This window comes from Rousettus aegyptiacus, unplaced genomic scaffold (genome assembly GCF_014176215.1).
Source record: "Rousettus aegyptiacus isolate mRouAeg1 unplaced genomic scaffold, mRouAeg1.p scaffold_m13_p_3, whole genome shotgun sequence".
Classification (NCBI taxonomy): Eukaryota; Metazoa; Chordata; class Mammalia; order Chiroptera; family Pteropodidae; genus Rousettus; species Rousettus aegyptiacus.
In genome coordinates, this window is record NW_023416306.1 from 114,252,879 (window position 1) to 114,397,057 (window position 144,179).

Sequence of the window (144,179 nt, forward strand, 5' to 3'; positions counted from 1 at the left end):
TGGCAATACAAATTAACTGGCAGAATGCACAGTAACTAGAACTTTCATAAACTGATGGAAATGTGGAATGGTACAACCAATCGCTTTGGAAAAGAGTTTGTCAGTTTCTTTTGTTGTAAAATTTTGACTTTGAAATAGTTTCAAACTTACAGAAAAGTTACAAGAATCATCTAAAGAATTCTCAAATTCCCCAATGGTTGACATTCTACATATGACTTATAATCATCTCTATTTTCATTGGGGAGCCAATTACATACGTAATATCTATAACCCCTTTAAGACTACAATAGAAATTTCCTAATAACAAGGACACTTTTCTATATGACCACAATATGACCTTTAAAGTTAGGATTGGAGTGATATGATCATATATGTGATTTAGAAACATTACTCTGGCTGCAAAAGGAAGAATGGCTTACAGTGGGCCAAGAAAGAAGGCAGTGACTGGTTTTCAAGCCATAGAAGTCATCCAGAGAAGAGATGATGGTGGCCTGAACTAAGAGGCAGTGAGGATGGAGTGAAGTAGATGGATTCAAGAAATGATGACTATCTGGATGTGAGAGTTGACAGAAAGGGAATCCAGGATCACACTTAGTAGGCTTGGGCCAATCCTAGGAGGGTGGTGCCATTTATCTACACAGGGATCACTGGGGAAAGAACAGGCCTATGGAAGGAAGAAGATGGTTTGATGACATTGTAGGTCGAACTAGTTCATTTGTGTTTTCTGGCCCAAACTGAGTGGATAGATGACAGCAAGTTACCTAAATAATCATTATTTAGCAAACAGTATAGTGGTAAGCAAGATAAAGGAAATTTTACTTAAACCTGACTTGGGGTAAGGTGGGTATTCTAAACCCGACTTGCAGCCTTTGTAAGCAACTGAGGCTGAAGTACAATGATGATATCTGGGTAGATAGGTTAATTTGCAAACTCAAAAAATATGATTGGAGACAGAATATTATAGAAAGATCCCTAAATTCACATTAAATAAACTGAGCATGGAACGTGATTCTCTTCAGGGAATGTAGCTCATAAAGATGCCTGTGTGGAAAGACATTTTTCAGTTGATATTACAAGGTGGTACTGGAGATCCCTAAAGATGTAAATGTAAGGACAAAGAACATGCATTAGATATTGAATCTATAATTAAGGGGATGAGTTTGGGGATACAAAACTGAGTAGTGGTCACGACTTTTAATCCTAGTAGACCTGTAGGATGGTCCTAGGTGAGACGGTGACTTGAAAATCCATCAAATTCCGTCTTTTAAGAGTTTCCTGTCACTACTGGTGCCAGGATTATGGAATTCCAGCAGGCACTTCTGTTAAAGAGACTTATTTCGTGAAAACGAAACCATTTGCTGTTATTATTCTACTCTAATTGATTTACTCTCTCGAGTCCCTGCAGATTCCTTTGCTCGGATTCTCCCACATTTTGTGGGCAAAACTGTCTCCTAGCCTCGCACCCTAGGCGGTACTCCTGGTGTCGCCAGAGGGTGCTCCCGGCAAGGTTCCCAGCCCCTGGAATGACACCCCCCGCACCACGGACCGCCCCGGCGTATAGCCCCGCCCCCGGGACGGCACCCTGCCCCCGGACCGCCCCGGCGTGTAGCTCCGCCCACGGCACGGAGCTCCGCCCGCGGCACGGAGCCCCGCCCCGGGTCAGTCCCGGTTGCGGAGCCTAGCCTGGGAATCTGGCGCCTGCCCTCCGCCGCCAGCGCGGGGCGGTCCTGCCTCGGCTGCAGCGTTGCGATGGCTGGGGGCCGTGGGGTGTCCGGGCGCGGCCGGGACGAACCACCAGAGAGCTACCCGCAGCGACAAGCCCACGAGCTGCAGGCCCTGGAGGCCATTTACGGCGCCGACTTCCAGGATCTGCGGCCGGACGCGTGCGGACCGGTAGGAACGTGGCTCCTCGGGCCGCGGCTGGTTTGCTGCGGCCCAGCCTCTCTTGGCGCGACCTCCTCTGGCCAGGCCCGGCCGCCGGAGCCAAGTTGTCCGCCCTCTTTAGGATTCTGCAGTCCTTTAATCCCTCCCACTTCCACCCACGCTCACTTTTTGTCCTTGCGCTCTCAGCTGCTCGGCGGGTCTGCAGAATCCCCCACTTGGGCCAAATTCTCTCACAGCCATTTCTCCAAGTCGACTCTCTTACCTGGCACTGCTTCTTATTCCCACTGACAGCCCATAACATCCCTACTTCCTTCCAATCTTGTCCCTTACCCCTCTGAAAGCCCTTGAGTGTAATATAACAGCTCATTCATAGGGATCCATTACTACTTTGTTCCGGGAACGCTTTGGGGGCGCTTGCACAGATCTTACTGATGCTGTCCATCAAAATTTTCTTCAAGTCGCACCCTCCCGTGTTCACGGTTGTAAAGCACGTAACCTCACTTTACTCCCCAGGCATCCTTACTATACTTTCCAGTATGGAGGAACTTTCCTGTACCTTCCTCTACGATACATTCATCTTAGCTGAAATGGAGAGGGCATGTGCGGAGTCTAGACCTTCTTAAGTATCATTTGGTTTAGAATGTTATTTTCCTTTTGTTTGGAAATAAGTTAAGGCACACTATAAGCTGTTGATAGTTTCCCCCCCATCCTTGAAGAGTTATCTACCGAAATATTAGGTCCCTGAGTATTATCATTTAAAAGGTAGTTATTTGCCTTTAATTTTGACATTTCACATCTTTTCTACCCATCCAGGATTTCCTCAACAAATAGGATCTTGGTTCTAAGGCATTGGGAAAACAGGCCCTGCCTTCAGGGAGCTTACTTTTCTAGTGCTTAATTTCAAGAGTTATTTTAAACCAGAAATAGCAAAATGTAAATATTCCCCTTATACATGCTTATAATAATATAAAAAACCCCCATAACTTTCTGGTAATCTGGTAACTTCTCTGTTCCTAAATATTGAGACTCAGGAAGTAAGTAGGCCCATTAAGCAGCCAAAATAGGTGTCATGCCCAGATCACTGCAAAGCCCCTAAGACTTCATTCAGAGCCAGTTTTTTTACTTTATACATGCTGAATTATCTAGTCCCAAGGCTGCAGAAAACCTGACAGGAGAAAGGAGCTGCTGTAGGTAGAGATACTATTAATCTCAGTTTTTACAACTGGTGACCTTCATAACAAGATAGAAAACTAACAAAATCAAACAAAAACTGAAAAAGGCAAACGGAAGGATTCAAACAGCTGTCCTTGGCCCAGGGTTCTCAAGGCAAATAGCCTCAACACTTCCAGGCCCCACAGGCAAATAACTGATGGTCATAAGGATGAATCAGTGTAGTCCTTCTGCAAGTACTTATTATCACCTGCTGTTTACAGTCTTTAGGAAAAGGTTATTCAGGTCCACTATCTTTTATCCAAAATCCTTGAGGCCTGATGGATTTTAGAATTCAGAAGTCTTTGTGTTCAGGTTCATTTGTGTACCTTCCATTACCTTACCGAACACATCTCAAAGTGTTCGAGGGAGGGGTCAGCATCCAAAATCAAACACAACTAAATGTGTGACCCTGTTAAATAAAGATTGATAGGCTGGTGTCAGTTCAGGCCAAATTTGCTGCCAGTAAATTCAGGTTAGAATTTATTGACCTGAATAAACTTCAGGTTTTTTCAAACTTTTGAAGTTTTTTAAACTTCTTTTTGGGAGATGTGTTATAATGTAGATTTCAGTTTAGTGGCATATGTATATCATTTATAAATAAACATTTTGGAAGCGAATACTAAAAATTACATAAAAAATTTGGACACCACTAATTTAAAATATAATTTGCTCTAGAGTTATATATTTATTATTAGCTTAATTATCTTGACTAATTTTCCATGTGAGCAAAGGGTCTGCTCATTTATAATTTGATAACTTCCACTTCCCTCCCCAAAGCTCACATATCTCTGGGCCCACCAGCAGTGTCTAAGACTGTTTTCCTACATTTTCCCCAACATTGTAGACATCACACTTTTTCATTTTTGCTAGTAGGTAGATGAAACGTTTTATTGCTTTAGTTATAAATTATATAGACCACTTTTGTTTGTAAGCCATGGATTTTTCTTTTTCTGTGGACTGTTTATGTGCTTTGGTTCATTTTTTCACTGTATTGCCTATTTTCTTATTTATTTGTCTGAGCTATTTATAAGTTAAGAAAATTAGCATTTTGGGTCATATATTGCAAATATTCTCCCCTAATTAACCATGTGTATTATGATATTTATGTAATTTATGCAATTTTTTAAAATTTTAATTTGGTTATATGACCTTTTTGTTTGTTTTATGGTCTCTGTTTTTTTTTCCTATAAAAAACTTACCTACTCCAATATTACCAAAAAAATGAAATCTTCAAGGTTTTCTTTTAATTCTTTCATGACTTCATTTTAAAATTTTTATCAAATATTGAAATGGAGAGAGAGGTTTTTTTTTTTTAGTTTAAATATATTGAATTTTAAAAATCCCATAAAATCTAGAGAAATGTTATCTAATTTCCATTTTCTGAGCTTTTGCTATCATTATTTCTGTCTTTGATATCTTCACAGACTTAAAAACAAAGTCTTGCCCAGATTGCCCAGCTTGTACTTATTACTTCATTTTTAGATTTGTTATATTTTCACGGACTAGTGTCTTCCCCACAGAAGTTACAGAATATGAGATCTGAAGCAAGTGAGAAACAAGAGGCCATGTCAAGCCAACTCTTGTCATCAAGATTTAAGGAAAATACGATTAGCAGAATCTTAGGTAACAATTCTAGGCCAGAAATGTGAAAGTGGTTTGAATCGTGTAACATTTTTAAAAAAATATAATTGTGGTAAAAAGCATATAACATTAAAATTTACCACTTTAACCATTCTTAAGTACATTTCAGTAATGTTAAGTATGTTTGCATCATGCAATGAAAAATTTCGTTGGTATTTTTAACTAATTTTTCAAACCTCATCCTCACTCTGCTGCTTGTCTTATAAACTAATGACAACCAAGGGTTGTCATTAACCCTTATGCTTCAGCCTTGAAACCAAAAGATTTGCTGCTGTGTGGAGTAGCTGATAAACTCAGTTTTTAATAGTCTTATTCCTCACTCTAGTACTCTTAACAGAAATAGACACATCCTCAAATCAGTTAATTTGTTGAGCCTGAGTGTTAGGAAATTCTGGAGGACACCACATTTACTGAGCAGCAGGGATTTGTGAAAGCATTGGCTCCTCTGTGGGATGTGCACTGTGCTGAGCAGACGGTCCCCAAGGTCAGTGTTTCTAATCCTGTGGGGGGTAATTTAAGATCCTTGGGTTTATTTCTTGAAGAGCTAATTTTTTTTTTTTTAACAAATTCCAAATGAGCATTACTTCTGTTATGTATCAGAACTGATTTATATCATTCTTTGACTTTTTATATGCTTTTAAGGATTTGTTGGGCTATTTTTATAACAGTTTGGGAGAGTACCAGCTTCATGGTCCCATTAAGAAGCAAATTTAACTCATAGCAATATATGACCTTCTCTCCATTACTGCTTTTTAGGCTGTTTCATGTCACTTGAATTTTCAGTCTTCAGAACAATTTTTTTTCTCATGTAGGATTTTGTATATTCTATAGTTGATACATTCCACATTGTGTTTTCCCCTCCTTTAGTGCTCTCAAAAAATTTTGTTTACCCCTTATTTTGTGTTTATTTGCCTGCAAATAATTTAGGAATTCATTATTTCCTCATGCAGGTTAAGTCAAAGATTTTATCAACACTGAATTCTAATGGCCATGTATCTTCCAAATGCATGAAGGAGGCCCTATCCCCACACCACTCCCCAGTACGTCTTGGTTGTTAAACCATTTTTAATTGTTATATTCAGCTCCAGGAGTCCTCAAGTGCCCTGATTTAAGTTAATGTATGGTTTTCTCAACATGTTTCGCATAAAAGCTTCTTTGCATGTTGGGGAGCCTCCTAGTTCGCTTGAGAAAAAGCTGGCAAATACTCTGTTCTTATCTGTAAAATAACTATTCCCTAACTGTTTTTCCCCCTGGGGAGCCCGTGTTGGTTAGGATTAAGTTAAGCAACATATGACAGAAAACTGTAAAGTTTAATTTTTTGCTTATAAAGTCTGGAGTCTGGGGCCTTTTCTAAATTGCTGCTTCACCATTCTTAATGTGCCCTTTATGGTCCAAGATGGCTGTCTGAACTCCAACCATCACATCTGCATTCCAGCCAACTGGAAGGAGAAAGGGATGAAGAAGTTGCATGTGTTAGGTCTTGTATCTTATTGGCCAGAAATGAACCCATTGACCACACTTAGCTGCAAAGGAGTCTGAGAAATATATCCAGCTTAAAAAAAAAAAAAATCAGGTTTTATTGCTAAGATATAAAAGGAGAAAGGCTATTGTGGAGCAATTAATTAAAGTCTTTGCCTTGTGAAGAGGAATATCATTCTGGTCCAGTAAAACTGTCAGTCGAAGATAAAGGCCTTCAAAGTAGTCAGCCACCTGGTACCTTACGTATCCTGCTCTTTGGGCTGGCTTTACTTGGTACTCAGATCTGGACAAATTGTGAGGTTTTATCCAATCACGTGTCATTACTCAGTAGCCTTGGGTCTGTTCCTTCATCCAAGCCACCGTCACTGGACTCCTGCACCTCTTAAAGCTGAAACCTTTATGCATTCAGGAATCTCTTCACTTTACTTCATAACTCTTTCCCCTTTCCTAAAAGTTTGGGCATTATCTGGCCTTATCACCATTATCACTGCTGTCCTGCTGGTGTTGCTCTGCTGTGGAAGTAACCGGGCACTAGGCCTGCATGGTTTTATATGGCTAGTCCAACCCAGGAATGTTTGCAGAATCATAACTACTTTTTGGGGGGCCCAGTGTTCCCCTTGGTGGACCCAGGGGCTGGCTGAGAAAGGCCTCCTTTGCTGAAGCTTGCCAGCAATCCTTAACTAGATTTAGTAAGCAAAGAATATCTTCAAAATGTGTAGTCCCCCAGTAGGCCTCTGTTTATTGAAGCCTGATTCCTGTTCCAGTAACTCCCCGGATAAAAGCGAATGTTTCTCTGTACCATTTCTGGAAGTTAGTTACATTCAGCTATACTCTTCATCTCCTACATAAAGATAAAAGTAAGTGTTAAACCAGATTGTTTTCTTACATATGCAGAGGTAACTCACTTCCTGTGGTATATGTTGTCTACATGTTGCAAGATTGTTTCCATACTGGGCTCAAGAAAGGCCTATCCTTTGGTTTGCATTTGTAGTTTCTACTTGTACAGCTTGCTGACAATCACATTTCCACTTCTTACATTTATATGATTCTTGTTCCTTCCAAAACAGAGGGCTACTCCAGTTTTATTGTTTCAAAAACAGAAGATCTGCCATTAATTCCAAGGTGGTGTGCTTGTATTTTAACATCTTGACTTACCTCTTTCACATTGGGCTTGCCAGGTTTTGAATATTTTGCTTTAAAAAGACCATCTGTATGGCATTTCCCCTCATTTTCTTACTTTCTTATTTCTTTAGCTTCTTTTAAGCTATCAGTCCATATGGATTTCGAGCCATATATTCATTTGTTCTGAAATAAAGTTTCAACAGCCAAATGAGAAAATGAAAGGCAGAATGATGTATAAGGGAAGACATATTAGTATAAGATAAATTGACCCTTCTTAAGATAAGACTGAGCACTACTTTATCTTTGTACTGCTTACTTCAGATTAATCCAAGGTAGTGTTTGCATGTAAGGATAACATATAGATACACAAGATTGGCCATAAATTGGTAATTGTTGAAACCGTCTGGCAGATACACAGAGTTCATTTATCTCACTATCAGCTTTTGTTGCAAATTTCCATAATAAAAAGTTTTTCCAAAAGTGAGGCTATTTAAGGTGACTGGTCAAGGCAATAGTCTTTCTTTTTCTTCTTAGCAACTATGTATTTTAGCTGTTCATAGCAGCTAAATGCTTCCTGTGCTAAATTCTGTCTGATATGTAAAGCAGATAACAGTTGGCCTACCCTGGATGGAGGGAGAACAAGTCCCAGAGCCCTGTTAGCTCAGTCTCACCCTTGCCATTTTGAGGATCCTCAGAGGAGACCCACCAGCTTCTGCTTGCTTTTGTTCCTCATGTTCTTCTGTTTTTCTAGAAGAGCCCTATCTCCCATCAAATAGTAAAGCCCATTTTGTCTGTGTTATGCCCAGGACCCATCCATCACCTTCTGCCCTCCAAAGGGTTTTGCTACTTCAGATGCTAATTTTGTCTCTTTCCTGCTCTTCCATAACATTCATCATCATCTTCACATGCTCTAGTATCTCCCATCTTCAAAACAGAACAAAGTAAATTCCTCCCTCAATTTCACACCCTCACCCCCGTCTATTGCCCTATTCTCTCTCCCCCTTAATGCTCAAACCTAAACTTCCTTGAAGTTGTCTAGACTTGTGTCCTTTTCCTCATCTAGTGTTTGCCCCTCATCACACTGGGTCTGCATTCAGTGCCCATGGAACTTGCTCTTAGCAAGATCATCTGCAATCCCTATGTTACTCCAGCAATGGAGGCTCTATCCTCATCTTACTCATCTTCAAGGAGCATTTGTGGTAAGACACTTCTGTTTTCCTCCCTCGAGGCATGGTCTCTTTTTCAGCTTTATCTCAAATCCACTTTATGTTTCCTTTGCTGCCAACACAGGATTGTTATAATAGCTTTTGACTTCTGCTTTTACTCTTCCCCATTCATATTTTACTCAGCTGCCAAAGTGACCTTTTAAAATGTCTTAGATCATATCATTCCCATCTTAAAACCCTGACAGATATTTTACCTGGCTGACAAGGCCCTTTGTGATCCAGCCATTCCTTACCACACCTGCTTCTTGCCTCCCCCATCCCTCTTGTGTTCCAGACATACTGGCCTCCTTTTGGTTTTCAGAGTACACCAGTCCCTTTCCCACTTTGAGTAGTCTATTTATGTGTTCTTTCCTTGTCTAGAATGCTTGGTCTCTGGCTTGTCTCAGCTTCAGTCCAACAACATCCACAAATGGGTCTTCCCTGATGACCAAATCCAAGTGTGTTCCCTTCTACCCACCACCAGGCACTCTCTGAGTGCAGAAGAGGCAAAACTTTGCCTCTGTCCTCCTAGAGTCTCCAGCAGGGTCTGAGAATTAAATTGACATAAAACCAATTAATAGAAGAAAAGCATGCAAATTTTTACACATATATAGGAAGCTCCACAGGAAAATGAAGATTGAAAGAAGTGGCTAGGCCTAAAGTGTTTATACAATAGGTTGAACAAAGAGAGGCAATTGTGGAAAAGTAACTAAAAGATGTGGGGAGACTAAAGGAGGATGAGAGTCATTTTAACAAGGTTGGTCCATTTGTACAGAATTCTCCTGGTCCCAATACCCTGTCTCTGGTAATGTTTCTTCCTGGTGTAGGAGAGCATCTTTTACATGGGGGCTTTCTCTCCTGCTTTCAGGAAGAAAAGAGGGAGTCAGAGTGTCCTTGTACCTGCTGTTTCCAAGCACCTTTAGCTCAAAATAATCCTTATACCAAAGTGGCGTATCATGAGGTGGCCTGTTCTGTCGCCCTTCAGGGGCATCACATCATCTCTTCAGTAGCACTTTCTAAACTTGTACTTACATATGTATTGTTTGTTTTTCCCCCATGAGACCAGAAGTTCCATAACAGCTGGAACCAGCTTTGTTTTCTCACCTCTGTGCGCTAATAGTGTCTGACAGAGTCAGTGCTCAATAAGCACGGGTGATGAGGCGTATGAGTGAGTGCCTGAAAAGCCTCATGGATCATGGGTATTTAACCCTCCCCAGGACCCTGTTCCCAGAATCCTGCTTTCCTGGAGCCTTACCACAGCTTTTTATCAAGGATTATGAAAACCATATAAAAACTGTACTTATGTATTTTATACATTTAGTTTAAGAGAACTTTGTTTATCATATAATTCAGGGTACCATATGTAAGGTTCAGATAATACATTTCTGCTAAAATTTAATGTTGCTCAGAACTTTGTTGCTCCTAAAAGAATTTAAGAATTTTTATGCTTTCTCTTTTTTATTAAATGTCACTTTTTTTTTTTTTTTGGCCCTGGCTGCCTCAACATTCTGAGTCAAAGTTAAGGCAACAATTCAGTCACAACTCAGGACTGGCACTAATGAGGGTGTGGCTTATGAAAAAGACACAGGTTTAAGAGTCGAAGTTTGATTTGAATTCTAGCCTTATTACCGTATATCTTTGGGCCAGACACTGAAACTGAACCTAAGCTGCACTATCTGTAAAATGGAGGTAGTACCTACCTTGCAGAGTTGGTAAAGTGCTTGGAGCGTATGAGTAGATGTTTCCTCCCTCAGCCTCTCTTTTGTCATGATGTATATAGAGATAATATAAACTGCCTCAGCACTTTTTTGGAAGAAGTATATTTAATACATTAAATAACAATAGAGTATTTAGTTATTTTGTGGAAAGCAGTTGGTTGAAAACATACACAGTTTTAGAAGAGCTATCAGATTCCATGTCAAGGTTTTCACTTGTTATTATCTCAGTATTCAACTCTCAAGTGAAATATCCCCTGGTTAGGCCTTCCCTGACCTACCTACCTGTCTGAATATCTTCTCCCCACCACTGCGTCCCATTACTCTGCGTTATTTTCTTTACAGCACTTACATGCTTACCACTATTGGAAAGTTCTCTTTTGTCTTCATCAGCTAGTTGGATCTTTGCCTGTCTAGAGTTACCCCTGTTTTCCTAGCATCTAGGATGGCACCCACACATAATTGGCACTCAGTAACATTTGAATGGAAGCTATATGAAGCATTTTGGTTCACTCAGATAACTTTGAAAAGGAAAATGCATTCTGTCAGACACAGGTTTTGTTTTTTAAACTATGCTTTAGGAAAATATGACAACACCGTATCAAATATAATTACAAGTAACATTTAAAAAGTAGAACTTTTGAGCTAAGATGATGATGATCATCATTAATAATTGGCTCTCTAGATTAAAAAAGTAGTCATTTTTTTTCTTTTTTAGGTCAGAGGACCCCCTGAAATCAGTTTAGTTCTATACCCTCAGGGCCTGGCTGGTGAAGAAGTATATGTGAAAGTGGATTTGAGGGTTAAATGCCCACCAACTTATCCAGATGTGTGAGTACATTTATAAATAGCTTTAATGTGATTTCAGTTCTCTGTTTTAACAACATAGAAACGGGTTGAAATTAATGATATTTTCTCCTTCCTTCTCCTATTCCATTTAAAATTTCATTTCCTGTCGCCCACATTTCATCAAAACTGTATCAGCAATAGACATTTTCATAAAACCTATCTCATGTTCAGTCTACTTCTAGTTATAAAATAGTCACTACAGATGCTAATATTTGCTCCATGACTAATTGTTTACTTCTTCTGATACATTTACTTTTGTTTGTTTAATTCTTTGTAAACTAAGACGTGGAACAACCCAGAAGAAAAGAATAAAGGTTTAGTAGCTTGAATACTTAGTTTTAAAGTATGGTTGACATTAGGACTTGAAGTAGCCTTCTGAGGCACATGGGACTTTACTCTCTAGAGTAAAGGACGATTTAGAGTGGCCCTGTTTCTGGGGGACACTGCTAATTCGTCTTCACTGTGCAGGGCTGCCCCATGCCCCAGAGGGCAGGTAGCATCCCTGGCCCCTACCCACTAATGCCAGGAGTGATCTCCAGCCAGTGAGACCATCACAAAACTTCACATATTTCCAAACTCCCCCGAAGATGATTCCACCTCTGGTTGAGAACCACTGATAGAGCAGAAGTGATAGCAGTCAGGACTCGAGTATTCTTTTTTTTTAAGTATCATAAATATTCCATGTAATCTTTCCCTAGACTTTCCATAAGGAAAAAGGTAGATTGGCCTGGATTGTGTTTTGTGGTTTGAGCTTATTGTGCAGGGAACCAGTGAAGGGAAGTGACAGATAAAAGGAAGCACTGCCTTACAGTGGGTGGTAATGTCATGGAGTTTGTTATCCTTAAAGGTGATAGAGGATGTGAAAATACAGATAGATCAAGATGAGCTCCTTGAAGTTAGTAACCCTCTTTTGCCCCAATACTGTGCCGGGAGAAGATATATAGTAGGTATGCAGAAAGCTAATTAATGAAGTGATTAAAGGTTAATTGAATGTATGAAAGAAAAAGAGGACAGTGCCTGTCTAGGTTTTATTTTTCCTGATACCAAATAGGTGGCATCTTTTCTGACATCAACTGGGTGTCCAGCAATTCAGTTCAATTCTGACAGACTATTTGTAGTTATTGCAGATCCCATGGGTTAAAGGTTCAGTCCCACAGGGCTTCCAATGCCGGCTGCAAGTACCAGTACTTCTGATCAACCAGCTATATGTTCACAGGTTCCTACAAACTCCTCCTTGGGTTTAATAATTTGCTAGAACGGCTCACAGAACTAAGGAAGACACTTGACTTACTATTGCCAGTTTATTATAAAGGATACAATTTAGGAACAGCCAGATGGAAGAGATGCATTGGCAAGGAATATAGGAAGGGGAGCTTCTATACTGGAAGCTTCTATGTCCTCTTGACATTGACAGATGTCCCTTGAGAGGCACAGTCACTGGCGTTGAGAACCACTGCACAAGAGAATTAATTATTCAGGTAAATCTCGATGTGTCCACTTGGTGAAAATATGGGATGATGTTTTTAAAAACCAACAAGGAAATGCTTATAAAAAGTTAAAAAGTAGACACACTATCACCCAAATAAAATTACAGATTATGTGGCAAGAGCGTAAAGAGAACACTGGAGAATTTTAAAAATTTAATTAGTGTTGTAAATGAAGTTTTTACCATTCTGTTATGACTGCTAATATAATAACTGCTTAACTTTTTTTTAATTATGTAAGGCTTGACTTGGGTAGTATGGTGTAGGAAAACTTTCCTTTTCTGCAGAATAGCCCTTGAGGCCACTATGAGAGAATCCTGAGTTAGATGGACCATGCATAGACTCAGAACTATATGGTATTTCTATTTTCCTCATATATATAAACTACTTTGTCTCATATCCATCTATCCAAATAGATAATGATTGTAGCAACCTAGTATAATTGAATCACTGAGAGGACTCTTAGATACTGAATAGGAAAGGCTGTACTAAGGTAAAATACCATGGATTACTCTGAAATGCTTGATAGGTAGTAGAGAATCATCTTCTCTTCAGTAAAATCAAATAAAGCCTATTTAATCTCAGTAACTTGTTATTGGATGTTTATTGGTTGGGAATAAAAGGGAACCTGAGGGCTGGCTGTGTACTTTTCTTGAGTAGGCAGTTTTGAGCCGTAGTTTTGCTCTATAGAGATGAAGAGGAGTGTGAGGCGTCTTTGGAACAGGCAGAGTTTGCAGAGTGTGCAGGACTAGATTTATACATGAGCGAGTGAGCATTTTTCCACCTCATTTACAATCAGAGTGAGTAGACACAGCATGTTGAGGGAATACTAGATGGATCATCGTGACTCCATGTGGCCTAATTATTCTTGTCCTGGTTTATGCTAGAGCACATGAACTAGAGCAAAGCACTTGGCCTCTTGCGGGTGACCTGTCAGAGCAGGTTAATTGATGTGGGCAAGCCAGGGTCAAGCATTACCATACAAGGGCATGCATGGTTAAATTACACACAGAGCTGGAGTGATTTTTCTAAAGGCGATACAATAGTAGTTGATATAGAAAATTTTAATGAGATTGTAAAGCCGAAATCAGAGACAGTGGAGTTGGTGAGATACTGGGATAGAGCCCTAGTAAGTCTAGTTATCTTGGGGAGTAGGGCACTTGATGGCCCACACCCATGTTGGCCAACCCACTTGCTTCCCACAGGCTGCAGGTGACTTCCTGATGAGCACTGTGTCAATAGAATTGCTGGAAGCTGAAATCCTTTTAAGGTGAAGGGAAATGTTGCTGAGAGTATAGAGGGATTCACAGATGAGGCCTGTATAAAAGCTTTGGGCCCAGTGCTTGGAACTTGGCAAATATTAATGCAAACAGGCTACTCTTTTCGGAGTAACTTCATTTTGGTTTTTTCTTTTCCAGAGTCCCTGAAATAGAGTTAAAGAATGCCAAGGGTCTATCAAATGAAAGTGTTAATTTGTTAAAATCCTACCTAGAAGAAGTGGCCAAAAACCATTGTGGAGAGGTAAGACTTGTTTAACTGGAATTGTAAGAGGATAGTTAAAATCTCATCACGTTCACCAGTGTTTGCTTTCCTGCCTTTTCTTTGGCTTACAGGTTTTTCCATTGTACATCAAATCTAATTTTGACCAGAGTATTTTGTTTCACACTGATATCTACAAAGGGAAACATTATTATTTGTATTTCTTTAGTATGTATGAATTAAATTGTGGAGTGTATGTAGGCGGTATCATTGATGGTAAAGAATTTTTCTGAAAACAATCCATATGAACCTAGCCATACTTTTTGTGTACTTTGGATCTGGCATCATGACCTGATCTTGATTTGAAACTGTGTTGGAAAATTTTTACAGACAAGTGATTTTTAACCAAACTTTGCCACTTCCCTTTTTCATATCAGAAGCACCAATTGCTTTCCTTGTCAGTAATTAGTGACATGTTCTAACCCTTCAGTGTTTTTCCTCTACCCAAGCATTTATTTACATTTAGTACTAATGCTCTCTTCTTAATCCTCTGTGCATCAGGGTCTACATGAGTTCTCCCTCTGGAAGGCTAGCCTAGGTAACTTCTTAGGGCAGAGTGTTACTGTATGTTCATTAGGCCAGACCAATTCCCTTTACAGACAGTCCTCTATTTTGTGTAAAATTACTCAATGATTTTGCCTAGGCTTAACTGTCCCATCTTGTAAAAACTGACAAGAGTTAAGTAAAGACAAGCCCTAGGCCTCTGTTTCTGTTTTGTCTCTAGTAAAGTACCTTGACAGTTTTTCACTTGCATTCTATAACAGCATGACCCGTGGGGTGCTTCTGGGCTATAAAAAATTTTGCCCACTTATGTTACTGTTTCTGTAAACTTCAGTGATTATTGAGGTACAGAATGTATTGTAGAACAACCCGACAAAAACTGGGCATTGGGAATTATTCTGAAGTACTCTCTAGTCTAAGGGGACTCTAATGTGTAACCGAAAAAAATAATATGAAGTTATATTGAAAATTTAGCTACAGAATCCTCTGGTTTCTTGAATTCATGACTTATGAGATTTTTTGAAAAATATTTTTGCTTTATCGTTTTTTTATAATACAGTATTGTGTACTGTAATCACTATGTTGTACATTAGGTCACCAGAACTTAATTATTTTATAACTGGAAGTTTGTATCCTTTAACCAGCATCTCCCCAGTCACTCCGCCCACTGCCCCTGGTAACCACAATTATGTTTCTCTGGGTTCTCCTTTTTTAGATTCTTCGTGTAAGTGCGTGCTATCATACAGTAGTTGTCTTTCTCTGACTGATTTCACTTAGTAATGCCCTCAGGGTCCAGCAGGATGTCTTTCCTCATGGCCAAATAATATTCTGTTGTATATATATTCCACATTTTCTTTATTCATTCATCTGTTGATAGACACTTGGGTTGTTTCCATGTCTTGACTATTGTAAATAATGTTGCAGTAACATGGGGTTGCAGCTATCTCTTCAAGATCCTGTTTTCATTTCCTCTGGATATATACTCAGAAATGGGATTGCTGGATGATATGGTAGTTCTATTGTAATTTTTTCAGGTACCTCCATACTGTTTTCCATTGTGGCTCCACTAATTTATATTCCTACCAACAGTGCATGAGGGTTCCCTTTTCTCCATCTCCTCTCCAATACTTGTTATCTTTTGTCTTTTTTTTCCCCCAAGTGTCTTGCTATTTATTTTTTTATTTTTTGAGGGGGGTTAATTAATTAATTTTTTTATGGTGACATTGGTTAACAAAATCCGGTAAGTTTTAGCTGTACATTTTAACAGTAAGGCGTATATATTTACATTGTGTGTTCATCTTTTGTCTTTTTGATAATAGCCATTCTGAGAGGTATGAGGTGATTTTGTGATATTGTTTTGCATTTCCCTGAACATAGTGATGTTGAGCACCTTTTCATGTACCTGTTGGCCATTTGTATGTCATCTTTGGAAAATGTTTATTGAGTTTCTGCCAGTTTTTTTAATTGGTTTGTTTGGTTTTGTGCTATAGAGTTGTATGAGTTCTTTATATATTTGAGGTATTAACCCCTTATCAGATATATGATTTGCAAATATTCTCTCCTATTCTGTAGGTTGCCCTTTTGTTTTGTTGGTGGTTTCTTTTGCTGTGCAGAAGCTTTTGATTTGATACAGTCCTACTTGTTCATTTTTGCTTTTGTTGCCCTTGGTTCCCTTTACTTTAAATTACACTTTTTATTTTGAGATAATTACAGATTCTCATGCAATGGTAAGGAATAACGCTGAGAAATCCCATGAATGCTTTACTCAGTTTGCCTCAATGGTAACATTTTGCAAAATTATAGTACAGTGTGATAACCAGGATGTTGACATTGCTATAGTCAGAGACAGAATATTTCCATCACCACAAGGACTCCTTATGTGGCCCTTTTATAGCCACCCCCCTTAACACCCACCTGCACCCCCTCCTAGATACCTGGCAACCACTAATTTTTCTCCATTTCTATAGTTCTCTCATTTTAATAAAATTATGTAAGTAGAAACATATAGTATATAACCTTTGGACTTGGCTTTGTTTTTACTCAGCGTAATTCTCTGGAGATTCATCCAGATTATTGCATATATCAATAATGCTTAGTTTTTATTCCTGAGTAGTATTCTGTGGTATACTATAGTGTTTCATGGCACCACAGTTTGTTTACTGTTCGCCAGATTAAAGACGTCAGGATCATTTCCAGTTTTTCAGCTATTAAAAATAAAGTTGCTATTCATGTACAGGTTTTTATGTCAACAGAAGTTTTTATTTCTCTGGAATAATACATGGGAGTGCAATTGTGGGTGTATGGTAGTTACATATTCAGTTTTTTAAGAAACTGCCAAACTTTTCTAGATTGACTATACCACATTCTTATCAGCAATATGTGAGTGATCCAGTTTCTCCACATCCTGGCCAGCTTTTGATGTTGTCACTTTTAAAATTTTAATTGTTCTGATAGGTGTTGTGATGGTTGATTTTATGTGTCAAATCAGCTAGGCCACAGTACCCAGATATTTAGCCAAACATTATTCTAGATGTTTCTGTGAAGATATTTTTTAGATGAGCTTAACATCATGTGGGTGAGTCTCATCCAGTCAGTTGAGGGCCTTAATAAGAAAAGGCTGGTTTCCGTAGAAGAAGAGAGAATTGACAGGAAATGACCTTTGGCCTTGAACTGCAACATTAACTCTTACCTGGGTCTCCAACCTGGCAGCCTGCCCTGCAGATTTTGGATTTGCCAGGCTCTATAACTCTATAATCACATGTAATTCCTTAAAATCAATCTCTCTGCCTTCCTCTCCTCTCCTCTCCCCTCCCTCTCCCCTCCCCTTCACCCTCTTCTCTCCTCTCTCTGCAAATGTACACACTCACACACCCTGATGGTTCTGTTTCTCTGGAGAACTTTGCCTAATACAGATGTGTATTGTGAAAGAATGGCTCTTGTAAATAGGTTAGCAGAGGTCTCATAAGGTGACATTTGAGCTGAAGCCTGAGGGAAGCAAGACAATGAACCATGTAGATAATGGGGTGGGGCAGTTACCAGTTTTGAAAGTAGTTCTTTTTCACCTAGCATTATATATTTTATCAGATTTGTTTGTATAGAAACTGCTAGTGAATTAAACAGATCGGCAAAAGAAAAACCCTCCAGCACTTGGCTCCTAACTCTTTTCTGGTGTAGAAGAGGTCTCTCTTTAAAGTAACAGAAACTGCCTACTTTTCCCAGCTTTCCTTAAGGGAGCTTTTCTTAGAAATACTGGCCTCTTATACTCTAGTCTGGTGTTTCTTAATTGTAAATTGAAGCCTATCCAGTGAATGCCACAACTTTTGATGTAAATAAAAGATACATTAATTTTCCCCAACAACAGCTTGTGATCTCTTTGTATTTACTCCCTGACGGAAAGGTAAACACCAAGTGAACTAACTTTATATTCTTGTGCCCAGTTACTTCTACTATTATTTACCACTCTGTTTACTCCCTTTAAAAACTGTTTTAAATATATAATTGAAATAAGAATTTTTAAGATGCTTCATTGTAATTGAAGAAAAAGAAATCTCAGTGTGGTGGTCCTCATCTGCAGGAGGAATTTGGCACTCCTGACTCTTGGGGGTCCCAGAAACCCTGCTCCATTGATTTACCTGGTATGATTTATGACTCTCAGGATGTCTGAAAGGGAAGCCTTTTTGCTTCCACTACTGTCAATGAATGCTTCCCTAAGTGGAAGCATTCCCGGTATTGATCAGCCTCCTATTGACACATGACTAAAGATGGGGATAACAAGGACTTTAAATATCTGTCTTCATTTCCACCTAGGATATTTCAGTATATGCTGTGTGGACAGATGAAAAACTCTGATGTTAGCAATGATCATTCTCTGCTCAACTGTCATTATGGAGACAGGTTTTCTAGTTGGGAATGTAGTTTTTATTTTTATGCAGTCTTAAATATTTTATTAGGTTTATTTGTACAGAAAAATATTTTATCAGATCTGTTATTCAGAAAATGCCAATAAATTGAATAGGAAAAACACACAAGTGAAGCTTTTTAATTTTCTAGTAATTTGTCTTGATAGCAACATGATGAGATGAGTCCTATAAAAGCCTTTTCCTGCTGTGATTGCGTCGTGTACCTAATTCAGAATGTGTCCTATCAAGATGAATGTCACTACTGTAAGTGGGTTTCTTACTGCCTGGTTGTTTTTCTGTATTTCCTCCTTTGGGCCTTGTGTTCCCATTATGTGACCATTTTTGTTTGGTTCTCATCTACATGTTTAGGTGATGATATTTGAACTGGCTTACTACGTGCAGTCATTTCTCAGTGAGCATAACAAGCCCCCTCCCAAGTCTTTTCATGAAGAAATGCTGGAAAGGCGGGCTCAAGAGGAGCAGCAGAGGCTGCTGGAGGCCAAGCAGAAAGAGGAGCAGGAGGTGAGACCCTTGTCACCACAGATGGCCAGCCCAAAGGACTGTAAACTTCTATAGGTTGTGACGGTCTCTGCCTACACACTTAACTTTATGTTTTGCTGAACATTTGATTCAAGAACTGTGGGTTCATGTGAGGAAACTGGCCCTAAGAGTCACTGAGAAATTCTACAAGTAGTTTCCTCCGAACAAACATCAGTACTGCCCCTAAGACCCTTAGTGCAGGTCTTTAAATAAAAGAACAGAAAAAAGGATTCAGTTTAACCAAGCTTCTTGTGATCTTTCTGCACTTATAAAGTTGTGCAAGAATTCACTGAGTTTTAGAGGCTGTTCTTCCTTCCGTGGGACAAGTATCTTATACCCAAATGAGTAGCAAGAGGCAAAGACTGAACTTTTTTTGTTCACTAACCATTTGTATATTTTCTTTAGTTGCATAAGAGTATATACACTGCTGTGTTAAAGTCCTTTAATCAAAGATAATGTACATATCTAAATTTCCTTCTCAGGTTTTAAGTTGGTGAGGCTTTCTAGTTTTCTTCTTATAGGTATTACTTTTTCTTACAGTTACTTATAGGGTTTTGTTTTACCTGCTTTTCCTTTTTCTTTTCCCGGTTCATTTTGTTCATCCTGTGCTTATGTTAACACTATTTCTTTGTGGATCCCATTCATTTTGTTACTGCTTATCTCCTATTTAATTGTGTAGCCTAGTTATCATTTAGAGTTTAAAGTTCCTTATTGTCCTTGTTTTTAGGAAGTATATTTTTAGAAGATGGTGAATATTTAGCTAACAATCTTGTTTTGGTGTACTGCTATAACTACCTATAAGTTTTGGGTATGTTTTTTCATTTTGTATTATTGCTCTTCCAGTTTTTGGTGAGTCTTTTAATGGTTTTGATATTACGACCTGGGAATTTAAAGAACTCATAAAAACACATTATTTTTTCTCCACATAAATTCAGACCCAACTGAGCAATAGAACATGAGTCAGTTGGATGGGGATCAAAACACCACTTTTAATACTGAGAAAGCTGTCTGGAGAATGCAGCTGACAGTCTGTGGCATGTGTGAGGGTGGCACTTGTGCTCCCTGAGCCCAGGCACTGAAGACAACTCAGCTCACCTCCACCAGGTCAGCCCCACACTTCATGGTAGATAGCAGGCACAAGCGCATGTTCTCCACAGACAGGCAGACATTAGAGAGACAGCAAAGTGAGAGGGCAACAGTGTTGCTATAGTGAAAGCCTCCCCACCTGGAAACATGGAGAGAAGGGAGTACGTGCTCCCTCCCCACAGAATCTTGACACCTATTTAAATGGGAAAGCCTATTGTGTAAGAACTCTGATAAAACCCAGTAACTACAGTTTGTACTAAGGTTCCATATATTCAGGTCTCTCAGGAAAGGAGAGCTTTAATTTTTTTTCCTAAATTCACAAGAGTGTTTGTGATTTCAGGATTAATACATTGTAGAGTTTTCAGAGATTGGCATTTGATTGGCATTTGGTATGATTTCTTTCAGCAACGTGAAATCCTTCATGAGATTCAGAGAAGGAAAGAAGAGATAAAAGAAGAGAAAAAAAGGAAAGAAATGGCCAAGCAGGTACTCTGCCATACTAAAATAGTTTACATTTTGTTAAACATAAAATTTTTTTATTGCCAGTGATATTTTCCCCTCCTGTGTTACTATCAGTACTAAAGCCTAAAATGAGGCAATAAAAGAATCCCTAAACAGGAAGCAAAATTTAGAATTGTATATTATCTGTAGATGACTTAGGTTCATATAATTATAGTAGTTTATCAAGTAGGTCGAGGGAGAAAAGAGATTGAAGCTTTGATCATTAGCCCAGACTTGAATTCTTAACACTTGGAAAATAAAGCAACTTGTTCATACTAAAGAGTGAACAGAACCATATGGATCTGTTTGAGATTTCATTCTGTGATGAAAAAGAAATATTCAACAGAGGAGGTTTAAAAATCAGTGGTGAAAAAGAATAAAGTTGTTTTTCCTGTATTTTTCCTGAGTCCAGCTCAATCTAAAATCCAGTTATACATGTTTAGAGAAATCCAGAGAAAATTTTACTGGTTCTCTTTTATAGAATTGTGGCATTTAACTTGAAGGAAACTCTAAGGTGTAGTGGGAGGAGGCACCGATGTACAAGTAAGCAGCACCAGGCTTAAAGTTTTGGCTTTTTTACTGCCTAGCTCTGTGACCTTTTGGTGACACTGTCTGTGACTCATTTTCCTCATCCCTTAAAACGGGACTGATGATGCCTTCCTTCATGTCTCATGTAATTACACAGATAAATGCACTGCCCTCTGAAAGTACAAAGCTGTGTACAAACGTAAGATGGTATTACTATTTCCATCAAAACACCTATCTTATGTCTGATCTGCCTTCCTGTCAGCCACTCTGCTCTCTCTTTGAGCGCCTCCTTTTTCTGTTTTTCTGCTTTTGCTCTTCTAACTTTTCCTGTATATGCCAAGATTCTAGCATTTTCATTTATAATTTCACATTTTCTTAAAACTGTAATCTGGCCTTCAGTTTTTGAAACAGTACATATTTGGGCATTCAATTTTTAAAAGTCGAGTTCAACTTTATTACACTTGAAAGCATTCAGCTTAAATAAAATGTGCACTCTTTACTGAATTCATAATTACGTACCATGATTGTCTTCCATTTATGACTTACATCTAAAGTAGGTTTATTTTTCTTTTTTCTAGGAACGTTTGGAAATTGCTTGTTTGTCAAACCAAGATCATACCTCTAGGAAGGACCCAGGAGGATACAGAACAGCTGCCATACTGCATGGAGGCTCTCCCGACTTTGTAGGAAATGGTAAACATCGGACCAACTCTTCTGGAAGGTCTAGGTAAGTGACTGAGATTTCTGATCTGGAAGAATGAAAAACGTAGAAGGAATAAAACAACTTGTAATGAAATCTGATGAATTTTCAGATAGTTTTAACAACCTATTCAAAGCCTACATATCTTAATATATTTGTTAATAATATAAAACCAAATCTTGATTTCACACTATCTTTTTAAAAAAATTTATTTATTTTAGTTTCAAGTATACAGTCCATTGGTTAGACATCAATATAGTTCATAAAACGATCCCTCCAATTGCTCCCTCCCTCCCCTGACCATCAACCTAGCCAGTGTATTAATGCTAACTGCATTCCCTATGCCGTGCTCCCCATCCCCATGACTATCCATCAGCTACTAATTTGTACTTCTTTAACCCTTCACCCCATTCTCCCAGCCCCCCAAACTCCCCTCCCCTCTGTCCATTACCAAATTGTCCACTATTTTTGTGAGTCTGTTTTGATTAGTTTGTTCTTTTTATTCCTTAGATTCCGCATATAAGTGAAATCATATAGTGTTTACCTTTCGCTATCTGACTTAATACCTTCTAGGTCCATCAAAACAATATCTTTTTATATTCCTTTCAGTGTGCATGTGTCTTAATCGCATGTGAGTCTCTTGTAGGCAGTAATTGTAGGGATCTTTTTTTCTTATCCTTTCAGCCTCTTTATCTTTTGGTTGGGGCACTTAATTCTTTTCCATGTAAGGTACTTATTGATAGGAATGTAGTTGTTACCATTCTTTATTCCTGTTTTTGATACATGTTTTTTCTTCTTTAAGAAGTCCTTCCAACATTTCCTGTAATACTGGCTTGGTGGTGATAAATTCCTTTAGTTTATTTTTGTCTGGGAAGCTCTTTATCTGTCCTTCAACCCGAAACAATAGCTTCGCTAGATAAAGTATTCTTGGTTGTAGATCCTGGGTCTTCATCCTGTCAAATATTTTGTGTCAAGCCCTTCTGTCCTGCGTAGTTTCTTTTGAGAAACCAGCTGCCAGTCTTATGAGTGGGTGTTCCCTTGTAGGTAACTATGTGTTTTTCTTTTGCTGCTTTTAATATTCTTTCTTTGTATTTAACCTTTGGCATTTTAATTATGATGTGTCTTGGTGTGGGCCTCTTTGGATCTCTGGTTTTGGGGATTCTCTGAGCTTCCTGGGATTTAAAATCCATTTCCTTCACCAGGTTACGGACGTTTTCCATCATTATTTCTTCAAACATCTGTTCAACATCTTGATTTACTTCAGGTACGCCAATCAGATGGACATTTGGACCCTTAATAGTGTCCCACATGCTCTTTAAATTATTTTTATAGTCTTGACATCTTATCTCTTGCCATTCTGATTGAGTGTCCTTGGCTTTCCCGTCTTCTAGCTAGGGCATTTGATTCTTTTCTTTATTAATTTTGTTTATTCCTTTGTTTATTTCATTTAATATACTTTTCATCTCAAATAATGTGTCCTTCATTTCAGACTGGTTTCCTTTTTTAATTTTCCATTTTTATGTTTTTTATCTTTTTGTCAAAGTTCTCACTGAATTTATCTACACTTCCCAAAAGTTCATTGAGCATCATTATAAGCAGTGTTTTGAACTCAGCATCTATTAGATTACTTGACTTCATTATATCTGGATCTCTGTTCTGTTCTCTCATGTGGTTTCTGCTTCTTTGTCTTCCCATTTTGGCTGCCTTTCCGTGTCTGTTTCTGTGTACTAAGCAAAGCACCTAAGTCTCCCAGTCTTATTAGTGAGGATTTGCGAAGCAGGTGACCAGTGACACAGTCCTGAGAGGCATGCAGCTGGAAACCAAATTTAGCCCCAGTCTCTGCCCCTCCAGGGCCACCTGTTAAGATTTAGAAAGCAATCCACAGATACTGTGCTTATAGTTGCCTCAAAAGGCCACACCAGAAACCAAGGCCAGCTGTCTCCAGTGTGAGTCTAGGCTCTGCGCAGCAAGGAGCACCTGACTCACCGAGGATACACCTGGATGTGGATTGGGTGTGGCTGCGAGTTGTGGGAGGTGGGGTTTCAGGGAATGCTCTGGGCAGAGTGACCTCTGTTATGCAGTTTGATGACATCATGGCTATAGCAGTGTTGTGTCTGGCACACTGGTAGTGGGGATGGCTCAAAAGGGAACAATGGATACCTCCAACACCTGTACAGGCTGAGTCTCACCTAGGCCCTCACTCTGACAAAGTCTCTGGTGCCCGCTGTGCACAGCTGAATCAGCACTGGTGCTCAGAGTGAGCAGGTCTGTCACCGCGAAAATCCACTCACGGATGCGGCCCCGTTAAGAGGCTTCTGCTGCTACCGCAGCCTCTATCTCACTCGGTCTCTCAAGACCTGGCAGGTTCTAGTCCTCGCCCCGTCCTACCTTCTGCCATTGCAGGGTGATTTCCTGGACTTCCCTCTAGTTGTATGGCTCGTTCATCTAGATCCCAGGTGATTTTTCCTTACTGCTTGTTCCTTGTTTCTGTCACAACTTTGATTTGGTCACCAGAGAGATGAGCAGAGCCTTTATCATTTATGCCATTTTTTCCTCCACACTATCTTTTAATTAAACCAGTTTTATAGTTCATTCCCCCATTATAACAGCCTATGACACTTCATAATTTTGCCTCCAATGGAGTTTGATCTGACTTTGAATGACTGAATATTCAGTAAGTGATTTAAAAATTTTCTTCCATCAGAATCATCATCCAGTGAAATTTCACACTGTATGTGTTTTCAGCCTGTAAGTCCTTAGGCCCCACCACAGATAGGCACAGATATAGATGATCTTTTACCTGAGAACTGGAGCTCTAGTGTGCTGCCAGGGCTCCCCGCCCCATAGCCACTGAAGACACTGGGCTTCCCTGCCCTGACAGGTGGGCTCCTGGGTTGTTCCTTATTGTCAGAAGTCACGTGAAGGATACTACCTTTTCCTCCATATCCTTTTCTACTAAAAAATCAAGACTTCCCGAAATATTTGCCGTGACTCTCTGTGGATCAGAAAGGACTTTTAGTACAGGACCCATTTATGAGACTGAGTGAGTGATTAAGTAGTGTAAGGATTATAATTCAACTTCCTTATGTGTTTAAACTATCTCTTATGAGAATCTATGCAGCACTTAAAACAATACTTTTCTTTTATGGAAAGAAATATTTCAGGTACCAAACTAAATAAATAAACTTTCAGGTTATAGTTTGTAAGAAGGAACCATTTCAGTTCTTTCTCTAATTACTGACTTTTTTCAAAAATCAGCTTAGAAATCATTTCGATACTAAGTTTAACCACTTACCAGTATGGTGAACTAAATGTTCTCTTAAATAGTATTTTAGGTAACAATTCCATTTAAAGGTTATAACTCCTTACACCAATTTAAATCCTTTTTGCAACTGGGCTTCCAGTAGGCAACATAGTTTAAAGTTGTCAGAATCATCAGAAATAAATCAATACTATGAATAATGAAAAATTTCTATTTTTGTGGCTAACTATAAAACAAGGGTCTATTAGAGTTGCTTTTGAGATCAAAGATCATGAACATTTTATTCATGGAAAGACAAGAAATTCACTCTTCCTTTGATATAGGTAGAACAACTTTATATGTAATGCTTGTATAGTGATATTTGTATGCCTTGGATAAACAGCATTCCATGAGCATCCAAGAAGGAATATGAAAAGAAATAGTTTTCATCTATTTTTTGCCAATGTATTGCACATAACCATATGGACTCTGTTGGCTACTGACTAGGGAAAAATGAATCTTAAAGTGTAGTTCATGTGCTTTCTTGGTTAAGAAATAAAAGTCCTCGATATACCAAAATACCTTATGGTATACTCCTGATTTTTTTTCTTCCTTGCTATTCATTGGTCTTTATGGATTAGAAAGTCAAAGGAAATAAGCAAAGTGTTTCAGTTTATTTTTTTCTTCTCCTAAAAAAACAAATATATGTACATCTTTTGGGTGAAAGCAGGAGACATCAGTGACATCGGATTTTGCCTCGTTATTCCTTCTTTTCAAACTCAGTGTGGTTTACTTTTTATCCTTCAGAATTGTTCCAGCTGTCACACAATCTCTCCTATGTGGCATGTACCACATTTGTCATCTTCTTGGCACTTTCGGCTTTATTTTAATCTTCACGATATATCTTTTCTTACTATCACTCTTAACATTTTCATTGTTTTTGTACTTACCAATCATGAGGGGGTGATTAATATTCTAAAACACCTTAAAACCAAGCATTTATACACCAAGCTAAAGAACATAAAGATGTCCTAGCCTAAAATGATGATTAATACCATCCACTGGAGGGGGCAGAGCTGATGTAGAGGCGCTTGTGGACAATTTGTGTTAATAAGTCTAATATATCATTTTAAATCTTGCTTTTATTCTTTTCTCCATAAATTTCAGTGTGCCTATGGTTGCACAAATAACTTTTGTTATTTGCAGAAAGAGGTAGAAATTTAAACAGAACTACAATGTATTAGTCATTCCCTGGTTTTTAGGATATGTGGACGCTGAGGCTCATATCATAATAGGTCTTGTCAGCAGTTGGGCAGGCAAGGGGAAGATTTGGAGGTCGAGGTAGAAAGACTAGTTAATCATGGAATATTGCATGTGTCCAGGAAAAAGTTAGAGATGACCTCAACAGAGGGAAAATGGAGAGAAGAGGATGGTACTTGGGGAATAGTTAGATGCAGGAGGTCTAGGAGCCCAGGGAAACTCCTGGTTTTGACTGTTGAGATGGAATGGATGACTGTGCCATGAACCAAAATAAAAGAACCAAGGCGAAAAGTCAGATAGAGAGTGGGAAAGAGGGAGGAGACAGTTATTATTGACATGGCAGTAGCGTAGGGAGTAAACAGAAGGGGCAGAAGTGGAAACAGCAAGTGTAGAAGTTTGAAAACGAAGAACAAAGGGTAGGGGGTGCAAGATTGAGGGAGGGGAGTGTAGAGACAAGAGAGGTGTATAGGCTGAGCTAATGTAGAGGATTGACATACAGGAGAGAAGGGCTGACTGATGGACCAAGATCTCAGAGGAGACTGTTAGGAATGAACAGTCGGGAGGGGGTGGGAAAGAATGGTATAGATTCCAAGTAACTTTATAGGTAAAACAATCGAAAGTTTGGGTTTCACTCCTCCTTGCTCCATGTTCTCAGTGAAAGTAGACATCGAAATCTTAGAATGAAAGGGCTGCTTTCTAGAGATCTGTCTGTGTGCTCCATCAAAGCATTTCTTACAGGTATTCAGTCCTGACTATCAGGAGCTCCCTCCCTGGCCTCTTCCCTTCAACCCCCTCCCCTGATCTGTTCATTAATTTTGCATTATACTCTAATTGCCCAGCTGTTGCTCCCCAGTCAGAAAAAACTAGAAAAGGGAAAGACAGGAGGAGGAGTTGGATTTTGAGTGTTTTGGAGAAGTTATGAAGGGGGATAACAGAGAATACCTAGCAAAGACAAGTAAGAAAATGAATGAGCATTCAGTGGTTTGGGGACCCAGCTGAAGACCAGGAATTTGTAGTGCTTCAAACCCTCCTGTTTTTCAGCTTTCTCCAGATGTACATGTGCATGAGAATGAAGAAATTATGGAATCAATGTGGAATTGAGCTAAATCACTGTCATAGAACCTCTATGATGAAGGAAACGTTCCATATCAGTGCTATCCTGTATGGCTGCCACTAGACACTTGTGGCTTTTGAGTACTTAAAAACTGAATTTTAAACTTAATATAATTTAATTAATTTAAGTTTAGGTGACCACATGTGGCTAGAGGCTACCATACTGGACAGCACAGATCTAGAGTTAGAGGTCTGTAGAGTTCATGTGGAGAAGACTTCAGTGGGCACTGGGAGGTGAACAACTCTCCCATTAGCACCTTCAACTCAATTACCAGTAGAGACAGATGTTTGATGGTAGAGGGACTGGTACACAGGAGAAAATGGAGAGGCAAGATTTTCCTGTGTTAATCTTAAAGTTGAAAAGAGAATCATTGTCTAAATTGATTTTTAAGGCGAGAACGTCAGTATTCTGTATGCAGTAGTGAAGATTCTCCTGGCTCTTGTGAAATCCTATATTTCTCTGTGGGTAATCCTGACCAGCTTATGGTGCACAAAGGAAAATGTGTTGGTGAGTAAACTAGCTAAATTCTTTTAAATTGTTCTAACAACAAAAGTTAATCATGGAGGAATGGCATAGAATAGACACTGTGTCATCTAGACCAGCACGGTCCAAGGAAGACTGTTAAGTCTTCCTTAATAGTTGGTCATTCTAAGCTCCCATTCCTAACAACCAGGATGAGAAGTCACTCAGGTTTCCCCTTCTGTGAGATGAAAATGAGAACTTAGGTTCTTGGAAATATTTTTAGCGGAAAGATCATTTAAAATTTGTCGTCATTATAATTAGTTGACTTTTTTGAAACCAAAATGGTTGAAATATTATGAATCAGTAGAATTTTGCATCATGTGCATCTATTACTGATAAAATACTTAAAACGAGTTCTAATGCCTCTGATTTGTTAATGAGCAAGTCCCACTTTCTCAATTTGATATCCACCTGTGTAGCATTTTGCTGCTTAGCATATTGTACCTGACTAGGAAAGCCACTTTATTTTTCTGTGTGTCTTATTTAGAAGTCTTGTCTGTTGATGGATATTTGGAGTGAAGGTGGTTCAGCAGTTTGAGATTTGAGTTATTTATATTAAAATCAAGGTTAAATGTATGTCATCTTTTATCAGTCATATAGATAAGTCACTAACTGGTATAGAAATCACTTGCACATAATAAATTTGACAATTAAGTTTAATTTTCAATCCATGAATATTCTTATCAGAGCTAACAGCCAAATTATGTAAATCAATTGGCGTTCTTTCAGTGTCTTTTCCCCTTCCTCTTAAAGGAGCTATGAATAAGCAGGCGAGCTGCCAGGGAGCAGGCAGCAAGTGGAGGGAGAAGAGACCAAATATCCCAATAGTCTATGAACTGGACACCCAACCTGGGCTGCCTGAAACCAGCCTGAATTGTACAAGATTCTGCACATACACAGACTTGCCCTGTTCAGGCAAAGTGACCATTTGGGCAGGTTCAGAATTGGTGGAGATGATTAGCTTTGGTCTTGAGACTATCCATGACTCAGAGGCATTTTATTTTTATTTCTTATTCTTTTAACTTTATTTTATTATTACCTTCAAGTATACAGTACATTGGTTAGACATTTATATAGTCCCCATAATTAAACAATCCCCCTAATTGCTCTTTCCTCTGGCTCTCCATCTAGCCATCATATTAATGCTAACTGCATTCCCTATGCTGTGCTCCCCATCCTTGTGACCATCAATTACTAATTTGTACTTCTTTAACCCTTCACCCCATTCTCCCAGCCCCCCAATCTCCCTCCCCTCTGGCCATCACCAGATTGTCCTCTGTATTTGTGAATCTGTTTTTGATTAGTTTGTTCTTTTTTTTCCTTAGATTCCTCATATAAGTGAAATCATACAGTATTTATCTTTTTCTGTCTGACTTATTTTGCTCAACATAATAACCTCTAGGTCCATCCATGTCATTGCAAACGGTAGAATTTCATTTTTTTTAGTGGCTGAGTAATATTCCATTGTATAGATGCACCATAACTTCTTTATCCAATCATCCGTTTATGGGCATTTAGGTTGCTTCCGTATCTTGGCTATTGTAAACTGTGCCGCCATGAACATAGGGGTGCATAGATCTTTATGAATTATTGTTTTGGTTTTCTTTGGATAAATACCTAGAAGTGCCATTGTTGAGTCAAAAGGTATATCCATTTTTAATTTTTTGAGAAATGACCAGACTTGTCCATAGTGGCTGTACCAATTTGCAATCCTACCAACAGTATATGAGAGTGACTCAGGCATTTCAGATTCATGAGTTGGCAGCATTAAACTCATTACTTTTAATAATTTGGGAAGATCAGGAAGGGAAATTAATCTGACTGCTTATCACCTCAACTCGGTCTCAGTCTCATCAATATTCATTAGATTCAGCTTAGTTAAGACCCTTTTCAGGAGACACATTTGCAATCTGAAAGTTTTTTATAAAACAACTATGTAAATTCTTAATTTTGTTTTCTCACAATAGGTCTAGTTTTAAAATATGTCCTAATTTTCTGTGAAATGTTTTTATAATAAATCAACTAATTAACATTTGTTTTTTCAGTTTAAAGCCATTAGAACTAGAGAAAATTGAGAACTTTATGGATAAAGCACTATTGAGATTGTGTGTATAAACGATGATTTTTAGCACATTATAGAGTATTAGTCAGAGTTCTTTGGGTAACATGTTTTCCTTCAGCCTCATTCTAGTATGTTTTTTTATCCCCATCATGAAAAAGTGACAGAGAATGGCGATCATAAAATTAAAATACAAAACAGAACAAAACAAAAAAACAGCAATTATGAAATACCTACCTAATCCTAATCGGGGAAAAAAAGATTGCAAAACACTGCACTGTTTAATGTACAAATTTAACTAGGCTTTATGTAAATAACATCACACTTCATCCCATTAACATTTAATATCTTGTGTCTCCAATGTGTACTGCTTAGATCCCACATTCCACAGGATCTTTCTTTGGTTGACAAATTTTCAAATATCAGGGTTTTTCCTCAGGCTAAGAACATTAGGAGTTATTTATGCTTAGCATAACAGGTCATTTTAATTAAATTTCTTCAATTGTCAGCATTGAAACTACTTCTCAGATAAAAAGTCTTGGTGAACTGGTTCAGCCACATTTCTCCAACGTATATTTGCTAAGACAACTATGTCCTACATATATAGGTTATTTTACTTTTTATTTTTTAAATGAAAAAAATCCTCAGTTTTCTTTGAAATTTTTTTTTGTCCAGTGCAGCATCATGGAAAACTTATTTACATACTAAGGGAAAAAAAATACTGTATATCCATTGGGAGTGATTTTATCCACATTTGATGATATATGGAGACATTTTTAATGGTTAAGAATAGGGTAGGAGAGCTACTGGCATCTAGTGAGTAGAGGTCAGAAATGCTGCTAAACATCTTGCAGTGCATGAGACAGTCCCCTTCAACAAAGGATTTTCTGGTCCAAAACGTCAGTTGTGTCAAGGGTGAGAAACCCTGTTACATATACCGTGATTTGGTAAATTGGGGGGGGGGGGGTTGGGGGGGAAAGGATAGAGGGAACTGGAAGGGAAATAAAATGGTGATACTGTGGGTGATATTTTCATTTCCAATATTTTGGTAATTTTCTATTATAGTCTTTAATGAAAATATAGGTTTTTATATACAGCACCAGGAAGATAGCCAACAACATAATAACTTTGTATGGTGGCAGATGGTTACTAGACTTATGTGGTGACCATATTGTAAGGTATGTAAATGTCAAGTCACTATGCTGTACACTTGAAACTAAAAAGAAAACGTAGATTTTTATAGGAAAATTTTTGGTATTACAGAAATTTAACTCTCCAGGAACTAGCGAAAACCATATACCTATCACTAAATAAATGCGTCTCTTTCTGGCTTCATATTAAACTGTTATTTCTTATTCCTTTCCTTGAAACTATTAGCCAGTTTGTATTTGCCAAGAATATTCAAATTTTGTGTTTAGAAAACCAATGATGTTTTCAAACGTCTAAATTACTAAAATCTGTTTTTACTGTACACACCAATCTACATTGATGGAATAATCTTGGTGGAATGTACCTATTTCTGATTCCTTTTGTCATGTTAGCTAGTATTTAGCTGTGTGAGGGTGCACTGTTGCACCAGTAGGCATAGTCATCAGAGCTGAACTGTGAAAGTAACACTGTGAATACTGGTTGCTGGAAGAAAACTGATTTGATACTAAGGTCTCACTGTTGATTCTTGTCCTTTTATACTAATTAATATTTTAGGGCTCAGAGTATATTGTTAAATATTAAAAATCAGTTACAAAAGAGATTGTATTCCATGAAGTATGTTTTCTTGTAAGTAGCACATGGTATCCACTGTTGAAGAATAATTATATATCCCCTCTTTTTTATCCCCACAGAAAATGTACTAGTGAGATTTAATTACATTTTCTTTTAATGTGCAGGCAGTGATGAACAGCTTGGAAAATTAGTTTACAATGCTTTGGAGACAGCCACTGGCAGCTTTGTCTTTTTGTATGAGTGGGTCCTTCAGTGGCAGAAAAAAATGGGTCCGTTCCTTACCAGTCAAGAAAAAGAGAAGATCGATAAGTGCAAAAAGCAGGTAGGCATCCAAGATGGCTAGTAAAGGTGATCCAGAATGGTATGAGATCTGTTTGACCAGAAGGGATGGTTGGGAAGCAGCACCTTTTTTACCAGAGCTTCCTCAGCTCTTTGCTGTTGCTTTTTGAACTTTCATTACATGTTCCAAACTTTTGCAGCTGCTTTCTTTACCTCCTTTCTCAGCTTTATTATAGCATTAATAGTCATCTCTCCAAGTAGTATTTTATAATTATGCTTTTTGCAATCATTTAAAATAATTGCTACAAAACTGAATCCTAGGGAACAGGAGAATATTTTAGAGTTAATTTATAATCCTGAATTTAAGGAGAACATTTAATATTGCAGGTCGTAGTGTCGCATAATAAAAAAGTTACAAAATAGTAGGTAAAGCCTTATTTTTAGAAATGTGTGTATATTTCCAATAAAGAAAAAATGTAAGTAAATGCACCAAAATCATAAAAGGTGGTGACCACATGGATAATTTGTGAGGGTTTTTCTTTTGTATTACTGCTTGTTAAAATTTTGACAGTAAATCTTTATAATCGGAAAAAGTTATTTTAAAATTAATGTTTCTTTTTTCTAGTGGCCATATTACAAAAGAAATTTTAAAAGCTGTTTACTAATTTTATAGTATTTGTACACTACTAGGTTTGAGATCAAAGAAGTTGACAACTAATTTTTTTCCATCTTTATGAATTACTAGCTCGATCATATGGTTTAAGAGGAGATTCAGTTCAGGGCATTTCCTTCTTCTCTCCTTTGAAAGTACATTTTCTGTTGAATATTTTCCTTTTGAAATGAAACTCCAGTTAATGCTCATCAACCCACTATTATCTTACTGTTTTGTTTTGTTGTTTTCTTGTCAGATTCAAGGGGCAGAAACGGAATTCAACTCACTGGTGAAACTGAGCCATCCCAATATAGTACGCTACTTTGCAATGAATCTCAAAGAGCAAGACAGCTCCATCATGGTGCACATTTTAGTGGAGCACTTTAATGGGGTGTCCCTTGCTGCTCACCTGAGCCACTCAGGCCCCATCCCCATGCATCACCTTCGCAAGTACACAGCTCAGCTCTTGTTGGGCCTTGATTATTTGCACAGCAATTCCGTGGTGCACAAGGTTCTGAGTGCATCAAATGTCTTGGTGGATGCAGAGGGCACTGTCAAGATTACAGATTACAGCATTTCTAAACGCCTAGCAGACATTTGCAAGGAGGATGTGTTTGAGCAAACCCGAGTTCGTTTTAGTGACAATGCCCTACCTTATAAAACGGGGAAGAAAGGGGATGTTTGGCATCTTGGCCTTCTGCTGCTCTCCCTCAGCCAAGGACAAGAATGTGGAGAGTACCCTGTGACCATCCCTAGTGACTTACCAGCTGACTTTCAAGATTTTCTAAAAAAGTGAGTATCATTGAGATTTATTCTAATTGTACTTTATTCCTTGCCTTTTGCTTGTGCTTGAATGCTAAGCATCAAAGTGGTAATGAATAAGCTGAAAAGTGAGGAACAGGATTAGAGTTAATTCTTTGTTCTCGCAATTCTTTCCCAGCCACATGTTCTGTTTTCTTGCTTAATGTTTATCATTCCCTTAATTCCCACATTCTGCTAAATTCACTTGGGCTTAATAATAGATTTTCAAACTTCTTTTGGGAATTGCCTGGTATACTCTAGGAAGTCAATAGGGATGGTGACATGGAGAAATGCCCAGTTATTCCAAATGGAAGACCTTTCTGTCTATCTTGGCCTTCGGGGTCAAAGACAAGGCCTCCTTTTTAGAAAACAACTTTAGGAGTATAATTGTGCCCCTTGTTCTTAACCATTTTTCATTAGCAATGTCTCATTCAGCCAAGTTATAGAATGCAAATGACTTCCTTGCTCTAGCCAGAGGATTTTTTATGCCCATTGATTACAGGTGCACATTTAATTACAGAGCCAAGTTTTACCCACTTTGAGAGAATCCTTACTGAGAGGTTTTCCTCGGGCCTGAAGTCTCTGGGCAGGTCCTTCAACTCAGCATTTTCTAATTCAGCCCTGCCACTTTTTAGTCCAAGCCAGACCTACGTTCTATGTTTCTCTGTTAGATAAGAAATAAGATCCCTTCAGTTTGGGTTTTTCTAGCTAGATATGCTCCTGGTCCAACTTTTGAGCAGAAGTTAGCATGGACTGGTATCTTCCCTTTCCAATAGTCTTGTTTTGTACCTTATTCCTTTTTCCAGCCATTTGGAAATTCATTTTATTTACTCCCTACATGTCTTTTCTTTTACCCTTCACATTTCTTTTCCTTATTCCTAACTATCCCAACTCCCATTTGACTTAATCTATATTGTTATTTCCTATCACTTACAGTCTTGCCCATTACAAAAGTGAAAGTACATGTACTTATCTTTTAATAAGGTAATTCCTATGTGCCATAAAATAGAAGTAGAAATAATATAGATACAGTTGTGGAAAGGGATCGGCTTTGATTCTTTGTGCTGTGTCCTCTCCTTTAAGTATATAAACATTTTAAGATTTCTAAAGAAATCTCTTATGATTTCTCTTAAATCACTAGGACTTTTAAAATATTTATTTAAATGCACCCTGACAGTGTGGTTGGCCAAAAATAAATATGATGATAGAACCACTGATAGAAAGACTCATTTCATTCTCCAGAATGGCAACTTCAGCTTTCTGCGTTTTCTCACTGGTCAAGAATAATTTAGTAAAGGTTAACAATAACATTATGTATTTATAAAAACAATACTGGGAAGTTTAAGTAGAACCTATCTTTCACATTTGATAGCAAAATGACAGACTCAGCAGGTGAAACTTACTAGTTCACTTCTTAGAGAATAATGCTATCCTCTGTCAGTTTTGAACTTGAGCTCATCACTATTTCTTATTCCGTTAACATGGTTGTCCTTAGAATGTTTTATATATTCTTCTCTCTTGCTACAGTGCTTTGATAGACTGCTTGGTTACAAAGTAGCTTGGTTACAAAGAAGCTTGCTTTACCACCTTTTCTACTTTGTTAACAAAATTTTTTAAAATTATTCACAAACAACAAAGGTATAGCAACATTTCATTTTAGCCATATTTTTGCTTATTGGTGAACATCCTTTGGAAAAGGTTTTGTTTAAAATCAGTCTCTGTGATAAGAAAGAGCCCAGATTCTAGAGCCAGAAAGCTGGGTTCACATCCCACCTCCATACCTTACTAGCTGAGTGGCTTAAACTGCCTACCCTGAGTTTCCTTCCTATAAAATAATAACATTTAGTTCATTTCCAATTTTCCACCTGTACAAAAAAATGCTGCAATAAACATCGCTATACATGCCATGCTGGAATAATAGCACCGCCTAACTGAGGAGGTGATTGTGAGGGTTAAATGAGCCACAATTGTGCTTCCAGCAGTGCCTAACACTTGGTTCTAAGTCAGGCAGGGTTTGTTATCTCCATCTTCAATCGTGGGAAGTATGGACCTAATATGTGACTCCAGGCATTTCATCCCTTTTGATTCAGAGCTAGCATTTGCCTCTGCTGCTTATGATTACAATGACGCCAAGATTATTGGCTCAGAGAATTTCATCTTTTTAACTGAGATCTTGATAGCTATAAAATCTCTTAAAGATACAATTCATTCTAGATAGGCTTTATGATTTTTTTGATCTAGATTTATTGTGATGTCAATCATATTACTGTCACGGTTGAGGTAGAGTTGGTAATGTTCTTCAGAAACCCAGCATGGCATGTATAGTGATGTTTATTACAGCATTTTTTTGTACAGGTGGAAAATTGGAAATGAACTAAATGTCCAACAGTAGAAGAATGTGTAAATAAATTCTGATAAATTTAAAAAGACATTTAAGTACTTTCTTAGATCTCTAAGACACACTGTGTGATATTGTGATTTATAATAAGGATATATTTGGTCTTGGTCCCTATTTCTGGCACAGAGCTCCTAGAATGGCCTGTTAGAGCAGCAAAGGTGTCTCTCGTTATGTTAATGAGGTGACTTTTGGAATGAGGTGAGGGTTGGAGCTGGTTGCCAGGAAAACCAACCACATGATAGAGAGTTGGAACTTTTGTTTCACCCCCCTGATCTCTGGGGACGGTAGAGGAGCTGGAGGTTGAATCCATCACCAATAGCCAATGATTTAAGTAATCATGCCTGTGTAATGAAGCCTTCATAAAAATTCAAAAGGACAGAGTTTGAAGAGATTGCAGGTTGGTGGACACATGGAGATGCTGGGAGGTGCCCAGAGAAGACATGGAAGCTCTGCTATCCCATACATCTTGCCCCATGCATCTCTTCCATCTGGCTGCTCCTGAGTTATATCTTTTTATAATAAAACAGTAATCTAATAAGGAAACTGTTTCTCTGAGTACTGTGAGCCTCTCTAGCAAATTAATTAAACCCAGGGAGGAGGTCATTGGAACCTCTCATCTATAGCCAAAAGGTCAGAAGCTCAGGTAACAACCAGGACTTGCTATTGGAGTGTCTGAAGGGGCGGGGATCTGGTCTTCTAAGACTGAAACCTTAAACTGTGGGATCCAATGCTTTCTCCATGTAAACAGTGTTAGAATTGAGTTGAATTTGACACCTAGCTGGTGTTGGGGAATTGCTTGTTGGTGTGAGACATCCCCACACCATGCTGGAATTGGGTGCGGAATTTTTTACATGGTGAAATTTAAAAAGCAAGTTGTAGAATATGTACAAGATAATGTCATTTTTTTAAAAAATCAATATTCACACAACCAAACTATATCTTTTGTTCAGGTGCTTGTCAAAGACTATTATTATCAGTAATATTTTAATAGTATTTGCCAGGAGAAAAGGTATTCATGTTTAAAATTAATTTAAAATTAATTTTAAATTAGGGGGAAATATCAAATCTTACACAGATACTTTTATTATCATTTCTTGCCTTTTCAAGTTATAAAATTAGGAGTGCTTCATTTTTTAGTGCTGATATAAAAAAATAAAATTAACATTTTATGATAGTTGCTCTCACCACTTTATAGGCATAGATTTTAAGTCCAGAATTCAGAACCATGGTTGATTCTTTTAAATACATTGTTTATAATCAGGGTCAAGTGCTACCAAGTGGTGCTACTTAGGTCGTTTGTTATGAAAGTCAAACAGCTTAAATTAATTAAAACAGTGGTTCTCAGACTTTATCTTGGATTGAAACCACCTGGAGAGCTTGTTAAAGCACAGATTACTACCCAGACCCCCAGTGTTGCTGATTAGCTAGGACCAAGATGAAGTCAAATTTGTATTTCTAACAAATTCCCAGGTAATACTGGTGCTGCTGGTCAGGGACCCTGCTTTTGAGAACCACTGGGTTAAAGGTATGGCTTGTTTTCATTCATTTAAAAAAATGAAAATAAACAGTTAGTAGGCTCAAGGAATGAGAATTGAAAGTATGTGATAAAATATAGGACCTTTCTTAATTGTTACCAACTTCATACTGTGATGAGCAGGCTTTATCTAAAGTTTATCACATTGGGGCCCAACTTTGTATCAGCTATCTGAAAGTTTTATTACTGGCCCCAGAAAGGCTTGGTTTAGCATTAAACTTAGCAAGTAATTAAACTTAATGGAAGTGAAAATTCATAGCAGACTTATGCTACTTTAGATGGTCTAAAAATTATTCCATGAGGGTAAGTCTTTCTGCTTCTGGAGACTACAATAGTACCCTTTTATCTGAGGGGGATACGTTCCAAGACCCCAGTGGATGCCTGAAACCGCATGTAGTACCGAACCCTACGTATACTATGTTTTTTTGTATACATACATACCTATGATAGTTCAATGTATAGATTAGGCACAGTAAGAGATTAACAATAAGTAGTAATAAAACATAACAGTATACTATAATACAAGTTATGTGAATGTAGTCTCTCAAAATATCATATTGTACTATAGTCACCCTCTTTATGATTTTGTGAGATGATACAGTGCCTACATGATGAGATGAGGTGACTGATGGAGGCATTGTGACTTAGCGTTAAGCTACTATTGACCTTGAGGGCCATTATTAAGTAAAATAAGAGTTACTTGAAGATAAGCACTGTGATACTGTGACAGCGGGTCTGATAACCTAGACATCTACTAAGTGACTAACAGGAAAGTAGTGTGTTTATACACTGGACAAAGGTTTGATTTGCAGAGAGGAGTCGTGGGAGATTTCATCATGCTGCTCAGGACAGTGTGCAATTTAAAACTTAAGAATTGTTTATTTCTGGAATATTTCATTTAATATTTTTGGACCATGGTCGACTGAGGGTAACAAACCATAGAAAGTGACACCATAGATAAGGGGGGACTACTCTATACTTGTTTAAAAAATTTCTCCATTTGTACCCAGCCTGCTACTCAGCATGTAAATCCTACAGAAATGTTTATTAACGTAAATTTGGTTATGAGTACATTTTGGTCCATAAGCAACATGAATTCTCTATTGTGTATCTTTAAAAAAATCAACCCATAGTTAAATGCCTCAGATTAACTAGCTTAGTGTTTATTTGTGTGTTGCTGAGATTCTTTCTTCGTTCTTACTAAGGTGCGTTTGCCTGGATGACAAAGAAAGATGGAGTCCTCAGCAGCTATTGAAACACAGCTTTATAAATCCTCAGCCAAAAATGCCTTTTCTAGAACAAAGTCCTGAAGGTGAGTCTTTTACCATTCTTTTTTGATACCCTGCGCAACATAAATTAATAATAAAATGTACATAAACCTAAAACTGGAAGGGACTGTATGAATCATTTCTCTGTTTTATACTGAGCTATCTATAGTGTTGTTTAGTAACCCTTCTTCTCATGTAACTGGATTTCCCTGCTGCTTCTCAAGTAGCAGGTAAAGGGACCTCAACAGAATTTGAGATGGATCAGGAGACCTGGGTTTGGCTTCTGGCTCTATCCAGTCATTTCCTTACTCTCTGTCTCAGTTACCTCCATCTATCTGTAAACTTAGGCTAATTGTATTTCCACCTAATTTAAGGAGGATAAGATGAGGAAAGTACTAAAAGGTCTGCCAGGTAAGAGGCACTTTTTCAAACTACTAGTTAGGACCCCTTCCAAACCTTGAATTGCTGTTGGATATTGTAGTTCTTCCTATATTTCTAATGCCTCATTTATGTCTTGCCTTTTTTATCTCAGATTCTGGAGGACAAGATTACGTTGAGACCGTTATTCCTAGGAACCGGCTACCCAGTGCTGCATTCTTCAGTGAGACACAGAGACAGTTTTCCCGATATTTCATTGAGTTTGAAGAATTACAACTTCTTGGCAAAGGAGCTTTTGGAGCTGTCATCAAGGTGTGATACATAGTTGTCCCCAGTCCCTTTTAGAACTACTGTGTTCCATTTCTGCAGACTTACGGACTTCTATTTCAAGAGTGGGAAAGGAAGTGAATTCAACCATTTGGAACTATGATCATCTTCACTTTTATGAAGTTAAAGGCTTTAAAGTTACACCGGGCACATTAAGAACACATCATTCCTTTTCCCTTGCTTAATGCAGTGCATTAATGTGAAAACCACATGATCATAATAACTCTTCCAGTGGGGTCAACCTTTACTTTGGTGCAGAAAGAAAATTCTTCTTCTTTCATTTGCTTTCAGAGTCGCTATAGCTAAAAGGGCTGCAAGGTTAGAACTAAGAAGGAATTCCAACTGGGAAATGGCCCCAGATGGTCTTAATGGCTTTTATTTTCCAGTTCTTATTGAGATGGAAAATTAGCGATCCATTATTAAGGTGTTCTGCTGTTGGGTCTTCCGTTCTTCATTTCGGTCTATTTGTGTGACTTTTATTATTATTTTCCCCCTTTAGAAAGAGGTTTCAGCTGTTTTTATATAATTTAAGTATTTTGTTTGAATTTAGGAGACCCAGATGAATCTTATTAAATCCATATAAGATATATGGTGTCTTGGACGTGGTTCCATAGTGTAGCGTTTAGCACATCTGCTTTACATACAGAAGGTCCTGGGTTCATGCCCCAGTGGAGCCACAGTCCATAGTCTATGGTCATGCCACCCTGAACAAGCCTGATGTCTGATATTGGAAGCTAAGCAGGTTTAGGCCTGGTTCATACTTGGATGGGAGACCATCTAGGAAGACCAGGTGCTATAAGCATAAAAATAAAATATTTTTTAAAAAAGATATATGGCATCTTACACATAAGAAAGTAGCCCACCATCAATAGGGCATATGTCTGTTTAGGATTCAGAGAGTATTATTAGGAAAGATTACTAGTGTTACTGTGGAAGGCCTTTTACACCAAAAAAAAAAAAAGAAAGAAAGAAAAGAAAAAGAATTGAATTAGTTTTCAGGCAGAAAGACTATCATAAGCAAATTTTTACAAAAGGATGTTATATGGGAAATATTTCAACTTTCTTTTTGAAAGTATACATATTACAGTTAGGTGATTAAATAGATTTTATGTGGGCAGATAGCCTGATTGGGTCATCAGCAGTTACCTTTAAGAGGAGTGAATGATTAAAGCATGTAATTGGGATCAAGTCTTTTAAATTCTTTATATTTTAGATTCTTGAATGCAAAACCTCATTTCTTCATAAGTACTTAAAAATTGTTAATAAGCTCATATAATAATAAAAAAATCTCAATAATTTAAGGACCCAAGTTTTTGATCCCTATGAGAACCCTAAAGCCCTCATACCCCCTACCTCTGTTTCCAGGTTAGGTTAGAGCATTCTGCTCAGTGGTCTGGCATTTTGTTAGGAGCTGGACCCATTACTGTTTATGCACCTTTCCATTTGAATAAATGAATTCCTAGGAATCTCCAGTGTAGCAATTTCCACCTACCAATGACTCATAGCATATATGATGTGTACTGAGACATGAAGTTGAAAGAGTGTCCAGACTTCCCGCTGTCCTCCACTCTACCAATGTGGCAGGAAAAGAACTATCATTTTTTTGGAGCACATTCCATATTTTAGGTTATGTGCCAGGTGGCTTTTAGGCCATGTCTTTCAATCTCATGACATTCTTATAAAATAGGTATTATCCTCATTTTGCATATAAGAGAACTAAAGCTCAGAGAAGTTATGTAATTTGCCCGAAGTTACATATATCCACTAAGAGATGAAAGCAGCATTCAGACCCACATCTGTTTTACTTGAAAGTTTGTTCTAGCTACTATTTCCACATACATAAAGGTCACCTGAAATTCAATTTTATAGTATTCCTTTCTCATTTCTAAAAGTTTTTTAGTAGTCTGTTTGAAACCTATGAACCAAACACAGAAATGATGTTCTCTTCTTATCTTTTGTAATCAGCTGGTTTCTCTCTGCCCATGACCAGATTGTTGCTTTTCGTGACCTAATTTTACCTGCATGGTGGGGTTGGAATGTTCTGGTGAATGAAATTTAACTTCAGTCAACCCAGTTGCATAGTGAAACTGCCCAGCATAAGAATGCGTAGAGACTCGCCTTTGAAATGTTTTCTTGTATTTGTTTCTGTTGTGCTCTCAATTATACTGTTATAGTTTCAGTACACGACATCAGGGGTAAATCTTTTGTCTTTGTAACAAAATCAGTGGGCAGTAATGGGTATAATATCAATTGCGGTTACCGAGCACCTTTCTCTGGTTGGCCTTGATACAAGTGCTTTACCCACCTCATCTCATTTAATCTTTACAATCACCGTTTGAATTAAGAAAAGTGCCATAGATGAGAAAATTGAGTCTCAAGGAAAGTAATTAGTCCAAGTTCACACAGCTTTATAAGTTGAGAATTAAAATTTTCATTTAGGTCTTAAAATGTTTGGAGTTTAGTTTGTGTTTATTGACTAAGGGTTTTTAAAAAAACCTAAAATCATCTTAAACTGTACACTGGCTTTAGAAAATAATTATTTTTAAGGCAGGGTTAAGAAAACGAGGCTTACTTAGAAATTTAAATAGCAGATTCGATACTGGAAAACCAGGGATGTAATTGTCAACGAAATTAATAATTAAAATGGAGATCATTTTCCCCAGGGTTTCTGAGCATCTAGCTTGGGGTGAAATGTTTTCTAAGTTTTTGGCAGTCAACTTTCTTTAGTTTAAGAGTCCCAGACATGTGGCTCTCTGTAGTTGTTGGCTTTCACTCAGAACTGCAGTTTCCCCTTGAGAGGGGATGGGTGATGCTACAGATGACAGTCTGTGCGAAGTTCTGAGCAGCCTGTACCGAGTCCCTTCCCCTTCTGCACTGCAGGTGCAGAACAAGCTGGATGGCTGTTGCTACGCGGTGAAGCGTATTCCCATCAACCCGGCCAGCAGGCACTTCCGCAGGATCAAGGGCGAGGTGACTCTGCTGTCGCGCTTGCACCATGAGAACATCGTGCGCTACTACAACGCTTGGATTGAGAGGCACGAGCGGCCGGCTGCTGACGTGGGGCCCCAGGCCCAGGATGGGCCAGCCTTCATGGACAAAAGAGACACCAACGATCCTGATAGCGTGGAGGCCGCCGCGCCGCCGCCCATCCTCACCAGCTCGGTGGAGTGGAGCACGTCCGGCGAGCGCTCTTCCAGCTCCCGCTTCCCGGCCACCAGCCCCGGCTCCAGCAGCGATGAGGATGATGATGAGGATGAGCACGACGGTGTCTTTTCTCAGTCCTTCCTGTAAGAGCATGAACACTCACAGCCTGCCGCCTGGGGGCGGGGGGGGGCGGGGCCTGGCTGTTTGGGACAAGCCCCTAACCTAATCCCCCAGCCCACCTCAGGAAAGAGGGGAGTTAATTAGAAATCTGGCCCTGTTTACCATGTTAAAAAAAAAAAGAAAAGAAAATATGAAACCTAATTTTACAGAGTAACAAAATGCCATCCAAAGGAGATTTTTCCCTCCACTGTCTTCAAAAGAACTCTAAAATTTAAGCCCTGGAGAAAAGAAAAATAGAAATTTTTTTCAATACCTCATCTTAATACATTAATATAATTTTCAAAGGTCATTTTTTAGATAAGGGCTTCCAACTCTGTGAAACATTGAAGAACAAATTTGGAGTCTCAATATAGTTCCAATTGTAGTTCCAGAAAAGGTTACCAAACCAATAATGATTTTAAACTATAGTTTTGCATCTCAGAATCCACCCCATTTAATTTCATGATATTATTTCATTGTATCCAGTTAGATAACAGTTATCATAACTCTTACCTATTAAATTTTTTCAGGAAAATTATTCAGGCCCATTTTTATTTAAATCAAGACTTTTGTGTTTCATATATTAGGAAAATATAAATAAGCATGGTATTATAGACAGCTTTATGCCTACATGGTCATGGTATAGTGTCTTTAGCCTCTTTGCTTTCTAGTCACTAACAAGTGTTGATTTTCAAAATTATAACAGAGGTTTTGGTTTCCTTAGTATTTCTGTTTCTCTTTTTAAGACCTGCTTCAGATTCTGAAAGTGATATCATCTTTGACAACGAAGATGAGAACAGTAAAAGCCAAAATCAGGTAGATATATAAATAGAAATACCATTTTATTCATCATGGGGTGGGTATGTAAGAAAACTAACATTTGATACTATAAACCTCAGGTAGAATAGTAAAGCCTTATTCTGATGTGCAAATATAGACCTTCGATTTAAAAACATAATTATTTAAAATATATTCTACTCATATGTTTGTTTATAGGCATTAATTTATCTACATAACAAATATGCCTGCTTTTTGAAAGTTGATACCCTATATTTTTTAAAAATAAAAATTGTTTCCTAGAGCAGCAGTTCCCCAACCTTTTTGGCACCGTGGACCTGTGCTCCTAAATGAATCTAGTGCATGATTATCTGAGGTAGACCTGAGGCAGTGATGCTAACGCTTGAGAGCAGCTGCAAATACAGATGAAATTTTGCTCACTGGCCCACTGCTCACCTCCTGCTGTTCCTAATTGGCCATGGACCTGTAACCTAGGGGTTGGGAACTCCTGTCCTAGAGGATTTGGGGAAACTTTATATGGTTGGGATGAGGATTGAATGCAAATTAATTGAATAACTAAACAGCCTAATTGTGGAGTTAAGTGGGTCTCACATCAGTTAATCTTGATTCCTTATTTTCATAATCCATCCCCTAGAATAGTGTTTTAACACTGTGAGCCATGATCCTATAACAAATTATGAAATCTATTTTGAAGGTCACAACCAACTATTTTATTCTTAATGCTATAGAGAGGAGTAGAGAATACCAAAATGTGTCTTACTTGTAAAGGTAAACTGTATTTGTAGAACTTACCTCTTATGAGTATGTGTACTGTGTGTTTTATAAAATATATTTCTTCATGTGGATCATGGTCAGAAAAGTTTGAAAAACACTGCCCCAGTCCTTGAGCCTCACTCAGTTCTATATTTTTCTCTGCCCTGGCCAGCAAAGCCCCTCGATGCTGGTACATGGAGTCCAGGGTGAAGCTTTGTAACTACTAGGACTGTCAGTTGTTGCTTCAGAGGAGCATTCTATGCCTGGGAGTTGAATGCAATGACTTTTATACCAGAAATAAAAATATAATTGCTAGCAGTTATAAGGGGCATTCATAGTAAAGTCTACATATAGATTCTGCGAGATAAGCAGTTAAATTGATTTGAAGCAAGTTCGAATGCATTAATAAATTATTCTCTTTTTATTAAAATCATCCTTAAAGTCATCCTCTCAATCTAAATTTATAAATTATAAATTTAACCAGAATACTAGAATAAATAGTATAAAGTACTAATAAAGCAAACGGTCTTTGGTTTTAGCATTAGTTATGCATTTAATTATTGTGAGGGCACCAAATTTATAATTCTGATTTTGTTCTGTCAAGGGCACCATCCCACAGGCATTCTAATTGATTAGAAGATTAACAGTCTTCTACAGATAATCCCCAGGGTATATAAATAATTTAGGAGTAGAACCTGATTTTTTCTAAAGCAGAAGTTTTTGTTTTTCTTTGATAAAGGAAGAATGCTGAAAGATGCTTCCACACAAACACACACAAAAACTGTGTATCAGAAATGAGCAAATGCTACCTAATGCTTTTTCCATACTTGCAGGGAGTGGTATTTAAATATATCTGTTAGAAGAAGAAAAAAATTTTTAAGAGACCTGAGTTAACATGTGGAAGACAAACATACTAACCACGTGTAAAAATAGTTGAGAGGATCCATGGTTATAAGTGGTCACCGCCGCATGCTTGTTCTCCGGAAGTGTAGCCAACAGGGCAGCATGTTCTTTGGTCATACGATCACATTTAAATTGTTTTAACTAAAGATAGATTTCTAATCTTCTGTTTCCAAAGGAAGGCATTCCCTTAAAACTGAAGCCTTAAAATATTAGCCTGTATACATTCTGCCCTTCATATCCACAGAAAGATGTTAATGGTAAGAAAGAGCTCTTGACATGGAGTCTTTCTATGGCTTGCACGCCTTTGATACCTGCTTGTTTTCCCCATTGTTTAATACAGTGAGAGACCTGGAAATTACACAGAAGATTCTGGTAGTAGCAAATTGCCTTTGGAATATTGTATTCAGCTAAAGGACAGTGGTTGTGTTCTGCTCACTGACCTCCCCTCTGAGGCAACAGGATGGCCATGCATTTAGTCGGGGCAAGCACAAATGACTTGATGATGACAGTGGCCCCATTTTGAGTTCTTGTGTGCTCCTCTTGGGTTAGGATGAAGACTGCAATGGAAAGAACAGTTGCCATGAAAGTGAGCCATCAGCAACCACTGAAGCTGTCCACTACCTTTATATTCAGGTAAGGCCTTGGCATGCAGCTGGGTGACATAGCAACTCCCAGTAGTTGCTGGTAGATATGTTTCAGGAAACCACAGCAAGACACTGGGCAGGAGGGGACTCACTGGCACTACCAAAGATTAATTGGCAAGAGTGGATTGCAGCTTGGAGGCCCTTTCCCCCAGCCTTGCACTCACACTTTCCTGTACCATAGCAGGAGATAGCATAGAGCTATGCTTACGGGCTCCGGAGTTGGGCTGTGTTAAGCTCACCTCCTGGTCACAGCTATATGAGCTCAGTCAAGGTTCTTTAGCATTCTGTGTTTGAGACTCTCCATCCATAAATTAAATAGCAGTAGCTATCTTTATGACTTGTGAAAAATAAATGAAATAACATTTGTGAAGTAATTAGTTCCGTAAATGCTAGACTGTGCATGTAGGGAAACTCTACTTTGTCTAACAAGCTGAATCTGAACAAGTAGAGTTTGATGCACACACATCCTTGTGTGTGCAGAAGAAACACCAACATGACTTTAGGCAGAATGGCTTGTTCCAGAACCTCTGGAGGACAGGAGCCACAGGCAAACCAGTTCCAATAAGGCATTACTAAAGGGAAGCCCAAATTTTTTTAATAATCTTGATTTTTTTTTTCAATTAAAAAAAATCAAGCCTTTCTCATAACTGTTTGAAATAGTACCTGTTTTAAAATGAAGGATTACATTAATTGCAGTTGTCCTCTTTAATTGCAACTCTGTATAACCAAATCCTGCCTGGTTTGTTCTTGTCCATAGATGGAGTACTGTGAAAAGAGCACTTTACGTGATACCATCGACCAGGGACTGTATCAAGATACCATCAGACTCTGGAGGCTTTTTCGAGAGATTTTGGATGGATTGGCGTATATCCATGAGAAAGTAAACTTTACAACACTTCATATCTGAAAACTTATGTTTACATAAAATTTAGGACTGAATAAAAACGTCAAATAATATAAGATTAGAGAAAAACAAATAGAGGAGAAACTCTGGGTTTATTGAAATAATCTATAGGAAATAGATTATTCAAAAGATAAATTACTACAGAGTACCAAAATTCAAAGAAAACATTTAAGATTAGAACTAAGATCAGCTAACTATGGCGCACTGGTCAAATCTAACCCACCACCTGCTTTTGTACAGCCTGTGAGCGAAGAGCAGCTTTTACATTTTTAAATGATTATTTTTAAAAATCAAAAGAATAATATTTCATGACGCGAAAATTCTGTTAACTTCGGATCTCACTAGGTTGGCCTTTCAAATTAGGAAACAAGTATAACTATAAACTATGCTTTGGGAAACACTTTGTTTCTTTGCTCTCTTCTGTCAGGGAATGATTCACCGGGATTTGAAGCCTGTCAACATTTTTTTGGATTCTGATGACCATGTGAAAATAGGTGATTTTGGTTTGGCGACAGACCATCTAGCCTTTGCTGTGAGTATTTTTTGAAATAGGCTGTGCCTGTAAATGGACCCATATTCCTTGATAATCACGAAAGTGTTACAAGACAGGATAGATAATAAGTTCACTGAACTCTGCTGTGTAATCCTCAGGAAATGATACAGATCTGAAGAGTGAGCTGGAAATGACCTTTTAGGCTTTGACATTGTGAGTACATTTTAGTGAGTACATTCCACTTGAGGGACATAAAATTACTGGTTTGTGAATGCTTTTTAGGTCAAAGGTATATAATGCTTTATGAAATAATTTGGTATTTTGGTCTGCCATGCTGTGCACTGGGCTAGATGCTTTACACTCAAAGGGTTTTTAGTTAAAGGAAATAAGGCTTAAAAAACATAAAACATCAGTCCTAGATAACATGTAATCCAGAAGGTGTCGGTTCTTCACAAAATTGTACAGTAGTTTAACATACAAAGCTAAAATAATATGAAGTGAGAGAAATAGTGACATAAGAGTAAAAGACAGGAGAAAATTTACATATGGTTATGAAGATCAAGAAAAGCTCATAAAAAGAAAACAGTATTTCAAATGTACCCTGAAGTGTGGGTGGGAGTCCAGCAGGCTGAGATTGAGGGCAGGACATGGTGACACCATGGTATAGGATTCCAGAGAGCAAGAACAGCGTAAGCAAGGCCCTGGGGTAAGTAGACATGATTGTTTGAAGGCCAGTGTGTTGTCTGGTTGATTGAAACTATAAGGTGTGGGGGAGCAGTGAGAGAGGATGCTGGTAGGTTGGGAGTCTTGTAGGTGGCAGGCCTTGGAATGCCAGAGGAAGAGTTTCACTTGACATTGTAAACCAGAATTATTAGGCACCAAAATCTACAGTAAATGCAGTTAATTCTGAGAGTGGTCAGGAAAAGGAAATAGGATTTGGATTAATTGTTAACAGTCTATTTGGCTAAATGGTAATTAAGGGCTAAATTAGAAGGAGAGATTAGAAGGAGCAGAGAGGCAGGAAATGGAAGGGGGACAGTAAAGACGAGGTCTTGACCAGAACAATTTTGAACAGTACTAAGACCAAGGAAGGGCTAAGTGATGGGGATCTTTATCCCCAAACTAAAGGATTTGACTTGCTTTTTGGAAAGTTGTGGTATAGTGAGGTAGATAACAGCACAGACTCTGGAGGCCTACCGACCTGGGATGGAATCCTGTCTCTGCCACTTCTTTGTGATGTGACCGTGGGCAAGTCAGTTAACCTTTCAGTACGCCGTCTGTAAAGTGTACCTAATACCAGTATCTACTTCAGAGAGTTGTCAGCAGGATAAAATAAGAATACAGGTAAAGGACCTCAGTGTTAAAGAATGTTAAAGCTACTAGTATTGGTGGTGGTGCTTGTAAAAGCAACCTATGGAGAAAATAGCAATTTAGGGTAATGCATGAGACAGCACTCACTATATAATGGTCGCAGGTATGGTGGAGGAAGATGAGGCTGCCTAAGGTCTTAGTAGTGATGGTAAAATAGATTTGGTGACCATCCTCTAGGAAAGAAGAGTAAAAATTGACCCAGATAAATGGGAAAGTTAGGAAGTGGGGTGGTCATTATTGTTAAAATACTCTTACTCTTCCTAGTAAATAGATTCTGTTTTGGCATTTGCTTTTGTAAGTTTCCAGAGGGTTCTGCTGTGAAGAAAGAATTCTGTAGTGACTTGCCCTGCTTCTCAATCTCATTGGGTTTCTGGTAAGCCCTGCCTTAGTAGACTAAACAACAATAAAAAAATTCAAGCTCAAAAAAAAGCATTATTACAACTGTTCTGGTTTCTGTATAATATTTTTTACGTGGTCTTCATTTAGAAATGGATAAGCCATTCCTATGGAATAATACAACATTTTAATGTGATATTTGGCTTACTTGTATTTTAAGGCTGATGGAAAACAAGATGATACATCTGGAGATCATTTGATTAAATCAGACCCTTCAGGTAAATCTAGTATATTTAGTTCATGTATTAAAAAGCAGGTGACAAATTTTTTTTCTCTTGTTTATTTTTACATACAAAAAGCTGTATATATGTAATATTTATGACACGAAGCCTTTGGAGATACATATACACCTGTGAAACCATCACCGTAATCTGTGCCGTAAACATATTACCTCCAAAAAGTTTTTTCCTGCCCTTTTATTTATTATTACTGTTATTATTATTTACTTATATTGTGATAACACATTTAACATAAGATCTGCCCTCTTAGGAAAATTTTAAGTATACAGTACAGTTTAAATTTCTTAATCTGAAACCTGTTTTTTCATTCGTAAGGATTTTATTATAAAGCAAGTTACAATTATTCATGAAATTAACAAAATTTTGGAAATCTCTTTTTTTTTTTTTCACTATTAATTATTATTTAGAACCCTTAAGAAATTAGAGCTTCAGTTAGAGTAATTGGCTCCCTTGGATAGATAGTTACACTTTATCTGACCCCACTCGGTAATGTGCGGTTACCTCATGACCTGGGCCACCTCACTTCTATCTGGTACTGCCTGTCCTCTGCAACAGTAATGATATCCTGTGTGGAACAGAGTGTGTGGCCATACATGACTTAGCATTAATTGCTTGGTGAAATGCCCACTACTTCTTTCTATGAATAGTGTGAACAATGAATAGATCATGACACACTCTTAAGAAACCTTTTTAAAATTTGCCTTATATCTGAGTCCTATTATTGGAAAGCCTTCTTCTCTGCCTTCTTCTCTGCAGGTCATTTGACTGGTATGGTTGGCACTGCTCTGTATGTGAGCCCAGAGGTCCAAGGAAGCACCAAATCTGCATACAATCAGGTAAAGCGGAAGCTTTTGGGGGAGAAGGAAAGGTCTCAAGAGTGAGACAATAGTTAGAATATCAAGGCCATTGCATTTGGGGTTTAGTTACCAGTTGAAATAGAAACATTTATTCACTCGATACATATATCCACATGTATATTGAGTGTCTGCACCAAACAAGACACGTGACAGAACAGTGACAGAAGCTAGCATGGTTGCTGCTGAAGATCTTATAGTCCCTCCATCTAAAGAAGATTTGAACTAACCCAGGTTCGGGTCAGGGCCCAGGAATACAAGGAATAAGGCAGTCTAATAACAGGGAAGATGTCTTATTCCAGTCCTCAGGGAGTTGATCCATTGGTGGATGAAGCAGATGATAAACATATAAAAAAATAAAAGAAATAACTACAAATCATGATAGGAGCTAAGAAAAGGAGTCCAGTGACCAGAGAACAATAAGAGACATCATCTTTAGATAAACCAGAGAAGGCCTCCCCAAGAAGATGGCTTTTAGGATAAAGAAGGGGAAGGGAAAAGCCATGCAGAGTGTGGGGTTGGAGCATGCCTAGGAGGAAGGGGTGAAGCAAAAGAAGTGTGCATAAAGGAAAGATGGTGACAGCTAGCTTGGCACATTTAAGATAGTCAAAAAGAAGGTCCATGTGGCTACAGCTTGGCGAGCAATGGGTAGAGAGGCATGAAGTGGAGCTGGAAAGGAAGGCAGAGGTCAGATCGTTCAGGGCTGGCTTAGCCAGGATAGGGAATGTGCACAGGGAGCCACTGAAGGCTCCTGAGCTAAAGACTTCACTCTCGCTGTTGACGGAGGCTTTGCAGAAGTCCATTTGGAGTGGCTGAAAGCTGGAACCAGAGTGGTAGCAAGTGATATGGGCAGAAATGTGCTGATATAAAATACATTCGGGTCAGGGGATTGACAGGTTTTCGTAGTGGCGGGGTATGTTGGGTGAGAAAAAGGAGGGAAAACAGGACATTGCTTAGGTTTCTGCCTAGAGCAGCAGCAGGGGGCGGGGGCGGGTGGAGAATAGTTGACTGAGATGAGGAAACCTGAGAAAAGACGTGGCAGAGGAGGAAGAGAAGACAGCCGGAAAATTATGTTTGAGATGTGTTAAGTTTGAAATGCCTCATGAGAGAGCCAGTTGGAGATGTCCAGTAGGCTGTGAAAGACTCAAAACTCGAGTTCAGAAGAAAAGTCGGAGTCAGAAGTATAAATTTGAGAGTCATCAGCACACAAATGGGATTTAAAGCCATGAGACTGGGTGAGCTCACTTAGGGCAAGAGTGCAGAGTTAAATTTTTAAAATATATTAGGCAGGCAATTCACATCAAAGCATATTTTCAGGCAATAGAAATACAAGCCTGGGTTTTGGTTCTGACAGGGAGCCCTGGTCAGTGACAGCACTGAGACAGACCCAGTGATCGTGAGGGTGTGGGAAGGTGGATGTGCAAACACCATGGGTGTGGGAAGGCACCTTCAGCGTCATCTTTCTAGTTTGGTTTGGAATAGCATAATGAAATTCTTAGAAGGGCTGTACTCTTTGGTCCAGAAGTTCCACCTTTTGAAATCTATCCAAAAGAAACAGCCAGGGATGGTCCAGAAAGATAAATGTGAAAGTGATTCGCCACAACATTATTTATAACAGTGAAAAACGAATCAGTTTAAAAGTAGGGTATTGGTGAAATTATGGGACTTCCACATAATTGAATACTATGTCGATAAAATCATATTTTAGGATGATTGTTTTAGAAAAATGATATATTGCAAAAGTCTCTGTATTAAGGGAATAAAAGTTACAAGAATAGTGTGGTTCTGCTGTTATACTGTGTACATGTCTGTATACATATAAAACACAAACAAGCATATTTTAGACATCAGTAGTAACTATGCTCGAGTGGTGGGATTATATTTGAGTGCTATTTTATTGGTGCTTTTTTGTGTGTTCCACATTTTCTATAGCAAACACGTGTAGGAAATGCCACAATGAGTGTTTGTTTTTAAGACTTTGGAAGTCACTGCTGATAATTAGGTTCTACTAATGCTCGAATCCAAGTTCATTCAAGAGTTATTCTTTCTTTCTTTATTTTTTTAGGTGAGGCAACCCTTAGTTGACCTTACAGATTATAAGGATCTTGTCAGTTCACAATTCCCTATTTTTTTATTTTCTTTTTTACACCTATAGCACCTGGGCTTCCTACGCAGTCTCCCATTCAAGTACTAACAAGGCCCAACCCTGCTTTGCTTCCGAGATTAGGCAGGATTGGGCTTGTTCAAGGTAGTTTGGCCGTAGACAAGAGTTATTCTCGAAAGTGGCTTCTGTACCTGTGTGCAGTTGCCATGAGCTGGCTTCCCCTCAGCCAGCTGTGCCCAGCTGCCTCGGACACATCGTCTTCTGAAAGTCATCTTCCCCCCGGCAGCTCCCTCCTTGACACTCTACACTGGCTTATTTTTTTCTTCTTTACTTGCATTTTCATATTTTCATATTTTGTTAGAGTTCATCATATGATCTTTCTGTTGTGCCATTCTTCCATCCTCAGTGGTATGGCTTTGCAATCAATGGCTGATCTTTGCTATTAACTGCAGATTTTGGTCTGTGTTTCACTTTTGAGAGGATTAGTGAAGATGCAATGCAAATTCTTATGATAAATCACAGTTGTCCTCGCTCTTTAGTGATTCTTCCCAGTGTTTGGCCAGTGATTTTCTATATCTGTGTATATAGCTAAACTGGTTACAATTAATTTTCAAGAAAAATGTTGAGAAGTCGTGCCAAATATTTTACCTCATCTGTACTTCATACCTATACTTTTTTAGAAGAAATCAAATTTTTTCCGGTGTGGCTCATTTTTCACTTATGCAAACTTTGTTCCAACTAACAGTGCTTATGCTCTAATTGCCTGGTAAATTACACTTTCATACCAAGGCTCTCTAAATGCAGTTTTTTTTCCTCCTCAGAAAGTGGATCTCTTCAGCCTGGGAATTATCTTCTTTGAGATGTCCTATCACCCTATGATCACGGCCTCAGAAAGGATCTTTGTTCTCAACCAACTTAGAGATGTATGTATAAGACTTTTTTAATGCATGGAAATTAGAATTCAATGCAGGATATCTTTCTGGTATTTATAATACAGAAAAGGTGATCCTGTTATAATTTTCTGTATTTTTAGTAAATGGAAATCTACGTCTGCTTACATACCTTCAGTGATAAGAAACTTTCCCCATTTTGTTTATTTTTAGAAATCCTCCTTGGAGAAGTTGCTAAATTATAGTTACTTTTTAAAAATTATTCTGAGAGACTTACACTTAATTTTGAAACACAGGAGGAATCCAAAAATTTTGCACAACATCAATACAGTTACAGCAGTGGGAATGGGTTATAAGGATGATGAAGTTAGTTTTAGAAGTTAAAAGTTCCAGCCAAATGGACCTGGTGTAGTAATGCCTAAAGAAAACCATCATGAACAGAAGTTAAAAGGGGTCGGGGGAGAAATATCAGCCACTTGAATATTTTTCGGCAATAAAGTTTCCATTTGTGTTCTTGGAATTCATCCTCGCTTCTGTGATTGCCCAAACTAAAAGAGACTAACGTTCACAATGTGTGAGGTCAATGATACTCATTAGAAACAACACTAAGATGAGGTGGAGAGTAAGGTTTGGGTGAGGGCAATTTAGATTTACATATTCATGTGGAGGAAGAGCCTTCCTCTTCCTTCCTTAATGAGAGCAAAATAGTGTTTGGAAACCACTTATATTACTGCCAGTACATCGTGGACAGCTGTGTTCATAAAGTGCCCTTGCCTTGGCATGGAATGGTCTTAGTTATATCTTTGATGAAATGTCTTTTTAGTCTAAAATGCCTGTTTGTTCCCTCATTTCTAGAATATCTAAACTGTGAAGTTAATGTTATGATTGAGGTCCTGTTTACCAGAAAAGTGAGAACTTTTGGGGAAATAAAGATTTTAGTGTTAATGTTTTTCTCTTACTCTACGTTGGTGGTTTGGTGTTTTTGCCTTTTTTCATCTGTATGTTTAATAAAACTACCTTGTTTTTCTCTGAAACAATTTGATTTTAAAATACTTTGTCCTCAGATGAGGTGCTTTCTGTTACCTAGACTGTCATTTGGGTAAAATTTGTATTAAAAATAATATGGAAGAACAAGTGTCAAGAAGGTATCACCTCAGCCTTCCCTTGTTAGCAGATTTTCATTTCTCTATTCAATTTTCTTACGTTGATGAATAAATGCTTTCACTGTGGCAGTCTGCCAAGCACTTGCTGATTTGAATATAATATTCTTTTAGCCCACTTCCCCGAAGTTTCCAGAAGATTTTGATGATGGAGAGCATACAAAGCAGGTAGCTTTTTGATATTTTAATTACTGTCTTCACTCTTGGATTTTAATTACTGTTTTTCTTCTTTTTCAATTAGTAATCTTCTGCCACTCATTCTGTTTCCTGGGAACAATGTGGGGGAAAAAATCAAAAGATAAAGCACTTAAAATGTTACTAGGCTTGAAATACACCATAAAAAATGTCAAGGATTGGCATAGAAAATTAACAAACTACAGAGTTCTTTTGTGTAGTTCATTGTGCTTTCGAAGTGCTATTTAGAACTTTGGCTTGGCTGTTGGAAAAAAGAGAATGCTTTTACAGCTCATTGTTTTTAGAGAAAGCTTGGGATTTTTAAGAAAAAATAACTTAAAACTATAATTTTGTTCTCTTTTGTGGTTAAAGTAGCTCACATTGTAAAGGGAAAGACTGGACAGTCTAATTTTACAGTATTTTAAAGCAAAATAATTTCTCCTCCATGCTATAAATATCTGAGTGTGTATGTAACTCATGTCATAGGTTAAAATAGCAACATCCAGCTAAAATGGAAGTAACAATTAGTGAATTTGTATACTGTACTTGTGGCATGCATCTCTTCTTAGTGCTGATTTTTTATCTTGGCGAAGTATTTTGTGTTTAACACTCTTGTTATATGGAAATTTATTCCTTAAACTGACTTTCTTAACAGTTATAATCTAGGCAAAATCCCTTATTTAAATTATTAATGTCAAGAACAAAAACCTAGCTAGCAAACATTACATTAGTTTGATATTTCTTGCTTATTGGTTATATATCTGGATGGACAAGTCATTTAACTTTTCCAGACTTTAATTTTTCTCATCTGTAAAATAAAGGGATTAAGTACCCTTTGTTTATATATCAGCACTAACATCCTATAACTGTAGCATTTTATATGACATGGCTAGTTGGGCCCTTTCTGCCTCACCTGTTGAATTAGTGAAAACCATTAGAAAATACATTGAGTCCTATTTCTACTTTTTTTGTTAGTTATTATCATTTTTTTTGAACTGGGTCGTTTCCTGTGTTTCTGGATGTCATAAGTAAAATGTTCATTTCATAGCCTTTCCCTATAACAAGGTCAGTCATATTCAGTATTTCCACATGTTGGCAGCTGTGGTAGCATATCAACTTTATTAAACTACGAACACAAGAGCAGCTTTACAAATGATTTCTCACGATGATGATTGTTGTCCGTCATAGATACTTATTAGATACCCTTGAGCATTTGCATTTGGACTGTATAAAATTGACACCAAAGCCACCACAACAAAACCACAACCACTACCACCTCCCACATCACAGTCATTGTTCTTTATCTGAAAGGAGGCAGCGTAGAAAATGTTCATAGACTGCATGTGACACAATCTTTGCTACACACAGAAATTAAGCAGTATAACCTGTTTGCTGAATAGGGTATTGTTTTAACCAGTTTAACTTAACATAACTTTTCATAAAAGTCATATCATGTCAGTTCCTTTCTTTACATGGAAAGCTATTACCTGAGTTTTTATTTTAGCCTAAGATGGGTATGAATCAAGGGGGAGGGGAGATCATATATTAAAAATATATAATTAGAAAATGCTTAATAATGTTCATCTAAAATTGAGATTTTCTGACCTCAAATATTCCATAACTCCTTATACATCCTTATTATAAACAAGAGAATTAAGGAATCATCATGGAACCTTTCAAAGGTTTAGATTGCCTTCATATAGTTCCCTGCTTAATGAGGTAGTAGCTATGAAAGTATGATAAAGAGTAAGATAAATCAAGGGCATTCTAGATAATGATATCAATACAGATAGCATAAATGGAGAAGAAAAAATTAAAAAGCTGTTTTCACTGCTTTAAGGATTCCAGCAGCTACTACTCGTAATTTTTACTAAAATTAGTCATCTAAAGGTATTTGTTTTATGTTCTCATGTCTTTTTCAATACAGTATTTTGTGTGTTTGGAAGGCCTAAGTTCTGCTTCTAAATAGTTGAGTTGAGGATTTTTTGAGTCATTTATGACAATAAAATATAAAAAGGGCATCTGCCTTTTAAGAAATGCTCATATTACATTGTTGTACAACTCTGTGGCCATAATGAAGTATAGGGGGGGAAATGACAAATTCAGAGATTTCAGAAATTAAAATGCACCACCTAAGTGCAAGAAGTGTGGTGTCTTTTCTTTGACCTGAAGCAACTACCACTTGTCAAGAGAATTCCTGAGCATCATCTGTTACTTCCCATTACTGATGTGCCTGCATCTTGTTACAGAAGTCTGTCATCTCCTGGCTGTTGAACCACGATCCAGCAAAGCGGCCCACAGCCACAGAACTGCTCAAGAGTGAGCTGCTGCCCCCACCCCAGATGGAAGAATCGGAGCTGCACGAGGTGTTGCACCACACCCTGGCCAACGTGGACGGGAAGGCCTATCGCACTATGATGGCCCATATCTTCTCCCAGCGCATACCCCCTGCCATCGACTACACCTATGACAGCGACATACTGAAGGTGGGCCTAAGCCAAGCTTTGAATGAGAGCTTAATCTGGTTCACAGAAGGATAAAGTCAGTTCCTTATTCTTCATGGATTCCTTTAATGTAGCCAACACAAATTCTTAATCTGGGGCCTATATATGCAAAATGTATGCATGTACATTATTATGATAGGAAGAGCCCCACTTTTATTCATTTAACTTGAAGAAATTTCTGACCCACCCTCACCTCACCTCCATCTTTCCTCCCATGAGATGAAGAAGCAGTGCTTTAGAGACTTAGCCCTGGCCCAGCTCCCTAGAGCTGAAAACATTTAGCCAACTCAGATGTAGATCAGGTAGTTAGCCGCTCCCAATGTTGGCTGCACATCAGAATCACTTGAGATGCCCTTTGCCAATACAGCCACCCAGACACTGCATCCATTTTAATGACTTAGGATCTCCACGTGTGAGGTACTTCAAGAATCCATTTAAGAGCTTCCAGGTGGAAGCCTTCAACATTTTCTTTAAAAAAAAAAAAAAAACCAACAACTACAATCTGAAGCAATATAGCAAAATGTTAAAATTAGAAAAAGCTGGGTGGGCGAATAATGGGTGGATGAATAACAGATTTTTGTCACATTATGTTTTATGTTTCTGTATGCTTAAAAATCTAATTATAAAAGAGAACTAGAGGAAGTAATGGCAAGATTTGTGGAAGATCAGTCTAGATTTCAGGGGCCAGATTTTGCTGTCTGGCAGTATTTAGATACAGGATTGAATGTAGGTGTTTTATTTTTTGTCTTTTTGTTTATCTGTTTCTAAATTTTCTCTAGTGAAATAGTACTGCTTTTATAATAAAAAAATGAAAAAGAAAGGTCTTTACAAAATATGTAAATGCCATGTGGCTTTCAAGGGGCCCACTGTGAATCACCTTACTATGTGAGAAGGGGTCTGATGTTCTTAGGGTTTTTATTGTTCCACAGTATCCCTGAGGGTCCTCAGGAAGAATGTGCATATATATGACTAGCTCTCTCAGAAAGGCATGTATCAACGTGGTTAAGATCTTGGACCTGAAACGTAGCTGGCCCTGCTCAGGCAGGATGTTTTGCAAGACACGTGGTTTCTTCTTCCCTGAATATACCCAAAAAGGGTATGACTTGTTGAGATCTCTTTTGTGATCCTGAGAATAAGCAATATTATGCTGACTGCAAGCCACAGATTAATATTTTAAGGGATCCCTTTGATTAGGTTTTGATGGCATTTTACTTGGTCATTTTAGGGCAGCTTCTCAGTTCGTACAGCCAAGATACAACAGCATGTGTGTGAAACCATCATTCGCATCTTTAAAAAACATGGTATGTTCTTTTTTAAAAATTATATGCATTCTCAAAAGAGGTTTTTTTCATTATTACAAAGTACTGTTAATGGATTTGGGTGCAATCATATTTTACCTTTAAATTCACAGTTATAATAAGCAACTGATCATGTGAAATTTAAGCTTATTTTTACAACTCATCTTGTTGAGGAGAAACAGATTTGACTATTACAACCTTGCTACTAAAGTACAGCTGGTTTGTAGAGTCAGAAATCTGACTTGATTCACAAATTTAACCTTAGGCACCTTCTCCATTGAGAATCAAAAATAGACTAATGATGATTGCAACAGTCCCAGTAGAGATTACTGCACTGTCAGGTTTGTGTTCATTTTAACTTGCCTTCTAGGAAGAATGAGAACTTGATGATCGGTTATTTTTTTCTGATTTGGTGTAGGAGCTGTCCAATTGTGTACCCCTCTACTACTTCCCCGAAATAGGCAAATATATGAGCACAACGAAGCGGCCTTATTCATGGACCACAGCGGGATGCTGGTGATGCTTCCTTTCGACCTGCGGGTGAGGCTGAGAATACTCTGCTGACAGTTCCGATGCCATGTCTGGTTACAGGGGTGACACATCTGTTAAAAGATTACCCACACCATTTTTTTTTTCTAAACATATCAAAATGTCACCCTTAGGAAATGTGTTCTTAAGGAAGTTATCAGGGTGAGAACTTTACTGGAATTTAGTAAATGGTTGATGCTGTGTACATTCACTTTGCTAATAGCACAAGTACTTTTAGCCCTAGACACCAGAACCTTGCATTGTAGGTGCCGTGTCTATACCTCTGTGTTGAGTTCTGCCGAGAGACTGTAGCAGGTTAACACAGACAACTCAGACAGTTTTTTTCTTTATTTCCTGGCAAGATCTTCAGTAATTTCCTAACACTTTAGTGTCTAGAACAATTAAATTATTGTAACTGCAAGTGTCTATGCTAATTGGGTACGCTGAATTTTGCTGGTGCTTGCTTGCTTCTTATCCCCAGGGTTCCCTTTTTCAGCAACAGTCTTACCAGCCATTCACTTGCACAATGTTGGTTGCCCATCTGTAACACTGTACATTCATATGATAGACAAGAGTTTAATACCCCTCATGTACAGAAAGCACTTAGAAGTAAAAAGAAGAGCAAAGGATATAACCAGGCAGCTCTTAAAAGAGAAAATGCACAAAGCTGATAAACTTCTGAAAAGATGTTCAGCCTCACTAATAATGAGGAAAAACAAGACAAAAGTATCTCCACTTCACCCATCAATCTGGCAAAAATATTTAAATTAATATCTGGAGATGACAAGCATGTGGGAAAATAGGCACTTTCATATGTTGCTGATGGTAGTGTAAATTACTGAACCTTAGAAAAGTAATATGAAAGTATTTAATAAAAAAATAAAAATTTTATATACATACTATACTCTTTGAACCAGCAATTCCACTTTGAGGAATTTATTAAAGAAAATAAAAATATATTGGTGTATGCATATTAAAACAGTGTTCACCATCATATTATTATGACAGTCAGAAACTGGAAACTGCATGTTCATCTATAGGAAAATGGTTGGATAATTTATTATGGTATATTAAGGAGGTATAAAATCAAAGTACATACACATTTACATACATCCATATGTATGTTTAATCTGTAGAAAGGTCCATGGTATATTATTAGCTGGAAAAAAAAAGCATTCAAAGAGAATTCTAATATCCCATTTTTATTGAAAGAAAGAAATGTTTAAAAAAAAAAAAACAAATGTATGCACAAGGTGCCCTATACGTTTGCATCACCTGGTATGTGTAAATTGTAAAAATGCTCTACACGAGTGTGAATGACCACACACACTAGCTGTTTTATCACCATAGAATGAAGTGTCAAAGATTAAATACACTGAACGTTTGACTATTTTTCTGGAGGAGATATGGAATCAAGTCATTTTCTTTTTTATATCTATGTTGTACGGCTTATTGCAAGAACATATTTTGCTTTTATGGTTTAAGGAAAAATTCCTTCCATATTCTTGGCTTATGTTTTTCTTTAATTATAAAGTGATATGGGATTATTTTGAGTGAGAGATAAATAACATATTAGACATTTGGGCTCTGTTGAAGGAAAAGGTAGAAATACACATATTTACATAGCTATACTTAAAACTGGCCACTGCTTCTCTAGACATTAAGAGACTAAAGTATAGATTTTTAAGTATTGACTTCCTTTCTATGAGCTGATAGTCTATTCCAAAAAATAAAAAGTAATTATGTTTTGAGAATTGGACCTATTAGTTAATGATGCTATCAGATCACTTGGGACAATATGAAAATGGTTGTGTAAGTCGTAGTGATTATTAGTGGGTGGTTATTAAGAATTTCTCCTAAGACATTGATAGGCAAACCAGAAAATTCACCATAATTGATAATACTCATTTCGATTGCGTTATCATAAATGACGCTTTTTAAAAGGTTTACAGGTAACCAAATAACTTGCACTGATTTGGATTTGGCACAATAAAAGTTGGCCAAAAAAGTATAAAAGTATATTTAACTAAAAGCATATTTAACTAAAAGCATGTTTAACTAAAAGTGAATTTTTCTCAAACTTAAAAACCAAAGAAATACTACAATGAGTACAGTCGGTTTTATGTCCGGCAGTGGGGTCTCCTGCTGACTGACACACTCAGGAACTGTTCAAGGAATGTGAATGGTGACCAGGGCACAACTTTGTGAATGTACTAAAAACCACTGAATTGCATGCTTTAAAATGATGAACTTCATAGTAAAGCTCTTATTAAAAAAACAAAAGGAATATGCTAGTTGGCACATCTTGACATTGACCTTTGAAACTTTATTTTTCCAGGTTCCTTTTGCAAGATACGTGGCAAGAAATAATATATTGAATTTAAAACGGTAAGAAATAATAGGAGTTTCATTTGGTGGATGTAGGAAAGAAACCCAGGTGAATGTTTTCTGTGATACTCACACAGTAAAGAATGTAGGGTTTAAAGCATTGATCTTGGAACACAGACCAAAAGCCGAGCCACAATAATCCTTTCTATAAGGTGATGAGGGCAGTCCTCCTCCTCCCTAGAAGGAAGGTAGCATCAGGTAAGTGTCCTGAAGCTCTTGCAGTCTATTCTGTGACTTCTGTATGTCCCCAAGCAACATAACTGATTATTTTCACAAATGGCGGCTTGAAAAAAACATCTGGCTATTATTGATCACAGGTGGCCCCTTTTAAAACTTAATTGGCCAATGGTCCCTGTATAAAAACTGCCTACACAGATAACTGAACAAAAACTGTGTGTAGGGAAGTGGAGTAAAACCAGCAGGAGTGTAAACACTAAGGAGCTCCAGGCACTTAGCAGGTTTTCTATACATGCAAATACAACAGGGGTCTAATACTGAGGTCTTCATAAATTGGAGCAGTATTATTGTCAAAGAGGCACCCTGCTTTGAAGGTCCTTGCCTCAAAAGAAATTGGAGCTCTTTGCATGCTTTTATTCTCAACTACAAGTGAACAATTAATGTTCATAATCCTAAGGTGTGAGTATCACCATGTAGAAGGTAAGCACCTAAGGTTAAATAATTTTTTGTGTATTAATTTCATCTTCATTTCTGACATTAAAAAAAAATGAGCCCCATAATTTAATAGTGGGAAAACTGAGGACTGGAACCTAGATCATGAGGTACGACTGTTCTGGGCAAGTCTGTCTTTAAACTTTCTTAGTTATTCCACTGATTAACTTTCACATTTGTTACTTTTATCTTGTTCAGCATTCTCTTATGCATATTTGATTCCTGTAAGCATTAACCTTGGAAATCCACGTTTCTCTCTCCAGATACTGCATCGAACGTGTGTTCAGACCTCGCAAGTTAGACCGATTTCATCCCAAAGAACTTCTGGAATGTGCTTTTGATATCGTCACCTCTACCACCAACAGCTCTCTGCCCACTGCCGAAGTCATCTATACAATCTATGAAATCATCCAAGAGTTTCCAGCCCTTCAGGTTCTTTTCTGTATTCTGAGATTACAAAGTTATGCTGCTAGAGTCCTTTACCAAATGTCAAGGGAAAAATACCAACTACAGCAGCAGTTCCCAACCTTTTTGGCACCAGGAACCAGTGCTCCTATGAGAATCTAATGCCTGATGATCCGAGGTAGAGCTCAGGTGGTGATGCTAGTGCCAGGGAGCAGCTGCAAATACAAATGAAGCTTTGCTCACTGGCTGGCCGCTCACCTCCTGCTGTGTGTCTCAGTTCCTAACAGGCCATGGACCAGTACTGGTCCAGGCCTGGGGGTTGGGGACCCCTGGACTACAGAGCTGCCCCCCAGTGTGTGCTGGCAGTAATTCACATTTTTACTAATGCAACTGAAAACAGTTTAATGATGTTGCTTTTGAGGTTTGCCTCAGACTCTTACCTCTGCTTCCACAGGAAAGGGTTTTGTTTTGTCTCTTTGTCTTGTTTTGGGGGAAGGGTGGTGTTTCCTGCCCATTCTTCCAAAATACAAGAACTTAGTCTAAGATTCCTAGGATGCTTTTAGCTGATTCATACCCTGTTCCAAACCCTCAGCGGTTTCCTCCTACACCCAGTCTCTCAACTTCCCACCTTCATTTTTTTCATCATGTTTGCATGACTACTTCTAGCACAACGGGTTTGCTTTCCTCGGGCCTTCTTTCCACCGCACACACATGCCCTGTTCACACCCACCACGGTGCTGTCAGTCACATGTTCCATTGTCTTGAAAGACTCTTTCTACCCAGCGATGGTTTGGGTCCTTTCTCCCCAGGAACCCTGATTACTCTCTCATGGATGGGCTGGCCACCTTTTCTTTTCAACTCTCACAGACAGCACTTGAGATGAGACATCACCTGCTTTCTTGAGTTGTGTTCTTGTTAGATATCCAGTCAGAGGTTGTGCTGTTTAGGTCAGAGCCCATGTGTCTACATTTCTGTATGCGCCACTGCACCTAGCTCAGCACACAGCTCATGACTCTCAGTGCTCATAAATTGGCTTGTATGAACAAAGGTAACAAACTGTTCTACCAGCCTGTGCTTATATGTTAGTTACTATTAGACCAGATCCTTTGTTCCTTTAAATCTGTGTGAATTTGCTTAGGCTTTTTAGCATAACCGAAGGCCAAGGTATTTTTGACGTGTTAATAAAATGTTAAATTATATTATACTATTTGACTGCAACAGTGTAAAAAGAATATATATGAAAAAATAAGCTAAAAAGCAATATGCTAAAATTCAGTCTTTGTATTCAATCCTTCCATGTATGAAGGATGGTTAATTGGCGGAAAGAGTCTAGATTTGGTCATGTACCTAAATTACTTTTATAATGAAAATATTTTTTTTGGTATCCTAGGAAAGAAATTACAGTATTTACTTGAACCATACCATGTTATTGAAAGCAATACTGTTACACTGTGGGATCCCAGAAGATAAACTCAGTCAAGTCTATGTTATTCTGTATGATGCTGTGGTAAGCATTTAATTACTTTGACTAGATACTGAAGGATAATAATGATTCCTGAGCATTTTCTTACTGATGTAAGCATAACACTGAATTGGGAGTTTTATCTCTTTTCCTTATTGCTATAAGGTAAAAGAACTACTTCTCTTTGATTATGTCAATAGTTAACAAATATTAGGTGAGCTTTTATTCTGGACTTATACTACTAGTGATCTCCAGGGTGTTTGTTTTTTTTAAAAAAAAAATTCTGATTTGATAAATTTGAATTATGTTACTCCATTTGTAAGATAAGGTTCTTCATTAACCTACTCTCAGGGCAAAAAGTCAGTCCTGATACTTGCCGATAATAATGACCTTATTTGAGCGCTTGCGCATGTGCCCAGCATTATTGTAAGCTCTTTACATGGATTAACTCACTCCATCCTCACAAGTGCTGTTATTATACTTACTTTACAGAGGCCAAGAAAAGGGAGTGTTAATACTGAGAATCAAAGACTTATGCCCTGCTGTTAATTTTTCTAACCAGCCTGTGCTTATCAGTAAAATCCTTTATAGATTTGGATTAGTTAAATTGGGGAAGAATGGTTTAAATATCTGTTGGAGCCTCATTTACCACTCCCGTCCTGCAGGAGTGGGGCAGCAGCGCCTTCACTTACTCTTCTTACTGAGCCACATTGTAGTATTTCATTACTACTTAGTATGTGTACAGTTACTTTATAGTATGTGTGCAGAGCTTGAAGGGGAAACATTGAAAATTTTAAATAGTGTTATATTATGGGGCTCGCATGAAGGCAAATGCTTATCGTTTCTGATTTCTTTTCATCTTACACATTGTTTTTATAATAAATAAGAGGCATCCAGGAGATTCAGTAACAGTGCCAGTCCATGATTAAGGCTCAACACATAGTGGAAGTCCATTACAGCTTGTTTTTTTTTATACACCAAAAGGCTTAACTAGCTTTTCCTTTATCTGGCAGATATATCTCGAGGACCCTAACATTACCGTTTGTTTCTAGTGGTTCTCTCCTCCCCCAAAAGTGCTGCTGCTGTTTAGCAGAGACGGATACAGTGTGATATCAGTCAGACACTGGCAGAAATCCCAGAGATTGTGCAGGGGGCCTTCAGGTCAGCCTTGTTCATATCCCACAGTGTGCCAATGTGGGGTGGAATGCTGAGCCTGTCAGTACATGGTTTTTATCAGGGGAACACAGATCAGTTGACTGCCTCCCCAAACAAACACACACCCTGGTTAAGCCTGCCATTCAGCAAGTGTAATTTTCTCCTTTTTAATTCTTTTATGTCAGGGTTTTTCAGATTTTAAAACAGTGCTAGTTACCATTTAATGTGAATTGGAAAAAATACTTTTGTAAATCGCAGAATTAATTTATCCTTCATTATTAGGAGCAGTTTGTTCAAAATGAAAGGTGTACTTGTCAGAATTAGCCTGGAAATTGTACCTTGTTCAGAGTCAGTGTGGTCACTCTCATTGTTACCTTTTTTTTCTATATTAGACAGAAAAGCTGACGAGGAGAGAAGTGGAAGCAAAATTTTGTAATCTGTCTTTGTCTCCTAATAGTGTAAGTATAGTGTAAATACCTTCTAATGGTGTTATTCTAGCTCTCTCTCTCTGATTTTGTGATACCAGAAAATGCTGCTGAATTCTTGCTGCAGTAAGACAGCAGCATTTCCTGCCGCCTCACAGTTTTTCCCTTGAGCATTAACAGGTACCATGGCAACCTCTGGGATTAGGGGAAGAGAGAAACCAGTGCTGTGATCAAAGAATGCCTCTCCATGCTGCTGCTTAATGTGCTATAATCATCCTGTTCTTTCTCCACCACCAGACACATCTCTTTCACACCCCTTATAAAGGCTGTGCTTGGTAGAGCCTGGTGCCGAGCATACCTAGGACTAGCTGTCTTCTTCTAAAATAGAGCCCGTGCAACTAGAATTGAGGCACAGAGCTCTGCAGAGTCATTTGGGTATCTACCCATTCCGCACCCCACCCCTGTCTTCTAACACCTCAGCATTGAATTAAAGCTCTTGCTTTTCTGGTACATTTCCTCCTCCTAAAATCTTGGGTTTGACCCTGTTGGCCATGAGGAACATCTCACAGGGTAACCAGGCTTGTTGTGTTCTCTCTACAGGCAGCAGATTGGGCCCAGATCTTTGGCATAGTAACCCACATTTAATTGAATCACTGAGAAGCAGAAGACAACAGGGATTTCTTACATTTTCCTGAATGTTTATATAAGAAGACTTTTTAAAAAATTGTTTTTCAGAGTCTTTCTAGCTCTTGGTCTGACACTCAGTTATTCGTTCTGTGATGATCAGCAGAGTTTACATATGGGGATAAATTAAAATATGATTGTACACAGGTCAGGCAGAATCACTCGATCTTTTAGACAGAATCACACTTTTACAGTGTGGCACGCAGAGTGCTAGGGATATAACAAGGAGTTAGTTGAGAAGCCTACAAACGTCTCTCAACTTCTTAATTTGAATTAGCCTTTAAAAAGCCATGAAGGGATGGATACATGCAGCACGTGTCTACCCTCAGCTCTTTTAAACAATTTTCACGGCATATGTAGACCACAGTTTAAAGAAATCAGCCATACAGTTTGCAGGCAGAGAAAGTAAACCCAGACAATCGCACTAAGAATTCTAGAAATTAAGCCAGGTTAAATTTTAAGTGTTAAATATTGGAGGAGGTATTAATGATATACAAAGTGACCCAGTGGAATAATATTCTAATATGAAGACCAGTACTTAGATAACACCCTAGATGTGTACACAGCACATACCTATGTGTACAAATAGTCCCGTGATAAATAACTCAAGAAACTATCTATTTTAGTAATGTCTTACCCAAAAGTTTAAGTCGAAAAGGTTCTTTGAACTAATGTCACATTTTAAAAATATTTCACACTTGCACATGAAAGCTGCATTGGTTGCTAAAATGTCAGCTTTTTTGCTAAATCTATACCCACTGGTCATTTGATGATGATAAGCATTAATTCAAAGTTGTGTGTTTGATTAGCTTAAAATGGAAAAATTAGTATCTAATAAAGGCAATTAGTACGCTAATTATTTAAAAATGGAACTCTACGAATATTAGAAAAGGAAGTAGAAATATTGTAAAAGAGTTTCAGATATGTGGCCCAGTCTTCTTTTACAGAGGAGGAACTAAAGCCCAAAGAGATATACTGACTTGTCCAAAGTGACATGGAGTTAGTTGCTGATAGGATGAGGACCCAAACCTGGGGACGTTGACTCTAGTGCTTCTGGCATTTTATTAATGGGGTAATTTAATGTTAAAATTTGAAAAGAAATTATTTTATTAAGAGAAGAAATTTAAATGCGAATGTTTTGTCTTTAGTAAAGAGATTATAGGAGATTTTAACATTTTTGGATTTTTTTAAACACGAGTCATTTATAATTGTTATATTAAACTACATGAAGCCCAGTCTTCATTCATCTCTTAGTTTCCAGGTGCCAATTTATATTTGAACCAGGTTCTGCTTGCCTACAACCTTAAAATAGCTATAATTTTTGTTAATTTCCACTTTAGCTCCTGGGAGTTTTCCCTCTAGTCTTACAATCCCTTTCACCTCTTTCACCTCCTCTGAGCCAGGGCCTGTGCCTGGCCCACAGATAGATCGTCGTCAGCCACCGCCTTCTCTCGGGGAGGACAGTGTGTACAGGTGGTAAGAGCTGGGAGCTGGGATTGAGATCTGAGTAGGAGGGAAGGAAAGATCAGGAGGCTGCCTGCAGGAGATGACATCTGAGTTGCATCCATGGCTACCAATAGGAATCATTCAAGCAAAGGGATGAGAGGGAATTTCTGGCCGATTTGGTGTAATATTAGGACGAGTCAGACTTTGCCTTCCGGCCCCCCCTTCCCACTTCTCCCTCCCTCTGCTTATGTGCCTGTAGTAATGGGAACCCGTGAGAACGGAAAGGGGAACAATACTGGCTTGAAAATATATAATGGAGGCTCTGCTAGTGCCAAGGTCCGCTCTGCTGGGGTCAGTATTAGCTACAAGTGAGTGTGTGTGATTGACAATGAACTGTGAGTAGGTGCCTGAAGCACTTCTACGAGTGCCTTAGAGTTGTTGGAAAAGGATAATAATCCTCAGTTGGGATTGTGGTAAAGGCTAAAATAACCTTCAACTACAGAATTCCCTTCTTGGAGTGCTAAAGCTTTGCTGGGTTCCCCTGTGTATGAAACACTGCAAAGTGAGTCTTCCCTGCCATGGACTGCAAGCTAACTGTGCCTCTTTGCTTTCCAGCTGTGTCGACTCTACAAATTTATTGAGCAGAAGGGAGATTTGCAAGATCTCACGCCAACAATAAATTCATTAATAAAACAGAAAATAGGTGTTGCCCAGTTGGTGAAGTATGGCTTAAAAGATCTAGAGGAGGTTGTTGGACTGTTGAAGAAACTTGGCATAAAGTTACAGGTTTGGCAGTTGTTTGATTCTGGCAGTACAGATTTGCAGCATTAACAACAGTACAAGAGGGAAATGGGTTTTATTTTATTAATGCTAATAAGTGTTTTATTTTTCCTGAAGAACTCTGCTTTCTATATTTTGGAACATTCGATATCTAGTAATAAATTTAGCTTAAATCAGAATTTCTTTGCAGGCATCACAATTCCTCTCGTACAGCAATTCTGATTATGTCCGTTAGCCTCAGAGAAGTGGTTATTCTTGAAGAGAGCAGAGTTTCTCTCACTTGGCAATCTGTAGTTAAACAGACTTTGTGCCAGATCTTACTGAATATTGGTTTACGCTGTACAGATAGTTCTGATGCCATTGATGGAAAAAAGTGCCCTGACACGTTTGTGTGGCGTTTCACTTAACAGGTCTTGATCAATTTGGGCTTGGTTTACAAAGTACAGCAGCACAGTGGGATCATCTTCCAGTTTGTGGCATTCATCAGACGGAGGCAAAGGGCTATATCCGAAATCCTTGCAGCTGGTGGCAGATACGACCTGTTGGTGAGGGCTTGCCCATTATTTGTTGATCTGTTCTGGCTTCATTTCTTCCTCAACTTATTATTTTGAGATTTTTCAAACCTACAGAAAAATTGAACCAGTAGTACAATTGAATAGCTGTATATCTTTCATCTAGGAATAGAAATGTTTTGTAAAGTACATTTGTAGTATTTTTAAACTTTTATTTTTAAATAACTATAGATTTAGTTGCAAAGATAGTACAGAGAAGCCTTGTATGTTTTACACACTTTCTTCCAATGGTGAAACCTGGCATGATTCTAATAAAACATCAATACCAGGAAATGGATGTTGGTCTACGGTATGTGCACAGTTCTGTGGCCTTTTTATCACAAGTGGAGCTTCCTGTAGCCATCACTGCAATGGAGATGCAGAGCTGTTCCATCACTGTAAAGTCTGCTGGTGTGGACATTTATCAGTTCAAATGAAGTGTAGAAACCTTACCTGCCTTTAAGTCCCTTTACTGCATCCTTCCTTTTATAATGTAATTGTCTTAAATAACTTCCTCTGCACACGTTGAAATCCACATCAGATAGTGTTATGCTTATTACTTCAACTGTCAAACTCTGAGAAACTCAAGACAAGAAATCTGTTGTATTTCCCTAACATTTCTGGTTTCTGATGAGAAATGGGCTGTTATTTGGATTATTTTTTCCCTATAGGAAAGATTTTAAAGATTTTTTTTTCTTTGTCTTTAAAATATAATAATAATGTGTCTTAGCATGACTGTCTTTGGATTTATCTTATTTGGGATTTTCTCAGCTTCTTGAACCTATGGGTTTATGTTTTTTGCCTGAGTGGGAAGTTGGAACTTTCATCACTTTCCAGCAGTAACACGGTCTCCTGCTAACTCTCCCAACCCCCAGCCCTCTCACCATGGTATCAGCAGAACCGTGTTTCAGGCATTATTCTAATATTTTTTTGTCTCACCTTTTTCCTCTTCTTCTAGGACTCTGATGACATAACTGTTAGATTTTTTGTTATATCCCTGAGGTCCTGGAACATTTTGCCTTGGAGTCTGTTTTCTCTCTTGTTCAGATTGAATAATCTCTGTTTTCATCTTCAGTTGTACTAATATTTCCACTGTTGTCTTCATTCTGTTAGTGATCTATCCACTGAGTTTTTTTATCTTCTTTGCTAAGATGTTCCATTTTTTTTTTATTTGTTTCAAGCCTGTTCGTAATGCTAGCTGAAGCATTTTTATTATGATTTCTTGAAAATCCTTGTCAGATGTGTGATTTTCAGTTGTATCCTGGATATTTTGAGTATTTTGAGACTCGCGCTTATCTAGATCTTCTGGCTTAGCAGACCTCCTCTGATATTGCACCTGTGGGGCAGATAGGTGTCACCTTGCTACTGCCAGTTGGGAGTAAAGACCCAGGGTCCTCATTTGGCCTTCTTAGACATCCCCAGTGTGCAAGGGAGTGCCTCGTTACTGCTTCCTGCATTGTCTCCACTGATGCTATGTTGAGGGGGCTGGAGGAGGAGGAGTTACTGCTGGAAAGTCCAGCTTCCTACTCAGCCTCTTCTGGCACCACCCCAGTGGGGAGGTTGGCCTTGTTACTACTTAGGTAGGAGTGGAAGTCCAGGATCCTGGGGTTGCTAGCCTCCATAGACACTGTTGGGGGTGGGGGCTTTACCCCCAGGCAGAAACATGTTAAGTCCTGGCTTCTATTTTATCTTATCTGATGCCCCCCACCCCGGGACTTTGTTTAGGGAGGGGCTCCTTACATGTAGGTGAATGTATAGGCCCCCACTCAGCCTTTGCTGGTGGGAGTCTGCCTGTGTTTTTTCCTATGATGTTTGCCTAAAACTTTTCTGTCCTGCTGGGTTGCCCCTTTTGTGGTCTTTTTGGCCAGAGAGAGCAGGTTTTCATCAGGTCTTTTTTGCTGGTTCTTCTTGGCATGTCTATGTCGCCAGTTTCTCCAGCACCCAATCCAGGATATATGAAGCAAAGACCAAACCTAGGGGACTAGCCAGCCACATGTCATGTAGATCCTGGCTAGTCTACTACCTTCCCTCTACTTCAGAGTCTTTTTATGTTTGTTTTATATGTAATGTCCAGGATTTTTAGCTGTAGTTAGCAGGAGGAATAGGGAGAAGTATACCCATCCATCTTGGATCAAGAACCAGAACATACATATGTTACATGTTTTAATTGCCTAGTAGTAATATTACGTAAAAAGAAACAAGTGGAATTAACTTCAATAATGTATTTTATTTAATGCAGTATGCCCAAAATATTGTTTCGACATGTAATCAAAATTTTAAAAATAAGGAGCTACTTTTCATTCTTTTTTTATGTACTTTTTTAACATACTTTATACTTTTTTCTAAATATTTGCAATCACCATTTGCTTAAGCCAATATACTATTTCATCATGTACTCAAACATCTAAAAATTATTAATGAGCTTCTTTACATTCTTTTTTAATTCTGAATCTTTGCAACCAGTATGTATTTTATACTTGTAGCAGCACGTCAATTCGGATTAGCCATTTTTCAAATGCTCAAGCCACGTGTGGCTAGCAGCTGCCAGCCATCTTGAATAATGCAGTTCTAGAATAGCATTTTTCCTAAATTGGCATGTGTGCTTGCTTTTCACTCTCTGTCTCCCTTGCTACGCAGATACATCTTTTTGTTGAACCCTTCGATGATAAATTGCTGACAGAGAGCATGCCCATATATCATTGCTTTGCCTGTAATTGCAGTTTCCTCTCCATTTCATGACCAAAACTGTGTGTTTTTCTCTGCAGATTCCGCAGTTTAGAGGGCCACAGGCTCTGGGGCCAGTTCCCACCGCCATTGGGGTCAGCATAGCCATAGACAAGATATCTGCTGCTGTCCTCAGCATGGAAGAACCTGTAAGTTCTGGCTTTGCTTTCCAGTTTGCCTTGAGTTGTCTTTCACTCTGTAGTCATTTACATGGAGCCCTGGATGTGGCAGCAATCCACTAGGGTTTGAGAGATTGTCTTCACCATGATAGATAAGCCTAAGACTTGGCACGAGTCCTTGCATTTCAGTCCTTAGCCTCTAGCTGGGGACCTCAGACAATCCATCCATTCTTTCCTAGCCTCACTCTCCTCATCTGTAATGAGCTATGTAAATGCGAGATGTGACAGTTGTTAATAGACTTATATCAAAGCCCCTTGTTCAGAAATCCTGCTGTGCTCTACAAAGCTAAAAGTGATTCTTTTTCCTTTGTGTTTCAGGCAAGATTAGTTTTCCCAGAGGAAAACAATATCTTCCTGATGGCTTAGGGTAGTTGAAATCATTTTCTCTTAAAAGACTAATATTAAAATTTTTTTACTGTTATTCATTTTACTATATCATTTTGAAGCAAAGGCTTCTGCACATATGTTGCTGTATAAGATTTCAAAATGCCTGTCTTCACGTGAGTGCTGCCTCCCGCTCGGTGCTGGTCCCACCTACACGTCTCCAGTCTCGCTCTTCTAAATATCATCACTGTTTCTGATCCAGGTTACAATAAGCTCCTGTGACCTCCTGGTTGTAAGTGTTGGCCAGATGTCCATGTCCAGGGCCATCAACATAACCCAGAAACTCTGGATGGCGGGAATCACAGCAGAAATCATGTATGACTGGTCACAGGTAATGAGGCAAAAAGTACCTGCGAGTGAGTGGTTTCCACGGCAAGTTACCTTCAGTGGCTTTAGCTTCTCAAACTCTTATTTATGTCTGTGGTTAGAGTTTCTTCCTGCTCTAGTTTCTGATTGCTGCAGTAGCAAATTACCACTAACTTAGTGGTTTAAAATAACACAAGTTTATTAGCTTACATTTCTGAAATTCAGAAGTCTAAAATCAGTACCACCGGGCTCAAATCAAGGTGTCGATGGGGTGATTCCTTCTGGTGGCTTTGTGGGGAGAGTCTATTTCATCACCTTGCCCAGCTCCTAGAGGCCTCCTGCATCCTTTGGTTTATGACCCCATCCTCTCTTCAAACTCAGCAGTGTAGCATATTTTTTCCTCCCTGATCTATGCTTCTATCCTTATATTTCTAACTCTCACCCTCCTGTCTCCTTACAGGGACCTTTGTTCTTACACTGGGCCCACCTAGATAATCCAGGAAAATCTCCCTATCTCAAGATTCTTACTTTATCACATCTGCACAGCTCCTTTTAGCATGCAAGGTAGCATATTCACAGGCTCTAGGGAGTAGGATGTGGACACCTTTGCAGGCCACAACCAGCCTATCACAGTTCCCAAAGGTATTCTGTGTTTAGTGTGTTATAGCCTCAGACCACCCACACCTGCCCGCCCTTTAGAATATGGGGCCTTTAGATTACTAACTTCTGATCACTGTGTGGCTCACCGATAGGGATCATCCAAGTTGTACACACGTTCACCCACGCTCAAGGTGCCCCAGAGCATGAAGAGATAGATGCCTGGGGAAACAACCCCGCCCTCCCTCCTCCTCCTTTCACATCACCTGCCAGGTGTTTTTTCTGAAGCTGCTGCTGTTCATTTTTGTGGGTGTTACGTAAAAATTCATGTCAGAAGTAGGCTGAGTGATAATTTTTATTCATTTGACAGAGCAGTATCCTTTTCCACTTGTTTTCTTATTTCATAAATTGTTAGAGAAGTGCTCTTTCAATAAAATATAAGCCCTGTAACAGTGACTTCAGTCCAGCACAGTGTTATTCCCTACAGGCTTCTCTGCTCTGATGTTCTTTGCTTTATGCTTCAGTTTTGCTTTTCACTTGCCACTATTTCTTGTGTCGCCTTTGCTTTCCTCAGAGATCATGTGGGGCGGGGGAGGGGTGTAATTTTTGACACTTTCCATCAGGATTTGAATCCTTTGAAAACCTCTTACTGTATCCTCACCACACTGATCACCAATGGCCCCTTGGAACAATAGTGAAAGTAATGAAAGCAAAAAGTCTTATTTCTCCTTTGAAATCTGTACTTTCCTTGCTTAATATTTATAACCCCTGATGTCAGCATGTTCACTTTGAGAATAAAATTGAGCAGTGTTTTCATTCTCCTTAATTACTTGAAGCTGCTCCGGGTGCTCTGTATTTATATCATACACTGTGCTTATTTATTTCAGTCCCAAGAAGAATTACAGGAGTACTGCAGACATCATGAAATCACATATGTGGCCCTCGTCTCAGATAAAGAAGGAAGCTATGTCAAGGTAAACAATGGAGGAAATCTTTCACAATTCAACAGATTTCTAAAACTCTGTGTTAACTGTGGAGCACACAGGTTCCCACTGAGGCCCTGGCCTTGGGTATGGGTAGAAATTCATTACTTCACTCTTCCTGCATTGCTGGGCTTGTTATTGGAAAGAGTGTATAAAATGAAGAGAGGATTTGAATCCGAACACTTCCTTAGAGCTTAAAAAATAAAAACACTGTGGCTGTAGTTTTTTCCTATTTTTCCCCCTTGTTTTCTCTTTCTGTCTATGAAAATAAGAATAATTAGAGCTGATACTGTTGACTGGCCTATCCTCTGGCTGCTTACTAACAAGTTTTACTGCATTGTATTGAACTAAAAATGGACATAATTAAGCCACCTCATAACCTTTATTTCTGTTTTTAAAGGAACAAAAGTCAACATTTTCTCCCTTTTATAATGTCTGTCTGGTTTGATAGCTGGCTTCATAAAATGAACTGGACAGTGTTCTCTCCTTTTCTGTTTTCTAGAAGATTTTGTGTATAATTGGTATTATCACATCCTCATATATTTGGGAGAATTTACCAGTAAAGCCTAGACTTAGAGGTATTCAGGTTGCCTCTTCTTGAGTTTTGGTAGTTTGTATCTTTCCCGGAATGGTTCCATTTCATCTAGGTTTTCAAATATTTCCTTGTTTTACTATCTTTAGGATATGTAGAGATATCCCTTTTTCATTCCTAATATTAGTAATTTATCTCATCCTTCTTTTTAACCCTTATCAGCCTGGCTAGAGGTTTATCAATTTTGTCTTTTCAGAGAACCAGCTTTTGGTGTCAATGATTTTTGGGTTTTTTTTGTTTTGTTTTTTACTTTATTGATTTCCATTCTTTATTATTATTGTCTTTATTCTGCTAATTTGGGATTTAGTTTTTTCTTCTTCTGGTTTCTTCAGACAGAACTGTATTTTTATTTTTTAATTTTTTTTAATTAAGTTTATTGAGGTAACATTGGTTAATACAATTATATAATTTTCAGGTGTACATTATAATTTCACATCTGTGTATTCTATTGTGTGTTTACCACCCAAAGTCCAGTTTCCTTCAGCTGCCATATATTTTATCCCCTTTGCCCACTTCATCCTCCCCCATCCTCTTATATTTGACCCCCTTTACCCCATCTACTTCCCCCCACCTCCCCACCCCCTACCATTTGGTAACCACTAGTCTGTAGTTCATGTCCATGAGTCTCTGTTTTGTCCTGTTCCTTTGTTGCTTTTAGGTTTATATGCCACATATAAGTGATATCATGCGATTTTCAACTTTTTCTCTCTGGCTTATTTCGCTTAGCATGATTAATCTCGAGTTCCATCCATGTGGTCGCAAATGGCAGTATTTCATCTCTTCTTATGGCTCAGTAATATTCCATTGTATATATGTACCACAGCTTCTTCAGCCAGTCATCTATCATAGGACACTTTAGTTGCTTCCATTTACTGGCCGCTGTGAATAATGTTGCTATGAACATTGGTGTGCAAATATCTTTATGGATATGATTTTTTAAATCTTTGGGGTAAATACCCAGTAGAGGGATTGCTGGATTATATGGTAGATCAACAGACAGAACTTTAGATAGAGGTTGACAAACTACAACCTGCAAGCCAAATCCAACCCACAGCTTGTTTCTGGATGGCCTATGAGCTACAAATCGTTTTTATGTTCTGTTTTAAAAAGAAGAGTATGTGTCATAGACATTGTGTGACCTGTAAAACCCAAAGGTTTACTAGTTGGCCCTTTATAGAAAAGAAGTTGCTGGCCACCTGGCTTAGATCAGGGATTTTAAATTTTCTTCTTTTCTAAATAAAAGCATTTTAATGCTATAAATTTCACTCTAAGTACTGCATTGGTTACATGCCACACAGTTTTACATTTAGTGCTTTTGTTTTTACTCCACTTAGAATATTTTCTAATTTCCTTGATGATTTTTTCTTTGATCCATAGGTTATTTAGAAGTGTGTTGTTTAATTTCTAAATAGAGTATTTTCCAGAAAGTATTCTTCAATGATTTCTAGTTTATTTCCTTTGTGGCCAGAGATAGTACTCTGTATGATTTCAATCCTTTAAATTTTACTGAGACAGGTTTTAAAGTCCAAAATATGGTCTGTTACTGTAAATGTTTCATGTACACTTGAAAAGAATATGATTCTGCATTGTTAGGTGGAGTGTTTGATAAACATCAGTTAGCTCACGTTAGTTGGTAACATTATGTAAGTCTTCTATGTCTTTACTAAACTCTTTTGTCTACTTGTCCTATCAATTACTGAGAAAGAAGTATTGATCTCCAGCTATAACTGTAAGTTTATCTATTTCTCCTTTTAGTTCTATCAGTTTTTGCTTCATGTTTTTTGAAACTCTGTTGTTTGGTGAATACACATTTCAGATTGTGTATCTTCTTGATGAATTGACCTCTTTATCATTATGAAATATTCTTTATCCCAGATAATATTTCTTGTTCTGAAGTCTTTTGATTAGTGTTTACATGGCTTATCCTTTTCTATCTTGTTTCTTTATATTTAAAGTGAGTTTCTTAGAGACAGTCACTAGTTGTGTTTTGCTTTTTGATGCATTCTGACAACTAACCTTTTAATTAAAGTAGTTAGACCATTTATATGTAATGCAGTTATTGAAATGGTTAAGTTTAAATCTACCATTTTACTGTCTGTTCTTGTTTCCATTTTTCTCTTTTTATGGCTTCTTGAAATTTATTCTTTCATTTTATTTCTACAGTTGGTTTACTGACTATAACTGTTTTTGGTAGGATTTTTTTAGTGACTTCTCTAGGATTTATAGTATACATCTCTAACCTATCACATTTCTGCCTTCAAAAAGTATTATACACCTTCGCATATATTATAACAGACTGCTATTACAACAGAATACTTCCATTTTCCCTCTTTCATCCTTTGTGCTATTGTTGGCAAATATTTTTTTCCTATATATGTTATAAATTCCACAATACATTGTTAATATTTTGGTTTTGTTAATTATCTTTTAAAGAGGTTTGTAAATGAGTGAGAAAATGTTCTTTATATATACCATTTGTGGAACTGTTTATTCCTTCATATTGAGCCAGATATCATTCTGATTTAATTTTCCATCTGCCTGGCAAGCTTCCTTTAATATTTCTGCTTAACGCAGGTCTGCTGGTAATGAATTCTCTCAGCTGTTATTGGTCTGAAAAAAGTCTTCATTTCACATTTATTTTTAAAGGGTTTTTTTTTTGCTACATATAGAATTCATGATTTACAATTATTTTCTTTTAGCACTTTGAAGATGTACTTAAAATCTTCTGACCTGATTTTTAAAAAGTCTGCTTTGATCCTTTGTATGTAATGTATCTTTTTTTCATTTCTGGCAGCTTTTACGATTTTTTGTCATTGGTTCTCTGCAATTTAAATATAATGTGCCTCAGTGCGTGTTCTTTGTTTCTAATACTCGGTATTCATGATGCTTCTCTGACCTGTAGATGTGCAGTACTCATCAAATTTGGAAAATTTTCAGACATTATTCCTTCAAATTTTTTTGTCTCTTTCCCTCTGGAACTCTATTACAGTATGTTAATCATTTGCTATTGCCCCACAGCTCATTGAGGCTTTGTTTTGTTGTTTTCTCTCCTGTCTCTGCTTTATCCTGAATCAGTCCCTCATCTTTTCTGCAGTCTCTAATCTAGTAATCCCATCCAGTGTGTTTTTTTCAGATATTGTAATATTTTCATCTGTACAAGTTACATCTTTATGTCTTCCATTTCTCTCCTCATAGTTCTTGTTTTCCTTCCATTCTTTATAAGCTTTATAATAGTTGTTTTAAGATATTTGTACACTAATTCCATTATCTTCAACATTTCTGGGTCTGTTTCTATCTATTAATGTTTCAATTGATTATATTTTCTTACCACTTTGTGTGCTTAGTAATTTTTGAGTAGTCGTTGGACATTATGAATTTTACATTTTTAGATGCCAGGTTTTCTTATGTTTATATAAATATTGTTGAGCTTTGTTCTAGGATATAGTTAGAATTCTTGGATTCTGTTTGATCCTTTCCAGGCTTGATTTTAAGCTTTGTTAGGGCACATCCAGGACAGCCTTTAGTCTCAGCCTAATGTAGCTCCACTACTAAGGCAATACCCTTTGGAAGATTCTGCCTCATGTCCTGTGTGTTATGAGATCTCTCTAATCTGATATTCACAGCCCCGTGAGTTCCAGCAATTATTATGCCTACTCCTATCTGGTGGCTGTTTCCTCAGCCTTGGATAGTTTCCTCTCACCCATGTACATTCAGTTCTCTGCCAAAAATGTGAGTAGACTCCTCTGCAGAGCTTCAGAAATCTTTCTCTGTGAACTTGTAGCTCTCTCCTCCTCGGTCCTCTGCCCATAATTTCTAGCTGCTTGGCCTGCCTAAACTCCAGTTTGTCTGCTCTACTCAGCACGATACCTGGCCTCCACTTAAGTTCCCCGCTTCTGGCACTGCAGTCTGCAAACTTCCTCAACACAGTAACCTGGGGCACTCCTAGGCTCACTTTGTTTTCCTTCTGTCAGAGGTGACAGTCCACTGCTGATTGTTCCATGTCTTAAAACCACTGTTTATGTTTCATCTGGTTTCTAGTTTAAGGCAGGGGGACAATTCTTATAGTAGTTACTCCTTCATGGGCAGATATGGAAGTCCCCAAATGCTTGTTAGTCACAAAACCATAAATGACCCTAAGGTCATCAATCAGGCCTCTTTCAGAGCAGCAATTGCTCTTGTGATATGACCAAGAGATGACCGACTTTCTAGCATCTGCTGGACAATTAATAATGCACTGCTATCATGGTTAGCAAATTTTAAAAACTTGAATCAGAATTTGCTTCCCAAAATTTCACTGGTTCTAGTTCTACACTCTGGAGTAGTCAAGGTAACAAATCTAATTCATCCTCCTCCTCCCAACTACTTTCAAATAAATTTTAGGAGATAGCTGCCATGCCCCTTTGTCCTCTTCTGTTTTCAGCATTCTAGTTACTTAAGCCATTCCTCATAATATGGTTTCCCCATCCTTGACTCTCCTAGTTAACCTCCTCTAGACACACTTAACTCTGTCAATGTCTGTCTTTAAATGTGATACTAGAATTCTACAGAGTGCTGTAAGCATGTTCTGACTAAATGGGAAGGGTCTCTGACCTTCCTCAATCCAGATACCCTAGTTCTCCTAATACAGCCTATAAGTGACTCTTGGCTCATACTAAATTTATCAACTAAAACCCACTGGACTTTTCAATTATCATCATGTCTGGCTGGTGTTCTACAATGATGGCTTAATTACAGGACTTCATATTTATCTCCATTAAATGTGATCTTGTTCATTTCAACATTATTCCAGCCTGTCTAGCTCTTTTGAATCTTGCTTCTGCCTGTTAATGATAGGTTATCTTCCTATTTGAAGGGCAGGACATCATTTCATTCATCCATTCAGCAAATGCGTTTTAAGCATTCATAGTGTGGGAGGGGTTAAATTTAGGGCCATGAAGGACACAGGAACATTTAAGCCACAGGCCCTGCTGTCAAGGATCCTACAATCTGATAGGGAACATAAGACATTTTTGCATGATTATGACCTAGAACAATACTAAATGTCATGGAAGTCCTACAGAGAAAGTTCTCTGAGGGTTCATCAGCCTGGGAGATTATTTCAGAGGGAGCAAGGAAGTCTTCGGGGTAGAGGTGGGATTTATGTTGGATTCTTATGGATGGGCAGGATATAGGCGGGTGCTGAAGGGCCTTTTAAGCAGATGAAATACAAAGGTACTGGCAATTCTTTCAATAGATTGTCCCAAAGATAAAGGCTCTCTAACAGAGAACTATTCTGGTATTATCCTCAGTGGTCTATTTTGGGTGGAGCAGGATTATAAAGAAAGGTGCTTCAGCAAGAGAGAACAGTTCTAGCTAGATCATGAAGAGCCAAAATGCCCAAGGAACTTGGACTTTATTTAGCAGCTAGTGAGAACCCAGAGTGTGTTTTGTACAGACGGGGACATCAGGGTTGTATATGAGAAAAATTAACCTACAGGGTTGTGTAGCATGGAATGGAGTGAGGGAAAATTGCAGGCAGGAATAGCAGTGGGAAGAGATTCAGGCTATCCCAAGCCAAGGTTGGGCGCTGGGCATTAGAGTGAAGATGAAAGGGCAGGAACCATCAAAGTGGGATGACAGGAGTTCTCTTTGGAAGGGAGAGGGAGGGGTTGTAGAAACTTTGGTAACTGACTAAAGGATGTCTAATGGGAAGAATATATGAAAGAAAGAAATGAAATAAGAGCTGGTTTGTCACAACTTTTTATTTAGTTCTGTCATCTGTGATAAGCTGTTCTGGGCCAGGGTTTTTCAACAACCGTATTTTGACATTTCGGGCCAGATAATTGTTTGTGGGGGCTGCTGTCCTGAGCATTGTAGGATGTTTAGCAGCATCCCTAGCCCCTACCCACTACAGACCAGTAATATCCTCTACAGCTGTGACAAAAAAAAAATATCTGCAAACACGACCAAATGTCCTGTGGGGAGCAAAATCTCCACTGGTTAAGGACCACCAACCTATACTGTTGAGTAGTCTTACTGTGGTATCCTGATTTATGCTGTTGGCTTCAGAAATGATAGATCTATTTCATTCTTAAGGTTAAATCTTTCGAGAAGGAAAGGCAAACAGAGAAACGTGTGCTAGAGTCTGATCTTGTGGACCACGTTGTGCAGAAACTGCGGACTAAAGTCAGCGATGAAAGGACTATCAGGTAATGAGTAAGCAAAAGCCCAGAAAACCAGCCACAACTACCTATATAGAACTTACATTTATTTTTAGTCAATTCGATTATTTGGGGAAATAAAAACATGTCAGGATAACTTTTAATGAACCTTTTTATTGCTTCTGAAGAACTCAGCAGTTTAATTGTATGACTTCCTATATAAGACTAGTTTGTTCTTTATAACATGTCAAAGAATATTTTATCAATTTGAAAAGCCTAAGGAGCCAAAATCTACCTGCCAATATCTTTTTTGGTCAGTAGTGTTTTGTCAATGTATTTGAAAGATCTATGTTCTGGGAAAGGATCTCATATACTTATAATGGGAATATAATTGGTTCATCTCTCTGGATGGGAATTTAACACAGTAAGTAAAAGCCTTAAAACTAAAAATATGAAAAAATTGACCCACCAATTTCAGGAATTTATCGTAAAAATTATTCCTGCAGGATATATACAAAGATATCTATCAAGGCATTGTTTGTACTGGCAGTTCTGAAACTTTTTGGTCTCAGAATCCCTTTATACCCTTACAAATTATTTGAGGACCCTGAAGAGTTTGTTTATGTAGGTTATATCTATTAATAATTCCTGCTGGAAATTAAAATGTAAACATTTTTAAATAACTATTTATTTAAAAATAACCTAAACATTTTTAATAAGAAATAACTATTTTCCAAAACAAATTTAATAAGAAGAGCAGCATTGTTTCACATTTTCCAGATACTGTTAATGCATTGTTTTCCACCTTTTTAATCTTCTTAATGCCTTAATAGAAGAAACTAGATTGTCATATCTGCTCTGTATTCAGTCTATTGTGCTTTCACACGTCATATAATCTCTAGAAAATTCCATTACACGTTTGCGAGAGGATGAGAATAAAAAGAATAATTAACATCTTAGAATTATTGTGAAAATAATTTTGAGCTTGCAGATCCCCTGGGAAAGGATCTCAAGGACTTCCAGGGGACCCTGGACCACAATTTGAGAATCTCTTACTTTATTATAACATCACAATATTCATTGGTAGTTTGAATTATGGTAAATACAGTGAAATACTGTGCAGCCTTTAAAAATGATTCTAGTAAAGCTGAGTTTATTGACATGAAAGGATGACCACAAATAGGATGTATGATATGATCCCAATTTTCTCAACCAAAATACAGAGCTCATACACAAAAAAATGTCTGGAGTAATGTACCACATTTTTAATTGTAGTTATTTCTGGTTAGTGGGATTACAAGGGGTCTTAATTTTCTTTAAGCTGTTCTCTGTATTTATAACTCATATATATACTCGTAACCAGAAAATACCATACTCAACTTTTGTTGGCTTATATCACTGTTCTCAACAAGCATCAGTTTTGCCTTCCAAGGGACATTTGCCAATGTTCACAGACATTTTTGTTGTTAACTACTAGGGGTGCTACTGGTATCTAGTAAAGACCAAGGATCCCACTAAACCTCCTACAATGCACAGGACTGACTCCTTCCCTCCCACCAACAAAGAACTTTCAGATCCATAATGGGTCAGTAATGCCAAGACTGACAAATCCTGGCATATATAAAAATAACATTTTTGCTTTCTTCCCCCTCTCTGCTCCACTCCTTCCCCTCTGGACCCAGCTAGCATAATTCACCGTCAGGCTTCTTCTGAGGGAATATGTTTTCGAAGTCACTAGTTATTAGGATTATAGATCCAAATCAAAAACAGAGGTTTAGAAGAAAACACAAGAAATCAACTAATAGTGATTTCAGGTGAATATTATCAAGACACTTAAAAGGCCAGATGGGCTCTACTTTTAGCAGCAAAAGATTTAAAATCTTTCCTCCATATGAATGATTATTTCCGTTTTCCAAGGATAGAATGCTGCTGTCTCTATATAAATTAATTCACAGCTTTTGAAAGAATCTCCTTTTTTACTAAATGTTCTCCTGTGGATGATCGCCAAGGTTGCTGCCATAATGAAGGTGCCATTGCTATTTCCTTGTATTGTGAGGGTACCGGAAAGAACACCCATTATATTTCATTAAAGTTGGCTTCTTATGTTAGCCAGGAATTCAAACCCAGCTGAACAAATCAGAATGTTGTCTTAGGCATCTGTTAATTTGAAATGACATCCTTTATAATTTTTACTTGCTCTTGACTAAAAGCATAATTAAGTGCAAATTTTTTGTTTTCATTTTCCTTCACTAATAACCAATATTTGTTAAATTTTTTATATTTAAAAAATGGTTCACTCTGAGTATAGCTCACTGTAAGTAACTGTTGCTTTTGCCTTATTGACCATTTTCTAATTGTTTTTGTTTGCTTGTTTTTAGAGAAGCTTCTGATAATCTTGCAGTACAGAATCTGAAGGGGTCATTTTCTAATGCTTCAGGTATAATTACTAATTATAATAGAAACATAATAATGCTTTTATGTGTTTGTGTTTGCTCTAAGCACTTATGACTGTGGCTAACACTTTCCTACATCAAAAAAATATATTTTTTTAAGGTAGCATATATACAACTAATTGTATCCGAATGGAATTTATCCCTATATTTTGAAGCCCACATCCTAGAAAATAATAAATCAACTAGGCATTTGGTATGTCTGTCTTACTGTCTTATTTTTATAAGTGCTTTAATCTTCCTTTGACATAGTTTATTGTATAGTTTAGATGTAGATAATTTTCCTGGAAATTTTCCCTATACAGAAGCTGGAAAAAAAGTATTGAAATCCCTTGGAAAAAGACACTCTATACATTCTGTTTTCATGAAATCCAGGAGGGAACAGCTGTGGTAGTTAGAGTTTTATCACATTTATCTTACGGAAAAAGAAATGTCCCATTTAAGTACACAAGAACATATTTGGCTTTTAAGAAAATTGGTTTTTTTTGAGTTTATTTCTGTTAGTATTGACTGCCACCATCAGATTTCAAATATTTGGAGGAATTTAAGGAAGAGTTTGAAAGATACTGATTTTTTTTCTTAGGTTCATGAGCTTTTGGTGACTCATATTGCCTCCTTCTGTCTTTGTCACCTCCCACTCCCACCTGAAGAAAGAAGGCGGGTGGTCTTGACAGAAGCATCAAAACTGCTGGGTATTGGAGTTCTGGGCTCTTCCTGGGGCATGTGCAGGCAGTTGCAGAGAGAGAAGAGAAAATAAGGCCCAGACACAATCTAGCCCATAAAATCACACCAGGGTGTTCTATTAATAATCCCACCACCACCACCACCACCACCTTAGTGGTATATTATAGAACATAGGACCAGATAAGGCCATGAATTATGAAACTCTTTGTTTCAGGTCTGTTTGAAATCCATGGAGCAGCAGTTGTTCCCACTGTGAGTGTGATAGCCCCGGAGAAGCTGTCAGCCAGCACAAGGCGGCGGTATGAAACTCAGGTACAAGTCAGAGTTTCCATGGCTTTCTGATGGGAGCTACAAAGAAGGAAGAAAGTAGGAGATGAAAATAAAGTTTCCTGGAAATATTTTCTTCCCACTTCCCTAACTTGACGGCTTCTGAAAGTTCCATCAACACAAAACATCTCTCTGGTGCCAGGATTCTGCCCCAGCTGTCCTCCAAAGAAGGGTCAGTGTGGACTGTGGGCACTTAGAAGCAGCTGTTATCAGAATTACTGGATCTAAACAAAAAAAAATTCGAACCTGGCTTTAATGGCGATAGGGTTTATCTTTGTTATAAATTACAAAGCAGAAGAGATCTATCCCAAGACTTGAGGCAGGTTTCTCATTGCATACAGGTTTTTGGTATCTGCTATATGCCTAATTCTGTGCTGCCATGTGAAATATAAAAGACATTGGACATGACCTCATCCTCAAAAGAATTAATAACCTTAGAAGCATATGCATTTTATAGTTGGAGGACAGTTGGTGAAAATAAGTCATGGAATGCTAAATTAAATATATTTAATGTGAGTGTTAGAGTATATTACAGACATATGGGAGAGACAGAGGCCAGTGTTTGCTTCATGGAGGTGATCCCTGAAGGACCGAAATGGCAGGGAGGAAGAGGTTAGGGTATTCCAAATGGGAGGGACAGTAGGAACGGCAGTATGGACAGTGCTAACGAGCACAGTCTGCACACTGGCCTCACTTGGGAAAAGGGTGTTACGGAGCAGTCATTTTTTAGAAGTGTAAATAGATTGAAGGATGAAAAATCAGGTTACCTCATTTTTGTAAGCTCTCCTGGCTGTTTCTCAGGATGTTGGGTGGTAATTCATTTTCCACATCTTTATACTGTTTTCAACGCCTACCGTATTTCAGTTCCATGTTCTCATTGCTGTCACCTTCCCCTTTTGCCAAACTGAACTTAATAGATTCTGCTTCTACATGCACTGTTTCACTGCACTGAGTTTTTCACTAGGTATCGTTTCAAAATTATAAAGAAATAAGCAACCAGGTGGATTATGAAACAAATTATAAAAATAGGCTGTAAAATCTCATTTCTTCTGAAATCATAATAGACTACATACTCATCTTTCCAAGATGGATTAAGAGCAAGTTCTAGGATAATATTTGGGATCCCTGATAGGCCTCGGTTTGTCACCTGTGATTGTTTCCTGGAATAGGACAAAATGGCAAGAGAGATGGCTTGTTTTGATGGGTTCTGAATTCTGACATGTTTTCTTTTTTAGGTACAGACTCGACTTCAGACCTCCCTTGCCAACTTACATCAGAAAAGCAGTGAAATTGAAATTTTGGCTGTAAGTCGCTTTAACGTTTTGAGGATTGCTTCTGTCTATGCTGTCAAAGTAGTTTCCTCAGAGATCAGATCAGGGTGCTCAACATCAGCCATATTGAGCTTCAAGCCTGTTATCACTGATGTGAACCACATGTAATCTAAATCTGTGAAAAACTGGGGAGAATTGAAGGTTTTGCTTGTTTCTCCTTTCCTCCTTGAAAGATGGGGGAGTAAAAATGAAAATCATTTTTCTAAATATTTCGGGCCTTTGCCTCACTAAACCTACACTGAGTACAAGTAGTAGTGTCCAGCCTCTGGAGTATAACTTGTGAGGACCGGGTATTAGTTCACCAGTGCTGAGATCTTATTACTGCATGGTTTATTAAGTCCGCTGTATAGCACCGTAGCATCCCAGACTCTGTTGCTCCAGCCAGTGACACCATTGTCACAAGTCAATATGTGCTACCTGGGGTTCTCTGATAATGACGTAGACTTCTGTATATTGACAGGTGGATTTACCCAAAGAAACAATCTTACAGTTTTTATCATTAGAGGTAAGCAAGATAACTCTTCTGCATTGTGGTTTTTTAAATCCCAAAGCTTTGCTGTTAATTTGCCGAAAGATTGAAAATGGCATTATTTTCTTAGTCATATCAGATGTTTTTTCAGTTCCAGGAATTTGGTAGCTTTGTTCCTTTTATGTGACATATATTAATTACTAAATAAGATTTTGAAAGAATCGTACTTTTCCAGTGACGTTCTTTTAAATTTCAGATTAACAAATACTTAGTGCTTTTACTGAGTGTCAGGCTCTGGCAGGCCTTGTTCTAAGCATTGTACAATATTAACTCATTTAATAACCCTGGGAGAGGTACCATTAGTATCCCCATTTTACAGATAAACAGAAGCATTTTATGGAGAACAGAAGTAGAGAGATTAAATATTTTACTTGCGGTCACCTAACAAATAAGTAGCAGAGCTGAGATTTGAACCTAGGCAGACTAATGAAATGTATGTTCTTAACCACTGTACATACTCTCCTGCCTCGAACAAACCTTCATTCCAACTAGGGAAGCTCATCTGTAGAAACAGAACTATATGAAAGATCTTTTTGTAAAAATTTAGGTCCTTATAAGAACTTTTTAAAATTTAAGGGTTAAACCTTTGCTATTAAGACTGCTCAATTATAATCATGGCTCTAGGTGATTTTTGCACCATGTCCTATCAAATATTTTGTGACTAAACACAGATTAGTCACAGATTAGATGAAAAACGAACTTTGCCCCAAACTAACATTTCATACTACATTTTCTTTTGTGGTCTTGTAAATAAGCACTATACCAGCAATGTATTGCCTTATGATCCACTTAAATGGATGCACGTCAGAGGCGGTTATCTCCATTTCACACAAAGTTAACAAGAGGCAGAAATAACTCGTCTGAAGTCACATTGGCACACGGGCCACAGCATTGTTATCAGGATCTAGTAAGTTGTCTGCTGTAAAGAAAATTGATGCTTCAAAGGAGCATGCTCGGCAGTTTCCCCACCAGTTCTATCTCCCTGTAACGATTTCTTCAGTATACTTAAGGGAGGCATGCACTGGCATTTCATTAGTGACCCAGAAAAAGCCAGTTAATAAACCCTAGTACCTGTTGTGAAGTCTTATCTGTTTTTTTTTTTCCTAGTGGGATGCTGACGAACAGGCATTTAACACAACTGTGAAGCAGTTGCTATCACGCCTGCCAAAGCAAAGATACCTCAAATCAGTCTGCGATGAAATTTATAACATCAAAGTAGAAAAAAAGTAAGTTATCCCGTTAGCATCACAGATTTCAGCATGGGTTAAAATGCGAGGGGTTTTAAAGTGACATGTTTTGTCTTGTTGAGGTTTGATGGTTGATAAACTGTTACAACTGCAACTGGTAACCAGTAAATCTTGCTCAGGACTATGAATCAGTCACAACATTGTCAACAACACAACACAGCAGTCCCAGCAGTAGCTACCCCAGCAATAATTTTAATCATCCAGTTAACCCCTAGAAATGTTTAAATGATAGCTGTGACTTCTTTGCTTTATGTCCTCATGCCAGACGCCAGTTGTTCATATTACCTTCTGCTTAAAAGGCAACGATAAAGCCTGTGAAGCAAATGGTGGTCTCCATTTATACGACCTTATATACTGCAGCCCCTTGCCACTCACAGCGTCTATAAAATTTGTGTGTTTTAGGGCCCAGCCTTCCATCTTATTTTTGATTAAACAAAACTACAGTTGTGTTCTAAAAATAATTTATTTACCTGTTCTTTACCCATTGTATTGACCCTGCCTTTTCCTTTCTTTTGCAGGGTGTCCGTGCTATTCCTATATAGCTACAGAGATGATTACTACAGAATCTTATTTTAATCCTAAAGAATAGTCATTACACTGTTAAGACAGGAGTGTATACTATAAAATATTGTACAGTCATTGTAATTTTAAATTACGTTCTAAGTAGCTGTCCTAAAAGTTGAGCTGTTTTTATATGTAATATATTATAAATTTATCTTTTTGAATAAATGCTTTCAGATATCTGCTTTTTAATTGCAAATTTAGTAACATTAAAGGTTTTGTGGAGCTAGAACTAGAAAATAGCCTTGTTCTTCCCCTCAGCCCTAATGACTAAGCACATGAAAATGTCCCAATTGAAGGGCATAAAGAAATCAAGTATCATTAACTTGTAATCTTTATTCTTGAATTTGCAACATGCTCATTCTAAGGTGGTTAAGCAAACTGAGTACTCATTCAAGTTTGCTAAAGGAACTATGATGACAAAATTATATAGCCAGTTGGGAAGAATACCCATGAACTAACACAACTTTTTATAAAATTGTCAGGTTTCAACTCTAGTAACCTAGTAAACAAGACTAAAACCTATTCATAATCACATCATTCTAGAATTAGTAGTTAATGCCACAAACTATTACTGTAGGGTGGGAAAAGGAATAAATAAGAGATGGCCAGTGCTGATAAATAGACAGGTTTAATGATACATTGCTCTTCAACAACATATGGCTACAGAGACAAACTAGAATCCAGGAATATACAACTATGCAACACAGACCAATTAGCCAGATCTAAGATAAACTGGCTTCTTACAAGTACCCTGTAAACATCACAGCACTTCTTCCATCCAAAATGACCCTCATCTCACATGAAAACAGCTATTGTAGGGGAACAAGAAACCTAGCTCTGTGATCGAAAGGAAAAACAGCAATTCAGTGGTTAGTTGCTGAAAGCAGGGAATCCAGTGCCCTTCACTGTGCTGCTTTGGTCTTCTTACTCTTGCTCTTTTTGTCCCTCTTCTTCAGTCCATCCATGTTGGCTCTCAATAGGTTTGAATAAGCCTAAAAGACACAGAGCATGACCTTACAGGGGAGGGATGTGAATTGGTGGAGCAGCTGCCCCATTTCCATAATGGATTTAATGTGGCCAAAATCAGAAAGCCTATCTGATAAAGCATATAATACAGTGGGATACTGGTATCTTAAGGAAAATGGTGTGAGAGGAGAACACTCTCATTCTAACAGCTTCTGCAACATCCACAGTAAATTGCACTTTTTTTTTTTTTTTAAGCAAAAAGGGAAAACTGCAGACAACTTCTTGCTCAACTATACTATAAGTAGAGCATATCTGAGGCCTAAGACAAAATCTAGCTTTAAAAAAACACTAAAAAGGAAGACAGTATCAGTGTTGAAAATACAATGTATAGCCTGGCAGCTTTTACTCATAAACCATTAGTAAAATATAGGAGAGCAGTGAATCTAAATTTCAATGTTAACCTAGTGTTTAATATTATGCTCACTCTTTCCCTGAAAGGGAATATAGGGAACAGTAAAAACTCACCATCTGAAACTTATTCACTTCTTTGGAGCTCACCTGTAAAAGAAAAAAGGTCACCCCTATTATCCATATAGGAATCCCCTGTCTCAGATAATAACTCAAAAGCCTTCAGAAGACAACATCCTAATTTTTAAAATATTTCTTTCCAACTTCAGGGTCATGATACACTAAAGGCTATTTTTCTACTTCACCTTTCTCTGCCTGAGGAACAAGCAAAGTAGCTCTGGACATTTTTCCACATGAGAACTGTACCAAGATGGGAAAGAGGCAGAGGTGACCTCCTCAAGAAACTGTGCTTCTCACCTCTGTTGAAATCTCTTACACAAATGGCACTGACTTTTCCCCTATGAGTTCTGAAAGATGTCAAAGGACTAAGTATTAATCTTTTGTGCAAGATACATTTAAACTATTTCCTCTTCATCTTACTTTAAACCAACCTTCCATTAATTCAGGTCTGTTTAAGCAAGATGCAAGCTACCACAATGAGAAATTCTACCTCTGAAAATTCCTTAGGTTTTTGTATTTCATGATACCCAATTTTATTTTTTAAAACCACATAAACCTTACTGTAAAGTATTCTCAAGATAACTGGTAATGGGAGATATCAACTCATTAGTATCTACACTCTGGTGAATATCCTAAACTGATACTATTGGGGGACAATCTGGTTGTGCCCCAGCAGAATAAAGTAGAAGCATACCTCAGAGATACTGCAGGTACTGTTTAGGACCACCACAGTAAAGTGAGTATAAAATATGTCATAATCTTTTCGCTGGTGGAGGGTCTTGCCTTCCACATCACAACATCTGGGAAGCGCAATAAAGTAAAGCTCAATAAAACAAGGTATGCCTGTATTCATTTGGAATCCAGGGAGTCTTCTTGTTCTGCCAATCTCCACATCGAAAGGGAACACTAAGGCTTTTGACTAAATTTATACTCTCTCTAGTACCAAGCATAACATAGCAACATTCTTGCTATATGAACCTCAAAGATAAAGGAATAATAAACTTAAAAGCATCATCTGGGACCAGAAACTGTTCATTGAAGGCACAGTGAAATAAAAGGATTAAGTAATCACATATTTATGCCAACTGCTCTTTACAGTGTTACTGTAAGGACAATCTCCTCATTTCCACAAAAATCTCAGAACAAATGTTTGACTTCTACTTTCATTTCGATTGTGCTCTTGAGTTTTCTTCTACTAAGGTGATAACAGAAGGCCCTGATCCCAAAATAGCTCGGAAGCTAAAAAATTACTAGCCTTTACTTAAAACCTGGTTCAGATATGCCCTATTCTCAGTTTTAAGTCTTTAAACTCCAAAATTGTAGTGCTAGGAATTCAACTCACCACAGTGCTGATCTTCTTTTTCCCATCAGTAGCCCTTAACAGACACTTGTTGTCTGAGGGCTCAAAGCCCTCCACGGAACCTTTCCTTGGGACGGGTTTAGTTCTACCATCATCTGCATGAAAAATACATCCTGGTGAACACAGCCACAGACGTTAACAAGCAGTTAATACCTTAAAAAGGTAAGTAGGGAAGGGATATGAAGAGGATATCTACGCCACGAGCACTGCTTTACTTCTGTTAACCATAATCGACGGTTTGGCCGAACCTTGGGAAACTACCTGCTACTTTCACGACAAGAATACTGTAATATCTAAACAGATTAAACCCCACTAATAGTGGGATTTGAGATCTGTGACCAAAAAAAAAAAGAGGGAGAGAGAGAGCCCTGACATGGTGGGACCCACGGTAAATGGAAACAGCGTAAGTAGCTAAGTGCTGGGAACTGCACCGGCAACAACCCCTAATATCCTCAAGTCCCTCAGCCTTGAATGTGCCCAGTACAAGGGTGGAGTAAAGTTAAGGAAGGGCGAGGATGCGCCGCAGACTCCGTTCATGGCTCCAAAACACTGGACACCCAGGCCGGGATATAGCTCAGGCTCCCAGCTTCCTTCAGGCCTTGCCGTATAGACAGCTGCTTACACTTCTTCAGGGTGATGAAGACGCTGCCCGACAACCGGCACTTCTGAAAGAGCCTAGTCAGCTCCGTCAGGAACTGGAACACACAAAAAAATCCAGCCCCATTAAACAGCGCCAAGGCCTCGCCGCGTCAAGTCCCAATTCCGCCCGCAGAAGGATACAGAAGTCCCGAGCTAAACCCCGAACCGCATCCGTCCCTCGGCCGACCAACCCTGACTATACCTGCTCGCTCTCGAGCAGCACCATCCCGGTTCCGCTGGATCCGCTCGGTCAGCATAAGAGCCAAGCATTAGAGCCGGAAGTTCCGCCCTAGCTGGGCGGGACTTCCGCTATTAGGTTTCATTCTGTTTCACCAATCCCTGCCTCTACTTTCTCTCCGCCCCGTCTCTGGGACGCCCCCTCCTGTCCCGGGGGAGGAACGACCCCGCGGATTTTTGGGCTGTGCGAGATTTCACCGAGGAGAAATCCTGTCACCCCAGTGAGGGGACGAGTGAGCCCGAAAGAAAGATTTGATAAAAAGCTAGAGTTGTGTATATTCAGCTGTATGTTGCGCAAGTTATCTAACAGTAAGGTACCTCAGTTTCCTCATTAAAGTGAGGAACATAATGGTATCCACTTCACGGTGTAGTTAAGAGTAAATAAATTTCTATTAAATACCAAGAACAGTGCCTGCCACATAGAAAGTTATGGATACGCATTAGCTGTTGTTTCATTATTATTGTCATTATTATTATAAATTCCTATGACAGTCTTATGAACTCTCCCTCTTCTCTGACCAGGCAGGATGACCCTTAAGAGCTTCTAGCAAAAGGGACTGGAACCCGATCTTAGTTTTACCTCTGGATTCAGTCGAGATCTGTATTGGAGGCCATGCTATGCCAGTAGCCAACTTGAACCCTAGGCCCTCTGTAAAGTCAAGCTTTCGTCATGCAATGGGGTTTTACTGAGAGGGTCTTAGCTTGTGCCAGACACTACTGTAGTGGGAGTTGGAAATCAGCACAAGACAAGACAAGACATGTTTCTGGTTTCCTAGAACTTGTGTTAAAGGAGTAGGGAGGGAATAAACAGTAAAACTAGTAAGAAGTATAGCTTCAGACAATGAGTGCTGTGAGGACAACTAAACAGAATGATACAAATGAGCAACAAGGGAACTACTTTAGGTTGAGGTCAGAGAAATCTCTGAGGAGGAGGACAGAGCTGCAAGCTAAAGGGAATAGCCAGCCATTCAGAGATCTGAGGACAAAACTGTTCCAGACAACAAGGAATGGCTAGTGAAAAAGGCCCCAAAAGGGAAACAAGTTGTCCTATTTCAACAAGGCTGGAGGTGGTGAGGGAGTGGAGAAGACATGTGGAAGGAGTGAAGGAACAGGGGAGCTTGGAGAGGTAGCAGGTGATCAGCTCATTTAGGGCTGGTAAACTTGGATTTTGTTCCAGTTGAAAAGGGAAACTTCTTCTTTAAACAGGACAGTGACTATCTAATTTATATTTTTAAAAGATCTCCCTGTCTGTGGTATGGAGAATGCACTGTAGAGAGACAAGGCAGGAGATGGGGAGAGCAATTAGAGAACTATAGATTCCTATTGCTGTTGAAACAAATTATCACAAACTTAGTTACTTAAAACAGCATGAATTTACTCTTTAACAGATCTGGAGGCCAGACATCTAAAATCAATGTGTCTGCAGGGCTGCATTCCATCTGGAAACTTCATAGGAAAATCTGTTTACTTGCCCTTCTAGAAGCCAGCCACCTGCCTTCCTTAGCTTATGACCCCTTCCTCACACCATTACAACTTCTTGGTTCCATTGTCACATCTGCCACTGACTCTGATCCTCCTGCCTCCCTCTTATAAGGACCTTATGGCTATATTGCGTCCACCTGGATAATCCAAGATAACCTCCCCATCTAAAACTCCTTCATTTAATCACATCTGCAAAGTCCTTTAAACCAGTGGTCCTCAACCTTTTCGGCACCAGGGACTGACACTCCTATGAGAATCTAATGCCTGATGATCCGAGGCTGAAGCAGTGATGCTAGTGCTGGGGAGCGGCTGCAAATGCAGATAAAGCTTTGCTTGCTCCCCCTCACGCCACCCCCCTCATTCACTTCCTGCTGTGTGACCCAGTTCCTAACAGGCCACGGACTGCTACCAGTCCATGGCCTGGGGATTGGGGACCCCTGCTTTAAACATGTAAAGTAACTTATTCACACGGTCTAGGTATTAGGACACAGACATCTTTGAGGGGCTCTACCGCAGAAGTTATTGCAGAAGTCCAGGTGCTAGCACATCTACAATCAGATTAGGCTACACAGCAGGTCCTCAATTAATGTCATTTCGTTCAATGTTGTTTCATTATAACATTTATAGATGTCATAAAGATTTTCATTATAACATTGTTTATATCAATTACCCTATGGTAAAATTGATTTTGTTATACATCATTTTGCTTAAAGTCACAGATCCTATAGACAATGTTAAGTCAGGTCTCACTGAACTTTGAAGGTAGAGTCAATAGGACTCATTTTCAATTGGATATGAAAATTAAGAGAAAAAGAGAAATTAGGAATGACTAAGTTTTTTGGTTTGAGCAACTGGGTGGATGCTGGTGCCAGTTACTAAGATAGGAAAGACTTGAGATGTAAAAAGTTTTGTAAAAAGATAAAAAGTTTTGTTTTGGTCATATAATGTCTGAGATGCCTATTATATATCCGGGTGGAACTATCAAGAAAGCAGTTGAATGTAGCAGTTGACCTTGCTCAGTGGCAAGGTCAACATTATAAATAAAAATTGGAGAGTCATCTACAAATGTCTATGGACCAGCACAGTGAGACCCCTCCTATGGGGCTGCCAGCACAAGATCGCTCTGTGATGACCACCACTATGAAAAGCCTCTAAGGAGCTTGGGCCTCGGTATCAGTAGCCCCCAAAATCAGAGTCCTGGTTGGGAGCCCCAGGCTGGCCAATCCTAGGTCATATGCTTGAGCCTAAGTCCTAGGGGTGGGTAAGAGGGTGACCCTCTGATCCTTTTATTTCCTTGGCATTTCACCAAGACCCACACAATGGGAGATTACAAAAAGGTTCAGATCCTAGAGGTTCTTTGGAGTCATGGGGTTGGTGTTGGGGACAGCAAGATGAAGGAAGTGTCCCTGCCCTAGAAGAGAACAGAGCCTGGAACCCATGATTCATCTGGGGCTTCACTGGGATTAGCCCTCAATTGGACACACCTCACTGCTTCTCCTGGGCTCAGTCATACCTCAGTTCCACTCAAGAATCAACAGTCATGTTGGTCCCTGGTTAACTCTCAAGGCCATCCATGACAGAATAAACCACTCTACTAATAAAAATATCCAAGTCTGCCTGCTTTAGCATCACTCTTGGCCCAGTACAATTCAACTACAGGAGAGTCTTCTTCAGGCTCTATCTCTCTGTGGGAAGTGATTAAGAGCATCTGTCTGAAGTCAAATGATATGGGTTCAAATCGCACTTCTGCTACTTATTATGTGACCCCAGGCAACCTCTAAAGATCAAAAGCTCTATCAGAAAAATGATAATAATACTACTTCATAGATCTCATAAAGATTTTATAATATACTATATTTTAAGACCATTACAATTGCTCTATTATGGTAAGTATGGGTACTTAAGTGTAAATAATTAAAATTAAATAAAAGAAATTTTCAATTCTTTAGTTACACTGAACACATTTCAAGGATTCAATAATCACATGTGTCTTGGACAGTGCAGAGATAGAGCATTTCTGTCATCACAGATTCTGTTGGACACTGCTGTGGATAGCACGGGGCTGGCACACAATTAATGCTCAATAAACAGTAATAAACGGTGTTATTATTTATGGTCCAACCACCTTCTGTCATTTGGACACCACCATCTTGATTTTTGCCATTATCATAATACCATTGGTACTATTAGTTAATTCTTTCTTTTATGTTGACTCATTTTACACTTAAGTTTATTTAATATAATTATCATAAATGAAAAACCAGTATCATTTGCCATAAATAAATCATAAAAATAAGTACTACAAAACAATGTAGTTAAATTAATTTTTATATTAAAAAAATTCAAAACAATAAATAATGTAATAACGAAACAAATCAATTTAGAAAAATAAATATCTGAAAATAAATTCCCTGCTGAGAAAAAAATGAAATTGTTGATCAGTCAGGTATGACAGCTCAGCTAACAATGAAATTGAGAGTCTGTCAATGAAACATGGTTAAATTTTAATATTGCCAAACACCCAAAATCCTACCTTGCAATTAGATTGGAGGACTTTAGCTCTTGGAGCAGAGGAGTATATGAGACAGGAAGCTGGGTCATCATCTCCAAGTCACGCTGGCTAGACACCTTCCCCCTCCTCACTCCTTCTCCCTCATTCACCCGAGGAGAACTGGGAAATGAAAATGGCTCCCACTTCCTGAGGCCTTCAGCAAAGGCCTAGGCAGCACCAAGAGCAATATGGAGTCCCTCAACACAGAACACCAGCATCTGCTTGACTAGCCTTACCTTCCCCAAGTGCAGGGCTGCTGCAGGAAGACCTGGAAGAGAACACTCATGTTCCTCAGTGGCCTGGGGCCTGGAGGAGTATCCTGCTTGTACCACCTAGGATCATCTCTCCTGAATGCTGTGGTCATATGTGTTCTTTCCTCAAACAGAACAATTTAATTTATTAGGTTTTAATTAGGTTCAAGGGTCTCGTTTAGGTTAGGATTGATTAATTTATAGCTGCAGTTACTACAATGCAATTAAGCTTGGCAGAGTGATGCTTGTAAACACAGATACTGCACCCTGGCTTCCTGGGTGAATCCCAGCTCTACCTCTCTTTGTCTAAGTAACTGGAGGTAAATCACCTGACCCTTATTAAAAGGTCATTTTCTTAAAAAGGTGAAATGACTCTCACACACACACATATTCAAGATCTATTTACCTTATTATTAATGAAAGAACTAAGGAGATGTTACAACCTATTCAAGGTGAATGCAAAGAACAGACCATCTATAGATCAAGAATATAGGAGTGAATTTGTAAATGGAAGCAAAATTGAAATTTCCACCAGAGAGGAGGGTTGAACAGAACTCATTTGCATATCCATAGACAAGAATCCTTAGCATTGCCATCAGTTCTCTGCAACCTACAGGGTTGCAAACTAGCTCAAAGGCAATGAAAGGCTATAATCAGATGGCACAGAAGTGTATGTTCTAAACGGTGCATTATTTTCTATTGGAATCACCTGCTAACTTTTTTGCTTATTCCAAATTTACTTAAATTTTTCTGTCTCTCAAGTGCCCACCTCACTGTGTCGTGGGGAGGGGTAAATGAACTAAGGTATGCATTGTAACACCTCACCCCTTAGATTGGAGTTGGCCGTTCCCCTTTGCTATTTGTCAAGGTGGACTCATTCAGCAGAAGCAGGTCACAATGACAATAAGCATGGATTAGTGCTCACCTTGTCAGATCCTGTGCTGGTTTCCAATTTCACTCTGAGGGGCACCACAGGTTTTGAATTGCCTCACTGTAGCACCAGTATGCTGACTTTAGGGTCAGCTCAGAATGAAGGAAGGAGAGTGTCACCAGAACGTAACCAGGGAATGGCATTGGCAGGTTTGGGTTCAGGGTGACAGGAGTAAGGTCCCAAGGCCTGGAGATATTCTGAGCCTTTGGGGAGTAGTTAGCTCTGGCGAAGGCATCCTGGAGAAGGCCAGAGGGGTGGCAAGAGGAAACCAAGGGCTTGTTCTAGATGTCTCTGTGCCCAGAGTGAGAGAACAGCCTCCCTGTAGCCATAGCAACAACTCCTTAAACTGAATCCACACAGAGATTTGGAGTCACTAATTCCTTTATTCTTTCTTTCAGTCAGTCAATCAACAAGTGTTCACTGTGTCTTCTTGGAAGATTCAGGGTTCCAGGAACTTCCCTTGCCCCTCGGCCAGGGATGAGCTCCTAGATTTATATGCCAGCCCCAGCGCCCTGGAGAGACAGCATAAGAGCACTGAACTGGGAGTCAGTGGGCCTGGTGGTTTTGTCCCTGATCCCTTACTTTGTGTGGGACCTTGACGTAGGTGCTTATCTGCAGTTTCCTCTGCATAGGACCTACCCCCAAAGGGTTGTTTTCAGATTTCAGTGAGATAATGTAAAGGGCTCAAAGTAAGCACAAAGTAGTTTTTTTTCCTTCTTTTTCACCATTATATTAAGGGCTTCAACTGGATTGCTAAGATTACTTCCACTTCCAAAATTCTGAGAGCTACTGCTTCTCTGCCCCGGCCCCTCCTGGGGGCCCTCGGGAACTTTCAGGAGCACACGAGTGTCAGTGGTTAGCAATGATCTTCCGTTTGCTCTTGGCAAGGTAGGGGAAGTAGGCAATGCCACCATGCCCTTCCTCCCTCTAAGCCAGCATCTCAGGGACTGCGGGAGCACCCCAAGGGGCCTTGCCTGCAGCACTCCTTTGGGGCCGGCAGGGGACGCCCTGACCTCATCGCAAAAGCACAGCCACAGGTAGCCGCAGCCTTCCCAAATCTTCTTGTCCCACCACCTTAGACCATAATAATAGCCAAGACTGTGGTCATTATTTTCCAAAGTCATTTATGCTGAGGCTAGAGGCTTCTGTGAACGGATATTACCATTTATTCATCATTGAACGAGGACCGAACGAGTGCCCTATCGTTCCGGACACTGTTCTAGGTGCTGGGGTCAGAGAAGCTGACCGAGTTCTGCATAGAGGAGGGACTCGTTTTTTTTCTCAGGCAATGATAGCTCGCTTATATTTACTGAGAATTTACTAAGTGCCAGGCTCACTTCTAAGTGTTTTAAATATATTCTCTTGAGCCCTCATAATAGTCCTGTGAGATGAGAGTTGTTTTAGGTCCATTTTTTGGCCAGAGACACTGAGGCACCAGAGATGAAATGAAAACGTGCCTCAGGTTACACAACTAGTAAGAGGTGGGGTAGAGATTTGAGCCAGGGCCACTGCCTTCAAAGCCAACCACCAGGCTGCACTGTCTCTGTGCAGGAGAGGAAGAGCAAAATAGCACAGCCTGAAGGAAACCCAGGCCAGAGACAGGCCCTTTCAGATGTCCAAAGAGGAGGTGGAAAGGTGGGTAGGCGATGGTAGGAAGAGAGGGAAGTCAGAAAAGAGTACAGGTCTGGGTTGAGCAGAAAAACCTGGGAGTCTGCTCTCTACCTCTCATTTTCCCTCCCTCCCTCTCCATATGGATCCACGTCCCAAGCCCCTGTCCACTGCCATCCCAGCCACACTGCCACTACCACACAGGCAAAATCCTATTTCTTAGGTCCTCAATCCTTAAGTTCTAGGCCCAATTCAGCTGGCTGTTTCTCTGGAGGAAGGTCACTTCTTTAATCCCAATGAGCCTTCATTTTTTAGCTGTAAAATGGGAGTGTCTTCTTCACACTGCTGTGGTAGAGTTGTAAGTGAGGAAGCATGGCAGGAAGGCCAGATTTCAATGTTATTTTCCCCTCCTACTCAAGCAGTGGCCAGCATACAAATATTCCATCCTCCAAAACTCCTCCCTTTTACCCCCATTAAAACCCCAGTTTCTTGTGAATTTCAACTAGCTGCTCAAAGACAACCAACCCATCTGAGAGCTAAACCATGCTAACATGTTCATCACAAATCATTACATATGTCACACACACACTCCATTTTTAGAGGCAACTTAGGCAATATGAAACAAAGAAAAGACTCTCAAGGTGGGATTCAGGTGCTTTGGGAGGTACAAAGGAATTCCATGTACCCCACAGACTGTACCCCATGGACAGCCCTGGCCCCACATGCCTGGAAGGTGAGCCATTTACAGAATCAGGTGGTGGCACTCATGTAGCATGTGTGAGTTTTAGCAGGTTCTCCCCTTAGATGATTTCTTTCCTTGCTGAATCTCAGGAAGGGGAGGGTCACCACACCCATTCTGTATGAGGGGAAACTGAGACTAAGAAAAGTAGGCGTGTTTGTTGCTCAAACAGTCTCTGCCAAGTTGGAGGTCTGGGGTATAAAGAACTCTCTCTTCCTGTCTTTCTCCTTCCCGCCCCCCTCCCCCACTTCCATGGGTGTAATGAGCTAGAGAAGGGGCCCCTTTATTAATGACGATTAGGGATCCCAAAAATTTCAATTCCCTGGCTGGAAGTCAAGGACAGGAAATTAGATAGCCAGAATTTCTGCACAAATTATCCAGGTGTCCTAACTCCCAAAAGTAATAGATGCTATTCATCTCTTGGCCTCTGTCATCATGTATCCTTATTTATCCAGGGAAGCCCACTCCATGCCTCTGAGAGACCAGCAGATGCAGAATTATGTAGGGAACCTAAATGGATGAAATGAATAGTCTCGCCATTATATCAGAGCCAATTCCTGGTAATAACATTAATGAATCACTGACTTCAGTGAATCACAATATCAAGCTGCAAGAGGCCTCCAAGATCTATCTAGACCAACCCTTTATCACTGATTACTGACAAGAACGAAAACTGAGTGAGGCCTAAGAGGGAGAGTGACTTGCCCAAGGTCACAAAGCTTGAAATTGGCAGAGTAGAAGCTGGAAGACCTGAGCCACAGGCCCATGCACTTTCCACTGCCCTTCACACCCCTCTGAAAGTTCCATGGGACTAGGGCAGAGGGCAACAGGGGAAAAGCATAAGCGCCTTATAATTAGCTAAGGGCGGCTAAGGCAGTCTCCTAGCAGGTGGGCTTCCATGCTAGCCTCAGCCCTCCCTGGGAAGAGGAGAGCCTGGGACCCATCCTCACACCCCAGGCGCCAGGACTCAGATTAGAGGCTCTAGGAGACGGCTTCCTGCTTGGCCCTTATCCAAGGCCATTTCACAATGGGGGGAAGAGCGCTGGGCTGAGAGTCCTGGGTTACTGCTCACTCCAGTCCTACCCCAGGCCCTCAGACCCCCTGGAGGGAATGAGCTGGGCCCTACCTGAGATTTGGAGTATAGGAGGAAGAGTAAGTTTGGAGTGCCCGCACTGTGAGTGCTCTATGAGTGATGCCCTAGAGGTGGGCATGAGGGGAGCCTTGCAGGCGCCCACCACTCTTCCCTTTCCCTTGTCATCCACCTGCAAGCATTCGCACTGTAGGAATCCTTTGCAGGGCAGGAGGTGGTACATTCAGGCCAGCCCCATAACACTCTCATTATTAGTCAGACAGAGGAAGCCTGGGAGCAAGCTTGGAGAGGGACAAGGGATTGGTCAGCTTCCTGAAATGTGGCAACATGACTACTGGGCAAGGGAGGGGAGCTCACATCGTCCTTCTCCTCTTCCCAACATGCCCTACCCTGGTATGTCTGATATTCAGGCAGGAACATTCAGTGAGGATTTATTGTGTCCTTACAGAAGGGTCAGCTCTGAGCTCAGCTCTGTCGGAGATCTTGTTTGAAGTAGGAGACAGTGGTTAGGGACCCAAATTTTCCTGTCTTTAAGTCTTCAAGAGGAGACAAAACAAACTCAGGTGAAATGTCAAACCACAAAATAAAGCAGTGTGACATTGGGGCCCTCATTCTCATGCCGGACAGTCCCATATGGACTAGGGGAGTCACTCTGGACAAGGCTGAGGAGGCCCTGAGAATAGGGAGAATTCGGCTCTTCAGAGGTGGCGGGGAAGGTCTTCCAGGCAGGGAAGGGAAGATGAGGCAGCAATAAACAAACACATGCAGAGGACAGGACCCTGTTTGCACAGCTACGAGGCTGGGAATGAGCCTGGCTACGAGACACGACCTTGCTTGGCTCTCACTCCTTAACACAGTCTTCTTCTATGTACACAGGGAGTTGCTGGCCTCCTGAGCAGGTGACCATGTGGAGAGTTAGGCAGGGGTTTGGGGGTGCCAGGGAGCTTAGCCCCTCTGTGGAGGAACCCTCTGACAACAGGAAGCAGCTGCAGCAGACTCCAGGGCTGTGCTGGTGTCTGTCACTCTCCTTCCACCCAAGCTGCAGCCCCTGCAGAACAAACTGTTCTTAGAGAAGCTCTGGGGACAGAGGGCCCACACCTGCTCCCCAGGTCGGTTTGGACAAGCTCCCATCAGCCCAGGCAAAGAGCCCAGTAGAGCCACGACACGGCTCAGCAGCCCCCCTCACCTACTGCCTCCTCCCACCCCAGAGCCCTGCTGCAGTTTACTGAGGCAATGAAACACAAAACAAGAGGTGGGGGAGGGGAATTTTATGAAGTCACTCTTCATAAAAAGACCTCATCTCCAGGTCCCAGACTCTGAACTGAGTGGGAATGCTAAGTGGTATGGCTTTGAAGAAAGGGCACTGGACTGGAAGTCAAAGCCCTAAGTTCTAATCTTAGTTCTGCCTCTAAAAAGCTGTGTGATGTTGGAGAAGTCACTTCACATCAGTGGACTTCAGTTTCCTCCCCTCAAACATGGGGAACTAGAATTGACGAGATGGAGGGTACCTTCCAGTTTAAAAATGTGAGACTTCGATGCTCTGAGGTAGCTTTGAGGTTGCTGTAGTAATCGTCTGGGGCTGAGGTAGCTGGGAGGAAAATTAGGAAGAGAATCTGATTAAGGGCTAGATACACTGGAAATGGATTCAAGTTAGGACCTGAGATGGGTTTTGTCTCCCCCAAGATCCCCATGATAAAGAGATGTGGGTCTGTTGGGCTGAGAATGCCTCAAAAAGAGCTAATTTTAAGGAAGAAGATTCCCCAACTCTAGATGAAGAGCTAAAATCCTTCCAGATATTTTAAGGTCATTCCTCAGTCATAGCCCCTCACCCTCAGTTCGGAATGAGCTGGGAAAATGGATACACTTGAGAGCAGAGAGCAGGGTGTGGTAATGCCAGGCAGGAAAGGTCCAAGCTCTCTGTCACTTAAGCTGCTCCTTAAAATTCCTTCAGCTGGAGATCAAGCCTTGCATCCCATAGTTACAGCTAAAACTGGACACAATCATTTATATTCCTGGGATGGTCTAACTGACTAAGAGACTACCTTTCTAGGACCCAGGGTATGCTGGGAGAGGCTTTAAGAGTGATGGGACTGGCAGACAGAGAGAAGGTAGAGTTCAGAACATCATAGAAGCCAGGCTTTTTCTTAGGCCAAACGTAGGCCTGGCAGCTCAGATCAGTTCCCCATGGGCAGTGATATGGCAGAAGGCTGGGGACCCCCTAAATGCCTTCTGGTTCACTTTCTGAAACCCTCCACATACGCTTCCCAGGCCCCAGCAGCCTTAGTAGGGGAGCCTAGGTTAGCTCCAACACTTCTACTACCTGCTCATCTGCTCATCTTCCAGTGTGGTGGGAAAGAGGTAGGGCCTCCTACCTGATTACCTGTATCTCAGGTGAATAGACTCTACCTCAGGTATTTAAAAAGGAGCTACAACCCTTGGGTCTCTGAGGCAGCTTCAGCGCAGGGTAGAGCACGTGGGGTGGAAGGGAGGGTAAGAGGGTGTAGGAGAAAGAAACATGCCGATTTCCATTGGCTTTTAGTCTGCAGGGCTGCACGCTGCCAAGAGCAATGTTGGCAAAAAGCTTAGGGAGAGAGGAGGAACAGGCCAGATCAAGCCGATGTGTACCACTTCTCAACTGCAGCCCAGAGCATACAGACATGGGCTTGGCATGCTCCCGTGTGTGTGTGTGTGTGTGTGTGTGTGTACATAGGCGTACATGCACAAGAGGGTGTGTGTTTGTTAACTTAAGTGAGTACTGGCAATCACAACAGAGAAGATGCTAAAACTCTGTATTGACCATCAAGGCCATTGGTGGTGGGAGATGCAGAGCAAAAAGCCCACCTCTCACCCTTGCTATTCCAAGATACTGCTTCTCACAGTACATGGAGGAAGGAGAGAGGTAGGGAAGCCTGCTGTAGAGGCTTCGATCTTCAAGGACTGCTCAGCCAGGCCACCTGCCTCCCTCACTCCAATGAGGCCTTCCCCTCCTATTATCCAAGGAGCCTTGAATAAGCAACTTCTTTGCCCAGGGCACTCTCCAACCAGCAGGCCCTTCTCAAAACATGCTATCTGGCAGGAGGGTAAATTCACGCATACAAGGAAGAGCTTCAGAGCAGCACCTCTAGTACCAAGTTATGAAGAAGGTAGACTTTTAAGGGAAGAAAGGATTTGGAAAAACTGAGACAGTGGATGTAGAAGATGAAGAGACATTTCAAGTGGGAGAAGGAGTTAGGCATGTAATTTATAGGGAAGATTATAAGGAGCCCGCTTTTTTTTACTGAAATATCTCTGGCACCAACTAGGTGTATTGCGATTCAATTCGGTGTCAATTCTGACACTAACTATCCAGAGTTAGTGTCAGATCCCACAAGTTAAAGAGCAAAGACCCCAATAAGACTGCCCTTCCTTCAGATGCCAGATGAAAACAGGGTCCCCAGGCCACCCACACTTCTATCTGACTTGGCTTCCACTACCCACCTTTGGGTTCCACGATTTGCTAGAATGACTCATGAAACTCACTAAAAGTGCTATACTTAGAATTAGAGTTTTATTATTAAATACAACTCTAGAACAGCCAGTGGGAAGAGACATATAAGGAAGGCCTGGGGGAAGGGGGTGCAGAGCTTCTGTGCCCTCTCCTCATGGAACTGGGGATGTTATCTTCCTAGCACATCAATATATTCACAAACCAGGAAGCTCTCTGAGTTTCAGTGTCCAGAATTGTTATTTGGGGTTTCATCCCATAGGCATGGTTGGTTAAATCATTGGTCACATGATTGAACTCAGTCTTCAGTCCCCCTCCTCTCCCCAGAGGTTAGGAGTGGGGTGGGGATGAAATTTCCAACCCCCTAATCATACCTTCCCACAGTCTTTCTGGTGTGGCCAGCTCCTCCCTTGAAGCTCTTGTTGGGCCTATGTAAATCATCTCATTAGCATAAACTCAGGTAATGGTGGAAATGGGTTCATTATAAATAACAAAGGAAACTTCTATTATTCAGGAAATAATAAGGGATTTTGAAGCTCTGTGCTGGGGAAAGGAGGCAAAGATCAAATATATTTTTTTATTATTATGGAGTAATGTAATAAACAGTTCCTATAGGGCAAAGGAGAGAAAGCTGAGGATAGAAAGGTAGGATAGGGCGAATTTATAAGGTCAGAAATTAATGGGTGAGAGGAGAAGGAATCACACCCTCCTTCCTAAGGAAGTGGAACCAGAAGAAAAACAGTAGAAACAACTACTTTACTTCGCTTTAGTATCTTGGTAGAATCTTTCATCCTTTTTATATGTTTAATTCCCTCCCAAGTGTTTCATCCAGGAGAAGGAGGCCTCCCCCAGTCTCTGCTTTGGCATCGAGGTCCCCAGTACTTAAGTCTGCTTTCCCCCAACTCAGCCTATTGACATTCCCCCCAATTCAAATACCATGTTATTCTAGAAGCCTTTCCTCATTACCCCAGTGAAAAGTAACCCTGCTCTGAATTCCAGAAGCCCTTTGGGTCAGTCGATCCCCTACTGCCCTATGTTGTGACTCATATTTATATCTTCCCAATCTGATCCAAAGCATTACCTTACCCTATTCTGCTTCATTCAAAACAACCAGCACTATGTGTTTCATATAACGTTTGTGAGCTCTCTGAAGACATTCATTGCTATCTTTGGCCTCTCCTCTGTCCTTGAAGACCTTGATGTCTTCCCTTCAGCAGAGCTCTGTCTCTCTGAATAAAGTATGAATGTCTCTCTCTTTGAATAGAGTATGACTATCTATCTTTCTGAATAGAGTGTGAATGTCTACCCCACCAGACTCTTCCTTCAGGGCAAGAACATTTCTCTACATCTCAAGCTTTAGCACAGTTTGACAAGCAATGAGTGCTCAGACATGTATACAGAATAAATTCAGTTCCTCTTAGAAAATGACACCTTTCTCATATTTAGGAATGATCAAGAGAGTAGGGGATGACATACAGGAAAGACTGAGAAGGGGAAGAGGCTAAAACAAAAGCAAGTCTGGCCTTTCCCACAAGATTCTGGGCCTCTGGGCTTCTTGCCAGAGACTGCTCTTGGTGGGTGCTCCACCAAGCAGGCAGATGGACTGGCAGGGTGAAAAGTCAAACCAACCAGGCCAGGCAGGCAGGCAGATGGGCAGCATTAAGCACCACGGTAAGCTCTGGGGACAGGCATAGTTGAAAGGAACCCTTCTTTCAGAGAACCGTGTGAAAGCTTTCCCCTTGAATGGCTTCCAGCCCCTTTGACAACCCCAGAGCAGTGTCCAAGCTGTGGTTTACTTGCCACTAATGGTTACCATTCAGAGGCCCCCCGGCTGAGTGGGAGCAGGTCTGCTCAGCCACCAGCCCCTCCTCTGAGGCTGGGCCTAATGTTTCCCTCGCCAGCCCCCAGCCCTCCGAGGTGTCCTGGGGTGGGGGTGAGTGCTGCAACTAAGGATGAGACTCCCTTCCACCTCCCCCCAGGCAGAGTCACATGACATGGAATCGTTCAGGGGAAGGGGAAGCCAGACATTAAAAGGGACAGGATACCCAAGGTTTCTCAGTGGCCTCCGAAGCTGGTCCAGAGTCAATGACAGTGCCTTGGCCTCTTTATGCAGGTTTCAGGGCCTCTCCGGCAGGGCTTTGTCTCTCGAATCCCTGGATTGCAAGTTCTTTGACTTTTCTGTGGCTGTATACCCACCTCACACTCCCGAGAGTGGTGCCTGGCATCTTGGGGAAGCCAGGGTTTGGGAATAGAAGGAATAGAGAAGAATTGCTCCTAAGAAATAGTTAATCCTCTCCCCTTCCCCCAGGCCCCTTGCACCTGCAGGCTGCGGTGTGTGGTTTCCCACAGCTGCAGCTGGCTCTGCAGCAGCCCCCTCCCTCTTAGGGAACCTGAGAGGCCCCATGGCCTGAGGCGCCCGGGAGGGGCTCCTCACTCTGGGTCCAGCTGGGGGGTAGCATGGTCCAGCTCGCCGTCTTCTGACCTGAACCTGTCACAAGGAATGCTCTGGTTGAGTGACCAGTTGTGGAAGGGGTCTGCTGGGCTTCCCACCAAAGCCGAAGGTAGAGATACCAGTTTTGGAAGTGCCTCAGACCCTCTTCGCAAGGCCTCTCAGCCCCTCCCCTGCTCCAACTTCAACTTACTTCTGGGAAAAGCAGAGGGCCTCTGCAGTGTGGGCTTGGCATTCCCCCTGGGGGAGGGGTGGAAGTGGAGCCCCTGAAGGAGAGGGGGAGTTGAGCGTGAGAGGTGAGTGGGAAGGACAGGAAGAAACAGGAGGAAGTGAGATTTGGCAGAGTCAGGCCTCTCTCTTGGTCAAGACAACCTTGAACCAACGATGCTAGGACTCTGGCAGGCTCTGTTCTCTGTCTAGCCTAGAACAGGGCACATTGCCACAGAGCCTGGGCAGATACCCAGTTGCCCTCTGGGCCAGACAAATGGGACCAAGAGACACTTCTGAACAGTACTCATTCTGAGGCACTGAAGAAAAAGTGCGGGAGCTTCCCTGCTGGGTCTTTTCCTCAGGATGAGTTAGCGGAGGTCCCCAGGCTCAGCCCATTGACAAAGGCTTACTCCCTGCCCCACCCTTGGCTACTGGGCATGTGCTCAGATCCCAGGGGAACATCTAGTTGATGCTACATGGGGTGCTCTGCCCCAGGTCACAGCCAAGGGGTGTTCACTTGGGACCAGAGACAAGGCTTGGGAGATGGAGGGATGGGAAGGCAGGAATCTGACAGGCATAGGCGGTGACAGGGCCCAGGCCTCTGGCTTATCTCACATCCAGCTCCAGGCAAATTGCTTCAATTCAACACTTTCCCTGTGAGGCCCTGTAGCCTCGGCTCAGGGCTTCGGTGGCTTCTAGTGTGCAGAAAAAGCCCAGCTCCCTGTCGGAGACAACTCCCCCACCAGGATAGGAAGAGGGAGGGCAATTTGGCAAAGAAGGCTTGAAAGGAAACAGAGCTACCCATCTGCAGAAACCCCTGAGTCAGATGTGGGGAGGAGGGAGAGAGAGGGCCCAGCAGAAGCCACAATTTGGTCCTCACTCACTTGTCTCAGGAAGAGGCCAGCTGCAAGGTGGCAGCCAGGCCCGGAGGAGGTGAGGGCGTGTGCTGGGTGGGCAATGGACAAGCTTCGATTTTGGCTCCCGTGTAACCTGACATTCCTAAAGTAGTATAACTGATTCCAACCCCTGCCCCACCCCACCCCACCAGGGCCAGGAGTCCACTGTGTACTCCAGACTTGTGCTTGGCCCATTCTCAGCAGCACCACGTGGCTGCAAGCGCAGAGTGTGGCCGGGAATCGCCCGCTGATTACGGTTTGCCTTCAGGTACATGGAGGCAAAGCCTTACGAAAAAACTCTAAGCTCCTGAAAACGGGACTACACAAAGAGGCCCGTGACAAGGTAATCCTGCCTAGGGTTTCTGTTCTTGTTTTTGTTTTTGCTTTATTGCTGTTTTAACACTATATTCAACGTTTGCTCATTATGGTTGTCCAGACTCCATGTGTCAAGAAAATTCCAGGAAATCCATTGTTGGGAGAGCTACAGCACACATCTAGAGTGCCACCTTCTGATTTCTGACTTAAACAACATTGCTATTATCCTCCTTGCTCAGTTCCATTCGTTTTGACAATTTTATAACAGTATGGACTTTTTGTCAAGACCGAAACATTCCATTACTGAGTTAGGAATCTTTCTATTCATGCATTTATTTCGTATTTTATTCAACAAATATTTAGTCAGTGCCTACTGTGTGTCGTCCATTGTACTGGTGTTGGGATCACATTGTTGAATAAAACAAGGCCCATCGTTGGTGAGCTGACAGGCCACACCCCAGACATCAAGACAACATCATAGGGGTTACTATCTGCACACAACCATGACTACTGAGCACTTCCAATTTCTTGAAAGAAAGATATTAGACTCCTAAGAAGATGAGCACCCCCCCCAACTAGAACTGTGATTTTTCTTAAATATATTTTTACTTATTTATTTTATTTTTAAGTGTGTAATAAATATAGTCACATGACTCTAATACAAAAACAACATAAAATCTCAACGAGATTTCCTCCTAATTTTCCCCTAACAGTTCCCATCCCCTGATACATAAAAATTTTCATACTCTTTCAGTATTTCTTTATGTAAATATATCTTCTTAGTTTTCCTCTTTGTTATTTAATAAGTAGTTTACTATAATCATGGTTTTTCTTGACAGTATGTCCTGGGGATTTTTCCATATCTGCACGTAGAGGGTTCTCCATTTCTTCTCCTAGCTGCAAAATGTTCCCTCTTCTAAACCAGTTCTCTACAAATGAACAGTGCCACATGTGTCCTTTCAGATGTGCGCAGGTACCCAGAGTCCAAGGGTTCATTTGTGCCATTTTCATTCCCATCAACAATGTATGAAAAGGCCTGTTTTCCCACTAGGCAACATCAGGGATCCAAAGAGGCAAGATAAGAAGGCCAAGTACAGAGCAGAAGCCTAGAACTTGACAGATGATGATGGTGCACAGATAACTGAGGACTGGACGTCTTCAGGCCATGGTGTTCTATTTCTGTTGGAACAGTAACCCTCACAACTGTTAAGTGGGGGAGCAAGGGACCCCAGGAGGAGACCCTGAGAGAAGAGAGCTTAGCTGGTACGTGGAGGTGGGAGTTATATACTAGTAAGGACCATAATACCCAGCAGGAAAAGAAAATGATTGTCACGTAGTGGGATTTCAGTAAACCTAGGGAGGAACTTGTAAATTTGAAGGTGTCTCACGCTGTTTTAGGGGGTGGAAGGAATCATGGAAACTCCCTAGTGGGATTTCCAGAAGCTTTACCCACGCATTTGTGCAGAAAATGCCAAACATCAGTCCTGTTGATGTCCAGTCCCGTTCCAAGTGCTGAGAATACAAGTGTGAATAGCACAAAATCCCCACTCTATGAAGGCCTAAAAGGGGAGAGAGCTAGTATGCAAATAAATAAACAAACACATAAATATTTCAGATAGTAAGGGGAACGGGTAAGGATTGAGTGGGGTGTGGAAAAAAGGGAAGTCCTCTCTGAGGAGGTAACATTTGAGCAGACACCTAAACCCTGAGGAGTGACCCGTACACAGATCTGAGAAAGGGAATACCAGACAGAGGAACAAGCAAGGATTGTAGGAGGGCAAAGGAGTGGGACTTACGCAAAGCAGGACAAAGGAGATAGACTGGGAGAGGCAGGCAGCAAGCTGGGGAACCTCAGGTGGGCTCCGGACCATGGCAAAGAGTTCGGTTCTCATTTTAAGAATAACAGGAAAAAGAAACTGGTCACAAAGACACATATCGCATGATTCTATTTATGTGAAATGTCTCAAATAGGCAAATCCATAAAGACAGAAAGTAGATTCATCTCTCGAGTAGATGAGCCCAGGGCTGAGAGGTTTGGGAGGAAATGGGCAGTGAATACTAATGGGGTTGATGAAATGTTCCAAAATTGACCATGGTAATGGTCACATAATCCTGTGAATATATAAAAAAAAAATCCATTGAATTGTACACTTTGAATGGGTGAATTACATGCTATGTGAACAGTATCTCAATAAAGCTGTTATTAAAAAATGATAACAGGAAGCTGTTGGAGGGCTGCTTTAATCAGGGGAGTAACATTATTACTCAGACTGCTGTGGGAGAATAAACTGTAGGGAGGCGAGAGCAGAAGCTGGAGACAGTTGTGGGGCTTCTGTAGTGGGCCAGGAAGGGGGGATGTGACTTGGCCCGGGCTGGTTGCTTTGTGATGGAAGTTAATGAGGTCAGACCGGGGAGTATTTTGAGTCTGATAATGGACTGTATGTGAAGGGTGAGGGAGAGAGATGAATCTAGGCTGTTCAAAACCAGCGGAGAAGACTGGAGGAAGACTGGAGAGAGGCAGGAAGTCTGCTCTCTAGGTTGGACTTGACAGGTCTCCGAGATGCCCAGTAGGCAGGGAAGATATCAGGGTCAGAGTCATCACCACGTAAATGATCATATGCCAAGGAGCAGCGATCCTGTGAGGAGAGCTCTATGCGCACATGTTGTGTGCTGCTTTAGATCCCCTCGGCTTCGCCTCTGGTTCCATGCACTGCTGCAGGAACCCATTTTGCACAGGCCTGGACTAGGGTCAGGCAAATGCAGTCTAGCAGTGTGTGGCTCCTGTCATTGTGGTACGGGTGACACCCAGAGAACTCACTTGGCTTTGACACACGAGCCACCCAAAAGTGCAGAGCAGTTCACATCCATGGGGAAACTCTACAGGAGCCAATGGGTAAGTGACTCTCCCTATCTTCCAGCAGGTTCTGAAGTACATTTCATTACATTTCCCTCAAAAGCTCCTGGCATCCAGCAACAGTCACCCATAGGGTTAACTTAACCCTCTATTTTCATTTCGCTCTTCTTCTCCCTCTCTCCTATTGCTGGGTCATGTTCTCAAATAAACTACCGACACTTAAGCCTTTGTCTCAGACTCTGCTTTTTGGAGACTCCATGTAAGATGCTATCTTACCAAGGCACAGAGGACTGTTTAACAACAATGTCACAGCTCATCAAGGGCAAAACAGGGACTCACATCCAGCCAGGGGTTTTAGAGCTGGAACTGCTGTTTCATTCTCGACTCTGCTCCCCTTTGCCTCAAAGATTCCAGTCTCTAGATGCCATTTAAAGGAACAGGCCTAGACGGGATTTGATCAGAAAGAACGAGACTAAATCAGAAAGAAGTCCTCACACCATGCTAACATTGAAAGGTCAAGAAGAAGAGGAGTGAAAAAGATGAAGAAGGTGAAGGGATAAAGAAGTACAAATTAGTAGTTACAAAATAATCATGGGAATTTAGAGTACAGCAAAAAAAAAAAAAAAGAGAGAGAGAGAGAGAGAAACCACTGAAAGAGTCCTGGACACCAAGTGAAGACAGTGTTTGAAGGAGGAGCAATTTCTCTCCTGGACAAATGTTGCTGCCAGACTGAATGAGATGACAGGAAACTGACCTTTGGATGTGCCAGCAGGAGGTCATTGATGACTTGGACAAGTACAGTTTCAATGGAGTAGCAGAAACAAACGCTTGGCTACAGTGGGCTAAGAGGGAATGGGGTGAGGATGTAGGAATGAAGGAAATGGGGCAGGAGCTGAAGAGAATATAGGATTAAGGGAGAGTTTGTTTTTAAGGAGAGAGAGATTACAGCATATTTATATGCTGAAGAAAATAATCTGGTAGCGAGGGGCAGTTGGATAGTACAGGAAAGAGAAGGATGATTTGGGGCAGACTTCGAGTAAGTGAAGGGATTAGAATCTGATGTACAAGTGAAGGGGCTGGCCCAGAATTTAAGAAGAGGTCATCAGTATAAGAAAGGAAAGCAAAGAGTAAAGTATAGCTGCAGGCACCTTGGGAGATCAGATGGTGAGAAGTTAGGTACTCTTCATATGATTGTATCTATTTTCTCAGTGAAATGAGAAGCAAGGTCATTTGCTAATAGAAGGGGAAAAAAAGGAGATGTTGAGGGTTGGAGGAGAGAAGATGTGAAACACTCATCTGGAAAGTGGGGCAGTGAATTTAGTAGAGAAACACAGTAGGATTAACGGGCGAACTGAGTGCCCACTTGAGGTTTGTGGTTAGAAATGTAAAGTGCGGCTAGTCAGCATGGCTGTGAATTTTCCTCAGTGATGTTCAGCTACTCAGTGCAGGTGCAGAGTAGATAGATGGGTTAAACAGGGTTGAGGTGTATCAGGAGAGTCCAGCCCAAGGGAAAGGGCCGAGAGAGTTGAGGGCTTTGTGTAAAAGGGTGATGACTGTCACAGACCACAGAATCAAGCTGGAGAGGGAGGTTAATGAGTGCATGAAGGGACTGATGGACAGTGAAAGGGGTGAGTTCAGGGGAATGGAGATCCCAAAGGGGACAAAAAAAATAGAGTAGATGATCTAAACACAGGAAGCGGTGGTCAGAGAATGGAAGGTTTAGAAGCGCTGAGTTACAGACTATGGCTCTAGGAGTGGGCGGGAGGTGGGAAGAAGAAGGCTAGGGGAGAGAGGAGGCCAAAGGCCGCGAATGGTAGGTGTTGGGTGGGTCATTTACATAGATGACCTTCCCTGCCCACTGTCTCTAAGAAAGCTCCTTCATCCCCTGTCACTACTCCTTCACCTGCCTTTTTTCCTTTCATAGCATCTTTACCTAACATTATATTATGCAGTACTTATTTATTTGTCGATTATTTTTGCACCCGTGGGAATGTAAGAACCTTGAGGGCTGGGACATTTTCTCTTTGACATACTCTTATATCCTCAATTCTAGGAACAGTACCTGGCACACAGTAAGTGCTCAAAAATATTTGTTGAATGAAAGAATGAGTGTGAAGGACTTAAAAAATAATGAAGGAACGGTGGCGGAAAGGAAGATCATGAGCCAGGCACTAGAATATTCCCTGAGAATGGCAAATGTCTATAACTAGAAGAGGTGGTGGCTGGTTTGTTCTGATGGCATGGTCTTCAGAGAAGTTGGAGTTTTAGTGTGAGAAAGAAGGAGAAAATCCTAGAAATAGCCATCAGGCACATTAGTATGAGGAAAGCAGGAAAAGAAACAGCCACCACAGGAGGTGGTTGAAAGGAAGTTGTGTTTTGGGGATTAGAGAGGGTTCCATTCAATCAGAAAGGTAAAAGAATATTCAGAGAGAAGGCTGAGTACATGGGAAGATTTTGCCAATAATAAACCATGAGTTCAAGAGAGAAAAGTGAAAGAATTTGGGGAAAAGAGGATTACAGAGCTATATGGGAATAAAAGTCTGGGGGATGAGGATGACCAGGATTCTCAGACTTCCGGTGGTGACTGGGGACGTGAAGGTTGCCAGGTATGATGAGATTGTTCTGATGGTATTTTAAGACAATGTGGGTAACAGGTCTCTCTCCTTTTTTTTTTATCACCTCCTTTCTCCTCAGACTTACTGCCACTTGGCCAAGGCTTTTTTCTTCCTGCAGCCCTTATATATTAATCACTCTCCTGCTGTCAGGATAGCTGGGAGTAAGAACCAAGGCATGCCCTCTTTCTCTTCTCTGGCTACAAAATGTTCCTTGTATTGTCCCATGCCACTGATCCTGAGCAATCAAGGGTGTAGGCTGTTCACTATCCAGCAGCTCCATGAGCCTGGGGCCTGGGCAGGGAACCAGCCAGAACAAGGTTTTGGCCATGGGCTTTATTTAAAGTTCTGGACTAGGATGTGGGGGAGCCAGATTCTCATCCAGGCTTCACCAACAGCAAGTGTGTGATCCTCCCTGACCTGCTGGGTGGGAATAGTAATAACAACCTTGCTTACCTCCCTTGCTGAGAGGTGAAACAATGCATGCCAACATTCTTTGAGTGCTCACTGTGCATCTGGCATTAAGTCATCCTCACAATGACCCTCTAAATTAGCCTCTATTATGATTCTCCCTTAGAGATGAGGTGAGAGAGACACAGAACATCTAAGTCATTTGCTTAAAGTCCCATAGCCAGTTAGTGACAAAGCCAGGATCTTAACCTCTAAACCATATTTTAGAGATTTATTGTCATTTATTGTCAACTTACTCTCATTTATTGTCATTTCCCTCAACAACCTTTGAAGCAGGTATTACTTTCCATTTTTCAAATAAGAAAATGGGCTCAGAGGCATTGAGTCATTTGTCCAGGGTCACTGGGCTGACCTGTGGCAGAACTATTATTTGAACCCAGACCCCTGCCCAAAGCTAATCCTTTTCTCATGGGGCAATACAGCACCCTGCCATCAGCACTGGGATGAGTCTTCAGGCTGTCCTGACCAAGGCTCCAGCTGTGAAACAGAAGAAATCCCAATCTAATTCCAGACATGTTCTGCAGGGTCAAGGAGGCAGTTAGCCAGATGCTAGCAGGAGGTTTTGCTGAGATGCATCTCCACCACTCCAGAGTCCCTACCGAAACTCCCTCAGACAAGGTGGCTCTCCCAATGCATACATAAGAAGGGTAAGACCTGCCCGCATCTCTGTGTTCTTGAAAGCTATGCTAGGGTAAGTGGCTACTGACATTCCGGCTTCTTTAGAGATTCTCTGGAGACTTTTAAGTCATTGTCAGCTAGCAAGGGTTAGCCTCACCATTTCTCAGTGCAAATCCTTTGCTGGTGTCTTTTATGTGTAACATGAGGCAAGAGGTGGGGACAAAGGTGTGCCAGGCACAGTTACTGTTCTCTAGAAGACATGTTAGGAGCAGATATGTGCAGGGTCCTAGAGCCCTCCTATTCTCTGCTGACTGTGTCCTGTTAATGGTGAAACTATCATACTGGCCATGCGGTGTGGAGACTTAAAAGCACTCAAACTGAAAGGTTCCATCTTCATCTTGGCACCACCATTTTCCACTGCCCATGCCCACCCATAACACAAATATAATATGTGCTCAATAAATGTTCATTAGCCTCATAAAGAGATCAAAAAAGGCTTTGGAGAGAAAGAAGGTGGTATTTCGCCTGGACCTTGAAGTAAATTTAGTTGGTACAGAGATGAGAGGAAGGCTTCGGCTGAGCACCGCCACATGGTATGCTGGTGGGAGAGTATAGTGTGAGACATTAGGCTGGAACTCAAAGTTCCTGAGTCTTTAACTTCCAAGGCTCTGGTTCCCACATGATGATTTACATATCCTGTTCTATAGACTTTGACTTCTCTTAGGCCCAGGACCACATTCTACTCCCCGAACCTTAGCCCTGGTATGGAGCTGCACCCACCCAGAGGGAAAACCTTTTATAAATTGCCAGCAAGGCACTGGACAGACTGACAAGGGTCCTACTTGATGATCTGGTTCATCTCATCCAGTGTAGTGACCACACTAAGCACTTTAGAGCTATTTGCAGTGCTGGAAAAGTTCTTGATCTATGCTATCTAATATGATAGCACTAGCCACCTGTGCTTACTGAGAACGTGAAATATGGTTTATGAGATTGGGATCTGAATTTTACATTTTATTTAATTTTAATTCATTTAAACAGCAAAGTGTGACTGGCTAGTAGGTATTGTATTGGGCAGTGCAGGTGCATATTCCTGTCTGGCTTGGACTATCAGCTCCAAAAGAGACTAATTGTGCCTGGGTTTGCTTACAGGCTTCTCCCCAGGACCTACACAGGGCCTGGGACATGATTGGCACTCTGTTAATTAAAAGTTGCCAGATAAACAAATGAGCGAATTCTGTTGCCCTCACTAAACTCTATAATCACTGTAAGAGTAGAGACTGTGTCTTTTTTCTGTGTGGGAAAAGACCACATAACATAAAATTTTCCATCTTAACCATTATTAAGTGTACAGTTCAGTAGTGTTAACTATATTCACACTATTGTGCCACAAGAGATTGTGTCATTTTGTAGTCTCAGAACCTAGCACGGTGCCTGGCACATACTCTTAGTAAATATTGACTGTCGGACGCCAGGCTTTGAGAAGGACAGAACAAAGTTCCCAGTGCTATCTCCTACCTCTTCCCGCCCTGCCCGCCACCCCCCTCCCTGCATTCCCTGGGACTTTGAGAACAACCTTGAGTGAAAGTTCTAGAGCACTGTATTACAAAGAAGATTCACAAGACAATCTATTAGGGGTAGGGAATACAATAAACTTTGTTTTTAAAATCTAAAAATTTAATCCACATAACATGGGGTGAGAGAAGTACGTGTATATAACTTATAAATGTAACAAATGTTGGGGGTGCTGCCTCTCAATTTTTTGCTGATTTCTTGGATACCGCAGGCATCTGTGTATTTAAATAATATCTATTTTTGAGCTCAGTCCTAGCAGAAGAGTCAAAATTTAAGTTCTGGCCCTCAAGTAAATTTTCAGTATTAGTCATAAAATTGGGGTATAGTACCCCAAGAGTGATCAAAGAGGGTCGTAAATCAAGAAAGGTTAAAGAGAATCCACTTTCTGTTACTCGATTTTCTATGCTGTCTTTCCTGAAAGTAGTCTTTATAAAAAGGCACCTAGGACTAGGCAACCCCTTTCTCACCTGAGGGAATACAGGGCTTTACAAAAGAAAGCTGTACCTCTCACCTATTCTCACCTCCACTGTGGGCCTTGTATTGTGCAGTAGGTTTGAGAACTCTGAGTGACTCTAAGATGGGGTAAACAAGACTTTTCACCAGTCAGGTGGTTTCCAATCGTTTGCTTTCAACAAAATTGAAGGAGATGCTAATCAAATCGTCAGTGAATCATTAAAAACAATTTGATAATAATCTTAGGCATATAGGTTGGAAGTTTGAAGAATTGAATGACATTCCTGTAACAAAACTCATTGTTTTTCACTTATCTATCTAGTTGAACAATGTTTAAATCTATAAAAATAAAACATGAGACTAAAATAGATGCTGAAATTTCAGTCTAGCAATAAACAGTAGTCATCCACAATACGCGCACTAATTGGGAAGAAAATCTGCCCCAACCACCTCATTAAGAGATTTATTTCCAAGAAAAATTTACTTTTCATGTTTAATAGTTGTATATCAAATTTTACAATTATTTATATTATTCTGATCAATCGAGTGTTAATTACTGCAACAACTAAAATCATAACAAAAATTAACACTTAGAGCTTTATGAACAAGAAAGTTTTAACTTAAAAATTGTATTGATATATTACTCAATAAACTTTGCAATCATAAAATATATATATTACATTTGGATAAAATCTGTAACAGGAATGGAATGGAAATACAAGCTCATGGAAGGAAAAGACCAGGCTGTTAAAGAATTAGTTTGTTTCTCCATTTTTTAAATGAATAATGGAGGATATCATTGTTATATTAGATTCCCTTGGACATTTAAAAGAGATATTAAAAATTTGTATTTTAAAATGTCAATATTTGTTTTTCTTTGAATTTTCATGACTGTAATGTAATAGCGAATAAAGGCAAATAGAAGGTGAAAAAAATCAATGTTCATAAAATGCTAGAAAGGATATCCTTTGATACTATTTAAACTTGTGATAAAAAATTCATTAAGTGTATGGGGTGCCATTGGTTAATAAAATTATATAGGTTTCAAGTGTACAATCTAATAATATATCATCTGTAAATTGCCTTGTGTTCACAAAGCAAAGTCAAATCTTCTGGTTACCTGAATATTTGACTCCAAAAAATTTAAATGCCAACTTAAAAAATGCAAGAGGGTATGTTATAGTTGGAGGCGATTTAAACCTTGGTGTCCGGTCGTTATGCCCCCATCCCCATGCCATTGGGTCGACACTGAATTTTAAATCTTCCCCAACTGTAACAGGTATGCAATGTAAACAATCTTTTAGAGGATTTGAAGGCCACTGTCTGCGAGTTAAGGATCCAGTCTACAGTGCCTGCCCCCACCCCTAAGGTACCGGGTTGGCCTCTGGAAGTGCATTTGTCCCTCTCTGCCTTTACCGGGAATCTTTGATGTGGGGGATAAAAAAAAAAGAAAAAAAAAAAACACCTAAAAACTAAACAAACCTCTCCCCAGCATGCCCTGCCCTGGGGCTCTGGCCGCAGCGCCGTCCAGTCCTCCCGGCCGGGCTTAGCAGGCCCTCGGCCCCTCCCCATCAGCAGCCTAGGAGCCCCGCTCCCCACCCGCACCCCAGCCCCCCCAGCCCGCCCGCCAGTCCCGCCGCCTCCCAGCCCCAGCCCTACAGCCCCGGAGTAAATAAACCACCGGGCAAGGACCCAGACAATGGGCCTTGGCGAGGAGTTAATGGGCTGGGCCTCTCGCGTTAGCCAAGTGTGACCGGAGCTGGCAGGGGGCCTGGCCTGGCGCCAGCATCGATTACGACTAGACGGAGCCAGGGCAGACTTGGCACAGGCAGGCCCCACAGCTGGCAGATTCAGTCACCCTAGCCACGAGGGCATTTGGCCTGCCCGGGGCTCCCGCTGCCACCCGCTGGCCGGGCTCCCGCCGCCGGCCGCTGTCACTGCCAGTGGGTAAGGGCCGCCCTGTGGGCCCCCAGACTCTCGGCCCTGACCTTTGATCCTCCCTAGGGGACTGTCCCTGATCCGGCCTCTTCCTGTCCCAGGCTGCCTGGGAGGCTGCCCCATAGACTGGGGGTAGAGTCGGCGTGGGGGAGGGGGCGATGGCAAGGAATGAGGACCTGAGGAGGTTGCTAAGCTTGGCTGGTGTCTGTCAGCAGGAAGAGCAGGTGAAGCAGGCCTCAATTCTGTCTCCAGATTGGGGCCCCATGGGGCCTTTCTTTTCCTGTCCCTCAAAAACCCTGTAGGGCCACTTGGCTCTGCTCCACCTCAGCAACCCCACCCTGAAGAGGCAGTAGGACTGGAGGCAGGGGGGCCAACTTCAGGACTCTCCTCAGCTCCACTGCTAAGAAGCTGTTCATGTTATAGTTTACAAGCTGGGCTTGGCTGGGTAGAAAGGAAATTCTTTGCTTTCTTAACTTTACTTCTAGTTCCCAGACTCTCCTTGGACACTCTCCCCTGGGCAATGAAACATAGTACAACTCTTCATCACTATGCGGGTCTCCATCTCAAGTTGGCTCCTCCTCCTATCTTGAGGAGATCCATGGTGTCAACAGTCTTGCTGAGCAAAAGTTTTGCAGATTTGGCCTGACATCAGGGACACAAATCATTCCACTGGACAGAGTCTCCAAATGTGAGGGGATGGTCAGTACATCTCTCCTGAGAGGTCCAAGAAACCCCACTGAGGAGGGAAAATACCTGGCCACATGCCCATGGTAACAGTCAGTCCCTGCTCTCTTGAGGCCACAGGTGGAGAGCAAGGAGGTCAAATCCTGCTAAATCTGATCACCCCACATCTTCAGAGCTGCAGGTGGAGATGTATCCCATCCCAGGAGGTAATTATAATCCCACCTCACCCTATTACCCAGAGAGGGAAGTTGAACCAGGGAGTGATAGAGGCATTTGAAACAGACAAAAGAGTGCAGGAAAAGGAGTTGGGGCTCATGCCGCCTCTTGTTCTTTCTCGAACCCTCAGTTTCCTTTGCTTCCCTCCTCAAGCTCTAGGACCAGATCTTTTACTTTTCTGTGCCCTCTGTTCTCAGAGGGCATTTGATATGTGTATTGACTGACTAGCTGAGGGTGGGTGGTGCTTAGAGGGTAGGGGAGTGTGTGGCCCACCAAATGACATCAGTTCTAACAACACTGGGGAGTTGTGGCTTCCAAACTGTGAAAGATGTACACAGTGACAAGAAACAAAACTGGTCTGGACTAGGGGTAAGAAATGTCCAGACATTTTGGACAAAAAGGAGGAATAGTGGGAGGGATGAATTTTCTAAAAGAAATATGGACATCTGATGAAGAAATAGAAATACAGACAATTCTCCCCACCCCACACTTACTTTTTTAGTGTCCTTTAAGGACCCACAAAAAAAAAAAAAAAAAAAAAAAAACCACTTAGGTCGTTGTGGAACATAAAATGTGCTATGCATAACTTGGCTCATAAAATTGTCACCTTTGTTATACGGTTTTAGAGATGTGAAGGCCTGTTAAAAAGTTAAAAACGTGTTATTAATGGAGAGTCTTTATTTTTCTCCAATACTTTTTAAAACCAAAAGACTCCTCAGGGAGTTTGAATTTTTTTCACCCCTGGCCTTCGCATTTAGATCCTAGAATCATCCTTTTGGCATCCATTTACACAGGAGCTTGAAGACCTCTCACACTGGAGAACCTCACACCCAGGGCCGACTTTATAAGCGTGTGACCTGAGCAGCTGCAGCTGCAACCATACAAGGCCCTGTGCTTAGAAGGACCCACACTGGTTTAATACACTGCTGTTGCCATCTTAAAATTACTCATTATTTTTTAACAAGGGACCTTGATTTGCATTTCACATTGGGTCCCCCAGATTACATAGTGGATTTTGTTTTCACCCCCACCTGTCTTCCGGCCTGAGGCCAACGCCGACCTGTCTGCTCCGGATCCCTCTAAGCCATTGCTGGTCCTCACCAGCATAGTCTCTCGGATCCCAGATGGCCTTGCCTTTGCTTAACTCTCCTTTTCTGCAGGCCCCTGCATTCCTCTCCTGATCTTCCTCTGTCACCAGCCAGCTCATCAGCATCTACTTCTCATATCCCCCTTTCATCTGACTCTGGTGACCACCTGGAACACAGCAGCACCACTGAGCCTGTTTCCAGTGTGGGGTCAGTTTGAGCAGCCAGGCTTGCTTCTCACTCCAGCTGGTGTTTCCCTCTAGAAACCATACTTCACACAGAGCGGGAAACCTTCAGAGGAGACATGCCTTCCTGGTTGTTCTCTTTGCATCCTGATCCAGTCTGGGGATGTTTTTACAATTTTCCTGTCAGCTCAGTGGGAAAAGTTCAAAAAGACTCTGTCTTCCTTTCTGGCTTCCTCTCCAGACAGAGCAGCTTTCTCTCAGCTGCTCCCCTGCCCCACCCTTCTTGAGGAAATCGGTGTCTTTCCTCCTCTTTCCCCCATCAAGAAAAGGTCTATTCCTGAGGGTTATCCTGAAAGCAGGTGTGTGTGCGTGCGTGTGTGCGTGCGTGTGTGTGTGTGTGTGTGTGTATGGGGAGGGGGTGGCTTCTAAAGTACAAGGCGCGTCAGAAGTCAGCAACTGCCTGGCTTTGGGGTCTCTTTGCCAACGCTCCCCTGTGGAGTTCACGCTCAGAGGAATGGAGAGGGAGAAGCAGGGGAAAAGAGAGCTCCAGGGGCTAGAAGAACAATTGTAGCTCACATTAGAGCACGTGCATCACCAGTTCTGAAAGAAAGTGATGAACTGTTGCTTCTCCTGGACATACTTCCTAGTGCCTGCTGATGAATCAAAATTTGTCCCACCTGCTGCTTTCCTTTGGAGGAAGTTTAGCAGCCGAGGCTATTTACTGGGAAGAGCCTTGGATCCTACGGGTCTTGAAAGAGGCCTCCAATTCCAGAATGTGGGGCAGTCACTCCTGGTCCAAACTGGGAGTTTTCCGGTTCTCCCAAGGCATTGGTGTTGCTCAGCAACTCTCCTTGGGCAATTCTAACTGCCCCCAGAAAACCTAGTATAGTGTTCAGGGAAGTGTGTAAACACTGTTAACATCATTTCTCCATCCTGCTCTCCCTCTTTACTCCTCTGACTATTAAAATGAGGAAACAGGACCTGGGGTAGAAGCGCCTTACCTTTTGTTCCCATGCCAGACATAATAAGCCATTGCAGGAGATGACACCAGGCCCAAGGACTCCAAGCCCTGGTCTCCAAGTCCGCCCTTCAAAATCAACACTGAAGCCAGCCAGAAACAAGATACACCTCCCCAGACCTGGGGACAGGACTAAATAGTAGGACTGTAAGCAGGCCAGGAGACAAGGTGAACAGCAGGCCCAGAACCAGCAAAAGCATGCTCCGAAAATTTAAATCCCAAGAGAGTAGAGGGGGCTGGTTTCCACAGAGGCCCCAAAAGATAAGTCTGTGGAGAAAACTCGAATGGCAGAGGAATTATCTGTTCAGACTGGAGAAAGGGGGAAAGGCATCCTAGGTCAGGAGAAGGGCACAGGAACAAATGAGGGCAGTCAGCAAAAATTAATTCTTACCCCCCAAAAGGGAAATTTTCCCCTTAAGCAAGACTGCCAAGATTCTGAGTAAAAGTGGAAGGGAAAGAGGTACACACTACAGGAATCAAAGTGATTTACTGAGTCCTAGTGATAAGAAAAGGAAGGGAAGGGAGTAAGTGGTAAAATTTTAGTCATCTTAGTCAATCATGTGACCCAACAGAGCCTGGGACTTTCCTTGCAGAATTAATGCAAATGGACTTGGACTACCCTTTGTGGCTAGAGATGGTTATCTGTGCACCACTTATGGACCCCTCCATAGTGTGTGGGTCATGCTAGGAAGTGCCTGCCCAGCCAGGGACCATATTCCCCAGTTTCTTTTGCAGTAAGTGTGGTACTGTGTGACTAGTGTTCACTAATGGAAAATAAATGGAGATGGTATGTGGCATTTCCAAACTTACATAGCTAAGAAGCAGATGTGCCTTCTCCACCCTCTTTCCCTGTTTGTAGTGGCTTTTGAAGGTACATGTGACGTTGGCCGAGTGACGAGCTAGAAAGCCTGGGTCCCTGAATCACCACCTCGAAGGCCACCCACTAGACATCCTAAGTAGATAGCTGCGTGAATGAGAAATAGATTTTTTTTGTGTTAAGCCTTTGAGATTTGGGATGATTAATCAAGAAGTTAGTGTTCCTCATATCTCTGACCCAGAAACTACCCTTATAGGAATATTTCTTAAATCATCAGAGATGCAGAGATTTATGGAGCCAAAGAACAATAAGCAAACCCTAAGTGGTTATAATGACAGTGAGTGCAGCACAGGGCTCTGAACTATAGGAATGGGAAGTGGCCAGCAGAGAGAAAATAGATTGGGCAATTACACAGTAGTACAAATACTTAGAGCTGTGATGGGAATAAGGAAGAACAGCAGTTGAAAAGAAAATAAGAAAACTGATCAACAAGCCCTGTGTTTAGCAAGTATGTAAGCTGAACTGTCTGTACAACCATTTTAGAAGAGGTTGGTGAATAGTTCATTGTGATCAGGGGGTGATCAGCATTTTTTCCTAAGAAATCCTTTGACATATGCTTAAACTGCCAACGTCTCTTTCACCTTTTATATCTAGATTTCTCTATCCCAAGTAGTGTTTTCATAAATCTGAAGCCTTTTCTTCTCCTTTTCATAAGTGATCCTTCTCACCATCCTCTCTGGCTCCAAGCAGTGATGGTAGTACTGGTAGAGTAAGTACTAGTACTAGAAGTAATGTTTAAAATATATTATATTTGTATATCGCTTAATGCTTTCAAATTACTTTCACAAACATTTTCGCTATTTTGCAGAATTGTAATTACTACTTCGAACAGCATTTTTTGGGCTGGCAACTTTCATAAATACCAGAAATGATTTTCAATATTCTATCTCTCTTTTTTTTTGAAATAGTCATCTCAAATGTGGACAGAACATCATAAAAGAAAAAAAAACTGTTCTCTTTTGGTTACTATATTAGTCAGAATAGGCAAAGTTATGCTGCAGTAATAAAGTAACTCTGAAATTCCAGTGGACACAAAAAAGGTTTATTTTTCTCTTAGGCTGTGTGTTCATTCCAGGTTGCCAGGGGCTCTGCTCCACATAGTTCTGGGGGACTATGGTGACAGAAGTTACACCATGTTGTAGCTATACTGCCTGGAACAAGAGGCCTCCTCAGTCACTGGAACAAGGAAAGAGAGAGTAAAGAATGGCACACAGGTATTTTCTGCCCCAGTCTGGAGGTGACACACCATTTCTGCTTATACTTCATGACTCAGAACTTGTCACATGACCCAACTAATATGCAGGACTAAATACACTGTTTAACGAGCACCACCATCTCTGCCATGATTACTCTGTCTCCTCATCCTATCTACCATTTCCTCCCTGGAACTGCCTGTTTTCTACTTATCTTTACATATATATGATAATCTAAATTTCTAAGATTGCACTAGGACAGGGATAGCAAATACACGCTGTCATTTCCTTTTCCTATGCCCAGCAGACATTGATCATTGATCATGGTGTTCTCTTCTGCTAAGCCTAGATACAGCATCAGAATCCTTGCCAATGCAGGTTGCTGCCAGTTCCTCAGTATCATCACCAGAGATGAAACTTGCTGTTCCCTGCCTAAGGAATTTCACTGACCCCGAGGATATGTAACCGGCTTGCTTGGCGCTACCGCCACTTCTCTTTTGGGAGATGGACATGAGGCCAGCAGGCACTTGATCAGTTCTGTTAGCTGTACTGTTTACAAATACTTAATCTGGGGATTTCAATGTTACCAGCATTTTCAGCCTCTGGTGTTTTCCCTTCAACTTCTACCACTTTGATCAGGGTAAGAACAATCGAAGGAAACCTGACTTCCTTCACAGCTAACATGGGCTAACGCGAGACTGAAAGAAAAGGAATCTTTAGGGAAAAACAGAATCTCAAGTTCTTCTGACCCAGAACTTTGAAATGAGCAGTCCAGATCTCTCCAGAAACCTCTATAGTTTCACAGGTCACTCCTTGAAACCGAAGAAGGGAATCTTTCATTTCTACCATCAGTGATGTGGCACAAAGAGAATATCCTTCATTTAAAAAAATAATGAATTAAAAAAGGAAAGAAAATACGCCTATCCTAAAGGGTTAAACAAAGTAGGATCACAATAAGAAAATCCAGAATGTTCTTCCCCTCAGCCATTAAAACTCCACTCACTGTTTTCTGTTTCTTGCAAACTTTATCCTGAGCCCCTGGGGTCCCTGGTAAGAGACACTTTAGAAAATAGAGAAGTTGGGGCAGGCTGCTGGCTTCCGTGAGTGTGTGTGTGTGTGTGTTTCTCTAAGTCATTTCCCAAAACTTCTTAAAGTCCTCACACTACACAAAGTGAAGATTTGTTCTCTTACACCGATAGTCAAGAAGTCTCTCCCGACAGAAGTTTTCACTACTGTTGCTGTTTGGAATTGGCTCAGCAGACATAAACAGGGTCATCTGGGGCCAAAGAGGGTGGGTGTTTAGTTTTAAAGCTCTGGGGTTAAGAGTGAAAGCATGTGACTCCAGCCTGGCCAAAAACAGAGAAGCCTTTGTGTGCAGAGAGCAAGCGATTGGCAGTCCTGAGGCTAAACACAGGGGGAGAGGGAAAGAGCGCTGACACAGGTTTCAAGGGTCTGATAGGGTACCACTGGAGGGAGGTTAACTCTTTGTGTCAGACTCCGAGTCTTCCGTGGAGAGAGCTGTTTGTAGCTCGTGGCAGAGCAAAGAACTTCCAAAAACAAATAAATAAATAGAGCTTCTTGGCCTGCAAAGGAACACATGTACTCCTGTAGTCAGTGTTGAGATGAGGCAGGCTGAAGCAACTAGAAACAAAAGCAACATCGAGGTGGGGGACAATGTGGGGGGATTGGGTTGAGGGATAATCCTATAGAACTTCCTTAGAGTCTTAACGTCTAAACACTGAAGGCTGTTCCTGTGCCAGTACGCCCCCCAGCTCCTCCCTGTTCCTGTCCTGGAGGCTAGGATGGACCAGAGAAGAAAACAGTGCAGCCTCGTTGACATTCCCCCGCCCCATTACCCCTCCGCAGGCACTGGGAGAATAGTGGTTGGCAGAGCACTGCTAGAGAGAAGTTGACAGGCTGCTGACTCAGCCCAACATGGCTGTACCCTCAGGCATCAGCATCCCATTGGCAGCATCATTCACCAAGGTGCTGGGGACCCACAGGCACTTGGTGATCTTGGGTTGGGTGCTATTCACCATCAACACTGAGTGAGACAGGTGGCCCTCAGCCTGACCCACTCTCTTAGCCCCAGTGCCAGTAGGACCTTTCCCCAATCTCACCTCTGCCCAGAAATTGCTACATTGAATCTTTCTTAAGTGAGCAAGTCAAGTTTCCTAAAAGTCTGCAGAATCTGACTTTCAGACTTTAGCAATATGGAGGAAAAGGAAACAGAGTTCGTTTTGTCACTCAAAGCCTAGGTCTGTGGGACTTTGCAGGAGGAGTTTGGAAGTAAACATGGTGGTAGATGGCATACGGCGCTGAATATCGTATTAATACTCACCCCATTCCTCCAATGGCCACGCATCACTCTTTCCTTCCACAAATATTTCTGAGCATCTTACATGTGTCCTGTTCTTTGCTGGATGGTGCAGACACAATGGTGAACGAGATAGACTAGTTCCTAGCACCAGGCACCTTTAGTCTATCCAGACATGCACAGAGCCATTCACACACTGTGCCCATTGGCAGTCAAGAAAATGGGGATAGTTGTACTGGATAAATGGTGACTGCTGGTGATAAGAGGTGGTCCTGATCAAATGAAATCTAGTCTTACAGGTGGATTCAGTTTCCCTAGTTAAAATGTCACCAGCTCTTCTCTACATTTCAGGGAGGGACCACTGCAACTCTGTATCTGGAATGACAATTAGCAGTAGCATGCTGAGGCAGTACCAAGTCCTAGCTCTTAGGCAGGAGGCTCATGCCCCAGGCTTGATCTCTCAGACTTGGGGCTGATGGATTTTTCTGTTGTTGCTATCTAAAACAATACCCAGCCCACCTGAGTGTGTGTGTGTGTGTGTGTGTGTGTGTGTGTGTGTGTGTGCGCGCGCGCGCGTGTGTGTGCATGCGTGTGCCCAGTACCTAGGAAATTGGTGCCTGGTACTTAAGGGCACTTGGCAAATGTAATGATGTGTTCGAAATGAGGCTGCCACCAGGCACTGAACCTTCTCCACTTCAAAGACAGAGTCATTGGGCAGAACTTGGGCTCACTCAGGTGAAAAACAAGAGCCTTTTATCAGGGCTGCCGAGACTGCCCAGGCTCTTGCCCTTGACAGCTCCTGTGTCTCCCAGGGCCACAGGCCACATTCTCCTACACCTTCAGCGTCTGATTGCTTCCCACCAGATCATTCAGCACAGACCCTGAGACATCTTCATCAGGAGCCCCTTTCCTCAGCTTAAAAACCCAGTCTCTTTAATCCCTGAGTTTGTGGAAAGGTACCCAGGCTCATTGCCCTCTTCAATCTGAGTAAGATAGCAGAGCTGCAAAGACAACTGTGGCCACAAACACCCCGTCTGGGCTGGGCACGTGGCCTCCAAAAGGACCTAACCATTGTCACAGCTTCAGTCTCTGAGTATGCTAAAGAAGAAGCATGCATCTCTGAATCAGAATGCAGTACCCAGTGCCTCCAGAGACTGCACTGCCCTCCTTCACGGTGTATACCAGTGTTGTGGGGGCAGTAGAGACATCTAGGAGGCAGAGGTAACTGTGATATGAACAAAATCAGGAGTGCACGGAGGGAAAGACTTGCTTTGGTTTCTAAGTTTTTGCATTAGTTGTTCTTTTGCTTTTCCCTTTGCAATAAAACTATAGTTCTTAAACCTGGGGACCAAGTGACAGATTCAGAGACTCAATAAACTGCCTGAAATCTTATTCAAAATGAGTCTGTGCATATTATGTGCCTTCTCTTGAGGAGAGGATTCTTATACTGCTTCAAGCAGAATTTGAAAGAATTTAGGATTCAAAAAAGAAACTGCTGAGTAAAATGCTGTGGTGGGGGGAGTCACAGATATGCAGTCTGGTCCTACCCCATTTTACAGGTGAGGACACTGAGGATCAGACAGGTAAAGTCATTTATTCGCCCAAGTCCTTTAGCCAGTTAGTGACGGACTCAGCTTAAAAACCCAGTCTCTTTAATCCTAGTCAGGTGGGGTTTCCACTGTTTCATACCAGCTGGATTTCTTTTAGGACATATTTTTGAGGACAGGGATCCTGTGGCCTGTTTCTTTAAAACCTGTGCATGGGCATTGGGTTGTGTCTTGTTCATGGTAAAGGGGCTCAGCTAGTGTCATTGACTTATTCCAAGGCTTGGCATCAATTCAAATGCTAGTGACCGATCCAATCGCAAGGTAGCACAGGGCCAGGGGACACTTGAATGGCAATGAAAACACCAGCCAGACAGGACATCACTTAATCTCACCCTCCTCTCAGGGCGACTCCAATTCTAACTCCACTCTGAGCCTTCCCAGTTAGGACTTCTCCTAGGAAGCAAGGGATTAAAGACAGAGTGACTGGGTTTAGTCGTCCAGTGGAGTCACATTTTCACAAGAACTGGTTGGTTCCAAGACCTCCTGTAAGGCAAAAATCACATGAAGTGAAAATTGCCCTTGAAAATGCTTTCAGACACTCATGAAGTACAACAAGCAGACATATCACTTCTCAGGAAATCTTAGCCAGTTTTTCCTTCAGCTTGGAAGAGTTCTGTTGTCTTAGTTGAGCAGCAGAGGAAACCACTGGCATTCAGGGCCATGCTGCACCAGAAAACTTATCTTTGAGTGTGATGCTGGTGTGAGATGAGGCCAGGAAAGGGCTGTCATGCATGTTCCTATGTCACACTCACTCCAGGCACCACACATTCACTGAGCGGAGATGCAGAAGACCTGTCTGCTGTACTGTATCACCATATGCACTTCTCTCCCTCTCTCCCCCTCTCCTCCTGCACCCACTGGCAACTGAGCTTGTGTAGTTGACTTTGTGTAAATTAAATGGGTGCTCCAGGAATCTCTACCTCAACACCAACCTCTCAACGTGCTGTCTGCCACCTGGGGCTGCCATTCCTGAACGACTGACCCATAGAAACTGAGGTAATAGCTGTTTGTGTTTTCAAGCTGCTGAATTTGGGGATAATTCACTGTATAGAATACAAATGTAGACTTTTAATACAAGGGGATAGCTGGAGAGGCAAGCTAAGGAATATGGACTTCATCCAGTAGGTCAAATTTTCCTGTGGGGAGTGCTGGGAACTTTTAGAAAGTTCCCCTGGCCACAGAGAAGCCCCTGGGGAAGGGGCAAGGCTGACAAAGGGACCAGTTAGGGGGCTCTGCAGTTGTCCAGGCAAAAAGACTCACAAAAGGCAATGCAGCAGAGATAGAAGATAGGTGTTAGAGACATTTCCCAGTAAGAATAGTGGGAGTTTATTGATTAGCTGCCTATAAATAATAAAATATTATTAGTAATACTATCAGCTAACATTTATTGATAATATGTACCAATCACTATTCTAAGCACCTTACATGTATTTACACATTTAATGCTCACAACGACCTTATGAGGTAGGTACTATTGTCATCTCATTTAACAGATAAGATGCCACTTAGCAGGTGAGCAGCAGAGGCTGGGCTCAAACTTAGGCAGCTGTACCTTCAACAACTTCCCACTGGACTTCCTCTGGAGAGATGTGTGTGTGTGTGTGTGTGTGTGTGTGTGTGAGAAAGAGAGAGAGAGAGAGAGAGAGAGAGAGAGACTGAGAGAGAAAGGGAGGGGCAGAGTGGGACAAGGGTGAGCTCTCAGGTTTCTAGCCTGGACAACAAAGTGCAGCCTTACCCAAAGTAGTAGATGAGTTGAAAGAAAGACAGTATATCACTAATCACCTACTAATTCCCTCTATACCTCATAGGAGCTGCTAATGGGCTCAACTACAATCCAGCACGTGAAATGTAGAATAACATCCGGACGTGGCACAAGGCCTCACTTCTACCACACTCCAGTAAAAATAAACCTCTCTGTCCAAATATAGAGTGGTTAGAAGTGCCATGTTTTACAGGAGAAGAGGCAGTTATTTGGCATTAAAAATAGACAAGATTTGGCTTCCCCGCAGATCTGGGCAAGAGCACTGCAATTTCCAAGTGGAAACCCAGATGGATGGGGTAAGCCCCCCTCAAACTGACTCAGCTATTTAAAAAGCCCAAAGAGAAAATTACATCCCCTCCCTGGGCCTCAGTTTACTCATCCTTAAAACTTAGGGGTTAGACAGGATGGTTCAGCGTCACTTCAAGCTCCCACTATCTGTGAGGGGGGGAACTATAGTCCAAGGCTGGTCCCCAGAATGCCGACAGCTTCCTAAATCATGGGGCCCAGCACAGGCGAGTCGAGTTGGCCCTCTGGCTCACAGCTTACTGCTGATAGGACCAGGGGTGGTTTTTCCCAAGGATTTTCAGAACTCTGTCAAGAGCTTTAAATTACCCTCTTGAGTCAGACACATTGTTAATCCACAAAGAAATGCAAGCCAGGAAGTGTTCCTAGTCCAAGTGATACCACCTACCTCCTGTGATACCACCTTGATAAAAGGAAACCGAAGCCCCAGCTTGATGGCAGTAGGGATGGCGGGGGTGTGGGCAGGTCCTTTGCACACATTCCCTCTAATCCTGTAAGGCAGGCACAGCTGTATTTTACACATGTTAGAACTGTCAGCTCAGAGAAGTTATATAACTTTCCTGAGATCGTTTAGCTGGTGGAGGCTGGAACTGGATCCAAATCCAGGTCTGGATCCAAAGCCCACGTCTTTCCACTTCATGGGGCCTCTGCTGTGCTGCTTACTGTGTGGTCAGAAGTCTGAGCTCTTCTCCACTCCAAGAGCAGAAGGGAAGGCCTGACAAGCCAGGAGCCTCAGGGGCAATAGGATGGCAGCTCAGACACAAGTTAGGAGTCTCAAATTCCCTAAAAAGTCTCTTCGCATTTTTACCACACCTTGAAAAAGACAGACCAGCTTTGCTTTAAATGGTTTTATTAAAAATGGTACCAACTGATAAAGATACACATACACTCACATATATGCATGTGAAGAACAGAAATCCAAATAGTCTGTACAGGTTAAAGAACAGTAGGTCCCCTTTCCCCTCCCTCTTTACCTCTCTCCCAGAGGCAGAGTGCCTAAAACCCAGGGCAGCTAATCTGGGATGGACAAAATGCTACATTCTCACTGGGTCTCCCTACAGCCCCTATGGACCCAGGGATGGGGTGGCCAGCTGGGCAATGCTCACAGAGCAGGGAGAAGCACTGGCCGCTTGTACAGAGAGGGGCGGTGGACCAGGAGCCTACGGGCTCCGAGCACCTTCAGCCTCGAGTCTGGTGCACCTACGGAAGAGCTCAGCTTTCTCTGCCATTCCCTCAAGGCTCTACGTCCTCTTCGGCCCTGAGGTACTCACTGCCCAGTGTCCCCGGGAGGCTTCAGAGGCTGACAGGTTAACCCTTTTCTGGAATAAGTCTAGCCAGGGTAGCCTGCCACCAAAGGTCACCCCCTACACACAGAGGAGACCCCATGGCTTCCTCCAGCCTGGGCTGCAGTACTGATTCACCCACAGAAGCCCTGAGAGCCGTGGTAACTGATGAAGTATTCCTGCTTCTCCTGCTCTCTACTCTCCCTACCCCTTTTTCATCAAGTCCCCCTCAAAAGACAAGCTTTCAAGTGTGCTCTTTGCTGACCAGGACAATCAAGTGACTCCCCAGCCTCCTTCTGGGAAGACTTCAGGCTGATGGAGGCCCTGGCTGGACCATCTCAATCGACCGCCTCCCTGCCATGCCCAGGCTACAGCCACACTCAGACAGGGCTTGGCCACTAGGGACAGTGAGACAAGTCAGCTGGGCCCCTCTGAGCACTCAAAACATGCCTGCCACATAAGCTCTACACACAGGCCCACTCCCCTAGGGGCTCAGAGAGGTCACTGGGAGGTAATCTTTTTCTGTCTCAGATTGAGCAAGAGAAGGCCATGGGGGCAGCTCTCCAGTAGCCCAGGCTTTGAAGCAGGCAGAGAAGCCAGGCTCAGTCCTCCAACTGGCTGGGGGAGTCAGACGTCTGGCCTGGGGGGTTCCCTCCCCAGTCTGTCTACAGGCTTCCAGAAACCCCTACTCTGGGGTTCTGAATTGGAAGGCCTGTTTTGACCCTGAATAGCAGGCTTCCCTTCCTCCAGGGCATTTCTACAATGGAAAGGGAGGTTTCCAGTCCCTCTCGCACCCCCGCCCTCAGCAAACCACAAGAGCTCCACAAGTCTTCAGTTGGTTACAGGTCAGGACCCAAGGTTCTCCCTCCCTCTAAATCTGATTCTCCGCCCCCTCACTGGAGACAGCCAAACCTCTGGGGCTGAGGGGTGGGGAGGGGGCCCCAGGGGTAGGGATGTGTCTCCTGAGGCTGGACTTGAGGAATGTTCAGACCAGCACACCAGGCAGAGGGGGAAGGAGCCAGTCTACATCACCAGGCCAATTAACAACAGCCAGCCAGGAGGAACCTCTCTCCTTCCTGGGGCTATTCTGCCAGTAACCTCCCGGCTTTCGGGGGGAGGGGAAGGAGGGAGGTTGTAAGTTTTGTCCTGGCTTGTTTAGTATAGTGAGTTACTTCTTGGCTGCACAGAAGACGGAGACAGTGCAGTCAAACCACCCTCCAGCCGGTCCCAGGCTCAATGTTCAGGTGGGCTTGTCAAACTCTGGGCTCAGTTCTCAGGACAGGCCACAGGGCATCCCTCCTGGGCCTGGCAGGGTCCCTGAAGCTGATAGTTTTGCCTCAGCACCAAAGTCTAAACCACTTATTTGCTCTCTCACTCAGCTCAGGTAGAAAGTCTGCCAAGACGTGTTAAAAACGGTTGGTAGAAATAATCCTGATTTTCTTTTATGTTCCACTCAAGTGTATACCAGCAGTCTGCCTGTCACAGCCTTGGTCCAGGAGAAGGGAAAACAGCTCGTCTTATGCACATCATAATGGTACGGAGACACACAGGGAAGGCTGGATTTCACAACAGTCAGCGTGTCCCAGAGCCAGTCTTCATACCTGTTCTCTGGGCTCCTTATAAGCAGGAACCCATCTTCTTAGCAGACAAACCATGGTACACACCCTGAGAATATAATTCTGGCCAAGAAGAGGTAATACCTCTAGGATATCTGAACAGAACAAAACAAAGGCTTATTCACAGTCTCAAGTCCTCCTCAGGGCCACTGGCAACCTTCGTGCAAATTAGGAAAGGCACCCCTTCTTCTAGGCAGACATAGCCTTCCTTACCCTAGGGCATACAGCTTAGCGAGCAGAGCGCAGGCTGGATTTTAGCCTCCATTATTTTCCTCCGCAGGTTCCCTTGTGCAGTGAACAACCTGCCCGACTGTATATCCAGAAGATCAATGCTTCCCGCTACAATACTGAAGACCTCCTCTCTGCAGAACTGGAGGAGCTCAGGCTTGTTCAGATTTGAGAGTCTACTCCGGACTCCTCCAATTTCTTTGGTAGCCATGGGGTCTTCTCTGCCCAGGAAGGCTATTTTTTCTCCAGGCCTTGCTTCCCTGTTAGCACCAATGTTATCTTTTCTTATATATGCAAAAATTATTTAATATCCAGGAGTCTGGTTCACCGATTCTGTTAACCAGATTCTCCATGTCTTTTCAGATTCTGTGTGTCGGCTATCAAAGCTGGCAGACTGGCTGTTTCAAATTCTCTCCATTAGCGCCACAGCAGGGAGAGAAAGGAAGACGTTCAGAGGCAGCTGTGATCCTGCTGAGTTCCAGAGCATGCCCTTCTGGCCTAGCTGGTAGCCGAAGGAAGACAGGAAATGTGTACCCAGCTTTGCCGGTTCCGCACTCTAAGCATTGTCTGTTACTCTAAAAGACACATTTCAGCTGACAAAGCCACTATGCTGGCTTCTTCCTATATCTTAGTAGGTGTGAAAAAGGAATGGGGATAAGGGGGAGGAGGTATGTTGTTTCTAGGGAAACCAAGGGCTGACTCATCAGTGGGATGGCCACCACATTTCCCAGTCCAGCTGCAATCCTGCCCCTTCAAGCCCTACAGTGCCAATATTAGGGGTGGAACGCAGTCAGCTGCTGGGTCTTTGGAAGTAGAGCCGGCAAAGGCACAAGCTGTTGGTGACTGTATGCTGATTGGCTATTAGGCTCATCCATGGCTAACACCCAGCCAGATCCAGGAAGCCAGAGGTGGCAGTGGTTCTGTACCTCAGCACCAATCCTGGGGCATCCAAGTAGGAACAAGTCAGATTTGAGACCTATGCAGAAGTTTGGTTCATTTCGTGGCATGTTTGAGGGGTGCTTGGAGAAACCCAACCCTCCCTGAGGTCTGCTAGAGATGACAGGGGCTGGGCAAGAATCCCTGAGCCCTTGGGGGCAGGCACTGGCTGGGCCAAATGAGAACCCAGATGTAGGCTGACCAGCCTAATGAAGTTGCCACACTCAGCTGGAAAGCCCCTGGCCGAGGCCTTGGGGGGGTTAAAGCAGTGTGACCATCTGGACCTTGGCCCCGTCCACAGTGGAAGGCCGATAGGTTTGGTGGAACCAGGAGTCTGATAATCCAGTCTCCTATTTCTTAACCAAGCTCCTGTGAGAAAACTATAGTCTACGTGCCAGAGGACATCACTACCTGGTCATCTTCGACAGCTGTTGGCAGAATCTACTTGTCAGAGCCCTCGGGAGGTCCCACTGTCAGACACATTGACCTCTATTTCAACAGTGTTTGACAAAGGCCCCCATTCCTGGTCGAGGCACTGAACAGGGGAAGAAGTCCCACATGGGTATGTCTTATGTACACAGAGATAGATTTTCAAAACAACAACAACAACAAACGATTTCACAAGACACAGTGTCAGTCCTCGCCGCTGTCCTTCCTGTGGTGCCCCTTTCGAAGAGGGCAGCCCAGCCTCACCTGGGACCTGCCCCAATCCTGTTCTCATCTCCATTCAAAGCAAGGTTGTGTAGGAAGAGGAGGATCTGCCACCACACGCGATTTTGGTTCTGCTGGTGCTGAAAGGGAAAAACAAATCAACATGACTCCTAAACACAGCCTTAGAAGACTCCTTATCATTTCCAATAAAAGTTCAGATCAACATGTCTGGGGCGGCCCTTTAATCCTATCAGTATAGCAAACTGAGGAGGTGGGGGGACAAGAGAAGTGGTGATGAGGGGGTGATAGCTAAGTTCTCCAAAAACAATCGCAGTTTTAACATTAAAAAGAAAAGACCAGGCTCTTTATGCACTGTGCACAAGAGGATTAAACTTCTTCCCCTGCTTGCAGGATTTTCCAGAGTTTAGCCAAGTGCTGCTTTTAATCAGATTGGCTCCTGAGCCCCTCAAACCTCAGCTGCATGAACAACAAACTTTCTTCAGAAAGAAAGAGAAGTGCTCCCCTCTCTCCCCCCACTCCAAAGTAACACAGAGAACAAGGGGGAAACGGGGGAGCCTCCATCTGCAAGTGATTTGACACTGTGAAGGTCAAAGGGTTAATCTTCAATTTAAACCACACTGCTGAGGCAGCAAAAATCTGATTTCATCCAGTGCAAACACGCACGCACACACAGACACACACACACACACTCTTGTGCGCCCGCCCTCTCTCCCTTCCCAGCATCTCCAGCTCAGCGCTGCCCTTTTTATAGCTGCTCTTGACAGTAAGCCATAAATAACCCCTCTTGGAACGCTTTCCTACTGACTGGAGCCAATTAAACGTTAAGCAAGAACATACTTGAAAACAAAACAAAAACAAAGAATGCACTACTCTCTGGAGGTTATCCCAGGTCCTACTGTCAGGCAGAGAAGCTGGGGGCAAAGGTCAGGGGTCAGTGGCTCATAGGATTGTGGCTGGTGTCCCGCCCACACAGGTACCATTTCCCCAGGGCCAGCAGAGGCCAGGAGGGGACTGAGGGGTGCTGGAAGAGGCAGTCTTTGTTCTCTCTTTGTCAGGGCCGGAGGACTGGGCTGGGGCCCTCTCTAAAGGGTTCTCAGTGGACAGGGGAATAAAAACCTAGTGTACAGACAGGAGCCAGCACAGGCTGGACCCGGATTACTGCAGCAGCCCAGGCAGCAGACACGTTTATGTGAAGTGTAGGGAGAGCTGGAGCCCTCTCTTGGACTGTCTTTAATCACAGCCTCAGCCCCCACCAAGAGGCTCCTAGTCAGATGGGAAGAGGATAGAGTAAGTCAGTGGCAGAACTGGAAAGTGAGCTCAGGTCCCCTGGACTCCCAAAGCTTTGCAGGTACATCTGGGACAGAGCAAACACGTGGTCGCTGGGTTCCCTTTCACTCTGCCTTAAGCCACAACGAGAAGAGAGGCAAGGTGTCAGCTGAGGCTGATCTCAGAACCCTGCCAACCCAGGAGAACAGAATGCCCCACGCCTGTGGCAACAGTATTCTTCTTTCCCCTGTGGAAGGGAGCCTGGAAAACAACCCAGAAATGTGGCGGAACAGCTACTGCTAAGAGGGGCAGGGAAACTGGGCTGTGCCATAGAGGCAGGAGGCCTGGCAGACTGCGGCTGGGAGACTGATGGCTTCCTTGTGTTTTGTAAACAAAGATGAGTAAAAAGAGGAAACACACCCGGCTTAACAAAATCTGGTTAGAGTAAAGCAGCGTGAAAAAGGACTCAGCTGCAAACCTGAAGACTCAGGCCACGGCAGCTGGGCAGAGCACCCGCCCCTTCTCCTCCCCAGCTGCTGCCCGAGACAGGTGCAAAGGTCATGTGGTGGAACAGGAGAATCCAGGAAAAGACTGGTCCCTGGAGAGGCCGGTCTGCTGGAATTCCCAGTCTCCTCAGGTGCCGGTTTGAAAAGGCCAAGTAACAATAACAGCCGTGATTAGAACAAAAATAGTAACACTGAGTGTGCCAGGCTCTGTTCTGAGTGTTTTACATCTCTGCTTCTCGGAGTATGGACCCTAGACCAGCAGCCTCGGCATCATCTGGGAGCTTATTAGAAATGCAGACCCACTGAATCAGAATGTGTACCTTTAACAAAATCCCCAGGTGAATTTGAGACACAGTATGAGAAGCACTGCTTTATATACATTATACTCCTTTCGTCCTCTCAACAATCCTGTGAGGTAGGTATATATTATCATCTCCATTTTACAGATGACATCATTGAAAGAGTTAGGCCACATAGCCAATAAGTGTCGGGGACTGGACTGAACCCAGACTACCTGACCCTAGAGCAGTGGTCCCTAACCTTTTTTGGCACCAGGGACCGGTGCTCCTATAAGAATCTAATGCCTGATGACCTGAGGTGGAGCTGAGGTGGTGATGCTAACGCTGGGGAGCAGCTACAAATACAGATGGTTTTCTCCCCTGCCCTCTGCTCACCTCCTACTGTGCAGGCCGAATGGGGACCCCTGCCCTAGAGCAATGTTCTTACCCACTATTACTATGCTCTGGGTGCCCTATATACCTTTCTTTATACCAAATCTCACCCTCTATTCTCTGCTTCTCTAGATCATCTCAGAACAGCATAATGCCCAAGGAAGGGAAATCACCATACTATGATTTGGGGCCTGGTCTAATCTCATCTCTGTATGACTCAGTTTCTCCCCAGATTCCCTGAATAGAGGCCACCCGCTGCCTGGGTAACTTTCTGAGCCTTGAGGTCTCTGAGAATAAGGCTAATCAGTACTCTCACTCCCATCACTGGGAGTGCTGGGGTACCAGAAGCAGCTGTGGGCCAGAGAGCGCTTTCAGAAAGGCTGAGGTCTTGCTGGGAGACACAGGCAGGCCTATGTGCAGGTCTACCCTCAGGAAGGATCCAGGTTCTGTGCCTCTGCCTACGACAAGCCTCAGGCCTCATGAATCCACAAGGAAGGATCTGCACCAGAAATCAGAGGACCTGGCTATAGGCTGGGGTCTCCTACCAGCCTGTCTGTGAGCCCTCGCTTCCCTTGTAAGTGAAATCCAGGTCCCCAAAACTGTGTCACAGAATCCACTGAGGTACTGCTGTAAATACAGAGTCCTACCCACACCAATTGGGTCAGAATCTTCAGAGAGGGGGTCCAGGAATGTTTATATTGTACAAACTCCCTGGGTGACATTTTTTAAATCAGAAATAATAGTTATTGTATATTTTAGTCACAAATGCATGTTAACTGTAGAAATATTGGAAAATACAAGAAATTACAGAGGAGAAAATAAAATCATTCATGATTCTATAGCCTAGAAGAAAACACTCCGTAATTTGGTGTTTTCTTCAATCTCTTTCAATCTGTTCCACCCAGATTAATGACTTGGCCGACAAGAGGTAAATCCTGCCCAGGTGGTTCCACGGCAGCCAGGACACAGACAGGCATTTGGAAACCACTGAGGTGCTCTCCAGCCCTCAGGTTTGGTAATTCGGAGTTTGTCATCCACAGTTACCTTCAGGAGTACAGCTCAGAGCTCCAACAACTGAATCCGGTCAGCCTGGTAGAGGGTCTGGGTGGGCCTGGAGAACAGGCTGCCTGTACAGAGTTTAGCTAGCGGCTGCAGCAGCCATGAGACCAGCAAGAACAGGCCCGGGAACCCATCCATCTACAGTCCCAGCTGCCCTTTCTCCGGGCACAAGCTGATGCCACACATATTCCACTTAGCCTTCTCCTGCCACAAGCAGCCACCAAAAGGCCCTTTCCTGAAAGAAAACCAAGCTGCCTCGCACCAAGAGAATCAAAGAATGCCCTGATTTTGAGGGGCAACAATAAATAAAATATTTTTTAAAAAATTAAACAAAAGGGCCTGACTAGCAAGGAAAGAAAAAGGACTTGAAGGGAGGCCAATGAGAGAAACAGTAAGGAGGAAGGAAATCACCATTTACCCAACAGGATGAAGTACACAAAGACACCAGAACACCAGAGAACATGGGTCCTTCTAGGAGAAGGGGTGGAGAAGGGGAGAAGGAAGGGGGAACCAGGAAAGAGTGTGTCTGGCTTCTGATTCTCAGGCACTTGGCACAGCACCCAGCACATAACCGAGACGAGTGAATGCAAACCCCAGAGCAAGGCCCAGCTCTCCCAGACTCGCCTTGAGCACTCCTCAAAGTCTGTGAACCTGCAAAGTATGGGAGTTCCCAGAATGCATAGTCAGGATACCCTCAGGGCTAGGGGATTGGGCTACAGGGGATGGGAAGCTGGTGGGAATTTAAGCTTATACCAGAAGGCCTCAAATTCGGAGTCTAGACTGTAGAACCAAGGTATGGAGGGGAAGAATAAAGGTGAATACCCTAAGGGAAGGGGTTCTAACAGGGTGGATAAAAATGTTCTCTTCAGTTAAAGAGAGCAAAACCAGGCATAGAAGCCTAAGGTGTTTCTTTGACTCGGTCCCACTTCCTTGCTGAGCTCAGAGGATGAAGGCTGTCAGTTGACAGCCATTCCAATCACCCCTGCTGTGCGCAAGGCACTGTGACTGAATGGCCATTCATCCTGTATAATAGGGAATGTGTAGGGACACACAGTAGGTACTCAACAAGTACACACTAGACTGACTACAGAAAAGTCAGCCTTGCAAGATAATCCACTTGTGTGAGGCCAGGAACCACTGATGTCTAGCCAGGTCTAAAGATGTACTTGATGTGATAGTATCAGCCTCTTGCCTGGGGAGAGGCCCAACTAGTAAAAGGCTTTTTTTTTTTTTTTTTTTTTTCTTTTTAAATAGCTGGCTGTGGTGTTCGACATGGTTGGATTACACAAATCAAACTCTGTTTCATCCCACGTGACCTCTGCCCTAAACACAAAGAGTGTTCCCTGCACTCCTCCGATAAGAATCTCCCTCTGCCTCTCCCCTTCAGATCCAATTCACACCCTCTGGGGACTTTCTGTGTCACCGGTGTTCCAAATGTTCCAGCAAGAGCTGATTTACCCCCAAAGACTTAGAAGAAGGAGCGAGGCTATGCTGAGGCCCTACTTTAAAAGAACCCTGCAAATTCGCCAAACAGATAATTTATTATATCTCATGCTTAGAACGGGGTGCTCCTATCTTTCTGTTTGTTCCTCACAAACATCTGGGAAATAGGAAGGGCAGGTATTATCACTCCCATTTCACAGATGGAGAAGCAAAGGCTCAGAAAAGTTACCTCAAGCAAATTAGTTGAGAGGCGGTGTTATTCAGACCTATGTTCTTTCACTAAAAGAGCTATGTTCTTTCACTAAAATATTATAGTTTATTCACACTATGAAAATAGTATTAACTTTTCAAAGTGAATCACAGTTGAATTGCTCCCCTAGTATATTTAAAGACATTGTTTCCAGATCATTAACGATTTAGTAAGGATGCTGTAGACCAGAAAAAATAAACCTTTCAGAGGCAGAGCTAACTGAAGATCAAACAGAAATAAAACTAAAACTGATCTGAAATTATGACTTCAGATCATGTTCTGAAACCATGCTCAGTTTCTTTAAAATGCAGAATTGTATATACTCTGCTTTATGAGGAGACACACTCTACAGAATGACATTTCCCTACTTCTTCTCTCTCCCCGTCAGACTCTGAACCCACCCCGGTGAGGCTGAAGGGAAGGGCACTGCCGTTGGGGACTGGAACACAGTGATAAGGGAGACCTTAGGAAAATTCCACTTGAAAGAAGCTGGGAAGATACCTTTGTTCAATTCAGCAAGTTTTTATCAAGCACCCGACTGAGCTAAGAGTTATAAAGAATATGAGGATGAGCGACGTAAACCTTGTTCTCAATTATTTTACAATCTGAAGGACAGAAAAGCAAAAACATAGAAATAAGTGTGACAAGAGGCAGAGCAGGGTCCGGGCAGGAAGTGGGAGCTTCATCGTGTTCTTGCTTTCAGCTTTCCCGGATGCGCTTGCTGAGGAGCAGGGATGGGTGGGGTAAGATCATGATTTTAGGATCAATCAGAGCTGTATGACTCCCAGCTCAACCACTTACAGTGTAACCTAGGCATGCTATCTCCCTTTTCTGATCTCAGTTTCCTATAAAATGGAAATAATGGGGTCTAGAAGTACAAGGTTGCTATGGTGATCAAATGAGAAAAATCTATGTTAAGTATGGGGCCTGGTGGCTGCAGGGAGCAAGCTCATTCCTCTAGATGAGCATAAGGAGATCCTGCGCCCACTTTGCTTTGCTGAGCTCTTCCTTCAACACATTCTGCTCACAGTGCCCATCCGGGAGTGCTATCTTCTGAACAGACCTATCGAGTCTTCTGGAAATCCTTGACTTCTCACTCCAAGATAAGCTATGGCAACCAGAGCTAGCTGGCTTCAGAATTCCAGGCTGCAAGCTGAGCCAGGAATTCTAAACCCCACAGGGCAACTCCTCGAGCCCAGTGGGCCCACTGCCCCAGAATGCTCCTGATGCAGATACCCGAGGAATGAGCAACACAATGGCAAATGAAAGAGGAAAAAATATTCCTTGCCAAGAGCTTCCCCAGCCCAGCCAGCAGTGCTAACAGGATGCTGTAACCACAGTCCACCACCATGGCAAAAGGGCAGCCTGGGGCCAGCAGATTCTCAATCAAAGACAAGAGGAGGCCTTCAAACACAACTGGAGGTCTTCGGCCACAGGGTGCTGGGGATGAGGGACAGGGCTGTTCGTACCACCCATGCCCCAGAGCTCTACTTTTCACTTCCATGTCCTGGGGTAGGAACTATTGAGGCCCTTACCTAGCTCCCCACTAGGACGGCTCTGTGCTTCAGTGTCCCTCAGTCTGAGAACAGTTCCATTAAACTATCGAGCAACATCTTAAGAACTCAGAAAGGAAACAGTGGGGTGTGTGCTCTGGTCAAAGGCAAGGGAGAGAGGAGATCAAGGAGAGGGGAGGTCTCTTGTAGGTCTACAAGGCTGTAGTAGGAACCCCAAAGCTCTAACTCCTAACCTGGGGCCTTTGCGGCTGGCTGTTCTTGTCCCACCAGGGACCAGTTCCCTGGACAGGACAAGACAAGCTGAGCATGGAAGATGGCCGGACCCCCTTCCTTACCATACACACTGACTGCTCTCATTCTGTTCTCATGCTCTCTTGGTTGCAAGACATGGATCAAAAGGCAAATCAGACATTTTTTCTTTAGCTTTCATTTTCTAGTGCCTTCCCCAAACCCTTCCCCTCATCGTCCCCCCTCCCCCTAGGAAAAATAAAACCCAACTCCCGTTCCCCTCCGTGGCTTGCCTTGCTGGGAGGGAATGAACTGTCCGGAACTACAAGGCCCTTCTCCTGGAAGAGAGAGTAGTCAGGTGCAGAGCTGTGTGGGGAACTCAGCTTCTAGTCAGCCACGCTGATGACTCAGAAGCTAAATATAGCGAGCGATATAAACAGAGCCAGCCACAGAGCAAACACAGGGCCCCCAAGTTCCAGCACTGGCTCTCACACGCACAGCAGCTTTCTACAGCCCCTCCCCCAGCCTCACTCTTCCCAGGCACTGTCCTAGGTGGACCTCTCACTCCTGGGACAAAGACTGGCTCTTTAGGGGATGCTTCTCACTTCAGGGCTAGTTTCTGGGTCTCCTGCCCAGGGCTGCTCCACCTAGAGCCTGAACAACCTCACTAGCCACAGTCTGAGCTCCAGAAAACCACTCACCAACAAGGAGAGCATCCCAAAGGGTCCAGAAGCAGTCAGTCTCCCTGAACAAAGGATCCAGGCTGCTGGCAGAGAAGCTGCTAGTTAATAAATCATGCAAACACCAGCTTGGGTACAACGTCCAAAAAAGCTCCCCAAGAATAAAGGCAGGTCCAAGTGAAATCCTAAAGTCACCTTTTAACACACTTCCAAAAGTGTCAAACTGTTCATACTGTAATAAGTATACGTCTTAAAATTTCCAAACGGCTTTCACATCAATTCTGCAAGGCAAGCATTAGAAACCGAGGCTCGGAGAAGATAAATGATTTGCCTGTGAACATAGTGACAGAGCTAGGATTTGAACCTAGATGTGTCTCAAGTCCAGGATCCATCCTGTGATAGTGCAGGTGGTTTCAAATGAGTGGCTAAAATTTTTCTCAGATTTTATTTTCCAGAAAGTCTAATTATTATTCAGGGAATTTCCAAATCCAACTGTTCTGAATGGAACCACTCTTGGTCCAAGTGAAGAAGCCATTTCCAACACGAAGAATTCCAACCCTCCTGTAGCTTTACTCACTCGACCATCTACAGTAGCTAATGTTTTGGGTGTTTTTGTTTGTTTGTTTGTTTGTTTGTTTGTTTTTGTTTTTACGATTCTTGGCTTCTTGACATTGCCCAGAAACATCCCTACAATTTTCAAGATGGGTCTATGGGGACAAGAGACTTTACAAACGGGAGGGGACACCAGTTACTGTCCAATCTTAGGCTCATGCCAGAGGAGACCATGACAGGGGGAATGGCTGGGACTCACTCATTCTAACCAGAGCAGCCAGCCAGGAGCTCAGTGAGGAGGCAAACCTGCACCTCCTCTTTCCTGCAGGAGCTGGATGAACATGGAAACACCAGGGCATCCTCACAGAGCGTGAGTCAAGGTAGGTCATGGTCAGCAGACGACGAGAGGTCACCTACTGTAGCTGGTGGCTCAAAGAAGAGCAAAAAGGAGAACCTTCCACTCCAGACCCAGCCAAAGAAAGGTGGGGTATGTGACCATTGGAAAGGCCTTTACCTGTACCCACTCTGCCTCCAACTCTCTTGCTGCTTTGGAGACCCAAAGAGCCAACAGTGAGCACCTCGCTGACACTGATCTTCTGCCTCCGATTCCATCCCGGTCAGTCCAGAGGAGCCACCCTGAACTGATCATTCGGGTAACCAGGCTAGACCTCCACACTGAATGCTCCTTGAGAAATATGCTGGGAGGGCTTATGACCAGCATAAACTGACACCAAGAGAATTTACAACCTTTCCAATCTGTGGCCACACTGATGTACTCAATTTGCCATAATGTCACCCTACAACAAACACACTACCCATCACCCACTTCCTCTGCTCCGTATGTCCTACGGAGAAGCCTTCCCGATAACAGAAAAAAAAATAATAATAATAACTGAGGTCCATAACCAAGGACAAAAGGCAGAGCTCATACCTTCTATAGGACTCAGAGACCAACGGCCACTGTCTAGCCCTAGGACACCATCCCAGATCTGAGGAGAAAGGAGATGACCAGGCCCCTTCAACTTCTTACTGCCTCTGGGTTGTTTTTTGTGGCTCCCTAAACTCAGCCCACAATAATGGGCAATGACATCACTCTCTGAGGAGAATGTACAAGGCCAAGCCCCACAGCTGGACACCGATTTCTCTGGACAGGGTGACAGGAAACTCAGGGATCAGCATGACAGGTAGAGTGGGGAATGTGAAGGCTAACTAGGATTATACAGAGACAGAAAAAAAACAGCATTAAAGAATACCTACTGTGTGCCTGGAATTTTCATAGTTATTTTCTCACTTAATCTTTACAGTAAAATTCTGTGGTATTAGCTCAAATTTACAGAAGAGGAAATAGGCTTGGCAAGGTCAAGTGACTTCCCAAAGGCTAGTAAGTGGAAAAACTGATATTTAAACCTGGGTTTTCTAACTTTATACTCAAAACCTAGAGACTTAACCCTAAAGCACTTCCTTCCTAGTACCTCCGTTTCTCTACCTGCAAAGATGAGGGAAGGGAATAGGGAAAGAAGGTAAAGGATAATAATGTAGAAGTGCCAACAGTACTTTCTAGATATGAAATATTTGACTGTAGTTTATATAATAATCGAGTTCAGAAAAGGACTCACTTTTTAAAAAAAATTTCAGAGTTTGAGTCGAACTGACAATGTATATCGTATATCAGGGAGCAAGATCTCAAATGCTCCCCAGTGATTCACTTCTTAAAACCAGCTGCGGAAAGGTCCTGTGTGCCAGTGCTCCACCTGCCTGTGGCCATTATCCTAGCTCTTCCCGCAGGATGAGCTCCTGGTGAAGGTCTGAGAGCAGGGTTAGTGGGAAGGAGGGGGTTAAAAGCAAGAGGATTCCACAGACCAAAAGCCTGGTTCTTTGTAATGGAAAATTTGGGAAAGTTGGCTCTGGGCTAGAGAGGCTTCACTGGCCAGCTTCCTGCCACTGCAAGATAGAAGAAGTAGGTAGCAGGTAGGTAGATGAGGGGCACAGAGAACTCAGGAGCCCGTATGAGGT

The 144,179-nt window shown here is 41.3% G+C and overlaps 3 protein-coding genes across 6 annotated transcripts in view; 1 reads left to right on the top strand and 2 right to left on the bottom strand.

Annotated features, from left to right (window-relative positions):
* The first annotated feature begins 1,649 nt into the window (after nt 1-1,649).
* On the top strand, nt 1,650-87,984 carry EIF2AK4 (eukaryotic translation initiation factor 2 alpha kinase 4). Of its 2 annotated transcripts, XM_016152190.2 has the most exons (39): nt 1,750-1,893; nt 10,977-11,089; nt 14,010-14,112; nt 18,900-19,052; nt 20,562-20,642; nt 21,764-21,912; nt 27,892-28,007; nt 31,968-32,125; nt 32,991-33,526; nt 38,673-38,779; nt 39,268-39,425; nt 42,321-42,727; nt 43,490-43,559; nt 45,747-45,830; nt 46,599-46,721; nt 47,173-47,277; nt 49,166-49,223; nt 50,001-50,080; nt 53,024-53,125; nt 54,367-54,420; nt 56,676-56,912; nt 58,156-58,231; nt 58,647-58,768; nt 61,095-61,144; nt 62,077-62,245; nt 63,609-63,725; nt 65,228-65,293; nt 68,006-68,176; nt 68,581-68,715; nt 71,487-71,594; nt 72,211-72,339; nt 73,799-73,885; nt 80,562-80,674; nt 83,005-83,063; nt 83,975-84,072; nt 85,323-85,391; nt 85,879-85,923; nt 87,055-87,173; nt 87,713-87,984. In XM_016152190.2, the coding sequence occupies exons 1-39, from the start codon at nt 1,750-1,752 to the stop codon at nt 87,768-87,770; spliced, it is 4,929 nt and encodes a 1,642-aa protein (XP_016007676.2). In that variant the 3' UTR covers nt 87,771-87,984. The 2 variants fall into 2 exon arrangements, 1 of the variants encoding a protein (XP_016007676.2); XR_001597787.2 differs by lacking the exons at nt 83,005-83,063; nt 85,879-85,923; nt 87,055-87,173; nt 87,713-87,984 and having other exon boundaries at nt 1,650-1,893; nt 85,323-85,353.
* A 383-nt stretch (nt 87,985-88,367) lies between these two features.
* SRP14 (signal recognition particle 14) lies at nt 88,368-91,556 on the bottom strand. Its single transcript, XM_016152192.2, has 5 exons — nt 91,454-91,556; nt 91,235-91,307; nt 90,595-90,707; nt 89,250-89,282; nt 88,368-88,750 (listed from the first exon to the last, which is right to left on the bottom strand). The coding sequence occupies exons 1-5, from the start codon at nt 91,475-91,477 to the stop codon at nt 88,661-88,663; spliced, it is 333 nt and encodes a 110-aa protein (XP_016007678.1). The 5' UTR covers nt 91,478-91,556; the 3' UTR covers nt 88,368-88,660.
* A 38,526-nt stretch (nt 91,557-130,082) lies between these two features.
* BMF (Bcl2 modifying factor) overlaps nt 130,083-144,179 on the bottom strand; it is a 20,535-nt gene continuing 6,438 nt past the window's right edge. For all 3 annotated transcript variants that reach the window (XM_036217639.1, XM_016152195.2, XM_016152193.2), the window contains one exon: nt 130,083-134,116. In XM_036217639.1, coding sequence (XP_036073532.1) covers nt 134,015-134,116 — 102 coding nt within the window. In that variant the 3' untranslated portion in view covers nt 130,083-134,014. The remainder of the gene's footprint in view (nt 134,117-144,179) is intronic.

Bases quoted from the DNA above. Each gene is read 5' to 3' on its own strand.
- SRP14 (XM_016152192.2), bottom strand. From the start codon at position 91,477: ATGGTGCTGCTCGAGAGCGAGCAG. The intron at 91,308-91,453 runs GTATAGTCAGGG...TGTGTGTTCCAG, and splicing joins TGCTGCTCGAGAGCGAGCAG to TTCCTGACGGAGCTGACTAG. The intron at 88,751-89,249 runs GTGAGTTTTTAC...TGTGTCTTTTAG, and splicing joins AAGTGAATAAGTTTCAGATG to GCTTATTCAAACCTATTGAG.
- EIF2AK4 (XM_016152190.2), top strand. From the start codon at position 1,750: ATGGCTGGGGGCCGTGGGGTGTCCGGGCGCGGCCGGGACGAACCACCA. The intron at 1,894-10,976 runs GTAGGAACGTGG...TTTCTTTTTTAG, and splicing joins GGCCGGACGCGTGCGGACCG to GTCAGAGGACCCCCTGAAAT. The intron at 39,426-42,320 runs GTGTGATACATA...TCTGCACTGCAG, and splicing joins CTTTTGGAGCTGTCATCAAG to GTGCAGAACAAGCTGGATGG.